Source organism: Elaeis guineensis, chromosome 9 (assembly GCF_000442705.2).
Source record: "Elaeis guineensis isolate ETL-2024a chromosome 9, EG11, whole genome shotgun sequence".
NCBI lineage: Eukaryota > Viridiplantae > Streptophyta > Magnoliopsida > Arecales > Arecaceae > Elaeis > Elaeis guineensis.
The window spans coordinates 95075488-95208935 of record NC_026001.2 but is presented as its reverse complement, the minus strand read 5'-3'; the positions used below and the strand labels follow the sequence as shown (position 1 = coordinate 95208935).

The 133448-nt window shown below is 37.2% G+C and overlaps 4 protein-coding genes across 13 annotated transcripts; 2 read left to right on the top strand and 2 right to left on the bottom strand.

Moving 5' to 3' along the window:
- Nucleotides 1-29572: 29572 nt before the first annotated feature.
- On the bottom strand, nucleotides 29573-36598 carry LOC105051072 (RNA polymerase II C-terminal domain phosphatase-like 3). The gene is made up of 12 exons (XM_010931351.4): nucleotides 35684-36598; nucleotides 35367-35505; nucleotides 35219-35274; nucleotides 35053-35113; nucleotides 33529-34968; nucleotides 32114-32701; nucleotides 31883-32029; nucleotides 31495-31763; nucleotides 31303-31414; nucleotides 30954-31211; nucleotides 30764-30810; nucleotides 29573-30534 (listed from the first exon to the last, which is right to left on the bottom strand). Exons 1-12 carry the CDS (start codon nucleotides 36310-36312, stop codon nucleotides 30474-30476), a joined length of 3807 nt encoding a protein of 1268 aa, XP_010929653.1. The 5' UTR covers nucleotides 36313-36598; the 3' UTR covers nucleotides 29573-30473.
- A 42582-nt stretch (nucleotides 36599-79180) lies between these two features.
- LOC105051071 (acyl carrier protein 1, chloroplastic) lies at nucleotides 79181-82734 on the bottom strand. Its single transcript, XM_010931350.4, has 4 exons — nucleotides 82496-82734; nucleotides 79837-79935; nucleotides 79578-79700; nucleotides 79181-79506 (listed from the first exon to the last, which is right to left on the bottom strand). The coding sequence occupies exons 1-4, from the start codon at nucleotides 82565-82567 to the stop codon at nucleotides 79375-79377; spliced, it is 426 nt and encodes a 141-aa protein (XP_010929652.1). The 5' UTR covers nucleotides 82568-82734; the 3' UTR covers nucleotides 79181-79374.
- A 2732-nt stretch (nucleotides 82735-85466) lies between these two features.
- LOC105051133 (GDSL esterase/lipase At5g03980) lies at nucleotides 85467-88059 on the top strand. Its single transcript, XM_010931431.2, has 5 exons — nucleotides 85467-85764; nucleotides 86483-86695; nucleotides 86788-86936; nucleotides 87233-87506; nucleotides 87671-88059. Exons 1-5 carry the CDS (start codon nucleotides 85506-85508, stop codon nucleotides 87904-87906), a joined length of 1131 nt encoding a protein of 376 aa, XP_010929733.1. The 5' UTR covers nucleotides 85467-85505; the 3' UTR covers nucleotides 87907-88059.
- A 1117-nt stretch (nucleotides 88060-89176) lies between these two features.
- On the top strand, nucleotides 89177-120542 carry LOC105051070 (putative pentatricopeptide repeat-containing protein At5g13230, mitochondrial). 10 transcript variants are annotated; one of them, XM_073243251.1, is made up of 10 exons: nucleotides 89177-92063; nucleotides 94371-94557; nucleotides 94733-94998; nucleotides 95192-95292; nucleotides 105522-105689; nucleotides 105773-106010; nucleotides 106075-106296; nucleotides 106391-106442; nucleotides 106562-106663; nucleotides 119639-120541. In XM_073243251.1, the coding sequence occupies exon 1, from the start codon at nucleotides 89312-89314 to the stop codon at nucleotides 91805-91807; it is 2496 nt and encodes an 831-aa protein (XP_073099352.1). In that variant the 5' UTR covers nucleotides 89177-89311; the 3' UTR covers nucleotides 91808-92063; nucleotides 94371-94557; nucleotides 94733-94998; nucleotides 95192-95292; nucleotides 105522-105689; nucleotides 105773-106010; nucleotides 106075-106296; nucleotides 106391-106442; nucleotides 106562-106663; nucleotides 119639-120541. The 10 variants fall into 10 exon arrangements, with proteins under 10 accessions (XP_073099352.1, XP_073099349.1, XP_010929651.2 ...); XM_073243248.1 differs by having other exon boundaries at nucleotides 94371-94561; nucleotides 94774-94998; XM_010931349.4 differs by having other exon boundaries at nucleotides 94371-94561.
- Nucleotides 120543-133448: the final 12906 nt, after the last annotated feature.

Here is a 133448-nt window from a genome sequence, read left to right as displayed (position 1 = left end):
TAAAAGGTAATATGAAAATATATTCAAGACCATAACAAAAGCATCAAAAAGATCCCGCTCTTCTTAAAGAATTCAAGTAAATCTAATCAGTCCAAAACTCAAAATATTTTATTTTTAAAATATTTAACTAAAAAAATAGGTATCATATCTACTTCACCAATAGAGTTCATGGAAGAGGAATGTTGTCCAGATGTAGACAACACAAGAGAGAGATAAATTAGATTTTTTAAAAAAAATTATAATTTTAGAACAAATATGTGCATAATTAAATTGAACTATGTAACTGTGCAGTAGAAGTAATAAATCAAAATAAGAAATATGCTGAAGAAAATAAGAGCAAAATAGAAATAAGAAAGAGTACATATAAATACAAAATTTTATAGTGATTCGATATCAAACCCAACATCTACATCTATTCTCTAAATCATCCTACTTAAAAATTTTACTATAATCCTCTTGATTATGGTGTGATTATTCTAACGGACTCACAATCAATCCAACTAATTATTTTAGCGGGCTCACAACAAATCTAATTGATTTTACATAGGAAATCAATCAAAACCTTTCCAACTAAGTCATCCTTAGATTTAGTTAATATAACATCCAATTACGGGCTTAAACAAGTCTATCCTACAATTTTTTATCTCAAAAATTTGCAAAGAAACAGAATATATGATGGAGAATATAAAGAATAATTAAGAGCATAGAAAAAATAAACTCATTAAAGTTCGATTAAAGTTGATAATGAATGCTCTTTAAAGCTTGGACTTCTTCAATTGAATAAATTAGAGGCTCTCTTTTAATTTACTATGGATAATCTTTTGAAAACTCACTCAACTAATTGCACTTGATTCATCTCTTTTTGACTTATTCAAAGATATTCAATACCCTCATCAAGAAATTAGATTTTTTTCCTCTTCTTCTCACTTAGATCTACACCTCTTGGCTCTTCATTAACTTTGAAAGCTTTTAAATTTTTTGTAGAAGCGAAACTAATCGTTTCTCACTTTTGGAGATCAAAACTAGCCATTATAAACTTTTTAATATAATTATGCATCTTTTACGGAACTAGATGTTATAGCAATCAAAGGCTCAGAAGTCGATTTGCAGAAGTCAAGAGTCGACTCGTGCTATCTGAGAGTCGACTCACAAGAACCAAGAGTCAGCTCTTATAAGATGTGTCAACAAACAGTTCTCTATCTCTTTGAGAGAGTCAATTTGACTCTTTCAAGAGTTGATTCGCAGAAGTGTGCCAAATCTATCTGCGTGCCAAAGTCGACTTTTCTTCGGTAGAAATCAATTCCAACTTCTCAAGTTGGCTTTTCTTAATAAATCCATCTCTAAACTTGATTTTTCATGATGCACTTTTATCTAATCATCCTCTTTTATTTTCAAAATACTTCAACTACTTCTCTAACTTTAGAATTTATTCTTTTAAGTTTCTTCATATTTTTTTAAATGTTCAAGCTCATTGTGCTCCCTATAAAACAAATTAATTTCTCTAAAAATATACATTCATTATCATCGTACTTAAGTTTTGTACTCATCAAAATCAATCTTTGGATCAACAATCTCTCTCTTTTTTCTGATTACAAAATTTTGAGTATATGTAGAATAAAACATGGCGTGATTCTAAGATTTATGCATAATTCATATGAAGTAAATAAGTAGATATATTAAGAACATGGTGTGATTCAGGTTAGCTCAAGCATATACTCAACTTATCCTCTACTAAACTTCTCCCCTGTTTTGACATCATCAAAAAACTTCAAAGATTGAAATAAAGGTTCTATCCTATCTAGTAGCTAAGTTTGATGAAGGATTGGTCATGTTCATGTTATTTGGTGGATTGTGCTTGTGATTGTGGCCTTAAACAGAGAATATGTTTCATGCATCTGGTTGTCTTAGGCACCTAGTCATAGGGCAAAACTGGTCCTAAGTTGGCCCATTTTAGGCCCGAGTTCAATGTGGCCCAAATATTTTAGGCCTATACATGCATAAGCATAATGGCCCGGCCCATCTAAGTCGGCCCAGCCCAGGCCCATTTCACTGCAAAGAGTTTTTGGAGCCTTGTGATTGAAGATAAAATTTGTATGATTTTAAATATAATACTAATGAATTTAATTTAAATAATTCAACCTCGAGATTTGATACTATGATAGCAAGTTATTAAAAAATAAAAAGATAAAAAACATAAAATCATCTCTTCTTATAGAGATATGTAAAGAGAATTTCCTTTTTTTTTTGGTGCGTCAATAGGACAAACTTTTCAAAATATCATAATAGGTTAAGGATGCATGTCTTTTTTGATTTCTCAAGTCCAGAACTTAACCTCATTAGTTTAATTAAGTCAATTGTCAAGTTTTTAAGGTTTAAGTATCGACCTAAAGGTTTTAGGCCATGCCCATAAGATTTTTTTTGATGATTCTCTCTCTCTCTCTCTCTCTCTCTGTCTCTCTCTGTGTGCGTGGGGGGGGGGGGGGGGGGGGGGGGGCAAGCTTTCCATGTTTACATTAGGTTAGTTTTTGGGGTTGGTGAATTTCTGTAACATTTGATCAAGGATTTCATTGAATTTCTCTTTTCCTATTCTTTTGTCAAAGTCTGATAAAGTTCTGCACTCACCCTGCACACAAAGTTTTTGGCCTGATAACTGTACATGTCAACATACCATCTAAGAATCAAGTGACCTAACTTTTTGATTACCATGGTGCTCATTCACCTAACATCTTATACATCATCTTTTTGAATGTATCTTGTACATCATCATTATGTTCAAACTTCCATAATGTCAACATAAAGCATATGGAACGGAACTTCCACTACAAAATCAACCTAACCATGGTCACCTGCATGGCACCAATATGCAATACTTAATCTTTGGCTGCCATCCTCTCTAAGGAAATTTCAGCAGTAGAAGCCTTGCTGAACTAGTGCAATAAATTTGTCGTTATGTAGTTTTAGTGATCAATATTGCTGAAAATTCTCAGATATAATGTTTGTCGGTCATTATTTGAACACTTATGCAGCAGGCATCATGATTATTTTGGATATCATACCAAAATTCTGGTCAATTGTTAGAAGTGTCATAGCCATCAGAACTTCATTTAAATTTATAAATGTTGGGTTGCTATTCTAGGCTCTTACCTTGACCGTGCACTCTTCAAGTTGCATTTTAAGAACTTGTTTTAATCTTTTTATTGCCATCTGTCAACAATCTTTGATGCTAAAAATGTAAGAGGGTCTTCTTTTTGTTGCACTGTATCTGATACTTATGGGGGTGCATAGAGATAAATGCTTTGAAACTATTCCTGTTTACTAGATTATAGTAGAACTGATTGATATGCAATTCAACTCCTCACGAACTTGGTTTTGCAGAGGAGCAGATATAATTCTCAGATGCGTTAGTTGAGATAAGTCAGGGTCAGTGGGAAGGCTGCTTGCAATCAGAAGTTTATACTCCAGAACTTGTCCCATCTTTTTGACAAATAACTTAAGATACGAATGTGTTTTCTTGTTAAATCTTTGTGTTGATAATATATATGGTGTTTATCCACTTTGATAAATATGGAATTTTGAAACTGCTATGCTGTTCTAAATATTTGATCACTTTTGTCGATTGACCATCACCTAAAATTTTAAGCGAAAGTAATATGGCAAGACATATTAAGTTCTGATTAAACGCTGTGGATAATTAAAAATGGGTAAGAGCTTAGCATCTTTATGTTATTTTTCTCATAAAACACAAAAGGATAAATGAGGATTTATAAAATTTTTCCCCATGGTTAACAAATACCCTGCATGGTCAGTGATGTCAATAGAATGAAATATCTGATTGAGAAAAAATGCCACCATCTTACAGTTTGGTTGAGCTCCAAGATGGAACTATTGTTTCTGGTTGGTGATAGGAAGCATACTGAGCAACTATATAAAAAGATTAGGTTGCCTTCCAAGCCTAAGAATCAGAACTTCTTGTTCAGAATACAGATATATTTCATCATATTAAGAATGTGTCTTCTCTTATGATGATTTTCTTCTTTTTGGTAAGCCCTGTTGTGGTGGTTACCAGTTACATCACATGATATGAGGTGTTGCGAATGATCCCAGATTTCCAGAGTCATGCAAATTTTAGGACATGTTGCTGCCTCAACTTTCACCAGATAGATTCCATCTATCAAGTAAGATCCCCTAAACAAAGAAAACTGTGATGATTCTGGACAATGCTTGGGGAAAGTATGTTTTATTTAATTCTGACTACAATTGTTGTATTAATCAGCACTTGCAGGTGTAAATGTTTTTAAGAAATCTCATATACAGAACATAATGTTAGATTGCTTTTTAATAGCAGTTACCTTGCTTGGAATTCTCATTGGATTGCCTTAGTAGAAGCCCGAAGCACTAGAACATGTGATTGATAAATAATGACAAAATGATTACCAAAAAACACCAGCATATTCATGTACACCAACTTCTTATCTCTTTCATTATAACCTTTTGCCTTTTTCTCTTACTTTTTTTTTTTTTTTGAAAAAAATAACTTGTTACAGAATCCAAGCCTTATTTTAAGGGCATAACTTGCTGATAGTTAAGACAGATAGCATAAAAAATAGGTGCCATGGGCTGTCATTTGTTTTGCTGCGAAATATATAATCAGTGTCATGTACCGATAAATTCTAATGTTACACATCTTCGTGTTTGTATCTCTCTATTCTTCTATATGATAACCAAAAAAAAATCTTCTCATTCATAAAATATAAATATCTATATTTAACTTTAGATCAATTTAATCATCATTCTCCAGCTTGTACTCATGCAGGCTTTTCTATTCCTTCTCATAACACTTAAACAAAATTCTATTTTGTTCCAATATATAATCACTTTACCTATTTAACTTTAGGGCTGAATTATCTATTACTAGGTTCAACAAACAAGAAATGATACTGACAATAAGGAATGATAAAACACCACCAATCCACATATCTTGAGACATGCCACTAACATTAGGGCAAACTACCTTCATGAATTGCACTCAGGAGTAGGGTTGTCAGCCGAGAAAATTGAAATGGGTTATGCTTGTTCTTGGCAGTGGACCTGCTTAAACTAATTGGCTTCTGGAGCTTCATATGGAGAGCTCCATTCTCATCCATCAACTTGCTATGCTGCTCTTGGAGGATTTGGTTCTCTTTGATAAGCTTTTCAATCTGACTCCCTAACTCTTTATTGGCTTCTTTTTTCTCCTCATTCCTCCTTGTTAGCCTGTTCAGATGTGTACAATTCTCCTCTATGAGCCCCAATATCTGTTCAGAGTACGAGATCTGCTGCTCTAAAGAATGGAATATATTGGAACCTTTGAAAGTATTTGCACTGCAGGTGAAAGTGAAACTATTTCTCTTTTGAACATCCTTTTCTGTTATAGCACTCAATTGGTTCTTCACTAGTACATCTCTCTCAAAAAGTTCTGAACTCATTTCTTCGAGTTCAGGATCTTCCACCCCAGACTTGAGATTGATAGAACTGGTCGAGAGATAACCGAGCATACCTCAACCCACACGGCACACAAGCACAGCGAAAACATGGATCGATTTGCAGAGGAAAGATAACTTAAACAAATATAGAACGTAAAATAAAAGGAAGATAATCAAACAATAAATAAAAGCAAAAAAAGCACATCAGATATATGTCGTTCGGCCTAATTGATGGCCTACGTCTATGGACAAGACTTCTTCAACGTTCTTCTATTAAAAATCCATAGCACAAGAAATATAAAATTAGAGAAAAATTTAGAAGCTTACACAAACTCTCTGATACAAAAGAAAAGCACACTCTTTTCTCTCATGGAGTCTCACACCTCTTACTGCTCTTTCTCTCAGCTCACAGTGCTGCTCTAGATGCTCTCAGTGTACTACAGATAGCCTCCATTTGTGCCCTTTAAATAAAGCTCGGAATCATGAAAAAACTGGCCCAATCCATGACAAAACAGGACTTCGATTGAAAGTCAAATTCAAACTCTTTCCCTGCCATCTGATCTACATCAAACGGGACAAAGAATCATCTAAAACAGCCCAAAAAGAGTCTGAAATCACCTTGCCACCATCGAATCTCAACCGCAAGAGCCATCCGATCGTGTAATGGTCCATGAAACCTTCTGTAAACTACGAGAAAGGGCTTGGAAAACGTCATCGGTCCACCATGGACTGCGCAAAATATTAGGGAAGCGGTGCTCGATCCACGCGCATTTTCGTGGACTGCGAGAGCGCAGTAAGCCATGGTATGCCGCACCTGCACGTTTGCTAGGCCGGCCTATGTGTGTGGGTTTGGGTCGGGCCTGGCTACCGTTGGGCTTTTTTCATATGGGCTTCAACCTAACAATTCTCCCACTTGAAGATATGTGTCGAACTCCAAAGAACGTCATCTCTGGAGGCCTTGCCAATCTCCCATTCCTCACATAGCTCCAAGATCGAGAGAAGCTTTGTTTCAATTAAACTTTTCTCGAGTCACCGGCTTCGTCAACATATCCGCTGGATTTGCATTAGTCTGAATTTTCAACAGCGAGACTAGACCATCATCTATCACATCTCTCACAAAGTGATAGTGAATATCAATGTGCTTCGTCCGAGAGTGGAACGTCGGATTTTTCATCAAGTGCAATGCGCTTTGACTATCACAATTCACCCTCATCACATCCTGCTTCACTTTGAAGTCTTCAAGAAATCTCTTGAGCTAGATAGCTTCTTTACATGCGTGTGCCACTGTAATATACTCTACCTCTATCGTTGATAATGCCACCACTGACTGAAGCTTAGATTTTCAGCTTATAGCACCACTGCCCATGGAGAACACATAACCTATGGTAGATCTTCTCTTATCTTGATCACCTGTAAAATCAGAATCAATATATCTAATGCACTCCAAATCTGCTGAAACATAACAGAGTGAATGATTAGTCATCCCCCTCAGATACCGAAGGATCCATTTTACTGTTGTCTAATGGTCGCTATTTGGATTCGCCATATACCAACTGATAACTCTCACTGCTTGTGTAATGTCTGGTCTTATGCATACCATGGCAAACATAAGGCTTCCTACTGCTAATAAATATGGTGCTCGGACTATGTCAGTCTTTTTCAATTTCGTGTTGGGTGATTGCTCGATCGATAGTTTTAATTGAATAGAAAATGGGGTAGATACCAGCTTCACATTCTATATATTGAAGCACTGTAGAACTTTCTCCACACATCCCTTTTGTGAAAGTCAGACCTTCCTATCCTTCCTCTCCCATAGCACTTTCTTCTCGAGTATTTGGTTCATGACTCTTAAGTTCTTTACCTCGAACTCTCCAGCCAACTGAGTTTTCAGATCTAATATCCGAATCCTGCTATTCTCCACGACCATCATATCATTGATATATAACAGCAAGATACGGAAGTTTCCGTCATCATAACCACAGAAATATGTATAATGATCTACTTCCAGTTGATCAAATCCTAAATTCATAATAAAGGAATCAAATTGCTTGTACCAATACTTCGGTGTCTGTTTGAGACTGTACAATGATTTATTCAGTTGACAAACTAACTCCTCCTTATCTTTTTCGACAAAATCTTCAGATTGCACCATATAGATCTTCTGCTTCAAGTCACCATGCAAGAAGGCCGTCTTTACATCCATCTGCTCGAGCTCTAAATTCATGACTATTGTGATTGTCAAAACAATCCGAATAGTAGTAAGATGAACCATCGATGAGAAGATCTCATCAAAGTCAATTCTTGGCTTCTGAGCATAATCCTTCACCACCAAATGCACTTTGAACCCCTCCACATTTTCATCTGTATCCTTCTTCACTTTGTAAACCCACCGACATCCGATCGGACTTTCCTCTGGTAAAACTATAAGCTTTAAATCTTATTATTTCGAAGTGACTCTATCTCCTCCTCCATAGCATAATACCACTTTCCAGCATTGGTAGACTCACAAGCCTCCCTATATGAAGTTGGCTCGTCCTCCTCCGCCAAAGCAACATAAGCACAAACATGGTTAGCAGAAGGAATGAAAGAAGTGACATAGTCATCGTACATGATAGGAGGTCTAATAACCCTCCTAGACTGCTCGGACCCTATTGGTAGTTCTTCCGGTGAGATAGCATCCTCAGATAATTGCGAAGACTCCACGCCCGATTTATCATCAACTATCTCATCATTTACTTGTGCTTGCTCTGTTACACCTCATCGCCTACATCAAAGAACTCAATAGAAGTAATGGCTTCATCATTTTGCTTTTCTTTGATGCCTTGAAAGAATTTTTTATTGAAAATAATATCTCAACTAACAATAATCTTGTAGGTAGTAGGATCCCACAACCGATACCCCTTTACTCCTTTAGCATAGATAAGAAAGATGCACCTTTGAGAGTTCCTATCCAATTTTATCCTCTTCTCTTCTGGGATCCACATATATGCATCACATCCAAAGATACGGAGATGGGAATAATTTACTGACTTGCCGCTCCAAAATTCTCCTGGAATTTCCAACCTAAGTGATTTTGACGGTGATTGATTGATTAACAAGTCATACTTATAGTCTCTGCCCAAAATCTCTTGTTAAGTTTTACAGTACTCAACATACTATGGACCCTATCCATGAGTGTTCTATTAAACCTCTCTATCATATTTTTTATTGCGATATCTTGGGAACCGTAAGTTGCCATCGAATTCCACGCTCGCCACAAAACTCTTCAAATTTCTTGGAGCAGTATTCCCCTCCATTATAAGAATGTAGACATTTAATTTTCAAACTTTTTTCATTTTTCATCAGTCTTGAATTTCTTGAAGGTTTCAAAGATATCAGATTTCTACTTTAGAATATATATCCAAGCCTTTCAAGAATAGTCATCAATGAAGGAGATGAAGTAGGAACATCTGTCCAATGATCTATCAAGCGACTCTCAAGTATTTAAGTAAATTAGCTCAAAAAATTTCTTACTCTGCTGCTGTGATAAAGAGAAAGAGATCTTTCTTTATTTACCATAAATGCAATCTTCACAAAATTTCAATGGTGGTGACTAGAACCCCGAAAGAAGCTCTTTATTTGATAATAATTATAGTCCACGCTCGCTCACATATCTCAAACATCGATGCCAAACCATCGGAGACACCATCTTTGCACTTGCTACTGTTGTCTCTCTCACCTGAGTCTCGCCCATCAATTTATAAAGACTACCAATTTGTACTCCCTTTATCACTACCAAACACCCTTTGACATCTTCAATTGATCTTTTTCTCCGACAAACTTTAACCCTTGCTTACAAAACTTTTCAAGTGACAGTAAACTCTTGAGAAGTGCAAGAACATGCCATATATTAGAAACCATCTGAACTATACCATCAAATATCTTGATTCGAATATCTCCCACTCCAATCACAGGATAAGTTGTATTGTTACCCAAATAGATAACTCCTCCATCCCATGGTTTGTATGTATGAAACCATTTCCTTAAAAAAGTCATGTGAAAAAATATCCTTGAATCTAAAATTCAATGATATGCAAGCTCGGATCTCTCCAATACCGTCAATGTATCCCTGTCATCTCACTACAAGAAAACGACCTTTTTGCGATGATATATTTTACGACAAAAATCTTTCCATCGCAAATAAAATTATTTATGATGTAATATAATTTTCATTGATAAAAAAAACTATTTACGATGCTTTAATTATTTTGTTGTAAATAAAGAATATTAGTGATGAAAAATAGATTTTCATCATAAACAAATGTTCATTTTTGATGATTTTTTTATTGTAAATAATAAAATATTATTTAAATTTTAAATATCTAAATATTAATGATAAAAATATTTTCATCATAAATAATTAAAATTTTTATGATGAAAAATACCTTTCCATTGCAAATAACCATTATTTACGATTAAAAATTTTTGTCACTAATATTTCAAAAAAAATAAAAAATTTAAAATATCAAATATTATAGATTATTTATAATGTAACTTTTTATCATAAATAATTTAATTATTTATGATAAAAATAATATTTTTGTCTCAAATAAGGCTTATCAATGATGAAATTTTTTATCATCAATATTTTAAAAAAGTTAAATAATTTAAAATTTTAAAAATTAAAGATTATTTATGATGAATCGAAATACATCATAGATAACATAAATATTTACAATAGAAAACAATTGTTTCATCGTCAAAAATAGATCATTTACAATGAAAATTTTTGTTGCTAATATATGAAAAATAAAAAAATTTAAAAATTCAAAAGGTAAGCTATTTGAGACTAATAAAAATGTTACATCATCAATAATTGATTATTTACGATAAACTCCCTTCATCACAAATAATTAGAAAAAATTAAAAATTTAAAAATTACAGAATATTTATGATGAAAATTTTACATCATAAATAATCAACTATTTACGATAAAAATTTTATTTTTTATCAAAAAATTACTATTTATTTATGATGAATATTTTTTATCACTCATATGTAAAAAATAAAAAAAATTTAATTTTCAAAAACGACAGTATTAGGGATGTAAAAAATTTTCATCATAAATCATTAAGCACATTTGAGATGGAAGAAGATTTTTTCATCACTAATAAATTTATTTTAAAAATTTAAAAATAAAAAATAATTTATAATAAAAAATTTTCATCGTAAATAATAAACTAACGATACTAAATCGAATAATCATTGCAAAATTGTTGCTTATTTATGACGTATACCTTTCATCATCAATATTTAAAAAATAAAAAAATTTAAAATTTTAAAAATTAGAGTATTAGCGATGAAATGAAAGATTTCCATCGCTAATAATTTTTTTAATGATAAAAAATTTCATCACTAATATTTTAAAAATTTTAAAAAATTTTTCTATTGAAGGATGTTTAGATATATTATAGTAAATTTTTTTTTATATTTAAAAAATAAAATTTAAATAATTTTTAAAAAATAATATGTGCATAAAAAAAGTATGTAGAATATTAAGATGAATATGTAGTAATATAAAAAAAATAAAATTAAAAAAATATTAAAAAAAATTTATTTTTTTAACAAAAACTTAATTGATTCTAATTTAGGATTTATTTGAATGGTTGGATCCAAAATATTATGGAACTCAAAAATCAATCCTAGATATTGGTAAAATAGGCTAAGCTCAGCTTATAATTCTGTATATTTGATGGTTGACTCATGCATCTCATAGAATTTTAGGCCCAACTATCTAAATAAATGCTTAATTGGATTTAAAGTTACAAGCTACAAACACATGCTGATCACTTCAAGGCCTAGATGGGATCATCCAACCCACATGCGCCTGATTATACCCAATTTAAAATACTAGGGATCTAATCAAAACTTTAACTTGAAAAATTCCAAACTAATGATCTGGTTCTTTATCTAATTCATGGTTCTGAAGCCTAAAAAAATACCAACATTAAGCATAAACAACAGAACAAGCAGCCAAGCTAAATAACACTATCCCTAATAAGGTTTTAGTTAATAGTAGGCATGGCCGATTAAGGTGGAGCTATGTTATGGAAGATGGCAGCATCATTACTCCAGAAGGACAACATCTGAAAATTACCTTCTGCTGCCGACGTTTTTGAACAGCAAGGCTGGATGCTGAAAAAAGAGTTTTACATTTATAATTGCTTTATCCTATCCATCTCCATCTTATTTATAACATAAAATTTGAGAATCTCAAGCTGTATACTTTAATATTATTCTTCGAAACTTTTAAATATCCTCGTATCTGTCGACCATTAGAACCTTTTGAAATTGCCACAATATTTAAAAAAAAATTAACATAATTTTTATAAAAAAATAAATTTTTTTTCAGTAATTATTAGTGATGAAAATTTTTTTTATTGTTAATAATATAATTAACGATGAAAATTTATCGTCGTAAATAACTTTTTAGTTAGAAAAAATTTTTTATCGAGAAATATTTTGGCGGAAACTATTAGCGACAGAAACTTTCCATCATTAAAAATTTATTAGCGATGATAACTATGGTTTCATCGTAAATAATATTTTTGAGGGAAGGAAAAATAATTTTTTCAGCGAGAATTTTTTTTTTGATGGAAACTATTAGCGACAAAAAATAGTTACGTTGTCAATAATATTATTAGCGATGAAAAATATTTTTTTATTATAAATTATTTTTTTATTTAAATTATTAGTGACGAAATTTTTTATTAGAGATAAAAAATTTTGTTGCTAATACATCGCATCCCGTCAAGTCCCATCTGAAATCCATTTTCTTCCCTGATGCCCCCCACCCCCTACTGTGCTTTCGCGTGCTCCCCCCCCACATCCCCCTCTCCGCTCTGCCCCCTCTCCCGACTGCCGAGTTCGCCACCGTCGCCATCCTCGATCGCCGTCGCCATTGCAATCGCATTCGCTGATAAGGTAAGCTTTCTTTGTTTTTTTTTTGAGGGGGGGTTCTCGGGCCACCGATGGGCCGTGGGGGAGACGTCGGCGGGGCCGGGCCGGCGGCGCCTGCATCTACCGCCGGTAATCTATCTTTGTTTTCTTTTTTTTGTTCTTTTGTCGGGCCACTAGGCCGGCATGGACGGTGCCGGGGCCCGATCGGGCTGGTGTGGATGGGTCGGGTCGGCGTAGAGGGGGCCAGGGCCAGCAGGCATGGGGACGGGTGGGCTGGGGCCAGCGGGCACAGGGATGGGGACTGGGATGGGTGGGCCGGGTCGGGCCGGGGTAGATGGGTGGGCCGAGTCAGGCCAACGCGGTCGGGGCCGGGGCCGGGCCGGTCAGATGGGCCAGGCCGGTCGGGTCAGGTCGGGCCGGATTGGGTCGGGTCGGGTTCGGGCCTGGGTCGATTTCGGGTCGGGCTGGGGCCTCCAGGGATGGGTCCGGGGATGGGGTCGGGCCAGACTGGGCCGCCGGCGCCTGCGTCCGCCGTCGGTAATTCGTCTTTGTCTTTTTTTTGTTCTTTTGTCGGGCCAGCGTGGACGGTGCCGGGGCCCGATCGGGCCGATGTGGACGGGTGGGCCGGGTCGGGCCGGCAGGCATGGGGACGAGGATGGGTGGGCCGGGGCCGGCGGGCACGAGGATGGGGATGGGCGGGCCGGGGTGGATGGGTGGGTCGGGTCAGGCCGATGCGGATGGGGCCGGGCCGGCGCAGATGGGGCCAGGCCGGTGAAGACGAGGCCGGGGTGGGCCGGCAGGGATGGGGTCGGGCCGGTCCGGTGGGTCGGGCCGGGCTGGGGTGGGTCGGGTCCGGGCCGGGTCAGTGCCGGGTCGGGCCGAGGCCTTCGAGGATGGGTCCGGGGATGAGGTCGGGCTGGGGTGGGTCGGGTCAGGGCCGGGTCAGTTTCGGGTCGGGTTGGGGCCTGCGGGGATGGGTCTGGGTCGGGCCGAGGCCGGCGGGGATGGGGTCGGGCCGACGTGGATGGGGTCGGGGCCGGCGGGGTGGGGATGGGGTGGGCTGGGCCGGGTCGGGCCGACGTGGAGGGAGATGCATATTATTTGATTAATTATATTTATTATATATTATTTTTTAATATTACTATTAAAATTATTTAATTATTTGACTAATTATTTTTTTACTAATACAATGCATATTACTATAACTTGTTACAATTTAATTATTTTATGTGCTGTTTTGTATGCTGCTGAAATTATAAATATAAAAAATATTTTTATTTTAGAAAAAAATTTATTAAAATTTTTGATGAAAAAATTTCAATACGAAGTTATTTTTTTTTGATAAATTAAAAATCCATCTTCGAATGTATGTTCAAAGATGGTAGTTAAATTACATTGAGCCATAGATTCTCGTTCAAGAGTCGATCTTCATCGAGATCGAATCTTAGATATCCCGTATTTGGGCTAATAATATTGTTGTTGTTAATAGTTGATATTTTATTTCATTATGTGGTATTCAGTAGTTATCTGTCCATTGTTCTCCGGATATATGGTGGATAAGGTGCGTAGGCACCATATCCACATCATCTATTTGGAGAACCATGGGAAGATGCTATCGAAATTTTTATAAAAATGAGATGAAATATCTACTAATAATAGTAATGAGATTATTACTTTTCTGAAAGAGATAGGACCACATCTGTTAGTAATGATTTGAAATAGATAGGATCATCCATTTTTACTTCATTAAATTGATGTAACACATTTTCTGTGTTACTGTTCAGTCTATGTTTTTTAATATATGTTGTTTTGTATAAAGTGATTTGGATCTGGATCTGGATCGAAATTTTGGTTGGAATTCGAAATGCGATTCAGTCCGAAATTTGGATCGAGATCCAGAATACCACAGAAATTTTATGTTTGTTGTTAGATGTATATCAACAAAAATTAGATGAATGTTAGAGATATTTTTTTGCATGAATATCAAAAAAGTATTCAAGATTTTATTGGTTTGCACAGAATAAGGCTGACAATGCTAGTCAGATAAAGTGTCCATGTAAGAGATGTGTCAATTTGGTATATCGTCACATGACACTTGTTGAGGAGCATCTGCTACAATATGATATGGATAAGAAGTATACTTATTAGATATGGCGTGGAGAGGGTGATCCGAATGAAGTGATGCACAACGATGACGATACTGAAGATGATAGTGATGCTGGTGGACCTATCGAACATAGTGGTACAGGAGAATTGTTAGATGATTTACATCAAGGTGCTTATTCAAATGTATGCATGAGTATTTCTGCATCTGAAAGCAATTCTGATCATGAACATAATATCCGACTTGAGGTAGAAGGGACTTCTGAACAGTTTGCAAAGTTTGTAAGGGATGCATGAGAGCCACTCTATCCAAATTGTATAAAATTTTTTTAAGTTCGAGTTTCTGATAAAATTGCTTCATATTAAAATCATGAATTGATGGAGTCAAAAGTCATTTGATTAAATTTTAACATTGATTAAAGTAGCTCTTTTTGATGAAGAGAGACTTTCGAAATCATATTCTGAAGCAAAAATATACATGCGAAAAATAGGACTTGGCTATATTTCTATACATACCTGTAAAAATAACTGTATATTATTTTATAAGGATAATAAACAAGCAACTGAATATCCGAAATATGGTGAGCCTAGATACAAAATCGATAATAGAAAAGCAAAGAAAATACCTAAAAAAATTTTGAGATATTTTACATTGATTCCAAGACTTCAAAAGTTATATATGTCCACAAAGACAGCTGAAAAAATGAGATGGCATTATGAGCAGTGGGTTCCGAAGGAGAATATACTTAGCAACTCGACCGACTCTTTAGTATGGAAAGACTTCGATGCAAAGCATCCACACTTTACGAGTGACCCGCGTAATATCTGACTTGATCTAGCGACATATAGATTAATCCCTTTAGCAATCTGAGTACCTCTTACAGTATGTGGCCTGTGATGCTAGTTGTATATAATGTGTCACCTTGAAAGTGTATGAAAGAACCATTTATTTTTATGTCACTGTTGATTCTGGGTCCGAAAGTACTAGGTAATGAAATTGATGTATATCTACGACCTTTAATCGATGATCTGAAGAAGCTATGAAAAAATAGGGTACAGACATATGATTCTGTGAGTCGAAGTAATTTTAAGTTGCATGCTTCGATTCTATGGACCATAAATAATTTTTCTGCGTATAGAAACTTATCTGGAAGGAACATCAAAGGATATCTTGCATGTCCAATATGCAATAGGAATGCATCTTCCTTACATTTAAAGCACAGATAGAAAATATATTTCATGGATCATCAGTGGTTTCTTCCTGCTAATCATTCTTAGAGGACCCATTATAACAAATATTTTGTTGGTAAGTCTGACCGATATCCATCACCTAAGGAGTTAAGTGAAGCAAAAATTTTAGAAGAACTTGAAGTCATTAAAAATGTCCAATTTGGAAAAACATCGGTACTCGCAAGCAGAAGCATACTGAAGCTGAGCTGAATTGGACGAAGTGAATCATCTTTTTCGAACTACCATATTGGAAGTAGCTACTACTTCATCATAATCTGGATGTAATACACATTGAAAAGAATATTGATGATAATATCATCGGTACTGTATTGAATATCTCAAAAAAAATAAAAGATGGTATAAAAGCTCACCTTGATTTGCAGAAAATAGGAATCCAGCCAGAGTTGCATTTAGTTTGTCGAGGTGAGAGATTTTTTATGCCACCTGCATGTTATTCACTGTTTGGTAAGAAAAAAAAAATTTTGTGGATGGTTCAAAATCATAAAATTTTCTGATGCATGCACTTCAAACGTATCACGGTGTGTTGAAAATAATGACGGTAATATCTCTGGTATAAAAAGTCATGACTCTCATGTGATGATGCAACGTTTGCTTCCTGTGGTCATACATGGCTATTTGGGTGGTGATGTTCAAACTGCATTGATTGAGCTGGGAGTGTTCTTCCAATAATCGTGTTGCCGAAAATTGAAGATTAACTTACTTGAGAGATCAGAGAAGGATATCGTACTCATTCTTTGTAAGTTAGAAAAAATATTTTTATCATCATTTTTTGATGTTATGGTGTATCTGGCTGTTCATCTTCCAAAAGAAGCTCTTTTGGTCGGATCGGTACATTATCGATGGATGTATCCTATTGAAAGGTAAAAAAATTATACGTACTTTGTCATATCAATTATAAGATGTAAATATATTTCTAAAATTTAAATTTATTTTTATTTACAGATTCTTGTGCATCTTAAAAAAGTTTGTGCGCAATAAAGCAAGGCCTGAAGGGTCTATAGCAGAAGCATATATAGCTACCGAGTATGTCACATTCTGCTCGATGTATCTTGACGATATCGAAACAAGATTCAATTGTACAGATCATAATGTAGACCGTGAATGGGATGACAATGAATCGACGTTGTCTATATTTAAACAAATGGTTCGACCTATTGGTACAAAGATATATGAATTTATGGATGTGAACGAGCTATTCAAAGTATACTTTTACATTCTAAATAATTATGAAGAAATTAAAGATTTTATTGAGTAAGTACCATCTTACTATACTGTTTAATGTTTAAAAAATTTTTTTATGTCGATGTAAAATTAAAAATCATAACTTCTTACAGTGAGCATAAAAGTATACTATGTAGAGAGAATAATACGGATGCCGATGATTGATATAAGAAAAAATTTATAAAATAATTTGGTGATCTTGTAAGTTACATTAGTGATATGATATTTATTTATTTATTTATAAATAATATTATTTGATCCAACATAATTTTTTATCTTATGACGTAAATGAAACATAAGTATTTCAATAAAGAAGTGGGTGCGACCGATGAGTTGCACGATTTAGCATGTGGCTCCGATCGAAGGGTTAATCACTATGCATCCTGTATCATTGGAGGAATAAGATTTCATACAAAGGAGCTTGAGATGCAATGACGGACCCAGAATAGCGAGATTGCTACAATAGAATATGAAGGAGAAGAAGAGATTGATTATTATGGTGTACTGGTAGATATCATAGAACTGAAGTATGGGTCCAGTAATTCTGTATTTTTATTTCAGTATGAATAGTGGGATATTAATAATAAAAAGATCGGTATTCATATCGATTCATAATTTATCAGTATAAATTTTGCACGAACATGATACCAAAATGAGCCGTATATATTAGCAACTCAAGAGAAATAAATAATATATTTGTAGGATCTAAAGTATCAAGATAATTGGCATATTGTATAAAAAATAATACCTAGAGATGTATATGACATACCAACCCGATTAGAGATAGATGAAAATTTGGATTTATATGAAGAGAAAGCTTTTCAGCAAGAAGAATAAATATTAGCCGAGCTTTTGGTTGATGATGTAACGACCCTTTGAATAGGGCTGATCTGCTGTCCAACAAAGTTGAAGCTGATTTTGTATTTAATCTTGATGAGTCGGAGAGCGACAATCAGTTCATAAATGACGATGAGATAGAAGACGACACATATATCGATTACTGTGATTCGGAGGAGGATTTATTCATCGAGGAAGATACGAATATTGATGAGTAGATTTATATTTCTTCGTTCAATCTTATCTTGCAATAATGGTATGCGATATAATTATATTCATTAGAATGTTATTTGATTTCTATTATTATTATTCAATATTATATTTATTTATATCTTAATTATTGCAGATATGGCACCAGAAGACAAATGACGACATTCGCGTTCACATTCTACCTCGGAGGTTGAGGCACCTTCACCAATCTCCGTTGCCGCACCGGCTCCACTGTCAGAGGATCCCAGTGAGGTGGGTCCCAGTAGTATTATTATATTTTTTATATAATAAAATTTGATTCTTTTATTTGGATCATACTAATAATTTATTTATTATTGTTTCAGACTAGTCTTCATCGATAGTGAGAAGAGGACGAGGTCCATCGAAGAACCTCACTTTAGAGCATTGGAGATGCGAGCATCTGGGACAGCATCTCCGGATCGAGATACCAGTCGGCTACACCAGACCTATTAGAAGATGGTGCGAGACATGACAGACTGAGCTAGGCATCATATGCTGTAATTATGCCCCCATGACGTTTTTCGATTGGCATCACGTTCTACCAACTCAGAGAGAGGTTTTCTACACCCACTTACACATAAAATAAATTATATTATGAATATTTAATTTACATAGTATTCTTCTAATATTTGTTATTGACATGGTGTATTCGATATTATTGATTTTGAGGAGGATCGTGTGAGGTGAGCCGTCGACACTCATCTATCCTTGCATTTCAAGGATTATCACCATTACATGCATCAGCATTGGTACCAGATGGTGCAGGATCATGGAAAGGAGACAACACGATAGCAGTCCTATGACAGCATCACCATGGACGATTGGATTGCCATATGCCGGCAGTACGAGGATCCGACATATTAGGTTACACATCTATACTTCTTTTTTTAGAGTTTAATGACTGAATCATTTATTCAGAAATTAAATTTATTATCTACTAATTTGACTGATAATTTTACAGAAACGATGTGCCCAGAATGCGATGAATCGGGCAAGACAGATCGTGCCGCATTGTAAGGGTTCGAGATCGTTCGCTCGTCACATAGGGCACATGGTAGGTAATTTTTAATTTTTAATTAGTATATAATTCTTTAGTTATTTAAATTTTTTTTAATTAATTCTCAAATTATAGAGAGATGCTGAGAGTGATGAGCTTCTTAGTAGGATCGATATCTACCAGCGGACCCACCAGCGACGGTCGGGGGAGTGGACGATGGGGAGCCAGGAGCTTTTTGTAAGTTTTTTCAATTATTTTTTTATTCACAATCTAATTTTAATTAAAAAATTAAAATAATTTTAATTTTAATTTTTAAGATCGTATAACAGACATGAGATCCCAGTCTACTCCTGAGGGCTTGACCGCACCTACAGATGATGAGATCTGTGATTAGGTGCTCGGTACGAGATCCTGTTATGTTAGGGGTCTAGAATATAGGATCACTGCTCTCACATTCTCACATTCATCTAGAGCTAACATCCATTCTGCATGAGAGGCTCGACTGATGGAGGTGCAGAGGTAGGCTACCGAAGATCGATAGCAGAATGCCATAGATCGACAATAGTCTGCCATAGATCGACAGTAGGTTGAGCACCAAGCTCAGGAGTTGGCTGCATGTATCGACAAGTATCAGCAGCTCCAGATCCAGATGATAGAGTGGATGGCACAGATGGAGCAGACGATACCGCTGATGAGGCAGCAGCAGATCGGTTCGAGCTCCGTCGAGCGCTCCTTGTCCCCAACTCATTCTCCAGATATCGATATTTGATAGCTTATTGATGTATTTTTTTATTTCAAATCTCTTATAATTTTAATTTAATATAATAAAATAATAAAATTTATTTATCAATTTATTGTGTAATTTTTTTATTTTTATTTTTTAAATTTATAAAAAATATTATACATATAAATTAAAAATATATATTCATAATTTTTTTAAAAAAAATATGACTAAATTATTAGCGATGAATTTTTCATGATGAAAGATTCATCATAAAAAATATTTCACTAACATAATTTAATTTTTTAATAAATATATAATTAACAGCAATGAAAAATTTTTCATCGTAAATAATTATTAGCGATGTAAATGTTCATCGCAAATTGAATTATTTATGATGTAATTTTTTATCTTTAATATTATTCAATTTTATTTTCTAATTTTTTTTATTAAATTAATAGTGACAAATTTTTTTTGTTGTAAAAAATATTTTTTGCGACGTAAATGTTTAGTCGCTAAAACTTTAAAATTAATAGCGATGAATATGTTTTCGTTGTTATTAATTTTTTATTTATTAGCGATGGTATAATTCATCATAAATATATTTTTTATAATTAAAATTTTTTATTTTTTATTATTAACGATGAAAAATATTCATCATAAATATCTTTTATTAGTGATAAAAAAAATTTTCTGTCATAAAATATTATTAACGACGGGATTATTGACGATGAAAAATTAGCGACAAAATTTAAGTCGCTAATATTTATTAGCAACGAAAATCTGTTATTAGCGATGAAAATTTTTTATCGCTAATAACCTGTTTTGTTGTAGTATCTGAAATAGTCAAACAAGTTTCACTTTCTGCTACATTACCTTGAAAGTTTTTCGATTTAGATTTTATGTCAACTCCTCTAGCCCGGCAATCTTTCTTTACATATCCTGATTTTTTACAATTCCAGCATTTTATCTTTTTCTTATCCTTGGATTTAGATCTCGTCTTTCCTCAATCATCACGTTTCCTCTCGAAAGGCCTTCCCCGTACTACCATGGCCTCCCCTGAAGAGCTTTTTTGGCTAGATTTTCACCTCATCTCCTCTGTAAGCAATGATGCAACAACTGACTCCATCTTGAGGGTTTCAACATGACTCAAGTTTATAATAAGATTATCCCAAAACTCTAGCATATAATAAAGTAAAATGCTAGCCTTCTCTTCATCTTCAATTCTGACATCTAGGGCCACAAATTTGCTCATAATGAAATTGAATACACCCAAGTACTCTTGAACCGATGTCCTATTCTTCATCTTTAGATTGTATAATTATCACCTCAAATAAATTTTATTCACCAAAGACTTTTCTTCATAGAGGTTCTTCAACTTTTTTCAAACCCCGTTTGTAGTAGTTTCGACCTCGATATTGAATAATATCGAATCATCCAACGCCAAATAGAGGTTCGCCATTGCCAGCTTGTCTTTCTCTTTATATTGCCCATTCATCATCTCTTATGGTTTGTGTTTCTTTCCTTGCAAAGCAATTTCACAACCATTCTTGATCAATACCACCTGCATCTTCATTTTTCAAAGTGCAAAGTTTGATCCATCAGATCTCGGTATCTCGTATTTTGTAGTCGTCACTTTGCCTGTCATTATTTCAAATCAAACCAGCTACAAAAGAATCTTCCTGCTCTGATACTAAACTAATAGAACCGATCGAGGGATAACTGAGCACATCTCAACCCACACGGCACAGAAGTACAGCAGAAACATAGATCATTTTGTCGAGGAAAGATAACTTGAACAAATGTAGAATGCAAAATAAAAAGGAGATAATCAAGCAATAAAACAAGAGCAAAAAAAGCATGCCAGATATACATGGTTCGGCCTAATTGATGGCTTACATCCATGGACAAGACCTCCTCAACGTTCTTCTATAAAAAATCTACGGCATAAGAAATATAAAATTGGAGAAGAATTTAGAAGCTCACATAAAGACTCTAATACAAAGGAAAAGCACACTCTTTTCTCTCATGGAGTCTCACACCTCTCACTGCTCTTTCTCTTTGCTCATAGTACTACTCTCGGTGCTCTCAGTGTACTACAGATAGTCTCTATCTGTGCCCTTTAAATAGAGCTCAGAATCATCAGAAAACTGGTCCAATCTGTGACAAAACAGGACTCTGATTGAAAGTCAAATTCAAACTCTTTCTCTGCCATTCGATCTGCATCAAATGGGCCAAAGAATCACCTGAAACTACCCTAAAAGAGTCCGAAATTACCTTGCCACTGTCAGATCTCGACCGTAAGAGAGAATAGCCATTCGATCGTGCAATGGTCTACAAAACTCTCTGTAAACCCTGAGAAATGGCTTGGGAAATATCGTCGGTCCATTATGGACTGCGCGAAACGCCAGAGAAGCGGGCGCTCAGTCCACACACCCTTTCATGGACCGCGAGAGCATGGTAACCCACGGTATGCCGCACCCGCACGTCTGCTGAGCTAGCTTGTGCGCATGGGTCTGGATCCGGCCTGGCTGTTACTAGGCTTTTTCCACATGAGCTTCAACCTAATAGGGACTAGAGTCAGATGATTCCAAGTCCAATTTGATAGCTCTTTCTACACCATGAGAATTCTCAAGCTGTTGTACAGAAGTTTATGAAAGCGATGATGGACTAGATAACTGGCTGCAATATTCTACTACCAAACAATATAATTTTTGGAAATCTTCAACCCTCTTCACAAGCGCTGGTTTTTTCTGATAAAACATTTCAGTTTTTTGAGCAAAGGGGTTGCCATTATCTTGGTGGATCAGTGTCAGAATGTTTTTCATGTTTTCTTCAAGTTCCAGAGAGCACAAAGTCAAGAGGCAGCTACATCAATCTTCCTAACAGGTTAATAAATTAAATTTAAAAGATTTTAATTTCTTTCCCAAAACAACACAAGAGATTTCTGATTCTTTGAAATTTGTGAATGGAGTTAATGGATGAATTCAAAATGGTTCTCCCAAAAAGTATAGAAACAATCAAGATAAAATAATAAATCCTCTCTCCATCTGCCTACAAAGATCCCATGGCTGACATTGCACAACCCAATGGTTGATGTTGTTGAAAAAAGAGAATCATTTTTCGTGCAAAAGATACAACCGAAACCTAGTACCTAATAGCATCTTAACATCATATTCGAGAACGTGAAAATCTTAGGATAGCATTTGGTGACTTAAATGGGATCATCACGATGATTTAAGATCACCGATGATCCGAATCATATGATGATCTGATAACTAGTGATCTAAAATTACCGCATTTGCTAGGTCATAGTCCAGTGATTAAAGATTTCTAGATATCCATGAGTAACTATTTAATATTTTATGAGAATCTAAGATCACTGATTATATAATACCAAAATTATTTATAATATATTACATAAATTTTTTTTTATTAGTCATATATAATATGTTATAAATAAAATATTATTGTATATATGAATATATTAATAATTAATTGATTCTATAAAAGTATATTTACCAGTCCTATAAATCATTAATTCCATAAAAATATATTAATTTTTATTATAGAATTAATATTTTTATTTACTTATAATATATTATTTAGTAATATGAATATTTATTTGATTAGAAAAATAAGACAAATAAAAGTAATATATTAAATATGTTTATTATATGAATATAAAGTACAATAAAATATTTTTAATTTAATTTAAAATTATCATTGAATCATAATATGATTAATAATAATATTATAATATAATATATCATAAATATAATATATAATATCAAATATGATATAATATCAGATATAAAATATTGATATAATATATTAATGATATATTGATATGTCGATTTTTTTAGCTAGATTGAGAGGTACCTTTATCTTTATATTTGTTGGGTGGATGTCTGGCCAGGACACCACCTCCCAAGATCCTTTCAGTACCACGCGATGCAGCAGGAAGAAAGAAGAAACAAAACAAAAGGAAAAACAATCAAAATACGTGGATCAGCCACAAAAGGGCTCGCCTCCACGGGGCATGCAAACTTCACTATGAAAAGAAAATTTTACAAGAGGAGACCTCACCCTCAACCCTTGTACACCCAATTCTCTCTCACATGAAGTTCCCCTCACAAAAGCTCTCTCTCTCTTGGAGACCCCCTGAACCCCTGAAGAGCCTGGCGACCGCTGTCCAGGAGCCTCCTGCTCCTTCTCTCACAGCGCCTCACGCCTCTCTCTCTCTCCTCGGTTCGTACGGCGGCGAGAAAACCGAACCCATCCACCCCTCTGTTACGTTCTCAGGCTTTTTAAAGCCTTAAACATAAGTTAGAGAGTGATTAGGAATCCTTAATCAAGCCAAATCACGTCCCAAACCGTCCGATCAAGACCGGAAGCCTCCTCAGCCCTTCGATCGCGCTCCGGTCCACGGAATAGGGCCGTGGACCGCGAGAAACGAGTGGGAAACGTCCACGCGGTCCACAGGCCGCGCCGTGGACCACCCGGTCCACGGTGGACCGGGGATGGGCCAGCAGGCTGCTGGGTCGCGCGTCCCGCACGGGCCTGGGCCTGGGTCGCGCGTCCCGCGCGGGCCTGGGCCTGGGACGCGCGTCCCGCGCGGGCCTGGGTCCCGCGTCCCGCCCGGGCCTGGGTCCCGCGTCCCACGCGGGCCAGCGGGCCTGGGACGCGCGTCCCGCGCGCCGCCGCCTGCGGCCGCGCCGCTGCAGCCCGCCGCCGGTCGCCGGCGGTCCTCCGCCGCCTCGGTTTTCGTGCTATCTTCGAAAGCTCGTATCTTCTCCATCCGAGCTCCGATTCAGGTGATCTTGGTCTCGTTGGACTCCGTTTTTCGCCGCGAACCTCGCTGTGGGCTCAATGTGGGCTGAATCTTGAGGCGTCAAATCCTAACAATCTCCACCTCGACTCGATATTCAGCCTCCTCCAAACTCTGAGAGCTTCTGGATCTCCTCGCCCCCATGCCCTGGGGCAATCGCCTGCTGATCATGGATGGGCAAACATGGGAGTCGAGCCAGGCTGCTCGATCCCATCTCCGTCGTATGCTGTGCTCCTCCTGACCTGAGACCTGCTCGGGGCATCATCCTGCGGCAATAGGAATCTTACCTTGCGACGTCGCCTCTCGTCCTCCCGAGTCTCTTGTCTCGTGCCCGATCCGCCTCCTGGAGCTCCACCTCGCTCTGGGCTCCACCTGGCTCCCGATGCTCCACCTCGCACTGGGCTCCCTGCCAGGTAATAATGTCCTCTGCTCCCCTTCTTCCCCTCCAGCACAATCCTATCGCCGCGTAGCACCCTCAGGATTCCTCCACCAGCTACCGTCCTGTAGCCTCTCGAATCCAGTCTGCTAAGTGAGATAAGATTCCGCCTAAAATTGGGTATGTATCGGACCTCCCCCAATCTCCTCACCGCACCGTCATGTGTCCTCCAGCTGACCGTCCCAATGCCTCTGATCGCACAGCTCGATCCATTCGGCAGATATACAGTGCTCTCACTGTTCTCCAGGGAGTCAAACTGCTCCTCTCTGCAACACACATGATAGGGGCATGCAGAATCTAATATCCACTGCTGGGAAGAAGTAGATACCTCGTCAGATATCTCCAGGACATCTCCATCTGAATCGCTGCCGGCCGTCGCTACAGCAGCCACCGTCCGATTTTTCAGTTGAGGGCAATCTCTGGCTAGATGCCCCAACTCCTCACACCGGTAACACCTGGTTTTGCTCAAGTCCCTCCTAGACTTAGACCGCCCTCGATGCGATCTCCTGTCGCTCCGTCTACCGCCTCCTGCATCTCCAGAAGCCACCAAAGCTGAGCTATCGACACCTGAGCTCGAAGCTGGGTTCTCCCTCCTGAGAACCTCGTTCTGGAGTATTGCCGCGGTGACCTCGTCCATCTTGATAGTACTCTTCCCCACTAGAAGAGCAGTCACCAAGGACTCGTACGAAGAAGGAAGCGACGCCAGCAAAACCAGCGCCCTGGTCTTCTCCTCAACGTTCTCGCCAACGCTGAGAAGGTCGGTGAGGATCTTCTGGAAGTGGCTCAGATGCTCCTGCACGCTCTGTCTCTCAGTCATCCGCAGTTGGTAAAACTGCCTCCAGAGGAAAAGAGTGTTGGTGAGAGACTTCGCCATGTACAACTCCTCGAGCTTCGACTACAGCACCGTCGGGGAAGTCTCGCTCAGCACATGGATCACCACCTCATCCGCCAGGTACATACGGATGGTACTCACCGCCTGCATCTGTAGCCGTTTCCAATCCCGCACCTCCATGGTGGTCGGTTTCTCATCGCACAAGAGAGCATCGATCAACCCCTGTTGGATGAGCACGTCCTTCACCCTTGCCTGCCACAAGGAGAAATTGCTCTTACCATCAAACTTGTTGATCTCCATCCTGATTGTTCCTGTTTTCTCCATCTTCAGTCTTGCTCACCACCACTGCAATCTGCGTCCTTGTACCGCCTTGCTCTGATACCACTTGTTGGGTGGATGTCTGGCCAGGACACCACCTCCCAAGATCCTTTCAGTACCACGCGATGCAGCAGGAAGAAAGAAGAAACAAAACAAAAGGAAAAACAATCAAAATACGTGGATCAGCCACAAAAGGGCTCGCCTCCACGGGGCATGCAAACTTCACTATGAAAAGAAAATTTTACAAGAGGAGACCTCACCCTCAACCCTTGTACACCCAATTCTCTCTCACATGAAGTTCCCCTCACAAAAGCTCTCTCTCTCTTGGAGACCCCCTGAACCCCTGAAGAGCCTGGCGACCGCTGTCCAGGAGCCTCCTGCTCCTTCTCTCACAGCGCCTCACGCCTCTCTCTCTCTCCTCGGTTCGTACGGCGGCGAGAAAACCGAACCCATCCACCCCTCTGTTACGTTCTCAGGCTTTTTAAAGCCTTAAACATAAGTTAGAGAGTGATTAGGAATCCTTAATCAAGCCAAATCACGTCCCAAACCGTCCGATCAAGACCGGAAGCCTCCTCAGCCCTTCGATCGCGCTCCGGTCCACGGAATAGGGCCGTGGACCGCGAGAAACGAGTGGGAAACGTCCACGCGGTCCACAGGCCGCGCCGTGGACCACCCGGTCCACGGTGGACCGGGGATGGGCCAGCAGGCTGCTGGGTCGCGCGTCCCGCACGGGCCTGGGCCTGGGTCGCGCGTCCCGCGCGGGCCTGGGCCTGGGACGCGCGTCCCGCGCGGGCCTGGGTCCCGCGTCCCGCCCGGGCCTGGGTCCCGCGTCCCACGCGGGCCAGCGGGCCTGGGACGCGCGTCCCGCGCGCCGCCGCCTGCGGCCGCGCCGCTGCAGCCCGCCGCCGGTCGCCGGCGGTCCTCCGCCGCCTCGGTTTTCGTGCTATCTTCGAAAGCTCGTATCTTCTCCATCCGAGCTCCGATTCAGGTGATCTTGGTCTCGTTGGACTCCGTTTTTCGCCGCGAACCTCGCTGTGGGCTCAATGTGGGCTGAATCTTGAGGCGTCAAATCCTAACAATATTTTAGTCCAAAACCACTGTCCAAAGATGATCTTGAATTTCTAACCTCAAGTACGGGTATCTCATCGTTGAATTGGAGAGTGATTTGAGAAATAGAGATAATTTGAAATAAATCATCATTAATTTTGGATTGGATCATCACATACCAAATGTCTCCTGGAGGCATGGAAAGGGCAACTCTCAACTAAGTACTATGATATAAACTTTTAGGTTGCCATTGCATGATAAGAATAAGCCTTTTTTTTTCTTAGGAAAAAAAAAAAAAAAAGATCGCAACCACCATTAATTGCTAGCGGAGGGGACCTGTCTTGTAGATAGGTGAGAAGCTCCCAAGTAGCATTTTTTTTTTTTTCTTTCGGATGAAAGACAAGCAAAAGGATTTAAAGAAAAGGAAAAATCGTAGGAAATACAAACCTAAGAGTGTTGGTTGAATCCAGGAAGATTTGCAAGTACTGCTTTGACCATTCCACCACCAGGTGTGCAAAATTTTTTCGACCCCACCCTCCATTTCTTTTTCGTTTCTCTTCCTTTTTTGGCTTTCTTTCAGAAGGAGATTAGACGAGCATATGCTGTGGTTAGTAGCCCGTGACAGAGATGAAGATGTTTGTTAGCCTCCCAAAAATAATTCACGTTCTTATCGACCGTTGCCTGTAATTTGTCTTGTATTAATTTTTTTTTATTTCATTTTTTTTTTAATTCATGACCGTTACCAGGAGTTAATGAAATAACATTGTCTTTGATTTCGTCGGGATCTTTTTATTTTATTTTATTTTGTACAGTCAGAAAGCGATAGGCTATACCGTCGGGATTAGTCTTTCCCCAGTACACCCACCCTCGTAGAATATCTTGATGAAGACCAGATGTAGTCCTATATCACTTGGTAAATCCATCAAAGACTTTATCAACTTTGTCGGTTAGCATTTTTATAACCCTTTTATCGTAGCTACATGTCTAATAAAGCTGTTGGATAAATATGATGCGAAGTCCTAGACATCTGGTAAATTTTTTTTGGATGGAAATCATGCAGTTTCTTTTATTGGCATAGACTAATGATTCTGCCTAAGATCCTAATAGCTTCGTATTAGCGCATTGATTATCTGCATGCCCCTGACATGAAAGTAAAAAGGGGAAGCTTGGCATCACTGGTCTAAAGTCCTACGCTATGGCTTTAAGGGATTTGTCTCAATGTGACCATCAGCTAGAGGTGCAAATTTCTTCAACTGATCAACAAATCGTGGAAGTCCAAGAAGGCGGTCTTCTTTCTCTAGCCAGTAAGAGGAGGCCAGAGGCGGGGTGGATTTAAAGGGAAAGGGAGCTGTAAAAAGCTAAGTTTGTGGCTGGAAGGCACATATTCCTTGTGAGCCAAGAAAGGCATATCACATGTTTCATTCATGTGACTGATCATTAAGCAAAAGTCAATTGCATGTCAGAGTCGATAATTTCTTCATTGATGCTTTTATCTCTAAATTCAAAAGATAATACACACACACACACACAAAAAAAAAAAAAGGCATGCGTAACGTAAAAATTCATATTGTAAACAATTATTAGATTCTTTTTTTTTTTTGAGTTATCGGTTGGGACGGGATCACATCTAAAACTCAACCCAATAGAATTTTCGATATCAGCTCCAGGATTTTAGGTTATTAAGATATTAGGTTAGTTTTAATTGCAAATTATCAAAGAATGGAAATATCTGATCTATTCAGTTATCAAACTATTGGGTTCTATGAGACCGATATTTTAATACTGCAAATCAGATACAATGCCACAGCAAACAAGAGGCCTGGTTGAAGGTAACATCCGCAAGGGAAATAGCATGAAATATGCCAATGCTAAAGATTATTATCCTCTTTGCATCATTTAGGGCAGTTTATAACTTTTCTGCAGGTGCTTTTGAGTGTTCAACTCAAAAAATGATTTTTACCCTGCTTAGTTAAATCCACCAAGTAGAGTGGCATTACTTGTGATGATATTCTAAATAGAATTCGTATGAAGCACACTGAGCATACATCGTGCATGTTTTTGAATTCCAAGAGTCATTCTGAGCCCTCTTCATTTTGTTCATAAGCATGCACTAGGTCAGTATGGGTGGAAGGGAAAGAGTTAACTATTTAACCTGGGTCTTCTTTTTAATATATCCCCAAAGGTAATTGACAATAAGTTCGAATTAACTTACATTTAGTTAAATAAGCAATGTGATCACCTTTTCTTCCGGGAGGCAAGGATCAACCTTTTTTTTATTTTCTTTTGCTAGAATGGTTTGTTCTCTCCTCCAATAAAAACAGCCCATTGCAACAAGTTGACTCAAGCGAAGAAAAAGTCAAGATCAACGTCTTTGGCAATTGCTACCGCTACGCACTTTCCTCCAGTTACACAAACTTCGGGAAAATAACAGTGGATTTAACACTTCCATGGTTAGGTGGGCATGGTTGCAGAGGACTTCCACTGCCAATGCCGCCGAGTACTTGGCATAATTAATGTTAACATTTAGAAAGGCAATGGTCCCATTAAGTCTCCAAGAGACATCCATTCTTTTGCCCAACCAAACCCCTGGTGCTTCATCGTGACACGTGCCGCGCCACAGTCCACCAAACCAGGACGGCAATCCGGGGTTGATAGCTTCCCTGATCATGTGGATCAATCAAACAGTGCCACCTAGCGAATTTTACTAGTACGTTTTGATACAGCCAAAAAAACGAACCTAGTTTCACCGAATAGAATTCACTCCGTTGAGCCTTCTCTTTCAAACTTCAATTCTTTTCATTTCTCTCTCCAGAATTTCAAAATCTTTACACCAAAACAGGAAAGGCATCTCAATGCAAGAGGTTCCCACTTCAGGATCACGTGAGGGTCGAAGGCCACACTTAAAAAATATTCTCACCTATTTTGGGAGTTGCTTAAGCTATCAAATATAACCAGTAGACATTTTTTAGGTCTTCAATTTCTTTCCTCCATTTGAATCTACTCTTAGCCATCCCACCAACCTCCATTTCGGCCTTCAGGTTCTGCACCATGTTGTTCCTTCCCAAATTACCTCTTTGACTTCCAAAGAGGATAAATGGTGATTCCAGGTTTTACTGGTGTTGACATTAGTTTAAATATGTTTGTTGTGGCACCAATCTTCATCATTTGTTATCCTCCATAATTCCCAGCATTTTAATTACGATGGGTCTAGTGGGTTTCAGTTTGGGAAGGGGGGCTGTGTTGGTTATTATTTAACAGCAAAGTCATGCTCGCTCACCCGCCGGTACAGAAGAGCTGAAGCTTCTACCCTGTTAAGAGAGACAATGGTTTAGTCACATAAAATAGTGAGGTAATTAGGGTAGAATATAGAGATAAGCTGCCCTCAAGCACCACAAGCTTGTCTGCAATAAACATTGATGCATGATCGGATCATTCAATGATCAACCATCCTAACACTGCAGTGCTGGGTGGGTGTGAGAAATATTAGGATCTAATTGAAGCAAATGCTTAATTAAAATACCAAAAGACGTCTCTCACCAGCCTGGATGGACGACAAATCTTCCTGTGGACAAAGCCCAATTCACCTGCAAGCGATAATGGATTTTACAAAAAAAAAAAAAAGGAAAATAGAGCATTTAAGAGATTGATTTCTAAATTTGGTTTAGGAGATTTAAGTTCTGACTTCAGTGATCAACTTCTCAGTTTCATTGGAGTTTAAAGACAATACCTTGTCGGTTCCAAGAGAATTGGCAACAACATGAGTGACCTGTTCATCAATCTGGTTGGTGCACACAGCACCAAACTGCTCAGCCATCTGCCACAGAGGATGCAAATGGGGATTGGCTTCCCCCACTGGGAAAACCCGGCTGAAAACTATCTTACATCCTGCGAGGATCTTACGCTGCTCAGCTGCAAGTATGTTTCTAACATCGATGTCATTTAGAGAATGATGAGAGAAGAAGTTCTGGTGAATTCGCTCAATGACCTGTTCCATAGCAAAAGCAAGCATCAGAAGAATGAACTTTCCAACAGAATTCGCGAACGTTACAAAATGTCATTGTGGGAGGTGTCAATACCGCTAACGAGGAAGCAAGCGTCCCATCTTCTGGCCTCTCATCATGATCAATCTCAAGAAGAGAAGGCCCAAATAGTCCGAATTGTCGTCTACTACATGGAAAGTAAGTATATCTGCAAAAAATTACAAAATTAAGTACCCAAAGCAAATGAATTTTGCCTGGAGAAAACAGGAACAAGGTAATTGAGGACACCTCTCTACAACAATCAAGTTCAGTTTGTTATGAGGCCAGACCCTCACAGAATCGTCAATGATCACGACAGCTGATTCCATACCCAAAACCCCATCTAGATCCTTGCTTTTAGGTACCCTTTCATCACCATCAAAAGGATCACCGTCATCTCCTCTTGAGATAACTCGGCCGGCAAACAAAGTTCCTGTCGGATCAAGCACCTTTGCCATTTCGGTAGCATATAACTTGTTCCCCATTGTGTAGAGATGCATTTCATAGAGCTTACTAGCCTACACCAAGGAAACACAACTTGAGATTGCCAATTGATTGACATTGTTCACGAGAAATTGATGCAAGAAAAAAGCATCATATGCATATCTAACTGAAAATCTCCGCAAAAGAAATTAACCTTCTCTAGAAAAGTCCAAATTCCTGGCCTCAACTTGGTCCACATTCCCATGTGCTGGAAGCGGAAAAGATGCCGTTGTGGCTTCTCTCGGTCTTGCTCTTCTTTCTTTCTTAAAATTTCTTCATGAACTGGATCTACTTCTACAAACTAGAGAGGCAAGGAAATAAATCAATAATTCCAGATAAACTGTAGCAACCTGCAAACTCCAGGATTTACAAACAAATATGATACCTTGGCTGAATTAAGGAGTGTGTGATCCAGATCAAGGACAAGACAAAGCTTCCGAGCAGCAAACATCTTATTTTGTTCTGCTATCCTTCTTGCCCTCTCTCTTTGGATGGCGGCTTTCTGTTGGTCATCATACCCATCCAGTAGATGGTCAACATCTCCCCATGGATTTGTTGATGGTGTAGCACCTGTCGTGCTGCCTTCGGAAGTCACAGCAGACAGAGTCTTTGGATCACTCACCACTGCTGCAGCAGGTCTTGGGTCCACCTTATTTATCTTGAGTTGAATTGGTTGGGAGATGATTTGAGAAGCTGCTGGGGGAGTAGTGGTCGACTGCAAAGTAGAAGAAATATCCCCTAGATTCTTGGTATTCTTAGCAAACTGCTGAGTAGGCAAAGTGGTGGCCTGTGCCTGTTCTCCCTGCTCTCCAATTGCTGACTGGTCCTTGCTACTCTGAGGATCTGATGAGAGCGTTCCATTTGGTTTCGCCCGTTCCGAAACTACAGTCTCATTCTTCTGGACCATATTATGTAGAACACGGCGAGGATCACGAGGTTTCATACGAATTCTTCCCACATCACTCTGAGAATTCTGCAAATTTGAGAAGAATATTGTAATTGATACCATGAATTATAATGCTTGGGGGTCAAATCAGTAAACAAACCGGATATGCAAAAAAACTGAAATGATAATCACCGCATGATTAAAGGTATCAAATATCTGTCCATATACTTAAAAAAAAAAAAAAGATACTTATGAAAAGAAAGCACCAAAAAATTTAATAATGATTAGAAAAGCTAGGATGTAGCTCATTAGGCCTGATATTTAACCAATTTATTCCCCAATAGTTGGGACAAGGCTTGACTCAAAGGTAGTTGCTATGGTTAATAGTAGCACTTGCAATGTTTATTCAAGAGGAAGAAGAATTTGATGGATAACCATGATACCACCAATCGAGGTTTTGTTTGAAGTGGATACGATAGATACACTCCCCTTCAATGTACCTGTTTTCTTCTTTCTTAATCATTTATTAAAAGAGTATTCTTTTACGAAAGAAAAGGGTACTAACAGAAGGGAAGTTAGATGCACAGCCTCTTATGCAAACATCCAGCCAACTATGCTGAGCATTTGTTTAGACTTCTGCAAGTTCAAATTGCCAACCGTTTATTGATTCAAATATTTTTAAAACGGTCCTAGATTAATGTCGTTAAGTTATATATGCTAAGCCATGAGATACTGAAGTTCAGATCACCTGTGAGCTGTATGCAGCAAGCATCAATATTTTCCTTGGTTCTAGATCGCAGTAGGATATAGGCAATAAGAAACAAGAAAATGAGACAGATCAAGGGTATTGAAACAACTCAGAGAAGACAGGAAACTTGTACAGCAGAAGGAACAATCAATGTGGTGGACCTCACCGTGGAAACCGTTTGGGGAGGCACTTGAGGTCTTCCTCCTGGATTCTGACCAACTTCTGTGGATTTCATAGAAGCAACAGTTGCTGAAGAAACAGCTCCAGATAATACATTAAGACTTGAAGCATGTGCCATATTTTGCATCAAACCAACAGTTTTCTGCTGAGCCTCAGCTGATAATCTTTGTTGTTCCATTTGAATTAGTTGCATAAGCATGGTAGGGTTTACAGCAATGTCCTTCAATAAAGAAGGAAAAGAAACGGAAGCAGCAGCACTACTTGATGGAGCAGTGCTACTAGCTGGGGCAGCGGTACTAGATGGTATCGGGCAAGTTCCAGTATTAGATACATGGATGTTAGGGTTAGAATCCGGCCTTCTGTCAGACCCGACTACACTTACTGGATTCTTAGTCTCAATTTCCATGTTTTCACTTAATCGAATCTTGTCACTTGGTTGCGAGCCCACAGCACTGCTGTCGTCTAACCACCCACCTCCTCTTCCTGGTATCATCTGCACATCACCTGAATTTGTAAGCCCATTTCTTTGCCTTTTCAAGGTATGATTCTCAGGCAAAGACTCATCAACAGCCTTATGCTTCCTAGGGTTGGTTATTCCTCCAACAGGGCCATTATTTGGAGCGCTAGAGTCCAAAGACATCACCTGTGTGTTAGGATCTGAAGCACTTCCACTTTCTGAGCTGACAAACCTAAGCCTTGGGTCCCTACTCTTCAAAGCAGGCCTTGTAGCAAGGTTTGGTGCTGAACCCAATTGTCCAACAGGTTTAACAGTACCTGGCTGATGACTACTTGAGCTATCTGTACAAGCAGCACTGCTGGTAGCAACCTGAATCTGACTAGTTGTATTCACACATCCAGCATTTCTATTGGCTGAAGAACTAGAGACTTCATCATGAGCATCATCTTTATCATTACCCTCCTCAGAAGGTGTAGGGCTTGGGAGCCGGTTACTTGCAAAAAAATATTTCTGTTGGTAGGATGAAACAGCCTTGAAGGCATCTGTTATGTAGGGATGAGGTGTATCATCTTCAGCTTCAACATTCTTTGGAGTTATTGGCTCAGTGAATACAACTGTCCCAGTTCCAAAACCAATAGGTTTATGTATAGGCAATGGTGGAGCATTCTCACGTGTGGGTGAGGGAAGGTTTTCTTCATCATACTCCGCATGAAGATCCAGCAATGGACTAACCATTCTACCTCTTGAGATCGTAGGTGTATCTAAATTAGGCAGACCAGCCTTTACATTTTTGCTGCCTATAGAACTGTCTGCAAGTGAGTTCTCAGATGAAACCAAACTATGAGGAGAGATATCAGATTTTTCAGCTAGATGAGTTTTATCATTTGTATTGGTGCCACTCCCAGCATGTAACTTGCTCTCTTTATAGCTATCATCCTCAAAAACCAATGATTGCACTCTGGTATCTATCTGTTACATGAAAAGACTGACACTAAGTTTCATATAAACTGCCATCAGTGATTCTTAAATAAACTATCTGAAATCATAACCAACCTCTTTCACTTGCTCAGGTGATAAAATATTAGAGTATTGGTTCTTTATGTGGATTAACAACCTATAAAACACCCAGCAAAGAGAGTTCATTATTCAGAATATTTCCTACTACAACAACAACAGGAGAATATTTCAGTGAATGTTTAAATTGAGAAACAGAATTAACCTCAAAAGTAAATCTTTATTCTGCTCCTTTTTCTTTAAGTTCTCAGAACCAAGCACCTGCATTAGGATGATTTTGAGATTTCTATGTCAAAACACAAGATAAAGAACAAGCCAGCCACAACCAATGTGAAGAGTTCAGGTCATCTTACAGAATGAACTGTTTTAATTCCAGCAAATGCCTGTTGAACAAGAGCATCTAGCACCGGAACAGGGCTCTCTGTCTCCGCAAACATTGGCTTCAGCATTTCGAAAGACTGACGCAAGCGCGAACAGACACCATCAAACGATCTACATAGAAGAACAAAACCAACAAAAGTCTTAAAAACCCTCTCCAAAAGCATACTTTTGTCGTCATAATAAAAGCAATATATCATCTTTTTGTTTTTAAGTTACTCAAAATTAAGCTGTTTTTCAAATTAGAGTTCTTCCATCTTCTTCTTAGGGTCCTTCAAAGGTTTAAACTTACTTCTCCACCTCTTCTTCAGTTACAGTCTCTAACTCCTCTAAAATCAAGCTCACACGCCTATCGAATTCACCAATCTCTTCTGTTTCCTTCCCATCCAATTCCTTCTCTTCTGATTCCGAACCATTCTCCGGTTTATCAATCGAAAGATCGATAATTTCTCCACCTACCGGCTCTGACCCGAACCCAATCTCCCCTTCCTCCAATTCACCTTCTTCCTTCTCTGTTCCACCGCCAGACTCCTCGCTGCTATCTACCACATTGTAAGCCTCCTCCTTCACCAGCTTGCCGCCGGCGCTCTTCGCCGGTGAATCGGCCGAGCCCATCGGCTTCAAATCCAAACCAAGAGGCTTGTTCTGCACGGCCTGCGCCCACGCGAAGCTATAGAGATTGGGGGCATAGTTCCTCGACATGGGGTAACCCACCCAGACCTTGGATCTCGGGGGAGCCCGGGCGTCCTGCTTGAAGTCCTCGGCAGAGATCTCCTCCAGCGACGCCGACGAGTCGCCGTCGGAGATCTCACCCTCCCCCGCCCGGTTCGCGCCGCCGCGGGGCCGGTCCCTCGCCATCCGAGCTAGGGTTTCCTTCTCGCTAGGGTTCAAGAAGAATCGATTAGATCCGGCGACGCGCATAAGGGGCGTCGGCCGCGGCTCCGGCGATCTCAGGGGAGCAATTCACGGCGGATCCGGCGATCTCAGTCCTTCTATGGTTAGGTTTTTAGGGATCGAGAGCTTCTAGGGTTCGAATCGGGGCGCAGAGAGCGCCGGTTGGAACAAAATAAAGCTCGTTATGGAGAGCTCGGCGTGGGGAATCAATCGAGAGGGGCTTCTATCCTTGGAAATCGGTGTTTCTGATGACAAATTCGTGAAAGGATCGCATCGAACAAGCTCGAGAGGAGAAGAAAGACGCAGATTTACGGAAGGTGGGGGTAGGGGGATTAGGGAAAGGAGGAGAGCTCGTGGGCTCGGGACTTCGGGGGCATTTGGTTTAATAGAGATGGCTTTAAATCTCCGCCGTACACGTCACTGGACACCGCAGCTCTCCATCGCGGACTCTTTGATTAGGAAAGGAGGACCATGTCCGAAGGGGTTTACGGTAATCTATCATTAGTTCCAGCATTATTATTACTATTATTATTATTATCATCATCATCAGATACTTGTAATAAATTTTTTTAAAAAAATATGTATATTTTAATTAAACTATTAATGAGTGGGCTGAGCCAATTGAATTGGGCCTGGGATTAAGAGAATCATGTAATTGGCCTCTTTTATAGTAAGTTATTTTTCTATATATAAACAAAGATTACTATATAGGATAGGGTACATGTATACGTAGAGTTTAAATCCTCTTGCCTTTTTATCTTTCTTAGAATATTTTTATATACTTTCTTTTATCTTCTTGAGCGCAAGGCTCGCTCCATGTACAACTACTTGCTTATACTACACCCATATACATCACTCCGTATGCCAAATTGCACTTCACCTTCCTTTTTACCTTCTAAAAGTACTCTCAATAGTACTTCTTTCTTATCACATAGCAAAGATCCTTGGTGTATCTTCTTAATTGTAGGACTCACTTAGTATACAACCTCACATGTGCATTACACATTTAAGGTTCTAGAAGGAATTAATTGAAGCTTTGATATATTATACTTTACAAGAATATTTTTTCAAGTTTGGATTATTAATACTTAAATCTTAAAAGTTTAAAAAGTATCGTATAACCACCGAAATTTTAAATTTATTCCACCAAACTATCTATTTGAATCTTAATATCATTAATAGAGTGAGAAAAATATAAAAATAATCTTGATTCAGAATGATTGTCCTTTATCATTCATTTACCTATATATCTCAGAGTATTTTATCTTTTGTAATCTATCTATTTGAATATATTTTAAAATACTTCATTCTCTATCATCTATTCACCTATATAGATCCTGAATATCTCTATAATTTTTTCTAATTTTTTGAACTAATATTGTAGTATTATCAATTTTAAATTAAATATTTTATAAGTATTTATTCTTGTATGAATCCAATGCCAGCTAGGAGTCCCAAGTCACAATGGTCTCAACAGGAGAGACAAAATCAAGGAGGATGGGTTTGATTACCTATATTAGATTGTATTAAATATTTTATCTTATTAGGTTTTAACTCCAGGATCTTTCTACCTAGCAACCAACCAAGCAGATTTAAACGGTGCATTTCCAATTAATGAAACCTAAGTCCTCCCTTTTCCTCTACCAAAAGAAAAACAAAACAGTCAAATGATTTTGTCTTTTTTCTATTGATGTTCCTTTTTTCCTCCCTTCGCATCGTTGGACCAATGAATTAGTCCAAGTATCCCTTAAAAAAAAAAAAAAAAAAAAAAAAAAAAAAAGGAATAGTCTACATAAATGAATGACCATCCTAAAGTCCAAGGAAAGTTGCGAATATTGAAGTGCTGATGCAATTAATGTGGGCGTTTGGATTTAATTGTTTGTCCTTTTGGAATTTTTAGAACCATGCATCAGCTATGCTCATTTCTCCCAATTAGAAGAATCCACGTATATGGTCAGATGATAGGAACTTCTTGAGGATGAGAACTGAGTACTTAGATAAGATCTCAATATTGTCTTGCTAGATGTCAATTGCAAAGGGGTAGTTCTACTCCAAATCAATCCAATATTTTTGGAACACCATCTAAGATTGGCATGACTTTGGTAATCAGCTTTTCAGAAATGATGCCTGCGTTATTTTCCAATAGACACTACCTTGGTTTGCTCTTTTAATTTCCCCTGCAATTGAACCAACAAATTGCTTAAGTTTTAAGGAGTAAAACGATTTCCAAAGTGTTATTCCTGATATATGGATGTGTGCTTCAATATGTCATAATTATATTGCAAAACTAGTGGTGAACTTGAAGCTCCTGTGTTCAGTGACATATTATTCAGAGGATAATGCACTAAAACAGGATGGGTTTTTTTTTTATCTTTTTAATTTCTAACAATTAGTTGAGTTGTAAGCAAACCTTAAGGAAAGGAAGTGAGCCACAACTATGTCATATTGGATAGCTAACTGAGTGGCTGCATTAATGGAGCTATTGAGGCACTTCATTTTAGGTTATATTTTTGAAATATAACCTAGCAAAATATTCTTGAAATATTTGGCTATGTTCTTGTGCAAGCCTTTTCCCTAGGTACATGTTTAGGTTCATCAGAGGGGTCCTTAAATCATTGAAATATAGATTGGCAATTTTTTTTTCCCAGGTGTTTGGGCATAGGGTTCATAGTACTTTAACTTGCGCAACCATGCACTTGCTAAGATAGGTTGTTTAGTTATACTGTTAAATAAAGAAATTCATGATTTCAGAAAATGTTCGAATCGCATAATCTCAAAAGAAGGCAACTAAGTAAACTGAACATGCTTATACCAATATACATTGACATAGAAAATAGGTAGTCCTCTTTTTGTTTTTGTTTTTTTTTTTTTTTTTTTGGTAGTAGAAATAGATGGTCATTGTTTGGATATCTCATGATAATGATAATTCTCATTAATTTAGCTTCTTTTTAAGTTTTATATATGTTTATATACCATCTCAACAATCTAACTGGCAGTCAAGAGCATGTGTTGAATGGATTAGACCAGAGCAAATAAGAATCACATCTTTAAATAATCATGCCTAAAAAGATTATATTGGTTCAAGTATTATATATATATATATATCAAAACGACAGAAAGGATTTCATGAGATTAATTTGGAGATTAACATCTTTAAGTGATTCGAATTCTTATATCCATGTAATTTTTGGTTGCAATTAGAAAAGAAAGTGAGACGAGTGGGAGTATACATTACCTAAATTCTGACAAGAAAGTCTCTTTGGCTTGACTCAACAACACTGCAATTTGGTGAAACCTTGGGAGAATAAACGAAGAGATGTAAGACTTCAAGTCGCCTATCAGCTCTGTATTAGCTTTTAGTGAAGAGTTTTGGACAGCTCTCCCGTTCCCATGAAGGGAAAGCCTGAAACTTTAGTTTTAAGATATATTTCCTGTTAGGACTCGGTCTTCTGGGCATGAACCCTAAGAGACCCCGGATTTTGAGGGAACGTAAGTTTGTTTCCGTTTCCTCTTCTACTACCTGATAGATGTAAAGGAACGTTTCCCATCTGATTAAAGCTCGGATAACTAATTTGGAACGAGATTGTTACTGGTTGTTATTCACTGTTTGGAGCCAAAAAAAAAAATTCTGACATTCCTGGTAGAAGTTTTGCTTCAATTTGGAGGGGAGGCATTGGATTACTTGCAAAGCATTGATGGTGATTGGTATAAACTAGACATTAACTTTGCTACATCAAATCCAATTCAGTATGAGAAATAATATGCTTCTCGATAACATATCCAGGGCAGAGAGAGTAGTCACTTTTATTTTCCTCCATGGATAACCAGGACTTATAACTTTTGTTTTGAAAAAAAACTAGGATACAATTGAGGCTGTTTTTCCCTTTTTTTTCTTTTTTGGTTAGACTACAATTTATTAAACCAACTTAAAGTAAATACTATTATGAAAATCAGAAAATAAAATATCTAGCAATCGAGAAAAAAAATTAGACACCGCAAACTATAGAAGTAGATCCTCATCTAGTTTGGCCCAAACTTATTGAGTTTGGCTGCATGTATGCCTCGCATGTATAGAGTAAAAAGAGAGTCTTCTTCTTTCTCTGATTCCATCGGAGAACTGGAGTCCTAGAGCATGCTGAACTCCTATGATTTTATCTATAAATTCTCCTTTTCTCTTTCCTCCATTGCTATTTCATAGTGAATCATTATCAATACCTCGCCAAAGTCAAGGTAACGATTTCTAACCTTTTTTCTTCTTCCTTTTCTGGTCTAAGATTGTCATTCTTAATAGGATTTGCATTGAGTTATTATTAGAATACATGGAAAACTAAATTTCTCTGTATCAGTTTTCCTTTCTTTTTTTGCTTTCCTTCACCACCGGCCACTATGGTAGGGATTGTTGATGTGATCTTTGCTGGAGATCAGTGCCATAGTTGCTGCTGCCAGGGGTCACTGTCATGGGAGGTGGTGGCCTAAAAATTTTTTTCCTCTCTTTCCCATGTTTTCTTCTTCTCTTCTTTTATCAAGCCGACTGTAGTTGTCGGATGTGATTGTACTCGAACTACTGAGGGCCGGAGCTGCTGCAGTAGTCGGGGGTTACTGCCATCGGGATTGCACTAGGGAGGTGGTCGGCCTTAAAGCTTTCTGCTTCCTCTATTTTTTCAAAAAAAAAAAAAAAATAATCTTAATTTTCTCTTTCCATTTCTTTCTTCTTTACTTTTTTTCACTCTCCATCTTCTTGATACCCTATAGAATATTAATAGAAGGTCCAAGTACATGGTGATTTGGATTGACGCTAGGGGGCATCTTATACTAGTGTTATGAGATCAGATGTCACAGACTAGCATTGTGAAATCATCTACCCTAATCTTTTGTAATTTTTCATTATAAATCTTAAATGTTTATAATTAATCTGATAGTGAGGCCTAGCTTTATAGGTGAGCAATTATCTGGATAAGATGGTATTAAGTGAAATACTTTGCTTTCGAGTTTGTAGATTTAGAAACGGATCAGTGTTTGTAGTATTTGAGTCAATCATTGATAGAGATAATGATTTTTTAACACAATCATCTACATGATTATGAAAATTATATATATAGATATACTTGCATGATTGTTGTATATTTTATATGCATCGATGTGTATTATGCTTTGATGAGTTAATGTTGCATGATTTGTGATTAATTAGTGCCTAATTATAGATATCATGTTGAGTAAAGAAGATCATAATTTAATATAATTGATAAGGTGGGCGGCATCTAGATTAGTTGGTCATATAAGAAACATCATGTGTATGCTAGATCAGTTTTGGATTGGGGTGTAGTTAGCATTGTGTTTGGCATGCCACGGGCTGGAGTATAACTGTGACTAATTTAATGCAAAAAATTAAATTATCACTTTAACAAAATGGATAGGATATGTATGGTATTTTGACACTACAAGAAAAGAGTGTTTTTGCGATGGAATTATTTACGATGAAAATATTTTCATCGCAAATAAGAGTATTTACAATAAAAAAATAAATTCATCATAAATAATAAAATATTTATGATGAAACTAATTTTTCATCACAAATACTTAGCTATTAGCGATGAAAATTTTTTTTATTGTAAATACTAATTATTTACGATGAATATTTTTATCGTAAATAATATAATATTTATTTTAATTTTAAATTTTTAAATATTCACAATGAAAATATTTTCATCGTAAATAATTCAAGTATTTATGATGAAAAATATTTTTTATCAAAAATAATGTTATTCCCAATGAAAATATTTCATCGCTAATATTTAAAAAAATAAAAAATTTAAAAATTATATATTATTTATGATAAAAATATTATGTCATAAATAATAGAGTATTTATGATAAAAAATAATTTTTCATCACAAATATTTTATTATTTATGATAAAAAAATTTCATCATCAATATTTAAAAAAATAAAAAATTTTAAAAATATAAAAAATTATAGATTATTCATGATGAAAATATTACATCATAAATAATTGACTATTAGTGATGAAAAATAATTTTTTATCATAAATATTCAATTATTTATGATGAAAATATTTTCAACATCAATATTTAAAAAAAATAAAAAATTTAAAAAGTATAAAAATTATAGAATCTTTATGATGAAAATAATGCATCATAAATAACATAATTTTAGTGATGAAAAATAATTTTTCATCATAAATAGTTAATTATTTATGATAAAAAAAATTTATCATCAATATTTTGATAAAAATAAAAAAATATAAAATATAAAAATTATAGATTATTTATGATAAAAATATTATATCATAAATAACTCACTATTTATGATGAAAAATTATTTTTCATCATAAATATTCAATTATTTACGATAAAAATATTTTCATCGTTAATATTTTAAAAAAATAAAAAATTTAAAAAATATAAAAATTATAGATTATTTATGATGAAAAATAATAAATCATAAATAATTTAATTTTAGCAATAAAAAAATAATTTTTTATCATAAATAGTCAATAATTTATGATGAAAAATTTTCACCATCAATATTTTAAAAAAATATAAAAATTTAAAAAATATAAAAAATTATAGATTATTTATGATAAAAATATTATATCATAAATAATTAACTATTTATAATAAAAAATAATTTTTTATTATAAATATTTAATTATTTACGATAAAAATATTTTCATTATTAATATTTTGAAAAAAATAAAAAATTTAAAAAATATAAAAATTATATATTATTTGTGATGAAAATAATTCATCATAAATAATTGACTATTTGTGATGAAAAATAATTTTTCATTATAAATGTTCAATTATTTATGATAAAAATATTTTTATCACTAATATTTTGAAAAAATAAGAAATTTAAAAAATATAAAAATTATATATTATTTATGATAAAAATAATGCATCATAAATAACTTAATTTTAGTGATGAAAAATAAATTTTCATTATAAGTAGTCAATTATTTATGATGAAAATATTTTTATCATCAATTTTTTTAAAAAATAAAAATTTAAAAAATATAAAAAATTATAAATTATTTATGATGAAAATATTATATCTTAAATAATTAACTATTAGTAATAAAAAATAATTTTTTTATCATAAATTATCAATTATTTACGATAAAAATATTTTCATCATCAATATTTTGAAAAAATAAAAAATTTAAAAAATATAAAAATTATGGATTATTTATGATGAAAATAATGCATTGTAAATAACTTAGTTTTAGCAAAAAAATAATTTTTTATCATAAATAGTCAATTATTTACGATAAAAATATTTTTATCGTTAATATTTTGAAAAAAATAAAAAAAATTTAAAAATATAAAAATTATGGATTATTTATGATGAAAATGTTGCATTATAAATCTTTTGGTGTTTACGATGAAAATGATTAGTTTGGCATGTTGAAGTGAAAGATTATAATAACATCCACATGCTATTGTCATATAGATTATGGAGTCTTCTCTTTTTGCGTTTAACCCCTTATATCATTTTTTGGGCACTTAAACCCTTTTGTGTTTCATCTACTGTGAATGACACCTTGCATAATAATAAGGCTTGCAGTTATCTTTATAGACTTTTGAGTGCACGAATGAAGCATGGGAATTATATGACCTAAGCCAGAGATATAAGAGAAATGAGAATAAAGAGGTCAACTGAGAAGTTACTAGCGGTTTCATTTCTCTGTTACTTATTTTTATTTTTTTGTTGCTCAATATTTTTTTCTTATTTTTGATTTTCTTTTCATTCTAATCTAAATCTTTCAATTTATTTATGTGGAGAAAGGAGGATCTGTTGACTCTTATATTGTTGTATATCAAATTTTTATGACTCCTATATTTTAGCATATCAAATTTTTATGACCCTTGTATTTTTATATATCAAATTTTTATTTCCTTATAAACTGATTTTAGTGTAATTCTTCAGATAATTATTCATAGGATAAAAATTGCATCTAGTATACAATAAATACTTTAATTTCAATAAACTTTGAGGTTCGTATATGATGCGTTGATGTACACTATTGCATTAAAAAATTATGAAGGGTTGATCATTGATTTCAAAACATCCTATATATTGCTTATTTTATAGTAAGAAAATCATAATGGGGCCTTGAAATATTTTCCTAGATGAAATAGATTACCTTCCATTGAAATCATACTATCCGGGATATTATACATGTCTCCTTAATAACTAGTGCTATGAAAATGGGTTGGGGTTATATTTTTGGAAAGAATGAAGGATTCATTTTCGATTACACTAATTCATTATTAGATATCCACCAATTATTTTGAGATGTATACAGCACATCAATAATAGAATTCTAAATGTGCTTTGAGATCCATGCTGATGGCTTAGAAAGTGAATCCCTCTTTCGGGCGGAAGATACAACGCCAAGTCTCTGTAATCTATTGGTGAAGCAAGGTCAAGTCCAACTTGGGCACAAATGAGACATCTTCCGATGTGAACAATGTTATTGAGACTAACTTGTCCAACATTTGACTGGCACAAGAGTTTGGACGTGTCTAACTACTACCTTTATATAAAAAAAATAAAAGAAACAAGGTCATACAGTACTAGGGGAAAATTAGGGTGTTATCTGATAAGATGCAATATCTTTGCTCTTTAGAAATTGAACACAGACGGACAACGAATCAAAGTAACGTGATAAAATGGAATAGTATATGTAACGGTGTTAGTCTTCCACATTTGAAAAATATTTTCATCATCAATATTTTAAAAAAAATAAAAAATATAAAAAATATAAAAATTATAGATTATTTATGATAAAAATAATATATCATAAATAACTTAATTTTAGTAACAAAAAATAATTTTTCATCGTAAATAGTCAATTATTTACAATAAAAATATTTTTATCATCAATATTTTAAAAAAAATAAAAATTTTAAAAATATAAAAATTATAGATTATTTATGATAAAAATATTATATCATAAATAATTTATTATTTATGATAAAAAATTATTTTTATCATAAATAGTCAATTATTCACGATAAAAATATGTTCATCACCAATATTTCAAAAGAAATAAGAATTTAAAAAATATAAAAATTATAGATTATTTACGATGAAAATATTACATCGTAAATAATTTTTTATTTACAATGAAAAGTTATTTTTCATCATAAATAGTCAATTATTTATGATAAAAATATTTTCATCGTCAATATTTAAAAAAATAAGAAATTTAAAAAATACAAAAATTATGGATTATTTAGGATGAAAATATTACAATGTAAATAACTTAGTTTTAGCAATGAAAAATAATTTTTCATCATAAATAGTCAATTATTTATGATGAAAATATTTTTATCATCAATATTTAAAAAAAATAAAAAATTTAAAAAATATAAAAATTATAGATTATTTGTGACAAAAATATTATGTCATAAATATCTAACTATTTGTAATGAAAATAATTTTTTATCATAAATAGTTAATTATTTATGATAAAAATATTTTCATCATCAATATTTTAAAAAAATAAAAAATATAAAAAATATAAAAATTATAGTTTATTTATGATAAAAATATTGCATCATAAATATCTGACTATTTATGATAAAAAATTATTTTTCATCATAAATAGTCAATTATTTATGATGAAAATATTTTCATCATCAATATTTTAAAAAAAATAAAAAATTTAAAAAATACTAAAATTATAAAAAATTAAAAATTAAAAAAAATAAATTTTGATACTAAAAAAATTATTCTTTCAGTATCCAGATTTTATTGAATAATATAATAAAATTTTTCACCCACAATCGAATCAACCATCTATAAGATCTAGGAGCAAACCGTCTCAGAAAATTAAACGTAAAGAACTTGATTCAGAAAAAATGTCAACTTCTAACTGTATAAAGAACAAAACTTTATCAACTATTCGATGGACTAAATTATATCATTTACTTCTAAACCATCCCAAAAAAGTTTGGCCAATAATCTCTTATGACAATAAAATCTTATAATATCTTAAACAGAAAAATATAACTTCTTGAATGCTATCTTTAATCTGTGGCAGATGATGCACCACAGCAGTCCGATCTCTGAAATCATCAATTGATGTCGATCCTCCATCAGAAAGATCAGACTCTATATAGAAACTAAGGCCAGCAGATCATCTAAAAATTGGTCCAAACAAGGTATCTGTCAAAACATAAGAACACGATCAAAATTTAGCTTACATGTAACAATGATTGTTAGTTAACATCTGCAATGTATCAGCAAAAAAATAATTATCATCCAAAAAATATTATCTAAAAAAATAAAAAAATATAAAAAAAATATAAAAAAAAAATTATTTTTATACCAGCATGGCTACAAAGATAAAAATCAAACTCTATTGGATAATAAATTCTTATGTCGACCATATTTTCTAATCATATAAAAATATCACTGAATTTTCAGACCACTTAATTGATCAACCCTAATAAAACCATATGAAGATCAACTAGGCTCTTTAACATGTGTGAGATCCACAAAAGCATGCATTACAAAGGATAGCCAAGCTGCTTTTTTATGTACGTAATTTTTTTAAAAAAAATTATAAATTAATTATTTATATATTTTTTTAATAAAAAATTAAATTTTTTGATGAAATTATTTTGAAAAATTTTTTAGATTAAAGAAAATTAATTTTTTTGGATAAAATTCTTTTAGAGGAAAAATTTTTTTAGTAAAATTTTTTTCACAAAAATTATTGGCGATGAAAATTAAATTTTTGTTGCTAATAATGTTATTAACAACGAAATATCTCTTTTTCATCATAAATAAATTTTTTTATTTTTTAGTAGAAATTTTTTTTTTTGACGAGAATTATTGATGACGAAAATCAAATTTTCATTGCTAATAAAGTTATTAGTGATGGAATTTTTTTCATCGCTAATAATTTTTTTGGACGCAATTCTTTTAGCGAAAAAATATTTTTAGTGAATTTTTTTTTTATTTTTTGGTAGAAATTATTGGCAATGAAAATAAAATTTTCGTTGCTAATAATGTTATTAACGATGAATTTTTTTTCATCGCAAATAATTTTTTTTAGAGAAAAAATTTTTTAGTGGGAATTTTTTTTTACGGGAATTATTGACGATGAAAATAATTTTCCATCGCTAATAACTTTATTAGCGATAAAATTTTTTGTCGCTAATAGTTCTGCATTGAATGCACGTCAACTTGACGTTCCTTCGCATGAAACTATTTTCTCCCTCTCTCCTCTCCCTCTCCCCTCTCCCTCTCCCTCTCCCTCTCCGTGCTCTCCTTGATCTCTCCTATCTCCCCTCTCCCTCTTCATGCTCTCCCCCCTCTCTTCTCACTGACGAGCCCCTCCCACCGTCACCGCCACTGTCTGTCGTCCGCATCGCCATCCGTCAGAGGTAAGGTTCCAACCTTTTTTTTTTGTGTTGATCGGGCCATCAGGGGCTGAAGGGGGTTGCACGAGGGGAGGGGGACGGGGGCGTGGGCGGCCGACGGTGCCATGGGGCCGGGGAGGGGGTCGGCCGATGGGGAGGGGGTGGGGGGGTGACCGAGGGTGAAACGAGGCCGGGATGGGGTCGGGGGGCGGCCGGGGGTGAGATGGGGGTGGGGAGGGGGGCGTGGGTGGCCGGCGGTGCCACGGGGCCGGGGAGGGGGTTGGCCGATGGAGATGAGATCAGAGAGAGGGCGATCGATGGTCGGGGACGAAACGGGGCGGGGAGGGGGTCGGCTACGACACGGCGGCACCACGGAGCCATGGAGTGGGTTAGTCCGGGAGGTGACGGTGGGGAGGGGGTCAGTCGGGGATGGGGTCGGCTAGGGAGGTGACGGCAGGGAGGGGTGGGTGACAGCGGGGAGGGAGGAAGGGAAGAGAGAAACGAGGAGAAAAAAGAGAAAAAAATAAATAAAAAATAAATAAAATAAAATATTAATCAAATATTTTATTATTTAATTAATAAAAATAAAATTTAGATCACGATTCAAATTAGATCGAGATCGGGATCCAGGTCGAGATCCCGATTCGGATTGGGATCCAGATCGGAATCTGATTAGGATCCGAATTTGGAGAGGGCAACGGTGCCACGAGGGGTGGCTCGCGAGGGGTGGATGACGGCGACGGCATCATGAGAGCGAGGGTCACGGGGGCTGAGTCTGGGCAGCACGGGGTGTGTGACGGCACGGGTATCGTGGGGTAGGAGGTCGTGGGAGGCCAAATCCGGAGCTCGTTTAGGAGAAAAAATATTTTTTAAAAAATATATTTTTAGATAAAAAATATTTTAAAAAAATAAAAAATTATTTATTATTTTTAGATAAATATTTTAGAAAAAAATAAAAAAATTATCAGATCTGCAGGATTAGGTTTCGTATTATTATTTTACGTTAATATTAGTTTATATACTCAATTGCTTATAGTTTATTTTATATTTGTTGCATAAATTTTTTAGTGTTACTGCTGAAATTTATAAATTTTTTTGTTCTACTAGCACAACGCACATTGCTGTTGTTTATTACAATTTAATTATTTTATGTACTATTTTATATATTTTTATTTATTATAATTAAACATAAAAAATATTTTTTTTAGAGAAAACTCTACTGAAATTTTTGATGAAAAATTTCAATGCAGAGTTACTCTTTTTTGATAAATTAGAATGTAATTTATTTTTCATTATTATTGTTCAATATTATATTCATTTATATGTCAAGAATTGCAAGTATGGCATCAGAAGATAGATGATGACGTTCGCGTTCGCTGTTTACCCCGGAGGCTAAGACACCTTCACCGATTTCTGCTACCGCACCAGCTCCATCGCCAGAGGGTCCTGCACTGGCAGATCCCAGTGAGATGGGTTCGAGTGAGGTGGGTCTGAGTGGTATTATTATACTTTTTATATAATAAAATTTGATTTTTTTTATTTGGATAGCTATCATACTAATGATTTATTTATTGTTGTTTCAAGTCAATCTCCATCAGTAGTGAGGCGAGGGTGGGGTCCATTGAAGAACTTCACTTTAGAGCGTTGGAGATGCGAGCATCCAGGACAGCATCTCTGTATCGAGATACCATCCATCTGCACCAGGTCCATTAGAAGATGGTGCGAATTGTGGCAGACCGAGTTGGGTATCATATGCTGCAGCTATGCCCCCGTGATGCTTTTCGATTGGCATCATATTGTACCGGCTCAAAGAGAGATTTTCTACATCAAATTACAGGTAAAATAAATTATACTATGAATATTTAATTAGCACGATATTCTTCTAATATTTGTTATTTATAGAGTATTTTTGATATTATTGATTTTGAGGAGGATCGTGTGCGGCAAGCTGTGGACTCTCATTTATCTTTGCATTTCAAGGACTATCGCCACCACATCCATCAGTATTGGTATCATGTGATGCAAGATCATGGGGTGGAGGCAGCGTAGTAGCAGCCCTATGATAGCATCACTATGGATGATTGGACTGTCATATGCCGGCATTACGAGGATCCGGTATATTAGATTACACATCCAAACTTTTTTTTTTAGAATTTAATAATTAAATTATTTATTCTTAAATTCAGTTTGTTACCTACTAATTTGACTGCTAACTGTACAGAGAAGATGTATCCAAAATATCGTGAATCGGGCTAGACAGACCGTACCGCATTGTGGGGGTTCAAGGTCGTTCGCTCGTCACATGGAGCAGACGGTAAGTAATTTTTAATTAGTATATAATTCTCTAGCTATTTAAATTTTTTATAATTAATTATTCTCAAATTACAGAGAGATACTGAGAGTAGCGAGCTTCCTGGTAGGATTGATATCTACCAGCGGACCCACCAGCGACGGTCAGGAGAGTGGATGACGGAGAGCCAGGAGCTCTTTGTAAGTTTATTCAATTTTTTTTTATTCATAATTTAATTTTCAGTATGAAATTAAAATAGCTATAACTTTAATATTTAGGACCATGTGATAGACATCAAATCCCAACCTATCCCTAAGGGCTCGACTGCACCTACAGATGACGAGATCTATGATTAGGTATTTGGTACGAGACTCTGTTATATTAGGAGTCTAGGGCATGGGATCACTGCTCCCTTATCTTCACACTTATCCAGGGCTGACATCCATGCTGCTTGCGATACTTGACTGACGGAGGTGCAGAGGCAGGTTAAGCAGCGAGCTGATGAGTTGACTGCACGCATCGACGAGTACCAGCGGCTCTAGATCTAAATGATGGAGCAGATGGCGTAGATGGAGTAGATAATATAGCTGATGAGGCAGTAGCAGACTGGTTCGAGTGCATCCGAACGCTCTTCTTCCTCAGTCTGTTCTTCTTTTGCAGATACCGACACTTGACAGTCTATTTGTGTAGCTTTTTATTTTTATTTTAGACTTCTTATAATTTTAATTTAATATAATAAAATGATAAAATTTATTTATAAATTTATTATGTAAATTTTTTATTTTAATTTTTAATTTTTAAAAAATATTATAAATATAAATTAAATATATATATTCATTAATTATTCATTAATTATTTTTAAAAAAATATTCATAAATTAGTGATGAAATTATTTTTGATGAAATATGGATCATCAAAAAATATATTAGTGATGAAAAATTTATCATAAATAAATTTTTTTAATAAATTTAAAAATATTAAAATTTTATATTAAATTAATAGCGATAAAAATATATGTCAGAATTTGAAATATTTGCAACTTAAAATTTATGTCACTAATATTTTTTTAAATTTAATTTTTATAAAAATTTTTAATTAAATTAATAATGATGAAAATATTTTTATCGTAAATAATTATATTTATGATGAAAAATTTATGTTGCTAATATTTTTTAAATTTAATTTTTATAAAATTTTTTAATTAAATTAATAGCGATGAAAATATTTTCATCACAAATAACTATATTTACGATAAAAAATTTACGTCGCTAAATTTTTTTAATTTGATTTTTATAAAAAATTTTATTTAAATCAATAGCGATGAAAATATTTTCATCGCTATTAATTTAATATTTATTAGTGATAAAAATTTTTATCAAAAATTATGATATTTGTTATGAAAAATTTATGTCGCTAATACTTTTTTAAATTTAATTTTCATAAAAATTTTAATTAAATTAATAGCGATGAATATAATTCATCGTAAATAATTAATTTCATCATAAATTATCTTTTTTTATGATTAAAATTTTTTATCATAAATAATTTTTGAAAAAATAAATTTTTTAATGATGAAAATTTTTTATTGATAATATTTATTATTTATGATGAAAATTTTTTTTCATCGTAAAAAATTATCAATGACGGTATTATTGGTGACTAAATATTAACGATAAAATTTTTATCGCTAATAACTATTAGTGATGAAAATAGGCTATTAGCGATGAATTTTTTTGTTGCTAATATCTTGTTTTGTTGTAGTGTGATTGATTGGCCATGCAAGAAATATGGTGTATATATTAGATCAATTTTGGATTAGGGTATAACCTTATGTTTGGCTTATCATGGGCTAGAGCATGATTGTAATTAGTCTAATATCAGAAAGATAAATATAATCTTAGTGTAATTTTAAGAGTAGAAAAAAGGGGAGTATGTGGATTAATCGGCCATATGTGAAACATAGCATATCAGCTGTAGGTTGAGATATGATATTCTAGTTGCTAGCCATCGGCGAAAGCATAGTGTGTGTCCTACCACGTGCTGGTGCATGTTAGTGGGTAGTCTAGCACTGAAATTAAGTCAAGATGATGAATTATATCTCATTGAAGGTTATCTGGACTAGGTGGCACATGTGAGATATGATATTTATGATGTCAGTTGTAGGCTGAATTGTGGCTGTTGATCATGGATGGAAACACCATGTGTATTTGGCTTGCTACGGACTAAAGCACGAATAGTTTAGTCCAGTGTCAGAATGATAATATTGTTAGGATCAGAATTATGTTAATTAATTAATGACAAGTACTCTCATTGAATTACTGTTAAATAGAATTGCTAATTGGTGATATGTAACATATTTAATAAAATTATAGTGATATTATTCAATTACTAGATTGTTGATGTATGAATCTTACTACTTTTCTATCAATTATCTACATATATTTGCGAAAAGATCTTTTATATACGTGCTGGTGTATGTGTAGCAAATTCAACTGGGTTATAAAGCTCACACAATCCATTCCTTTTCCTTGTAAAGTTGTATGACAGATAGTTGCAGGTAGATTCGATCGTGGAGTTCGAGCGATAGAGTCATTTTATAGACCTTGCATAATTTGTAGCATTTTATTTACTCTAGGGTTCATGTAGTTGTATCATATGGTTGCCCCGGGTGTTAGTTTTAGAGCATGACAGTAGCGATATATGATGCCATCTAATCTGTAGTATTATTATATAGCTTCTATAAAAATATATCTCCCTTCAAAACTTTGAATTAATGTACTCATATGTAAATAATCCTTCATCAAGGGATGATCGTAGAAGGAAAAGAAAAACCAGAAGTCGTTAAAAAAAAAGCACCATAAATCTCACATATATTATTAAAATTAAAAAAATATTCTACTATCCATGAAATTATTCTTTGATGAACAAAGAGGTCTGATTACAAAACTTCTCCTATCAAAAATTTAAAAAAATAACAAAATCTTTTCAACAAAAGAAAAAAAAAAGAGAAGATAATTGTAAACTCAAACTTATCATGATTGTGCCCCATAAAATGAAGCTGATTAAACCCAATGATAGAGAGGAGACCGGCTGCACCCATGAAAAGGCAACTTATAATGAACTCTCCATGGTTACACCATCATCCAAGCAAAAGAAATTTCAGCTACTAGAATTCACTCTTGCTACATAAACGTGATTGCTCCACCACCCCATCTTGCTTTGTTGTCGCACATATTGTTGCATGGTAGCTCCCCATATGGTCTATGAAGAGCGAGCAGTCCTAAGCTCATCACCTCCACCCACTCCCCCCTCTCTAAGTCCAACCGGTGGATCTTAACCTTACTATCTGATGAGCCCAATTGCTAGAGGATTCCAACAAGCATCACCCTCGGTATTCCACCAACTTTGGTCCTATGGATCCATCACTATCGATCATGGAAAGGAGAAACCTCTTGTCGTCAGCTCTTCCACCCTCAACTCGGGCTCGAAATGCCCCTCTAATTGTAGACTACATAGGTCTTGCCTTGAAAACTCATGACATGACTGATGAATAGAAAGTTTTGTTAGTGGTTTTGCTCGGCATCTTCAGGTTGCCAACATATCGAAGAGAAGCAGGTGACACCCATCTAAGGAGGCCGGTGATATCAGGACACCATAGGTTGGGATAAAGATTTTTTCAGCAAGCGAAGCATCAAAGTGATAATATTTTTTCTAGTGAAGACAACTCTAAGCAAAAATCTTAAAAGAAACATCATCGAAGATGATGAGATGGCCAAAGGAGTAGCTGACAGGCACTGCATGCATTTATCGACGATGCTGTGGGTGAGTGCTAGAGCTAAATAGATACTAATGATATACAAATAACATCACACAAACAATGGAAGATGAAGCCAAATAAATGGAAAACAAGATGAGCTCAAATCCACTTAAAAAAACTTTCATTTCAACTATGAGAAATCTAAAAATATCACTTACAAATGTGCAGAAAAATCATCAACTAGAAAATGACTTTCTCTCCTTGTAGTCTCCCTTCTTTTTCATAAAAAAATCTGTACTTGAGGCTTCTTCTACCAAGCTCTTACCATGTCTCTCTTCTTCTCAAAAGAAAACCAAAAAACATCCCTTTTCCATTGCCACACTTGGGTTGATTTTTCTCTCATTCTTTACATAAAGTGGGAAAGAAGTAAAAAACTAGTAAGTACATTATAAAATCAAAAAAATTATATAAATACCATCAAACAAAACAAATAAAGAAAGAACCCATTAAATTGGATTTACATTTCAACATCTTCCCTTAAACCCAATTTCCAAAAGTCTTCATACCTAACATGCTCTTCATTCTTCTAAACACATCATACTTCAATGGCTCAGTGAAGATATCTGCTACTTGATCTTGAGACATGTAATATACTAATTTTACTTTTTCCTCCTTCATATGCTTTCGGATAAAATGATAACGAGTCTCAAAATGCTTGCTTCTCTCATGGAACACCAAGTTTTTATCTAAATTAATTGCCAATTGATTATCAACAAAAATCTTCATGGCACTTTCTTGAGAAAATCCAAATACTTCAATAAATTTCTCAATCAAAGAGCATGACAAATGATAGAATTTGTTGCCATGTACTCTACCTCACAAGTTGATAAGATCACAATTGGTTGGTTTTTGGAGGACCAAGTGAATACAATATTTCCTACAAAGAAGATATAACTAGAGGTGCTCTTCCTTTCATCTAAATCGATCTACTCCAATCACTATTGGAATAACCCATGTCTAAAATCATATGAAGAATAGAATAAGTCATCATCGAGTGTACCTTTGATATAGCATAGGATCCTCTTGGTGGCAATGAGATGTGAATAATTCGATGCTTCCATATATTTTTTAATTAATCCAATACCATAAAGAATATCCGATTTTATGCAAGTAAGATATTGGAGGCTTCCTACCAAGCTTTTGAAATATATAGGATCAATATTGCTACTTTCAATACTCTTTCTCAACTCCAAGCCACTTTTAGGGAGGGTATTAAGCAGATTGCAAGACTCCATTCTAAATCTCTTAAGAATCTCCTTTGCATAGGTATTTTGAGAAATAAAAATCCCATCTTCCATTTGCACCACTTTAATATCAAGAAAGTGAGCCATCAAGCCAATATCCATCATTTCAAATTCTTGGATCATGCTTTTCTTAAATTTATTAAATAAAGTTGAATTGTTGTCGGTGAAGATCAAGTCATTAATATAAAGACATATAATCAATACATCTCTATTAGTTGTTATCTTCATATATAAAGCATGCTCGTTAGGATATTTCTCAAAGCTATTGTTATAAAAATACTTATCAATCCTTATATTCCATGCTCTCAGTGCTTGCTTCATCCATAAAGGCCGTTTTTTTTCACTTTGTACACTTTGTCTTTATGACTTACTTAATCATACCCCAGAGGTTGTTCTATATAAATCTTTTCTTCAAGAAAGTCATTTAAGAAAGTCAATTTTACATCAAGTTGATAGATCTTCCACTTGTATTGAGCCACTAAAGAAAGGACCAATCTAATTATCTCTAATAGGGCAACGGGAGCAAATACTTCATCAAAATCAACTATAGATTGTTGCTTATAACTTTTTGCTACCAAACTTGCTTTGTACTTTTGAATTTATCCTTTTGCATCTTTCTTTATCTTATACACCTACTTTACACCGATTGCCTTTTTGTTTTATGGTAAGGATGTCGAAGTCCAAATGTCATTCTTCTCTATTGCCTTGATGTCTTCATCCATTGCTTTCTTCTACTTCTCTTCTTGAATAGCCTCTTCAAAGCATATAAGATCACAATCTATGAAGAAACAATATAAATTTAAGTTGTTATCTTGATTCTTCATAGCTTCATAGACTTCTCTTAAGCTTTTCATTTTAAGTGACTTTTTACTAGAACTTTCTCCTAAGAATGATGAGGAAGGAGATCCTTAAGGAATGATTGTAGCTCGTTCTCAACTTATCTTGGTACTTCTTCTTATTTAAGTTGTAGCTCAACTAGAGTAGTCTCATTTTGATTCCAATCCCATATGCTTTCTTCAAATGCAACATCTTTACTCATGAACACATTCTTGGTAACTGGATTATACAACTTGTTGCCTATTGCTTACCCATCATAGCTAAGAAAAATATATTTTTCACTCCTATCATCAATCTTTATTCTTCTTGCTTCCAAAGTTTTAGCATAAGCAATACACCTAAAAATTTTAAAATGAGAAACATTTGGCTTGTAAGAGCTCCAAGCTTCTTCCAATACCTTTCAATGAATATTTTTTATAGGACATCTATTCAATAAGTAAATGACATTTACAACTGCTTCAGCCTAAAATTCTCTAGGCATTTTTCTCTTTTAACATACTCTTTGCTATGTCTAAGATTGTCCGATTCTTCCTTTTGATAATACTATTAAGTTGAAGAGTGTTAGATGTAGTCACTTGATATATAATCCCATACTCCTTATAATAATCTTTAAAGAGATTGGAAGTATACTCTCCATCTCTATTGGATCTTAGAACTTTTAATTGATTGCTACTTTCTTTTTCAATAAAAGCTTTAAACTCTTTGAAAATATTAAATGTATCAGATTTTCTCTTTAAGAAATATACCCAAGTCTTCCGGTTAAAATCGGTGAAAGTAAGGAAGTATTGATTCTTGTCATTTGATATAGGCTTCAAAGGGCCACAAATAGATTTTGGTACTCTTCCCCTCATTTCTTTAATGAATCTTGATCTTTGACACCTGTCAAGAATACATCTTTCACACTTGATGTGAATGATCCATGATTGGCAATCCTTTCACCATGCTCTTTGCAGCCAAAAGTTTTGAGCGTGTTAAGATGTCCAAATCTCAAATACCACAACCAATAATTATCATGAATGATGGAGCTAAAATATTTAAGTGCATCATATTGAATATGCAAAGATATTTTTACATGAGTAATCAAATTATGATGACTATCCCACAAAATAAGCAAGCGATTTTTCATATCCATACTATAATTTTTCTTCAAAAATTGACCCAAGCTCAAAAAATTTTTATGCAAATTTGAAACATAATAGACATTGAAAATAAAATCATGATTGCCATTCTTGAGCTTGATGACAACATTACATTTGTCTTGCAACAAAATTTTAGAATTATCATCAAAAGTAACATTTTCTCACACACTTTTATCCAAATCAATAAATAATTCCTTCTTTTCTATCATGTGGCTGTTTGCACCGATATCAAGAAATTATACGTTATTTTTATTCTTCTCATTCCCATTATGAGCCAACAACAAAGTGAAAGTCACCTTATCATTACTCTCTTTTTTAATAATATTAGTTTACTCTCTAACTTCATTATCTTGCTTTGCTCAACATTCATTGCTATAGTGCCTATACTTATGACAATTGAAGCATTGCACATTTCTCTTATTGAAGTCTTGTTGATTGGAACGATAATTGAATTTGTCTCTTGATCTTTCTCTTAGAGGGAATGAGAATTGGCCTCTTCCACCATACCTTCCACCTCTTTCTCAATAATTAAATCCTCTTCTTTGATTGTTAAAGCCTCTTCCTTGATTGCTATAAATTTTTCAACGGCCTCTATAACATCTTCCCCAGTTCTCATAGCTTCTACCTTGGCCTCTTTGAGTGCTAGCAACATGGCATTCTTCCTTGACATCTTTCAAAGAGAGCTTGGATTGGAGAGCTTCTTCTAAAGAACTAGAAGATTTTTTACTCAATCCATCTTATGAACTTGTAGCATTTCTATCAAACGATCAATTGTCATGGTGCTCAAGTCTTTGGCTTCTTCAATAACTACCACCACATGCTCAAATTTTGGAGTCAAAAGATATAAATTTTTCTCTATCATCCCAACATCATCAATCTCCTCATCATTTCTTTTCATTTCATTCACAATTGACAATACTTTTGAAAAATAATCGAAAATAAACTCTGACTCATTCATACTTAACTCTTCAAATTCTCTTCACAAAATTTGGAGCCTCACCTTCACAACTTTGTTAACACCCCTATATGCATCTTGAAAATTTTTCATGACTCCTTTGAAGTTTTGGCATTAGAAATTTTCTAAAAGTTGGCTTCATCAATGACTTGGTAGAGGGCAAATAAAGCTTTTTTATCTATCTTCTTTGACTCTTTGAGAATATTTATTTGACCTTCGATGAGCCTTTCTTCTTTTTCTGGTGAGCTAGGTTCTTTAAACCCCTTTTCAACTATCTTCCATAAATCTTGAGATTTCAATAAGATCTTGATTTAGATGTTTCAATGATCATAGTTCTCCTTTGTTAATTTAGAAAGTTGAATATGAAACATATTACCCTCTATTTTTATTAAAGATTACACTAATTTCAAGCTCAAACTCGATACTTTTCAAAAACCCCCAATTTTAAACCAAAGATACAAGCAAAATATAAAGCAACCATCAAATCACCACACCAAGCTCTGATACCAAATTTGTTGGAGTTACATAGATGATAATAATATGCAAATGATATCATACAAACAATGAAAGATGAAGCCAAATAATGAGAAATAAGATGGGCTCAAATCTACTTAAAAAAACTTTCATTTCAACCATAAGAAATTAAAAAATATTGTTAGAAATATATATACAATAAAATCTGTTTGCTCGAGAGTCAATTGCAATCCAAATGAACTAACAATCAAATACTATTAAAAAATTGATATTAAATTAAACTTAAAAACTGACAGATCGGAGGTGTACAATGCATTATCCTAAGGTGATTTTCGATCTTCATATAGGATTAAACTCGAAAAATCCATCCTAAGATACCATCGAAGATCTCTTCTGGGTGTATGACTGTGGAAAGGATTACAAGAGCTTCAACGAAGCAAAAAAAAAAAAAATCAAGAAAACTTGAACAAGAAGATTTAGGAGAGATCTTAGATTAGGTGGGGAGAAAGCAAGTATATTAATACTCTAACCCCTCCACCAAGAGCCCAATTTATAGGCCCAAGTACTAGCCATTTGGGCTTTAATGCAATGTTAAACCACATTAAATATGTATTAATGGGCATAAAAGCATTAATTGGTCTAATGGTTAGAAAACCATGAGCCAAAACATTAATCAATAGTTATTCCGAATTAAATAAAAAAATAGTAATAATCATTAAAAGGCAAAAATAAAATATGAGACTAAAGAAGATAAAGAGTTGGATTTTAGTTGAAATTGGTTGGAGGGACTTTTGAGTTTTCAACTCCCTCCAAATCATTAATAATCTTCCTTAAAACTAAAAATTTTCAAAATAATTAAAATAAAAAATTTAGTTTTCTATTGGATATATATATTATGCAATAAGTAAACTATCCTTTAATGACTTATCTTCACTTAGTATTAATAGTATCAACTTGAAGAAAGCAGAATGAACTAGATCTTCAACTACGATCTTTAACTCAGATTTCTACTATCACATCCATAATATAGAAGCTCATATTGCAGGTTGCACATTAATGGCCGTATGCAGGTATCTTGATTATTTCATAAAAATTTTTAGAGATTGCTTATATTCCTATTCAAAGCCAAATATGAATACTCTCACATAGGTGAGCCCTTCTAGGGATTATGTAGTGTCACATCTCGAAGAATACCTCTTGGGTCTCATTCAAAAATAAACTCTTTCTAACCATTACATAGGAGTACTAATCACCATAGAGATGGGCTGGCATCTATGACTCCTATATTTGATAAACCATATGTGTTTTTTGATCAACTAATCAACTTATTATTATCATATTGAACCTCCTTCAAAGGATCTCCAATTATAGAGGTTGAGTTTCCACTGTTAAAAAATCCTTTATAGGCTAAGTCCCATCTCCTTCGATGACTTTAAGATCTTAATCCTATTTAAATATTTTATAAAGTATATTAATAAAAAAAGATCTCCCCCATAATTTCTAAGATATATCAGAACTCATAGGATTGGCTATATCCGGAATAAAATAATAAGAGTACATCAATAAACTGCCAAAACCTGTCAATTCAGGTCAATCATAGATAATAATACCACTATTGTGGTAGACAAATTTCATGGAAAGGATATCACACATAAGCAGATTAAATGACACCCAAAAACTAACAAAGAAAAGTAAAGCACACTTTCAACATAAAAGCATTAAGAAAGGAGAACCATGACTCAAACACATGTACAAAGAGTAGTATTAGGGAGTGTTAAAATTGTAGTTCATCAAGAGAACACAGTAGCAAAGATGTCAACGCACAGAACCATCTGGATTATCTAATTAGGTTAAAGTAGTTTATCCTGTTCACACCTGTAGCACTCGGGCAAAGGGTCAGAGGTTCAATTCTGGTGGGCATCGGCCCTCGACAGGCAGGTGGGTAAAGGATGGAAGAATTAGCGGCTTTAGCCCCTTCTAACCTTCAAAAATAAATAAATAAATTTATAACATAGAAGAAGCTTCATGTTTTGATGGGTGAAAGAGATCAGGTTTATCATATTTGATCCATCTTCTAAGGTCCCCAAATTCAACAATCCTAAAACTATCTCACGATGCATGAGCACACAACTTAGGTCGGTGGTGCTGCGAGAAATCCAGCACTAACTGGCAAAAGCTCTTAGCTTTGTCTCTAAGTATTTCCATCTAAATAATGCAATCCCAAAAAACTACAACAGCCACACACACACACATAAGGAGGAAATGCAAATTTGAACAACCAGCTCAAAACAAGCAATTTAACACAAGCCATCTAGGCACATGTAATATTGCATGAATTATATGAAACTTGTCTAAGAGCGCACATAAATTTGTGAAATCATGACAGAAACATAGAAAAGTATGGTCCTCTATGGTTAAAGGATGCTAACAACAGAAAAGAAAATATAGTTCTGATCATTGGATGTCAGACAATTATTGTCAAAGTTAATGGAATATGCAGAGACAAAAGAGTCCTGACAGAGGACTTAAAAATAACTGTAGGATCATAAAGGATGAACAACAACATAAAATATATCTGCCATTTTTTAAAAATGGAATGCGTTGCAGCCTATGTTATTATCACTGAAATCAAGTAGCAATTTTTATCCTTGAATTCAACCATGATTCTGAAGCACTAAGGAATGTAGATCTACAAACACGATAAAAAAATAGAAGACCTAAGTTGGCATGAAGCATGTATGGTCTGATTTTCTCGCTTTTCGAGTGGAGTCAGTTGATGTAATTGTCCAGAAGATTTCCATCCAGACATCCACAAAAAGAGATACACCACAATCAAACATTACTGAGTCCCATATACGCAGTATGGATGCTTTTGTTTTCCAGAATGATGTTCCCATGTTCATGCATGTACAAGTGCACCAGTGCTCATGCATGTATAAATTTTTTGTGCTCTCTGAGATGCTGGGATGTATTCACCACCTATGATCACTGTTGAGGGTGGGCAACTGTGCATACAGGGAAGGATGGGGAAAGGGATTGCATATTTTAATCCTCAAGATGTAAGGTAGTGCCTTTAAGGAAAAAAAAAAATATTGGCACAAATAACGTCCAATAAAAATAGTTATAATATTTGGCAGGTCGGACCAACTATCTAATGTGCATCGTGAGGCTAACCAAGTGGCAGATCATCTGGTCCGTAAGGCATTGGTGGGTGATTTTACTTATCATTCATGGTCTGATTTTGACTCGTATTGTCAGCTATTACTCCAGGTCGATGCTTATAGGGTGTCCTTTCTATGGGATATTTAGTTTGGGATTCTAGCTAACAATGATTCGCAAGCATGTCTGCATTTTCACATCACTCTTGGTTTTTTTGGATGGCCTATTGGCTCCTCCACCATTTCTCTGCTCTCTTTTGGTATCAGGATTTCAGCTTTTCAACCTTGGACATTGCAAATTTCAGATGAGAATAATGCTATGGATTGTACTCACTGTTGCCTATGGCTGATGCACCGCTACTGTCATCTACAACTGATGACTATGACGTTGGATCTTGCTTACCCTATTTTTAATGGGTTTTTGGTTCAATTGCTTCACTTAATTGCCAAATTCTATTCAATTGCTTGCTCATTGCATACACTTCCTACCATTCTGTTGCAGGAAGCTTGATGAGCACTTATACACGAACATCTCTTCCCCATTCCTCTATCTGGCTGTTTCATGGCACATTGCAGTATTGCTTCTCTACCCTTCTTTGCTTGTTTTTTTGCTATTTTCCACAGGTTTAATTTGCTGCTCATACCAACATCGGGTACAAGAACAATGCTGATCAGGCAAAGCAGGTGGTTGATATCTCAGTTTCGTAACATTATTTGGCCACTGACTACTATTACTTTTCCCAAATTAAGCTGCAGATATATTTATCAGATCACCTTTCAACTCGAGTTCTTCATGCCTCATGCTTGCTGCTCTGTTATCTGTTTCATACATCTTTTGGGCGCATGTTCAATATTGGCCGGTGCACTCTCTACTCATCTGTTCAATATCATGACAGTATCAGCTGCTTTTATGTTTCCAGTTTATCATCTTTGAGGAGTACATTCATTATTGCAATCTTATGCTTTTTGTTATCGGTTCCGTACATACTTTTCATATTTTTCGATCAGAATTCGATACCACAGGATGTAGCAGAAAGAAAAAAGAAACAAAATAAAAAATATAATACAAATATATGGATCGGTCTCAAGTCTACCTTCACGGAGCGTGCAAGCTTTACTATGAGAGAATAAAATAAAATCAATACAAGAGGAACTCATCACTCAATCCTTGTACAAGAGTCTCTCAAGAATAAGCCCCAAAATCTTCACAAAAGCTCTCTGAAATCTCTGTTGAAGTCTTTCTGCACCCCCAGAACGTCACCAGCTCTCCAACGTAATAAATGGTTCATCAATCGGAGTTATATTGGCTTCAAAATCACAAAAATATTGTTTCAGTAGGAAATAAAGTCTCAATCAAACTTAGAATTATCCGTGGCCATCCGATCGTCACCGGCTCGCATCAGAGCCATCCGATTGTGCAAAACAAGGCCACTGATCATCTAATCAAACCCGAAATCATCCTCAGCCGTTCGATTATGACCGGCTGTGATCTGGCCTGTCGGATCGCGTAAAAAACCATCTAAACCACGCGTGCACGGCGACTTCGATCCACGTGGCTCTCATGGACCGCCAGCGCCCTGCGATCCATGATGGACTATGTAAGCACTGGGCCGGCTTGTGCACATTGCGCTGGGCCTGCCCGCATGCTGGGCTACATGCACCTGCGTGCGCGTCTCCGCCGGGCCCGACCGCACTCCGCCGGTCCCCGCCAGTGGCCGCCGCCGCCGCCTCGTGCACAGTGTCGCTCTCTTTCGTGCATATCTCCTTCGTCTGGACTCCATTTGGACTGTTCTTGAACTCGTTGGACTCCGTTTTTCATCTTGAATCTCACTGTGGGCTCAATGTAGACCGAATCTTGAGGCATATTTTCTAACAATCTCCACCTCGACTTGATATTTGGCCTCCACTTGTCTCTGAGAGTTTGTGATCCATCTCACCCCCATGCCCTAAGGCATGTCTGCTGTCTCATGGATGGGCAAATGTGAGAGTCGAGCCAGGTCGTTCGATCCCACCTCCATCATAGGCTATGTCCACTTTGATCAAAGACCTACTGGGGGTATCATCATGCGGCAATAGGAATCTCACCCTACGACGTCGCCTTCCTCTTGAGTCTCTCATCTAGTGCTCGATCCACCTCCACCTGGAGCTCCACCTCGCTCTAGGCTCCTCCTGACTCCTGAAGCTCCACCTCGTACTAGATTTTTCGCTAGGTAGTAATGTCCTCTCTTTCCTCTTCTTCTCCTCCAAAACAATCCTATCGCCATACAACACCTTCTGGATTCCTCCACCGGCTACCATCTTGTAGCCTCTCGAATCCAGTCTGCTCAATGAGATAAGATTCTATCTGAAATCGGATATGTATCGGATCTCCCCCAATCTCCTCACTTCACCATCATGTGTCCTCCAGCTGACCGTCCCGATGCCTCTAATTGCACAGCTTGATTCATCCGATAAATAAACAGTGCCCTCACTGCTCTCCAGAGAGTCAAACTGCTCCTCTCTGCAACATATATGATAGGTGCATGTAGAATCTAAAATTCACTACTGGAAAAAAGTAGATACCTCATCAGATATTTTTAAGGCATCATTCTCTGAGTCACTACCGGCCGTCACTGCAGTAGCCCTCATTCGATCCCTAAGTTGAGGCAATCTTTGGCTAGATGTCCCAACTCATCTCACCGGTAACATTTGATCTTGCTCAAATCTCTCGTCCTAGACTTGGATTGCCCTCATCCCGATCTCCTGTCACTCTGTCTGTCACCTCCTGCTCCTCCAAAAATCACCAAAGCTGAGCTGCTGCCTGAGTTCGAAGCTAGATTCTCCCTCCTGAGAATCTCATTCTGGAGAATCACCGTGGTGACCTCGTCCATCTTGATGGTGCTCTTCTCCACTAGAAGAGCAATCACCAAGGACTCATACGAAGGGAGAAGCAACACTAGCAAGACTAGCACCCTGGTCTTCTCCTCAATTTTTTTGTCAATGCTAAGGAGGTCGGTAAGGATCTTCTGGAAATGGCTAAGATGCTTCTGCACACTCTGTCCCTTAGTCATCCGCAGCTGGTAGAGCTATCTCTAGAGGAAGAGAGTATTGGTGAGAGACTTCGTCATGATAACTCCTCGAGCTTCGACTACAGCATCGTTGGGGAAGTCTCGTCAAGCACATGGATCACCACCTCATCTGCTAAGTACAAGCGGATCGTACTCACCGTCTGCATCTGGAGCCGCCTCCAATCCTGTACCTCTATGGTAGTTGGCTTCTCCTCGCATAAGAGAGCATCGATCAATCCTTGCTGGATGAGCACGTCTTTTACCCCTGCCTGCTACAAAAAGAAATTGCTCTTTCCATCAAACTTGTTGATTTTCATCTTGATTGTGCTTATCTTCTCCATCTTCTATTTCGTTCACCATCGCTGCAACCTATGCTCTGGCACCACCTTGCTTTGATACCAATTGTTGCGCCATCAGGATCCGGTACCACAAGGTGTAGTAAGAAGAAGAAACAAAACAAGAAACACCATATAAATATGTAGATCAGCCTCAAGCCTACCTCTACGGAACATGCAAGCTTCACTATGAGAGAATAAAATAAGATCAATACAAGAAGAACTCACCACTCAACCTTTGTACAAGAGTCTCTCAAGAAAAAACTTCATCCTCATAAAAGCTTTTTGAAACCTCTGTTGAAGCCTTTCTGCATCTTCAAGATATCACTAACTCTCCAACGCAATAAACGGTTCGTCAATCGAAGCTATATAGGCTCCAGAATCACAAAATTATTATTTCAGTAAGAAATAGAGTCTCAATCAAGCCTAAAATCATCCGTGGCCGTCCGATCATCACTGGCTCGTACCAGAGCTGTCCGATCACACAAAATAGGGCCACTAATTACCTGATCAAATCTGAAATCATCCTCAGTCGTTCGATCGTGATCGGCTGCGATCTGGACTGTCGGATCATGCAAAAAACCACCTGAACCACGCGTGGACCGTGATTTCAGTCCACGCGGCTCCCATGGACCGCCAGCGCTCCGCGGTCCATGGTGGACCGCGCGAGCGCTGGGCCTGGGCACCCCACGCACGAGCTAGGCCGGTCGGTGCATGCCCGTGCTGGGCCCGCCCGTGCCTGGGCCGCACGCGCCCATGCTGGGCTCACTCATGCGCTGGGCTGCGCGTGCTTGTGCGCGCGTGCATCTCCACCGGGCCCGGTGGCACTCCGCTGATCTCTGCCCGTCCGCTGCCGGCCGCCACCACCTCGTGCATCGTGCTGCTCTCTTTCACATGTATCTTCTCCATCTAAATTTTGTTTGGACTGTTATTGGGTTCATTAGACTCCATTTTTCATCTTGAACCTCACTGTGAGCTCAATGTGAACCGAATCTTGAGGTATATTTTCTAACACTCACTTTCTGAAGTTTTGATCTATGTTTATAGGATGTGCTTCGGGTAAATATTCAGCTTTTGTACCTGCAATGGATTGCATTTGTATGGCAGTCTATTTTTGATTTTAATTTTAATTTTAATTTTAATTTTGATTTTGGTTTGTACGTCTCACCTTCCTACATTATCCCTTTCTATGGAAAAAAAAAAAATGGGAAAGGAAGTTAGCTGTCATTTGTGAAGAGTGAGTTGGGAGGAGTTACGATTATTTATTGCGTTTGAGTCTAGACGGGAGCTTGTGGTCACATCGGACAACGTACACCTGTTTGTCCTATTACGTCACAAAAAATTTTTGCAATGAAGTTCTCATCTTCTTTTTTCCCCCTATCAGCGGACGTGAAATTCTTTCTATCATTTAAATAAAAAATTCTTTATATTAATTTTCCTAATTTGAACTTTAATTAATTGCTTAATAACTAGACTTTTGCGTCCGTGGGCTCTTTCTCACATGACCTTAATTCAAGGATCATGTTAAGATCCTGCCTAAAAACCCAAGTGTTTAGGAAGATGGGCTCAAGGGTATGCAAGCGCCAGAAGAGTTTTTAAGCTTTCCAATATGTGACTATTTTGGAGGGAAAAGAAATGGCTGGTTAGAAACAGATAATGAACAGTTATAATCTGCCAAGAATTATTTCTCAAACTTGCCAATGCATGAGTTTAGTTTAGGGCATTATAAAAAAAAATATATATTAGCAATGACTTTTAGCAACGGCAAATAAACCGTCGTTCATAACGCTCTTTATCAACGACATGTTACAACAAAAATCTGTTCCGTTGCTAAAAGGATGTCTACTTATTAGTGATGGCTTATTTACTTCTGCCGTTACTATAAATTTAATTTTAAATATTATCTATCAGCGATAGTTTTAGCAACGAAAATTAGCTGTCACTAATAGTCTGCCCTAAAATTCCTCCCTCGAGTCCCCGATCGTCCTGTTCTTCATCCATCGCTGCCCCTTAAACTGCTACCTCCATCCCCGATTTTCGCCCCCCGCACCACCAAGGCCACATCGCCATGCTCGAGACCCCGCACCGTCGTCCCTTCATCGGATCCAGCATCCCCATGCCGGATCGGTCATCATCGATCTCGTGCCGACCCTCCCTATTCTTTCCCACCTCCCACCTCCTCCTCGGCGCAATCGGACACTTGTCAGAGCCCTGTCTCGATGCCCCGACCTCCCCCTCTTTCCGACCTCCCATATTCTTCCCCTGCCGTCGTCCCCACGTCGAATCGGGCATCCTCGCGCCAAATCGAGCTTCTCCTCATTGGATCTGCCGTCCCAAGACTCCCCCCTTCTTCCCTTACTGCACCGTTGAAATATCGTCATTGGAAGCCGCCATCCGCAGTCCCCCGCCGCGTCCTCTTCTTCCCTGCACTGCTAGGTGACTTTTAGTGACGGCGATGGAGCTGTCACCACATGCCATTTCTTTCTCTTAATTTTTTTAATATTTAAATTTATATTTATCAGATTTATTTGTAATATTTGATGTAATTTGTGCACAGAAAGTGCATTCTCAATCATTGGCAAGATCCGAACGAGCACCGTTGTCGTATGAAACTTCGCATTCGATGGTGCTCTCGAGAGGTGGAATCACTCTGGAGAGTTCTCCGACGAGAGTAGCCTCACTACCTTCGACGGTCGTGGTTCGAGGTTGGACTGCTGCTGGATCGGCTTTGACCTGCTCATTTACTCCGATGGAAATAATATGGACTGGTCCGATTGGATTCAGTCGAGCTCGAACCTCATATTTTAAAAGTTTCTAGGGTCTAGATTCGGCCCGAAGTTCAAAAAAATTTTCAGACCATACTCAGGTAGGGGTGTGGTCCAGCCCAATCCGACCTATTTGCAGCTCTATTTGCAATGTTGCTTGGTACTTTGAAACCTCCAGGATGAGATTTGTCTTTGTCTACATGCTGGTGTGCTAGCATGGCCTAGTCATCTGACACGTCACAAGTCCGTATGCGCGAAACGTGCATCTTGGCCCTCTCCATTTGCAATGCTGCTCGATACTTTGAAACCTTCTAATTAAAAATTTTAAAAATATTAGATTACATAGAACTATAGATCTATCTTTTGATTAACGTACATATTATAAGGCATCCGTATATTAATATATTTTTGTATGGATGGAATAATTATGTATATTGGTCAATTGATTGTCCAGTATGGACAGTTTGAAAAAGATAATTAATTCTATAGGTCATTACAGTAATCAAACGGTATGGTAAAGATTTGAAAGAAATTTTGAACATGATTTTTCTTTAGTTTTCCTCACACATCTTATGCCATATGAGAGAGAACTTAGGAGATATACTGTCAAAATTTCTTTTAGCCCCTATTGCATATCATTTGATTACTGTACTTGACCTATAAAATTAATACAATTTCTAAATGGGATAAGCCTTTTATACCTATTAGTTGATGGTAAGATGCAATTATTATATAAGTCATTCGAAATATTAAAATAATCATTTAGCAATTGTATTTTATTTGTATATGCAGAATCCTTAGGTAGTGCACCATGAACCATAGTTGGATGGACTATCGAGTAGTCGATAGGATAATTTTTAATAAATATAAAGAGGATATAGGGTACTTCTGTGAGTATGCTTTTGAAAATTCGGTACTCTTATATTAAGAGGGGGCTGTTGCCCTTGTAAGAGATGTGACAATAGAGAAATGCTTGATAAGGATACAATGACTGTCCATTATATAGGAGTGAATTTATGCCAACTATAAGTATTGATACTTATATGGGGAGACATAGGAGACAGTTGCAAGGGTTAGAAATGAGCAGAACATAGACATAGATAGAATGATAGACATGGTTATGGATGCTGCTGGTCCTGAATTTAACTAGGATATGGAGGACGATCCAGAAGCTGGCAGTGATGATTTTTATTGCATGCTGAGAGATGCTGATGAACCACTATAGTCAGAATGTGAAACACATACTATATTATCGGCTGTCAGAGTTATTGAACTTGAAAACTGAGTTTAATATGGCGGTCAACTGTTATGATAGAATGATAGTAATCATAAAGAAAATACTATCGAAGGATGAGCAGCTTGTTAGGAGTTTCTATGTTTCAAAAAAAATGATGAAAGAATTAGGCATGGGATACGAGAAGATAGATACATGTCGTAATGATTGCATACTTTTCTATAAGGAGGTCCAACCGAAGAGCTCATATGACATATGCGGTGAAAGTCGATTTAAGCCGAAGCAAGAGCGTAGGAATCAAAAAGACATACCATAAAAGGTTCTTCAATATCTGCCTCTCACTCCTAGGCTTCGAAGGCTCTACTTGTTCAAGAGTACTATCGGTTAGATAAGATGACACAAAGAAGGGATTTGCAAGTACCCGAGTTGATGTCTCATCCATTAGACAGTGAGGTATGGAAGAAATTTGATACTTGTCATCATTTATTTGCTCAGAAAAAATACAATGTCAGACTGGATCTATCTACCGATGGGTTTACACCGTTCAATCATGTAACAGCTCCTTATTCATGTTGGCCAGTCTTTATTACTTCATACAACTACCACCTGAGATGTACATGACAGAATATAATATCTTTCTTACATTAGTCATTACTGGACCATGACATCCTGGTCGGAGCATTGACGTATATCTAAGGTCTCTTGTTGATGAGTTGAATTTCTTATGGTTCGATGGCATACGTACTTTTGATGTATCAAAGAAGCAAAATTTTGTGATGAAGGCTATATTAATATAGACCATTAACGATTTTTCTACTTATAAGATGCTGTCAGGATGGAGCACTTATGGAAGGCTAGCATGTCCCTATTGTATGGAGAATACAAAACTATTTCAACTTGATCATGGTCGTAGGTCTTGTTGGTTTGATTGTCATCATCAATTTCTCTCCGAGCATCATTCTTTTCGAAAGCAGTGGGATAGTTTCAGAAAGAATAAAATAGGGAGAGATAAGGCACCCCTACGACTCAGTAGTATGGAAGTATTTGAGAGGGTATCCCAACTGAATGAAATCCAGTTTGGCATACTATTTGATAATCAGAAACTTCGGAGGTTCGATAGAATTTATAACTGGATTATGCAAAGAGGGGAATCTCTATCTAAGAAGCTAAGACCATTAGATTATAGGCCAACAAAGTACGTGACATGTTATAATGGTTGTAACGTAAATGGTTTCAAATTTCACATGCAGCAATATAGATATCATAAGAGTACAATGAATAGTGGTGTATGTATAAAGGGCAACTGGTAGGTAGAGGCGGAGAGTGACTATTATAGAATCCTCAAAGAAGTGATCAAGTTGACCTATCTTGGAGGTAATAATATTATTCTATTTAAGTACCGATGGTTTGATAATGATAATTGTATGAAGGTTGATCCACAGTATGGACTTATTGAAATCAAATATAGATAAAAAATATATATCAACGACCCCTTTGTGCTAGCTCAACAAGCTGTTCAAGTATATTATACTCCTTTCCATCAAGATAAAAAGAAAGAAAAGATTGGTGGGTTGTATGTAAAGTTAAGTCTCGAGCCATTCATTTTGAGCTCGAAGAAGAAGAAGAGTCCCATTTATTAGAATACTTTTAAGAGAATGAAACATTAGGAGTTCATCAGTATTTAATAGATGTAGAGTTAGATGCTCCAGAAATTCTCCTACATGATGGCCAACATGAGGAGGTAGATCATACTGAGTTTGTTTTTAAGGATAATCCTATCCAAAAAAGTGAAGAAGAGAAAGAAATGGAAGAAGAGGGAGAATCAGAAGAAGAATTCAAAAGGTACCAAATATCTGAAAAGGAAGATGAGTAGTCAGCCCCGAGAAGAAAGGAGTCGACCCCAAGGATAAAGGAGTCAACTCTGACACACTGGAGAAGACTGGCATGCAGCAGGAGTCGGCCCCCGGGTAGATGGAGCCATTTTTGAATAATTTTAATTATTTTATTTATTTTTCATACTTATCTTGCATTATTTTAATTATTACATTGCTTATCATATTTGTATAATTAATTCATGAATTTATTTATTTTTATTTTTAGAGGTTACAGGTTGAGTATTCCTAGAGAACGAAGTCGTGCTAGCCGAGAAGAAAGCTCCAAAGGAGAGAGCTTTCATGTGAGCAGCTCATATGGTTCTGTAGCACCTGCACCATAGGGTAAAATCTAACACTAGAAATTTTCCATTAGGTTATTTTATTTTTTACTATCTAATATGATATTCTTTATGATCTTTTACCACTCTTAGGTTCGGATAATATGGAGTCACCATTGACCTCATAGTCACATAGAGTAGCGGCCAGCTCTGAGCCTCAGCACCATGGTACAGGATTCATCTGGCTCGCGGCACCTTCGACTCGATCAGAGGATAGAGAGCTAGTGCACATTCAGAGCCACACATAAGTACTAGATCTTCGAATAATATTTTTAAATTTTTTTTACTATTTTAGAATTAATATTTATTATTCAAAATCAATTTTGTAGGATATTTAGGGAGCTTAGGGTGCCTCATGCCTTTATTAGGATCGTCCGACGATTGATGTCGGAGCTAGTGAACGAGTTCTCCAATTGGCCGTCGGGGGCTTGTGACCTTGTGTGAGAGATGTTCCTGATAAGTCAAAGGTGTTTAATTTTTAAATTCGCAGTACATTTGTATTCTATTTATTGATACATGTCATTTTTTATTTACAATCATACTACCGATTCGAGACTCCTTAGGATGAGGAGGCCAACCATCGGACCTTCGAGGAGGTTGCCACATGTCGACTCCGTGATGGGCTATACCATCTCAAGCCGTCCACCATTGAGTTCTCCAGTTCTGAGTCACTATCAGACTGAAAGTCTTTCACGGATCACTGGATGCGAAGGGATATTTAAGAGGTCCTTTGTGATCAGTGAAGTAGTAAGGAGCACTCCGATAGATGGCAAAGGGTCCGACAGAATCGGACCATCCAGTAGGATCCGATCAAGCACACCGACGACTTTGTTGGCACACATGTCATTGCAGATAGACTGATAAAAATTCTGTACTTATATTAATCTCATATTTGATCATATATTTATTTTTATTAATTTAATTTTATTATTTTATTGTAGACACGACAGCTGGATCATGTACTATGCCAGCTATAGTTGTGAGAGGTTACACACCAGTCAGGAGAACTAGTGATTACTTAGATTCTATGTCTAGACGGATCGCGATAATTTAAAAGATTATTTATTAATTTTTTATATGTAGTAATATGTATATTAGCATTAATGAATTTCTAAACTGTATAAATGAATTATGCAGAGTACGTTGTAGTGCGGCATAATAAGGACCGTCCTCTCAGCCCTTCCTTGACTTCATGGGATGGCTTAGAGCAATTAAAGGGGTTAGTAGGAGCCGAATCATAGGATTCAGGCATAGCTTCAATCCTCCAGCAGCTCGCTGATCTTCGATGTCCTCATCTCAGGCCTCGACGATCCAAATGTGGAATGATGCACATGTTAAGAAGGTCATACAGAGGCTTTTTCACTAGTGACCTTAAAGCTTCCGGAACGCCATCTATGATACGGTTGTTGAGATTCTCCGAGATCCACATCCACATCCATGCGATCAGCTGAGCTCATTATCACAGCCATTACAATAGGCAAATCAAGCAACATTAATAAATTTATTTACTTATTTTAAATTTATATATTTAGAAGCTTCACATAGTTAGGCTTGAGCCAGAAGAAGGGGATCTAGGGGTCAAAAGTTAATATACCCATTTGATAGATAGGATGAAGGTGTAGATATATCCGTATCATCGAATAAGATATGTAGGAATAATCCGTTCAAGAATCAGAGGAGTATATCGAAATATATCCCTCTGTACTGGTTTAGACTTAAGGAGGGAGGGAGGGGTACCCAAAGGGTCAAAATTCAATCTAACGATCTGATGGATGAACCGGAAGTGTTTATAGCTCCATATCATCAAATGGAGCGTGTATGAACAATCCATTCAAGAATTGAAGAATTATATTGAAATATATCCCTCTATATCGGTTTAGGCTTCAAGCGGGAGGGAGAGAATATCCAGGAGGTCAAAATTTAACTTAACCATCTAATGGAGTACTGGCTGGAGGTATCTATAGCTCTATATCATCGAATAAAATATATAGAAATAATTCGTTCGAGAATCATATCATATATATAAATATATCCCTCCGTAAAGGTTTAAGCTTGACGTGCATCAATTACTTTAATTTTATAATTTTAATTAATTAAGTTTTAAAGTTATTAATAATACTTTATTTTTTTTCATTATAGGATGCTGCGACATTCGATTTTCATCCACCTATTACTGTAGAGGACGTACAGGAGTAGGAGGAGGATCTCCGTTGATTTTTTTTTCAGTTTTGATGTAATGTATTTGATATTTGAGCAGTGTTATTTATACAATTTAATTTTGACATAATATATGATATTAGTTTTTTATTTATGATAGTGATAATTAATTGTTAGTTATTATAATATCTGTAAATATATGTTGCTTGTTAATTAAATTATAATCAATTTTAATATATATAATTACTGAAATTTTTTTAAAAAAATTATTAGTGATGGCTGTTGTAACGACAGTTTCATCACTAAAAGTCTATTAGCGATGGTTTATTAGAGACGAAGAAACCGTTGCTAATAATTTTTTTAAATTTTTTAATTTAAATTTAAAAAAAATATTATAAGTGATGAAATGCTGTTACTTAAAGTCGCCTCTAATAGGCTTTATTAGTGACCACGAGATCGTTGTCACTAATACATATTTACCAATGAAATTTTAGCGATGGCATTTTTATTATTAGCGATGATTTTTAGCCATTGTTAATAGTCTAATTTTTTATAGTGGAGGTGCAATCGATTCAGATGGATCGTAAATAAGTTAGGTCAGATGGGGATTGAATTAAAATATATTAAATTTAAATCTGACATATTTATTAATCAGATCAGAAGTTACAATCTAAAATTATGAGATTTAATAAATAGATAATTCCATCTAATCTTTTAAAACCCTTTGAATTGTTGTATCCAGAAAAAACAAAACATTTTTTTTTAACCGATTCTACGAGCGGGGCGGGGGAGATAAAAGAAGAAGAACAAAAAGAGATCCTGTGGTCTCTACTTCCACCAATTCCCCAATCTAAATCCATCAATGATGTGCGATGGCTCTCCCCCTTCTCCGCCGTCGACGGCTTCATCGTGGCTACCATTCACGATCCGGACACTGCCTCCTCCGCCCTCGAGATCCACTCCCTCACCGTCGATGCTGCAAATCCTAACAGTCCCCTCCTCCCCCTGCTGTATCTCCTCCCTTCGCTCCTCCCAGGCCCCTCACAAGCACCTCGTCACCACCGTCGCCACCACCCTCCTGGGCTCCTTCCACCTCCTCTTTGTTGACCTCCTCAATGGGTCCATCGATCGACTTTAGCCCCTTTCCAGAACAAATTAAAGGCAAAAAAATGACAGAGGAAGAAGACGAATCAAAAAAAAAAAAAAAAAAAGGAGGATAGAGGAAGTAAAAAAGGCTGGCATGGTAGGAAGTAAAAAAAAGCAGAGAGAAAACACTAATTGTTTCTCTCCTAAAAAAAATCCTAATCGCGATGGGGTGGGACCGTGGGATCGGGGGAATTAGGAAATAGGGCGAGCGGATGGTTTTAATTATAAATTCTCAATGAGATCGGCACTAGAGCACAAAGCGATCCCAATTTCCAAATAAAAATAGCCCAAGTCCAAGCGGCATCCAGCTCATTCATCATTTAAATGATATACATGCCAATCCATTTATTTAAAAGGATTAAACAAATCAGACTTCTAAAATTTGAATCTGATCAAAATATTAAATAAATTAAATAAATCAATTTATTTATAATTTAAATATATTTAATTTAAATTTAAATTTATTTATAATAGACCGAACATGAATCCAACTGATGGATCAAACCATATTTTGTCTGGCCTGGAGATAATCCGTTCTTGGGCTTTCAAACTTGGTGAGGGGGCAAAGTCCGGCCCTAAATATCTCAAGCCCAAATTTTATTAGACCGGCCCATAACTATCTGAGATCCTAGGTGGATGGTGGTTCCTAGGCCCGGACCCACCATCCCACCGACGCTCTCTAACATTTTCCATGTCTTCCACTCTTCTTCTCCACTTGTTGGTGATAAGACCCGAATTACCCTAAGGATTAAGGGAGAAGGAAAAGTCCAATAAAATGGACAGAATGCAACTACCCCACCACTTCCATCAGAAACTGACGTGTCCTCCAAAATAGATAAAAAGAAAGAAAGAGACTGATGTGATATTGTGATACTCGCAGCCTAATCAAGCTCTCATGTTGGTCCTTACCATGAAACACAAACACTCAAGGTAATTCAGTTCTTGGTTCATATGTGAAATGAATCTTTTATTCTTAGTCTTTTTCTTAATATCAATTTCGATCGACATCATAACCATCAACTTTTTTTGACTTATTAAGATAGCTCTCCATGCAAAAAAGGTCACAATTAGAAGGTGTAGAAATATCAATATGGATATTAAGCAAAGGTCACAATAATTAAAATACTTCAATATTAATATATACATCATATAATTACTTAGGATGGCTTTAACTGCTTTTGCTCACCATTGCAAAAGGTCACAAGTAAAAAGTGCACGCGTGAGATAATTCAGCGAGAATCATGGAATTTGATACTTTTCTCACCTGTAGTAAATCACCATAACCAGGAATAGGTTTAAGTGCCGGCATAAAGAACGAAATCAGGAAATCATGACACAACAAATTGAGCTTAATAACATCCTAAGTAATTATCGTTTCACCATGTCATTTTCCAGCAAAAACTATTTATTTTGGATGACAAACAGTAGAGCTTGGGAAGCTAGCTAAATGGGAATCATACTTGTTGCTTTGTTGCTTGCCACCCCAAGATTATTGCTAATAAAACAATAGCAAGTTCCACTTTCCAAGTGGCCAATAAGACCCACAAAGAAAAAAAATAACACCAGAGTATTCTTTCAACTATTCCCGTAGCCCCTCTAGAGCTGGAGTTTCTAGGCTTCTTTTCTTTATAAAAGAGGCAACAGAGTAACGTCATAGGATAGATAAAAAAAAGGGGGGAAGGGAGAAGTGGTTCACAGGTCATTCCTTGGCTTATAAAACTTGAGATATCTGATTAGTTGAGAGCTGAGACCAAGGCAATGAAGTTCTTGGTTCAATGCCCATGTTGCTCATGCTTCTGCTTCATGAAGGCCAAGAAGAACAAGCCCAAGGAGAAGGAAACCAAAGGTGATTGAAAGCATCAATATATTGCATTCGTTTTAGCTTTGATTATGTAAAGAGCCTTCCAAAATGTTGGAAGCTCCTTTGGAAAGAATGCTTCAAATGTACTTCATCAAGTGAATATGAAATAATCTGAGATCTTCTCTCAGATGTAATGTATGACTTGTTAGTCATTTGTTTCTTAGCCCTTTGATGATTTGTCCTTCTTCACCATTATTGTTTGATCAATAACCAGACTGAGCTGCAGAAGAAAATTTCAGAAGAAATTAAGGTCAAAAAATCTTAGAAGAGGTCATCTTTTTGCAACTCTTTACAATGGTTGGATGCTGTTTACAGTTCTGGTGTTTGTTTAGTTAGCTTGCAGGTTGAAATGGTTTCCAAAAGCCAAAAGCATGAGCTATGGGATATACCAACAAGGAAGAGAGAATATAGCTATTTTCAACTAAATTCCTTTTTCCAAATATATGGAGCTGCATCTCTAACATTAGATGAGACAGTTCATATGCCAAGGATTTTCGGATAAAAATTCTGTGAATTTTAGCTGTTTCTTCTTGACCAAAAGCTTAGGAGACTTTGCATTTTGTTTTGTGCACATGTTATGAATGCCACTGTCCTATGCTTTCAGTTTGTTATGACTACTACTATGAGATGAAATAAGAATAAGACAACAAAGAGATCTAATACTTCACAACAACAACTCCAGTTTCAACCCAAGGACAGCAAATTATGCAAAAACCTATTGCAGCCAAATTTTCCTTTTCCTAGAGCCAGCGAAGATGAGATGAAAAGGCAAGCAAGGAATACAGCAGATGCAAAATCATTGAAAAAAGTCATTGGAATAAATTCCTTTCACTGTTCTGACCCAAAAAAAAAACAAAAAACAAAAACTTGGTACCGAGCAAGATAAAGAAAGGAGAATATTTGATTAATCTGAAACATTTTGATCAAAAGCAGTTCTCTAGCATTTAATTATTTTAGCATTTTAACAGAACCTTTTTTTCTTTTTTGAGGGAAAAAGGATTGGACTGTGTCCAATCTGCTAAGAATCTTTTCTCTGTCTTTTCTTTTTTTTTAATTACTTTGAGGAGAAAGAAACTTTCAGAACCTTGAGTCTCCTCTATGAGTGGTTATACTGGATGAAAACACATATAGATTGACTGGACACTACAACTACCATGTTTAATATGTTCTTATTTGATTGGGAGCTTATCCACCCACACAAACCAATAAAATGACAACTGTCTTTCCTCAAGCAGAAAGGCAAGAAGGAAGATAAGGGAGACACCAAAAGGATGGTGGACCTTAAAATCAACAACTTCAGGGATAAGGAATATAAGCACAAGCACCCTATCCCACATATTGTGAGCTGTCACCACTGAAAAATATTTAAAAGGAAAATAGACACAAAATTATGTATGCATGTGGATGCATATGGAACCCCAATTGTTCATGGATTAGCATATTTGGTTGCATGTCACAGGACCACCTGCAAGTCCGATAACTAAAATTCTCCCATATGGTGTTTGCTTTTTGCTGTAACTAGAGAATCACATGTAACTCTAGCTTCCAAGAGCAAATTAGGTGTTCCAAAATCCCATTTGTCTTGAACAAGCCCGAAGAAGTACAGTTCAGCAATATAAGTTTCATTTTATTTGTTAGTTGTGTTCTCATATGATATACTAAAACATCTTCAAAGATCTTCCTGAAGAAAGGATTGTCTCATAGATACTTGGTTTCCACAAGGGCCTCATACATAATTCCATTGGCACAGATGAATAATCTAAATTGGAAGGCATTATACGGATCAAATAAGCAAGCAAATTAATTAGTTGATGCCTAAAAGATGACCCAACAGGAGCAAATGGAAAGAATAATATATAATTTAATTAAGAAGCAAAATTTTTTAGCATAGAGTAAATGGTAAAAAAGACAATTCTAAGAACAAAGAAAGATGCACAATTGTCAATAGCTCTATTTCTGAATCCACACTTAAACCTACAAATAAGCTCCTGGCTTTGGGAAAAGTAATGATTCAAAATTCTTCACCAGTTTCACATACAATGCAAATCAAGATTTTGTCAGATACTTGATGCAGTGTTTCCTGCTTCCAAATTCTTGCTTCATTTTTGAAACTCATCTCTCCATTCTGACAATGAATCCCCCTTGTGGTATCTCCCGCAAAGGGATGTCTTACATGCATTATTCAAGTCTTTAGCCCCCCTCGTCGCAGATGTTGCAAATCAACCAACAAATCACCAAGATAAGATTTTTGGCCTTTTATTCAGGACCACAGGTTGATGTACTTTGAGCTATCTGTTAATTTCAACTGCAGATTGTCAAATCGGGCACCACATGTCGGTGAATTGTTCATTCATCTTCAGTGGTCCTTCATGGTTTATTGAAGACATATGGATCCACCAAAATGATCCATAAACAAGCCACTTAACAAATTAACAAAAATCTTCGCAACTTGGCTACATAGAATTTACTCTGAACAGAGGATTTTGTTTACCTTAGCTGACACCAAGAATAAGATCCAAAGTGGACAGCAAGAAGAACAAGCCAACTCATATTACAACCCCACACCAAAATATCAGCCAGACGGTTGTCAATAATGCCTTCCACTCATGCAATAGAAGAAAAGCTGTCTCCCATGTCTTGTAGCAATACATGATGCTTGTTCACATGAACAGGCAGTGCCTACCATCACTACCATGATCCTCTATTCTTCACAAGCCCTTTGAGCTTCTGCATAACTATTTGCAATACTTGGTGATGAAAGACTCGCTACTTCACACAAACGGAAGTTAAGCAAATGACATTTGCATGAAATAGGTTTACTGCCTCCTAAACTAGGAACACTAATCAATCAATCATCATTTTCCAACAAAGACTGAGGGCCGACAGCTCTCAGATACAAAATAATTGTTTAAATTCTGGAAAAATGAGAGAATGGTTAATTATGTAACATGTCCATAAATCACAATGAAACTAATCCAAAATTCCCACTATAAGCCTCTCCAACAAATTTTACATAATTCTCTATGCCTCAGCTTTCTGTTGAACCAATTTCTCTATTAGGTCAGCTGCTTCCTGGATTGTAGTGATGTTCTGGGAATTATCTTCCTCCACAGTGATGCCAAATTGCTCTTCCAGACCCATCACTATCTCTACCTGCAATCCATTATGTGGTGTGTCAAGAAGGGTGGATATATGGGAAAGAAATTGTGATGGAAATGAGATACCGTGTCCAGAGAATCTGCACCAAGGGCAGAAAATTTGGAGTCAGGAGTGAGAACAATCTCATCTTTCAATGCCAACTGCTTTTTCACAACCTCACAAACTTTTTCCACTGTTTCGGGCTTAGCCTGTAAACACCCCAATCCAGCAACTACATATCACATTCCTTGTCCCACTTTCTCATCAATATTTGTTCACCAGTAGTCTGAAGGAAAAGTAATATGCTGAATGTGGAAACAACCAAGCTAGGGGAAAAGAGGATACCGCACAGCAAATGTGGAAGTGTGGGGACCTCAAGGAGGGTAAGATTCTCTTTGATATGCCCATAGAAACCAACTTCACATTCGAAATCCTTCCACCTGTCTGAATTAGTTAGATTGGTGAGTGACAAAAGATTTAGGAGATTAAAAATGCTAATTATGAATTTTAATTCTCATCTGCTAGAACATGCAGCATGTGCCAGCTGCTAATTTGCCACTGGCTACAGGTTCCTTCCTTCCCCTTTGTATGAGATTCAAACCAAGGGTGCAAAAAGATGGCCAAGGTTTAGCAAGCCTGTTTTAGACTTTTAGTATCAGGTGTATTTGAAGCTTTTGCATCGAGATGATTTCAATTGCATGTTAGGGTGTCTGATTTAATGAGATGAAGAAATTGGAACTTCTGGAGGAAACAAAATAAAAATCCTGAGCTATATCCTTCAGAATATAAAAATGTTCAATAATAACAAAAATAAACAAGTCTACTCTCAATTATTCGAAGTCAGCTTTACAAACTATTCTCTATCACCTTTTCTTTTAAAAAAAAAATTGTCAAGAAAAAAAAAAATGGGGGTTATACCATCAATTCACTTCATGAGAAGATGAAAAGAAGAACATCTTTGTCACCACCAGTTCTTGACTTCTTGTGAAGGACTACATCCTTTGTTTCTGCAAAGCTATCTTCCATTCCACTGCTCCTGTCCATGATAACCTCCAGCATTGTCCTAATCTTTCCTATCTTTTACATGAACTCGAACAACAGTAATTATCAGGATTTCCAGCTCCCCTACTTTATCCTCGATTATAGCAATTTGTATGCTTCTTAAAGTACACATTTATGAAATTATGCTTGTTGTTCTACCATACATGTATGTCCTCAATGCTATCTTGGTCTTGTTCTCTTGAGTGGCTCAACCTTCCTCATTTCCCAGCAATATGATCCATGGTATAAGTCCCACAATTTTTTATAGAATTCTTTTAAGTCTCAAATGTATACAATGATCACTTAATTCTCCAAAAGCACCACTTCACTTTGACATCATCATATTCTAATTTCTCTTGAGTCTTGATACACCTTTGCCTATTTACCCATTATTCAGTCACAGATCCAAGATGACATGTATCGTCATATTATAGTGTCTCTACGCCATCTTCCCATCAATGAAACAATCGAAATCAATTCAATTTTCTTAAGAAATACAATGGGGACCTCTCCAAAGTTGAGGGGATGCCCACCAACTGAAGTAAGGGTTGGTTATTGAACACAGTTCAAATTTAAACTCCTCAGTCCTCCATCCTTAAGCACACAATAAAGCTCTCCCCATCTGTTTAGGCATTTCTGGTTTGGATTTATTAGTGCCAAAAATGATCCACTTAAATATATGACAACCAAACAGAAGTAGGATCCTGGTGCATCAACCCCTTACAAAAGTATTCATTAAGTTTTGAAAATGAAAAGCTTCAAACAGAAAGAAGGGGAAAAAAAATTCTGGCAAGGAAAATGAATTATGAGACAAAGCCTGGGTTATCAAGAAACGATATACTACCAAGAAGAAGTATAAACTAAGGGTTCAAATAAAGTAGGAGAAGATGAGATCAGATACAGCAATTTTGAAAGGCTGCTTGAGACTTGAATACACATGAATATCAATATTAAATCTTTTTATCACCAAGTGTTCAATTACAAAAATCATAAATTTTAAAGGTAAAAGACACAGAAATGACTTAAACACGTAGTAAAAGAAATGCCATATGCGCTAAAAGATTATGGCCTTTAAAGCCTTTTAACCTATTCATGTTTTCATCTCCAAATGAAGATAACAGTCTTTATAACACTACCAAATACATGACGGACGCTATAAATCTATTCACCTACCAATTTTATCTTTACCACACGATAATTTTGCAGCACAGATAAATGTAAAAAACTGGAAAGCCGGATGCCAGCGAGCATTTACATGACAATTTCAGTTTGAATCCTGCAGACCCACCTTGTTGTCCGTATCTGGCTCTGCTAAATATAGGTCACAATTTGTATCTCTACCATTTCTCATTCCATTTGATCAATTTCCACCACAATTATGAAAATGTTTGCACATCAGAATAGAATTCATTCTGCACAGTTCTTTTTTACTTTTATTTATTTTACTATAACAGTCAACCAGGTTTCAGCATTCATCCTAGGCTATGCACAGAAATCACTTGCCAAAATGCCAGATGAAATAAGAAAAAGACTGAGAATTGAGTTATCATATGGAAGCAAGAAACGCTTAATTCGAGGAGAGAAAAATGAAGCCAACTTCAGCACACTGAGTGGGTAAAGAAAAAGCAAGTTTTTTCCATTGGGAAAATGTTTCCCTGGTGAGAGTTAACTGTCATTGCATCCAGTAACACAGACACAGTAGATTCTACTCAACAATCAGAAAAAAGAGCCATAAACAAGCCTGAAAAATCGGAAAAGTTCCCTTCAACTTCTAATCTTTAGCTCACCACGACACCTAAAAATCTCACAACGGACCATATCACAATCAGATTAAACGATTAAAAAGGCACAAACTCCCTGAAACCTACTGAAAAACGAATCACAGAAGAAATATATTATATCTCCGAACTTAAAAATCCCATCTTTCTCGTAATAAAAGCAAAATTTGAAGAAGAGGGTTCACCTGGTTACTGCTCCAGCTCGCGGTCCTGAAGGTGGAACCAAACCTGATCGAGGTGGCAGAGACGGCAGCCATTGGATTCAATGCAGAGAGTGGAAAAGCCTACAGAATGGGGGAACGGAGGAAACCCTAACTCTAGATTTTGGAGGGAGATAGGGGATGGGAGTGGATTAGATTCTGCCGGAATACCATTTGAAGTCCAAGTGGCGGGTGTCCGCTCGCCATGGCGGAAAGCTTATCCACCCACATCAACATCTAGCCACAACTGGTTCCCATCATATACGGACCGTCCGGTGTTTGTAATCTGCTCCAAATATTATTTCGCCTAAAATTAGTTTGCAAGCTAGACCCTTATATTTTAGAAAATTTTGAGAAAAAAAAAATCTAGTTTGCCGTTGTTTATGTAAATATCTCTTGAATTTATGTTGTTATATAAGGACCGGTTTTAGATTTTTCCTTCTAATTTTAAATTTTAGCTTTCATTTCTCTTTATTTTTTTAATAAGTTTTATAAAATTTTACTTGATTTTTAAATTATTTATTTTTTTATAAAATTAATATTTTATTTTTTGTTTTTACTTTATCACTTCGAATCTTATGCTAGCCTCGTAGCATCAATCTCATTGTAAACGATAATGAAATTCATGTAGCTTCCTTCCTTGTATATTGAAATTGTGGGCTCGTTTTCTTAGAAAATAGAACAATAAAAAAATGGTTATAATAATTATCTTTCCTTACACAAGTTAATCTTTCCCAAATTTTACGGTTAATCACTTGTTGTCTTTCTTAAAACTATTATGATGGGTGGTCGAATTGAAGTATAATACATGCCTGTTTCTAAGAATAGTATTTGTTAGCTGCCTTTTTCCTTTTAAGGTCCTCATGTGCATGTGTTTTGGATACTTTTATATCTTGATTATTAATTATTTATACACCTTGAGAGGCAAACAGCGAGGTGGAATTGCTATTTTTAATTTTGTATAACCCGAGCAACTTTGAGAAATTAGCATTTAGCTACGTGGAGTAGCTTTTCTGCTACTCTATTTTTCAAATTTGCAAAACCAAGGGGACTTGGAGCAATTAGCATTCGGATGATCAAGTGATCAACTAAATATTTTATTTATTTATTGATATTTTTGTGATTTCCTACATTATTTTTGGGGTATATATTTAATTCCTTTATTTTATCTTTTGAAGATTGATATGTTCATAAGTCTTCTATGGTTTTGATCTTATTCTTCAGATATTGCAAGATATGATAGTGGTAAGTTTTTTTGCTTACCAAACCAAGTTAGATGATATAGGGGCCATTACTTGGTGCAATGGTAAAGACAAGCTCACAAGCGGAGTAGTATAGGTTAAGTTCTGAGATATTTTTCATTTTATGCGAGCAAAAAAAATGTCAAAGATTATATCTTTTTCTTTTCTTATGCCATATGGCAGGAGGGTCTTTCATGTGACTAAACATATAATCCTTAGGATCTATTTGATTGGATTTAATATAGTATGAAAAAATAAATTTTATATTAGATTATCATATTTGATATGAAAAGTGGAAGAGAAAGATGATAAAAAAATTAGTGGGCTCCATATTTATTTTTCGAAGAATGAAGGTAAAACAAATACCATGGAGGATCGGTATTTAATAAATTTTCAAATGGTGGTAATCCATATTTGAAAAAAATACCTCCAATAAAACTACATATGTAATCATTGAATTTATTCTCATATCTTTTCAAATTTATTTAATAAAGAGCTTTTATAAAAAAAAATTAAGATGGAGATAACATTATGCAAAAAGCTATATGATTATAGTCATTATATAAAAAATTAATTGGAGATGATAATACTATTCTAGTATTAAAAAATTATTTTATGTTGAAGGATATATTTATAAATTTGATCATATTTTTATATAGATTTATCTCCAATTAAACGTCATTTTTTCTTTTCAGTGTCATTTTTCTACATAATTTTTCTAACAACCAAACATAGTAAAAATTATTTTCCTCCATAATCATTTTTTTAGATAAATAATTTTTAAAAATTATCAAATTATCTCATAGTCTGACATATATATTCCAACCAAACAGGCCCTCAGCACTTTTCTTGAAATATTTTCCACCAAAATCATGTGTAGAGATGAAACAGATATGGTGCCAAACTATCATAAGACAAATAAGCCAGTAATCTGAATGATGGAATGTGACCATCAGTATCGTGTGTGCCATGATTCATGAGAGATATACAGCACCAAACAGGTTGATTTGTTGAATATACAGGTGTTCTCATGTTCAAAGCTGTGCACTTCAAGCATTCCTTCGACGAAGTTGTTTGCGGCACTTGAAGCTACGCCATCGAGTATTGGCAAAAATAGCCAGCTTTCTGGAAGATGCATTATATCCTAATCTGATTCATAGTTTTGAAAGTTCCCAAACTTATTAATTTATGATATGTTGGTGAACCATGCAATACCTTTGCAGTGACTATGAAAGTTTCCAAACTTATTAATTTATGAGATGCTGGTGAGCTATGCAATACCTTTGCTATCAGGTTACTACAAAGTTAGCTTACCCTTTCAATAATTGCAGCCATAGTCCACATATAATATGGTCTTGCTTATCTCAAAGTCCAAAGTCTTGGCCAGTATGCCAACTTCAGAGTGATTGAGTGAAGCCTTGGAGAAAGCCATCTGGTTTCTATGTGGGCCTCATCAAGAAGAGGTGATTTGAATGCTTGAGATGGGCCCCCAGAGCAGATAATGTTGTAGGCACCAAAAATAAGCCCCACAAAATGAAATCCTCAACCAAATCTATCAACTCTTTCTGGCATCCACAAACCTGTTTCAGATCACTTCCCAAGGATATGGGTCCTTATTATAGGGCTGTTTTTTGGTTGTTTCCTGTGACTGCTTGCAAGTCATAAGATTAGGAGAGTCAAGTTTCCCACCAAATTTGAAACACCCCAGTTATAAGAGTTCCTCAGTCTTGCGTACTCATCAGTACTACAAGCAAATGGCCTCTCTTTGCATCTTCTTTTCTTTCCTACTATCTCTGTTGGTAGTCTTCCAAGGCTTCTCAAACCTTGCAGAATCAAAAGAGTGTTTCATCAAAGCCATATACAGCTTTGGTGACTCCATAGCTGACACAGGCAACCTTCTACGTGAGGGACCTGCTGGATTCTTCGTTCCCATTGCAAGCTTTCCCTATGGAAAGACCTTCAATAAGCCCACCGGTCGCTGTTCCGATGGTCTTCTCATGATCGATTACTTCGGTCTGTTATCACTTTTCTCCTTCATGTCTTCTCTGAGTGTTTGATGTCATTTTTAATGTTAAGACTTGCATGATGTCCTTGTTCTTTTGATATATTGATGTAAGAACTGATAGCAAGGTACTTACAATATGAATTTGGGCAAAAGTGAACTGAATAGGATATGCTAGATCGAAGATGCTATTGGAAGTTTTCATATAATGCTCTGTTTTTTTCATCTTCTAGCCACCTTTTTTTTTTTTATTGATTGACCGACACTAAGACACAAAGTTGTCACTTATTTAGACTAGAGGAAGAGAGAAAACTTTGGTTCTCTTTGTTTAGAATGTTGAGATTAACAAATGCAAAAGAACTGAGAGAAAGAGTCAAGTGAGGATGCTGCCTAACCTATGAAGGAAGCAATTGCAGTTCTGAACTAGCCTCAGAAGTTCCAGTACATCAAAGATTGCATGGTATTGTAGAAGCTAATAATTCAATGTCCACCAGAGTTAAACCGTTAATGGTAAAGGACTTATCCCTTCAATAATTTATGATCAAGAGCTTTCATTTTGATACGTTACTTCTGTTTTTAATTTTGATAACACAATATTTCTAAGGTGTTCCACTATTTAATCAAATGAGCAAAGAAGTTGATTCCAGCCATATTCTTTTAGAATTACGTCTAATTAGTCTTAATTTCATATGACTTACTCTATTCTCTTTGTTGCTATTGGCATCTCAGCTTTGGCCCTTAATCTTTCATTCATAAACCCTTATCTGGATAAGACTGCCAACTTTGATAATGGAGTTAATTTTGCTGTTGCCGGAGCTACGGCACTGGACAATTCCTTCTTCCTGCAGAGGGGTATTTTTACAACCTTTACTAATAATCCTCTCAGTGTTCAACTTGAATGGTTCAAGACACATCTCAACTCAACATGCTCCTCGAAAACAAGTAATTTGATACATATTAAAACTATATTTATGCATCCTTGTTATTAGCATGCAATCATTTTATGGTTGTCTTAATATTAATTTTTTCTGTAGAGTGTGCTCAAAGTCTTAAACGGGCACTTTTCCTTGTGGGGGAAATTGGAGGCAATGATTATAATTATGCGTTTTCCCAAGGAACATCTATGAAGAAGGTGATGACCTATGTGCCAGAAGTTGTGCAAAGCATAATAAAAGCTGCTAAGGTATGTTTCTCTTTATTATTATTGTTATTATTATTATAATAACATCTATGAAAACCTCCTCCTCTTCTTTTTTCTTGAACAATAGTAGTTGCACCACCTTTCAATGTTGAATTTGCAGCCTTTATTGAGAGCAAGCATGAGGAGATATATGTGCCACTACGATATAATCAATTCATTTTCCTCTTAGTTGCGAATAGAAACAGTTTAATTAGTGCTGAACTCTCCATTTGAAATCTAATCATGACAACCATAGTTCTATCAGACACTGCTAACTCATGAGTGTGTGTTTTATTTAGGAAGTAATTAGTATGGGAGCTGGCCAACTAGTTGTTCCTGGAAATTTTCCAATTGGATGTATGCCAAGCTACCTCGCAATGTTCTACTCCCTGGATCCCGCAGCTTACGACGAAAAACAGTGCCTGAAAGAATATAATGCATTCGCCATGCATCATAACAAACAACTTCAGGCAGCACTTCAAGACCTCAGGCATGCATACCCTCATGTTACAATCATGTATGCAGATTACTACCAAGCTTTCCTTCATCTCCTTGACAAGGCCCCGGACTTGGGTAAGTTCTATCACTAAACACTAGCTGTAAACTCTTTAACATAGAAGATGCTTTATGTATTTTGTTAATTAGTATAACCTATTCTTGTGTCTTTAGAGGTCACCACCAACCATTTTAAAGCTTGTGACTCCTCCTAATGCTCATATGAAATATTCTTTGAGCAGGGTTTGACAAGGATTCTTTGCTACAAGCATGTTGTGGAGTAGGTGGCCAGTACAACTTCAACATAAATATCATGTGTGGCATGCCTGGGGCTTCAACATGCTCTAACCCAAGTAAACACATCAGCTGGGATGGCATTCATCTTACACAAGAGGCATACAAGGTCATGGCACAATCACTGATAATGGAGGGATTTGCTTACCCAAATTATAGAGTTCAGGAGGAATGGGAGTGCTAGTAACCCATCAAAAAGTAATGAGTTAATCCAGCAACTCGCATCATATCATGCGTAAACATGAGCATATGTATGCTGGCACCAAGTAAACAATATTCACAAATAGCTTCACATTTTGGCTAAATTGAATGGTGACTGTTGCTGTAAATTGGTCAACTTTATTTTCAACTTTCAATTATTAAACTCCTTTGAGAATATCATTCTAGGGAAAACAAAAACATGCAACAAAAACAATATCATAAGCAATTAGTCTTATAAAATCCTACCATTACAACCAATCATCACATGCCTAAGGCCAGTTTGGATAATACAGCAGAATTAGACTAGATTTCCTATTGGATTCATGGATTGGGCAGTTTGTTTGGGCATGCCCCAAATCAATCCACCACTCCTGACCTGAATCATGCAAGGGAGAAATAAAAATCTTTATGGATTTTTTTTTCTCTTTCCACGATCAATATCTTTCTCACCGTCATCGATCCTCTACCCTTCGACTTTCCTCCCTAGTTCTATTTCCCCTACACCTCCTCTCTCATGAATCCTGCAAAATATTCCTGTGGGAATACCCATACAAGCTCTTAATAATCCCATTTACCTAGTCCTTGCACATGTAAAGACTAGCCACTCTAATGAGTTAGGATGTTTATTGCCATAACAAAGTCCAAATTAAATGTTAACTCCCAGTTAAACCCATAAGCATGTATATGCATGTTGTTCTTCAAAATGCTTTTTTACCAAAAATTAGTAAATAATAAATTTGATTATGTATAAGCATGTCATTCTTTAAAAAGCTTTTTTTACCAAAAATTAGTAATTAATAAATCCCAAAGTGGTGGCGTTATACTTAATGTCGATCATATGTATCAGCAACATTTGTGTTGCATAAAATTCAGATGCATGACATGTATATATTGACTTACATCAAAAAAAGGCATGTACATATTAACAAGTAACTGCTACAATTCTAGTTCTCTATCACAAGTCTCAAGAGTAAGTAGAGCTAAAAGACAATGGTTCCCACTTTCTAACAAGAATAAAAACAATATTTTGGCATAAATTTATATCCATTAATTTATTCATCTCTAATCAGGCTTAGCTGAAAGCCTGAAAGAAACATAGGGAACCAGTTTAATCTGCGTTTCTCCTACTGCTCCTATCTCGTTTCCCTGGCCGGTATAAAAATGGAGCCCAAACGTTTCCCTTCAAAAACTTTTTGAGGTGGGCCCGCCTAACGTTGCGAGAAACAAAAAAAAATAAAAAAATAAAAAATAAAAAAGGGGGCCGGGTTACACTAATTTCGGCCATTTGGATTCTTCCGTTGGCTTCTGTTTCTTTCAGATGGCTAAAAATTGATTGGATTTGTGTAAAGATGAGACCTTGAATGCATTAGCGCCGTCTTTCGGAAGTTATGATTAGATTTTCGCTGTTTAGAAGATCCAAATTGCCAATTTTCACACTCACCCACCAATTTGATCCTTTGGCCTGTTTCCCTCGATGCGGTTTTCTCGCAAACGCTGCTGAATCGGTGATAGAAGAGGATTATTACGTTAGCCGATCGCCCAGGTTCGATTCTTTTGCTTACGCCCGAACCTTGCAGGCTTGCATTGCCAACGGGGATCAATTTAGAGGCACAGCAGTTCACTGCCATGCTCTTAAGAATGGTGGATGTTTGGATTTGTTCTGTTGGAACATTCTACTCAACATGTACGTGAAATTCGATCTTGTTGGTGATGCCTGTAACTTGTTTGGAGAAATGCGTGAGAGAAATATGGTTTCTTTTGTCACCTTAATCCAGGGTCGCGCTCAGTGTGGCCAATTCTTAGAAGCAGCTCAGCTTTTTCTCAGGCTTCATAGAGAAGGCCATGAGCTTAATCAATTTGTGTTCACAACGATTTTGAAACTCTCTGTGATTATGCAACTGCCAGAGCTTAGTTGGTATGTTCATGCTTGCATTTGTAAGCTTGGCCATGATTCAAATGCATTTGTGGGGACGGCTGTAATTGATGCTTATTCACTTTGTGGTCTTGTTGCTGATGCAAGGAAGGTGTTTGATGGAATCAAAGGGAAGGACATTGTTGCTTGGACTGGGATGGTTTCCTGTTATGCTGAGAATGATTGCCCCAAGAGTGCCTTGCAAATCTTCTCTAGAATGAGGAAAGATGGCTTGAAGCCAAACAACTTTACACTGACTAGTTTGCTCAAGGCTGCTGTTTCCTTGCTATCACTAGACTTAGGCAAAAGTATACATGGTTGCTCGATAAAAACTTCTTATGGATCGGACCCTTATGTGGGTGGTGCTTTGCTTGATATGTATGCGAAGTGTGGAGATGTTGAGGATGCCCGCTCGGTTTTTGAGGTGGTTCCCCATCATGATGTTATTCTTTGGAGTTTCATGATTGCTCGGTATGCTCAAAGCAATCAGAATGAGGAGGCATTGGAGCTTTTCCATCAAATGAGGCAAGCTTCAGTAGTTCCAAATGAATTTAGTTTTTCTAGTGTTTTACAAGCTTGTGCAAATATGGGAGGCTTGAACTTGGGCAAGCAGGTCCACGGTCATGTTGTGAAGATAGGTTTTGACTTGGAGATTTTTGTGGCAAATGCACTCATTGATGTTTATGCTAAGTGTGGAGATACGGAGGCCTCAATGGACCTTTTTTCTCGATTGCCCCATGGTAATGATGTGAGTTGGAATACAATGATTGTTGGTTATGTTCAATTAGGTTTTGGAGAGGATGCTCTGAGGCTCTTTCAGCAGATGCGAGTTGCTCAGGTACCGGGGACGCAGGTCACCTATTCTAGTGCACTTCGGGCTTGTGCAAGCATAGCAGCCATTAAATTGGCAAGTCAGGTTCACTCCATGATTGCCAAAACCCCATTTAACACTGATATTGTGGTAAGTAACTCTCTTGTTGATACATATGCTAAGTGTGGGAGCATCAAAGATGCTCGCAGGGTCTTTGACATGATGAGAGAGCATGATGTGATTTCTTGGAATGCTATGATCTCAGGATATGCTATACATGGTTTAGGTCTGGATGCTTTAAGTTTGTTTAGGAAGATGAGGGAAATGAAGGTTAAGGCCAATGATGTGACTTTTGTTGGTGTTCTATCAGCATGTAGCAATATAGGTTTAGTGAACCAGGGCTTGTTGTATTTTGAATCTATGGATAGGGAATATGGCATTGAACCTTGTATGGAGCACTACACTTGCATGGTTGGGCTTTTGGGACGTTCGGGCCGTCTCAATGATGCCATGAAATTTATTGAAAAAATCCCAATGAAACCTAGTCCTATGGTTTGGCGTGCATTGCTTGGTGCTTGTTTGGTCCACAAAAATATCGAGATAGGGAGAATTTGTGCACAAAAGGTGCTTGAGATGGAACCGCAAGATAAGACAACATATGTCTTGTTATCAAATTTGTATGCTGCAGGAGGAAGTTGGGACAATGTGGCCCTCACCAGGAAATCCATGAGGAATAAAGGAGTGAAAAAGGAGCCTGGCCTCAGCTGGATTGAGATTCAGGGTGAAATCCATTCTTTTTCTGTTGGAGATGCATCCCACCAAGATATGAGGGTGATCAATGCAATGCTGGAATGGCTACAAAAGAAGACCAAGAAAGCAGGCTATGTTCCAGATGGTAGTGTAGTCTTACATGATATAGCAGTGGACCAAAAAGAACGTTTGGTATGGGTTCATAGTGAGAGGCTGGCCTTAGCATATGCACTTATAAGGGTACCATCTGGAAGTCCCATCCGTATTATCAAGAATCTTCGTTTTTGCTCAGACTGTCATGCTGCATTCAAGATAATATCTAAGGTTGTTCAACGTGAAATCATTGTGAGAGATATGAACCGTTTTCATCATTTGGTGAATGGAATTTGCTCCTGTGATGATTATTGGTGATACGTTATTTTTCACGAGCGATATTATAAATGCACATCATCTGCAGCCCACCTAAACTGATGCCGCTGAGCCTTGTACCAGGAACTGCCACACCTTGTCTATGGGCAGTTGAGGGATGTATAGCCTCTATCGGTTGTTGACTGGCTGAAATTTAAACACATTCCAAAAAGGAAAGTCTAAGCCTGTAGTGATTGTTGTCAGAAAAGCAGGCTTTTTTTACACCCACATGCAAGTGAGAAGTCTTCCAATATCCAAGGTAACATGAATACTATGTACTATGATCTTACATGACATATTGTTTGTTTATTTCAAAACCGAGCATATGTTTGTTGTAACTGTTATAAGTGGTTGCTTTTGTTTTCTCCATGCGATATGGTTTTGACATAGGTTTGGCTGTCTAATAAGACATGCCAAGCATGATGTCACTTATGATTAGTACTTGATAACTGTCTTGCTAATCTAAATATTTAATCTAACCTGCAACATTATATTTGCTGACCATGCTTGAGCCTTCACTTTGGTTTTTGTGGTCCATGTTCACTTTTCTCCATTTTCCAACTTCATGTTCTACTTTTACTTACCTTTGGAATAATGTTTTTACTTTTAACTGTTAATCGATAAAATCAGCCATGGCATCGGAGATAGTTGATGTCCAATTGGGAAGATATCATGTATGTTGCTGGTGGTTAAGTGTGCTTAGATCCTTTAATTTAGACTAAGAAAAAAGCTGACTGTACTTGTTTCTACCCATCCTTGCCAATTTTTCTATCATGAAATCCAATGAGAGGTTTTATTATCTATATGGCATATGCATGCACAACGAGTTTAATGAGGTTGCATTCATTTGCATGCATGTGCTACTCTTCTACCCTCCAATGGGCTGCATAACTTTTTAAAGGGCTCTTTCATACTCACACTGTGTTTTTTTATATTACAAGAATTCTAAACATGCAATCTGCGAAACCTGCTCCAGGTATCTGTTAGTGCAACCTGTAACTTGCATGTGTCCATGGGGTTTAAGTGGTATGACTGATAATGATTTGTAGAAATAATATATGTTTAGCTGGTAGAGGATCATAGTAGTCTAGGGAATTAGAGAAGAAGAGAAAAGTTGTTTTTTTTAATGAAGGGTATGCACTAAATAGGTGGCTGGCTCCCTTATCTATTATTTATAACTAAAATGGAGGCTTAGCTTGTGCTGAGCTCTCCATTCACCATGTGGGTGCCTATATTAATGATATCATTAACACGATGTTTTATCTTAGATAATAAGTAGCTCTCTTACATATATTTTATTTATATATATCCAATAAGTAGCGCATCTTATATATCATTAACATAATCTTTCATTTTGGATAATAAGTAGGGCTCTTGTAGTTGATACAAGAGGAAGATAGGCTTATAATGATCACTTATTAACAAATATTTGTTATAAGCAAGGATTCAAATCCCAGGGGGATGTCTTATGGGACATCAGGATGGGGTACCATCTCATGTGTTGGGATAGGACTGTCCCGCTAGCATCCCAGCATCCCGATCGAGATTTCTTAGGACATCCTTTGTCCTAAGTGTCGGGATGGGGCGGGACGGCAGTGCGTTCTATTCCATGAAAAAATCGGGACAGCTCCATCTCATGAAATTTAAAATCTTGGTTATAAATGTGTTATATTTTAATTTTTTTAATGATAAGTAGGTATAAGTGATAAATAATGGAGTATCTTACTATTATCAATATTAAGTATTAATTATACTTCTACAATTAATATAAGTATAATTGATACTTGAGAATATTGTCTATCAAAAGTAGATAAGTACTGTATTATTTAAACCAATCTTACTAAATCAATTTCAATATTAGGTGGAGTTTTTGCTGGGCCATCATTAAAATTCATTGCTTAATATGCAACAGAAATTTGGCTATTAAAGCCTTATATTTATTATAATTTGCTACATTGTTATATTACATTTCAACAATAGTTGGAAAAATGAGAAAAAATGTACAACGTGCATTGTGTGAGGCCATTATAAATTAGTGATGCCAATACTAATGACAAAAACTTTTTCACAAAGGCTCAACTTGTGTAGAGTTCTCTGTTTGCTATGTAGGTGCTAGTATTAATGATGCTAATATTAATGAAGGAAATTTCTAATCGGCCATAATTAAAGTTAATTGCTTAATGTATAATAGAAATTTAGCTATTGAAGCCTTCTTCTTATTCTAATTTATTATATTTCTGTATTACATTTCAAGAATAGATAGGAAAAGAAGAAAAACTGTACCAGGCATATTGCACTGATTACGTGCTAGTTTTAATAAATTTGATGCTGCCTCGCTATTCCCCCTGTTCTTCTCACCTCATCTCCTTTCTCCCTTCGCTTTCTTTTTTCCCATTATTCTGTCTCCAATCTTTTATTCTTTCATTCTTTTCTGGTTTTTCCCTTAACCTGAATCTGTTACATGGTATCAGAGCTGGGTTAGAGCCTATTCTGCATTTGTTTTGCTGCCTGAAATCAGAAGTGAGGAGGAAAATCTAGTTGCAAATAAAGTACTTTTTATCTGCAGGAATGTTTCTTATCTTAGTTTGCAGGATGCACATTTATCCCACAATTTGTAGCAGTGCCCTCTTTCTTCAAACAAAACATGTGATGCCGTGGGTGGAGGGCTTTGAGGACTGATGGTATTCTATTTTATGTCAGTCTCTGTCAAGGAGTGATTCTACATGTACCATGTGATCCCAGGATTGCTGGATGTCAGTAAGAGCCTTCACTTTGTTTCTCAATTAGCAATTGGCATATCTGCTGTCTAGAAGTTCAGAAAGGATGATGCTTTTGATTCAGTTACTGCCCTGTTAAAGTTTTCTCATTCTTTGCTGGTCCTGAGTGGAGCTAAATTGTTTGCAGTGATTCCTAATTGCTTCTTTGCAGAAAGTTGCTGTCCATTGTTATTACAACTTCCATTATGGCAGGTCGAGAAGTTGATACAAAGTGCATGTTTCCATGGGACATTTACTTGCTATACAAATGACGGCTGTCAAGCTTTGTGAAGCATGGAACTATCTTCAATGGGCCAAAGCAGTGGAAATTTTTGTCAAGGCAAATGGAAAGCATGATTATATCATTGACAATCCTCCTGCTGATGGTAACAAGATGAAGGAATGGTGGCAAGAAAACTTTGAAGTCATGACTTCATAGTAATGTAGTCAATTGTTAGTTATAGTGCTTTACTTGAATTCTGTAACTATTAAGTGAAAATTACTGAATCAAATTTTAACTTATCTTTTCATAAAATATGTAGATCTCACCTAGAAATCACCATAATCTTCAATTCAATAATGCATATGATACATTTTTTCGTGAATTAATTATGTTGACCTTGCCATATAGGATGCTAGAACTTAGACCTACCAGTTAGACATTATAGCAGGAGCTGGATTTTGGAACTAGATGGAATGGAACATTCAAGATCAATTGGTGGCCACCTTCAGGTTTCAGTTCCCCACTTTCTTGTTGGACTTTGTTGATGATAATATTTATAGTTTTGTCTATTGATGTTTTCTACAATCATTCCTTTTTTTGGCCTTCCCTTTTCCTGTTAAAAAGTTTTGCTAGGTGGGCACCAATTATCGTTCTTGCTTCCACCAAGGTAAGAGGATGCAATGATGTTTTATATTGACATTGTTTTACCGATTTGCAGAGTCCAGTGCTAGAGACTAATTAGTGGAAATTTTCAAAGGTCAAGCACCCGAGATAGCATAGATCTTAATTTTATTTTGTCTTCATTCAGGGGAAAAATAGTTAATTTCTGAAGTTTTTAACTTTTTTATGTTATATGAGCGTACACTGCTCTACTTATAGATCTAAATGGGGATTTTCACCAAGATCTTATCCATTTTGTAGTTAAATCCACCTTGAGTTAGTTCAATCTTTATTAAACTTGGGCTTTCAGCTACAAAATACCATAGTCACAAGTTTGGCATTTGGGAATGCGATAATTAGGAATTTAGAAAAAAAATCCAGAAAATGCATCAAAAGCTTGGAAAGAGGTCATATAACGAACAATTAGAAAATAATAAAATTTCAAATATAAAATTTATGAAATATTTTAAGATTTATTTGCTTAAAAATAATGGTGAGTCAACAATAACTAATGATAGCAAACAACATAACCATTAGCAATGATATGTGATATCATTCATGTTAGAAAACATAGTATGTAATATGGTTAACATAGTATGTAATATGATTATAACCATATTAGATTATAACCATATATATGAGGATCTTATAGCCATATATTGTTAGATAAAATTCAGTATGTAATTTGATTATTACCATATTTGGTTATAATCATATATATGAGGATCTTATTATATTTAATAGTTATCCAAATATATTATATCTAAATGCCTATAAAAATCTTTTAGAGGCTAGATGAAATAGATAATCAATTTTTTCTTTATTCTATTTTTGAACAGATTTTTCTTCTACTTTATTTCTCTTCTTTTCTATTTTTGAACATGGTATCAGAGCCTTGTTCCTAATCAAACCGCAGCCATCTTTGATGCCGCACGGTCCTCTTCTCTTCTCTTGGTTTCTCCTTGTGCTGTTCGGTCTCTCTCTCTTGGTGTTGCTTAGCTGCCCGCCTCTCCTATTGCTGTTTGATCTCTTTCTCCTACTGTTACTATTGTTCAGCCTACCTTGCTATAGATCTATTCTTCCTTACAGCCGCTTGGTCTTCTGTGCTGTTCAACCTATTCTTTTGATAGATCTTCTAGATTTGCTCAATGACCTCTTCCTCGAATGATTTGAAAACCATCTCTCTTGATATCAGTGTCAAATTTAATGGTGCCAATTATCTTCTTTGGTCTCAGATATTTCGCTACATGATAGGATCCCATGGGAAACTTCATCACCTAGATAAGGAACCTATTGATAGTGCAGATTTAGTGAAATTCTGCAAATGGCAAGAGACTGATTATGCTGTTCTTATCTGGATGTTGAACGGTCTAGAGCCTCATATTGCTAACACTATGATGTTTCTATCCACTGCAAAAGAGATGTGGGATTTTTTGAGGATGATCTACTTTCAAGAGCAGAATGTTTCAAGGATCTACTCTCTCTACTCAGATATTTTTTCTTTGCAGCAGGGGGATCTCTCAATTCAGGAGTACTGCGGCATTTTTTAGGAAAAGAGGACTGGGCTTGCCCAGTATCATCCTCTCACTGCTGATGTTTTTGTTCTTCAATAGCAGCATGAAGAGTTCTATGTAGCAAAGTTTCTTTCTGGATTTAATCCCTCACTCTCTCATGTTCGAGCTCAACTCATGGCTAATGATAACATTCCCACCGCTACAAGAAAAGAGAGTTTTAGCGACGAATTTATTTGTGACGGAAAACTTTAACATCGCAAATAATCGTATCAACGATGCAAAAAAATTTGCATCGGTAATAAAAAAATATTTACGATAATTATAAATTTTCGTCCTAAACAAAAAATATTAGCGACGAAAAAAGAGTTTCATCGTAATAAAGAGCTTATTTCCGACGAATATTTTCGTCATAAATAAAAAAAATTAAATTATAAATATCCAAATATTAGCGACGATAAATCTTTCGTCGGTAATAGTTAAATTTTTTGTGACAAAAAGTTCATTTTCATCGTCAATTATTCTTATTTACAACTAAAAATTTTCGTCACTAATATTTGAAGAAAAATAAAAAATTAAATATTTTTGATTATTTACGATGTAAGTCTCAGTTGCAAATAATTTAATTATTTACGATAAAAATATATGTTGTGTCACAAATAACGATTATTAACGACAAAAATTTTTGTCGTTAATACTTTAAAAAGTTAGATAATTTAAAAATTTAAAACATATGGATTATTTACGACGAAAAAAGTAACGTTGTAGATAATTAAAATATTTACGACGGAAAGTTTCTTTTTCGTCGTAAATTATCAACCATTTACGATGAAATTTTTCATCGCTAATACCTGAGAAATAAAAAAAAATTAAAAAATTAAAAAGTAAGGTATTTGTGACTTAGAAAAAATTTTCATCATCAATAAGTGATTTTTTGTAAATAATTAGAAAAACTAAAAATTTAAAAATTATAGAATATTTATGATGAAATATGCTTCGTCGCTAATATTATTTATTTGCGATGGAAACGTATATTCCGTCGCAAATAAATATATTTTTAAAATTTAAAAATAAATGAAACTTATTCATCGTAAATAATCGACTATTTACGATGATAAATCGAATTACTGTCGCAAAATAGTTACTTATTTATGACGTATATCTTTCGTCGTGAATATTTGAAAAATAAAAAAAATTTAAATTTCAAAAACTAAACTATTAGCGATGGTAAAAAAATTTTTCATCGTTAAAATAGTTTTTAATATCGAAAAATTTTGTCGCTAATGCTTTAAATATTTTAAAAATTTAAAAAAATATTTCTATTGAAGGATATATATTTAGTAAATTTTTTTATATTTATAAAAGATATAAGATAGTTTTAAAAAATAATATGTGTAAAATAAAAGTATGTAAAATATTAAGATGAATATGTAATAATATAAGAAAATTATTGAAATCATACTTAAAATGCCAGATATATTTTGAAAAAAAATAACAAAAATTTTTATCGTAAAAGAAATTATAAATAACTTATAAAAAAATAGTAAATATTAAAATTAAAAGTTTATAAGAATGATGGATAGAGTGGGCCAAGATATTTTAGAATATGTGACTGCATTTTATCTAGTTTTATCATTAGTTAGTTCATAATTATTATATATACTAAATTTTATGTTTATTATATTTATAATGACATATTTAAAGAAAAATCTTGATTTTATTGTTTGTGATCTTTGAAAACCTCATTTTGTTTTATTTCTTAGTTATACACATAAGTAATAAATAAAAATTTAGAAAGGTTGATGAGCTAATATAGATGAAGAAAAAGTGTATGTGGGGTATGGGTCGAACCTACTTCAACTTGCATGTAAACCAAACACAATTTGACCCATCGACACCCCTAGTTTGAATCATGCTTCTATCCGATTTTGGTTGGTCTTCCATCCATTTTAGTTAATAAACAAAAAATAAAAATAAAAAAAATGACATGACAGTAGATTAAGGAAAAATTTTGCACCCCATATCTGGGCTCTAGTGCTAAAGAGGCCTGGTTCTATTTGCCGATGGCTTCATTGAGTCTCTTAGATAGGATCAGGCCCAAGTTTAGCTCATTTTTATGTAGTTCTCGTTAAACCTAAATATAATACAAGTTCTACAAAATCTAAATAAGCAGGACAAAATATGTGATGCCCGGAAAACAAGCTACGGAAGTATTAACATTCTATGAAAATTTAAAGATAGATATGGTCCCAACCGTGTGGGCCATAAAAGAGGGCCGAATGAACTTGATCACATACTTCCTAAACAACAACAGAGAAGAAAGAAGCAAGGTACTTTTTTGACCTCTCAAATATCATCATTTTTCGCATGAAGCTCTGAGTTAAAAAGTTTGCAGTCAAATCTTTGAACTCACTTTTAGTGAATCAATGTGGTCCTGCCGTCTATCTTGTCAGTTCGATTTAAAAATTTTTTATTATGCGAGCATCATATAATTACTTATAAAAAAACTTATAAATGAGAATTTTTTGTAGTAATTATTAGCGACGAAAGATAATTTTTGTCGCTAATAACGTAATTAGCGTCGAAAATAATCATCGTAAATCAAACTTTTTTATCGAAAAATTTTTGGCGGGGACTATTAGTGACGAAATCCTATATTTTCGTCGTAAATAATATTTTTTGAGAGAATTTTTTTCAGCAGAGAATTTTTTTTTTAGCGGGAACTATTAGCGACAATTTTTTTTTTATCATGACGAAAAATTTGGTTTTTGTCGCAAATTTATTTTTTTATTTAAATTACTGACGATGAAAATTAATTATTAGCGATGAAAATTTTCTTCACTAATACTCCGCATCCCATTATGTCCCATCTGAAATCCATTTTCTTCCTCGTTGCCCCCTGGCCCTCACTCGGCATTCTCTCGCGCTCCCCCTAGGCGTCCCGCATCTCTCCCCCTGTCCGATCACCATCGCCGTCGCCGTTCGCTCCGCCGTCATCATCCGCAAAGCCGTCGCCACCGCCGCCATCGAGGTGAGTTTTATTACTTATTTTTGGGGGGGTTCGGGCCAGGGACGGGGGCGGGGACGGGGCCGACGAGCCGGGGCCGGGGACGGTGCGCCTAGGTCGGGGACGACGAGCTGGGCCCGTGGGGCTTACTGGCCGAGCCCTACGGCCCGGGTCCAGCGGCCCGGGGCTTGGGATGGGTCCGGTGGGCCGGGGCTGGGGACGATGGTCAGGGGCCGCAGGGCTTGCGGGCGGGGGCCGCGGGGCCTGCTGGTCGGGGCCGTGGGGCTTGCGGGCCGAGGTCAGGGATGGGTCCGACGAGCTAGGGCCAGGGACGGGGACGGCGGTCCGGCACCGGCGGGCCGAAGACGGGGGCCTGCTGGGCCGGGCCGGGTCGGGTCCATGACGGGGCCGGGCCGGGTCCGTAACAGGGTCGGGTCGGGCCTAGTTTTCGAGTCGGGTTGGGTCGGACCGGGTCCGTGACGGGGCCGGATCGGGCATTGTCATTTTCGGGTCGGGCTGGGTCGGGTTGGGTTGGTGCGGGTCGGGTCGGGTCGGGGCGGGTCGGGTCGGTTCCGGTCCGGGCCGGGCTGGGACGGGTCGGGCCGGGTTGGGTCTGGTAGGGTTCGGGCCGGGGCCTTCGGGGAAGGGTTCGGGGATGGGGTCGGGATGGGGCTGGTCGGGTTGGGGTCGGGTCGGGGCGGGTTTGGGCCGGGTCGGGGCCGAATCGGGTCGGTTCTGGGCCAGGTCGGGGTCGGGTCCGAGTCGGGTAGGTTCCGGGTCAGGTCGGAGCCTTCGGGGATGGGTCCGGGGATGGGGCCAGGGCGGTCCAACAGGTCGGGTGGGGTCGGGACGGGTTGGGGTCGGGTCGGGTCGGTTTCGGGTTGGGCCTGGTCGGGCCGGGCTGAAATATTATAATTGTTGCATATTATTTTTGTGTTACTGCTGAAATTATTTAATTATTTGACTAATTATTTTTCATTAATATAATGCACATTGCTGTTACTTGTTATAATTAAATTATTTTATGTGCTATTTCGTATGCTGTTGAAATTATAAATAAAAAAAGTATTTCTATTTTAGTCAGAAATTTCAATACGAAGTTATTCTTTTTTGATAAATTAGAAATCCATCTTCGAATGCACGTTCCAAGATGGTACTTAAATTACATTGAGCCGTAGATTTCCGTTCAAGTTTCGATCTTCATCGAGATCGAAACTTGGATGTCCCATATTCGGACTTTTTGGAAAAGTAATAATATTATTGTTGTTAATAATTGATATTTCGTTTTATTATGTGGTATTCCATAGTTATCTGTCCATTGTTCTCCAAGTATATGGTGGATAGGGTGCGTAGGCACCATATCCACATCGTATACTTGGAGAACCATGGGGGATGCTGTCGAAATTTCTACGAAAATGAGATGAAATATCCACTAATAACAATAAGGAGACTATTACTTTTCTGAAAGGGATAGGGCCACACCTGTTAGTAATGATTTGAAAAGGAGAGGATCATGCATTTTTACTTCATTAAATTGATGTAACACATTTTCTGTGTTAATGTTCAGTCTGCATGTGTTTTTTAATGTGTTATTTTATATCAAGTGATCCGGATCTGGATCTGGATAGGAATTTTGGTTGGAATTCGGAATGCGATTCAGTCTGAAATTCAGATCGGGATCCAGAATATCACTGAACTTTTTTTTGGTTGTTAATGATTTTATGTTTGTTGTTAGATGAATATCAACAAAAGTTGGATGAATGCTAGAGATATTTTTTTGTCTGAATATCGAAAAGAAGTTCGAGATTTCATTGACTTTGCACGGCATAAAGCTAACAGTGCTAGTCGGATAAAGTGTCCATGTAAGAGATGTGTCAATATGGTATATCATCATATAACACTTGTTGAGGAGCATCTGCTATAATATGGTATGGATAAGAAGTATACTTATTGGATATGACATGGGGAAGATGATCCGAATGAAGTGGTACGCGACGATGACGATACTGAAGATGATAGTGATGCTGCTGGACCTGTCGAACATAGTGGTATTGGAGAATTGTTAGATGATTTACATCAAGGTGCTTGTTCAAATGTATACATGAATACTGTTGCATCTGAAAGCAATTCTGATCATGAACATAATATTCGACTTGAGGTAGAAGGGACTTCTGGATAGTTTGCAAAGCTTGTAAGGGTTCACGAGAGCCACTCTATCCAAATTGTATAAAGTTTTTCAAGTTTGAGTTTTTGATAAAATTGCTTCATATTAAAATCGTGAACCGATGGAGTCAGAAGTCATTTGATCAAATTTTAACATTGATTAAAGCAGCTCTGTCCGATGGAGAGAAACTTCCGAAATCATATTCTGAAGCAAAAATATACATACGAAAAATAGGACTTGGCTATACTCCTATACATGCCTGCAAAAATGACTGCATATTATTTTATAAGGATAACGAACAAGCAACTGAATGTCCGAAATACGGTGAGCCTAGATACAAAACCGATATTAGGAAAGCAAAGAAATACCTCAAAAGATTTTGAGATATTTTTCATTGATTCCAAGACTTCAAGGGTTGTATATGTCCACAAAGATAGCTGAAGAAATGAGATGACATTTTGAGCAGCGGGTTCCAGAGGAGAACATACTTAGCCACTCTGCCGACTCTTTAGTATGGAAAGACTTAGATGCAAAGCATCCGCACTTTGCGAGCGACCCGTGCAATATCCGGCTTGATCTAACGACAGATGGATTTAATCCCTTTGGCAATCTGAGTACCTCTTACAGCATGTGGCCTGTGATGGTAGTTGTATATAATGTGTCACCTTGAAAGTGCATGAAAGAATCATTTATTTTTATATTACTGTTGATTTCGGGTCTGCAAGTACCAGGTAAAGAAATTGATGTATATCTACGATCTTTAATTGATGATCTGGAGTTATAGAAAAATATGGTACAGACATATGATTCTGTGAGTCGAAATAATTTTAAGTTGCATGCTTTGATTCTATGGACCATAAATGATTTTCTGGCATATAAAAATTTATCTGGATGGAGCACCAAAGGATATCTTGCATGTCCAATATGCAATAGGGATGCATCTTCCTACATTTAAAGCACGGACGGAAAATATGTTTCATGGGTCATCGGCAGTTTCTTCCTGCTAATCATTCTTGGAGGATCCGTTATATCAATATTTTGATGGTAAGTCTAATCGGCATCCGCCACCTAAAGAGTTAAGTGGAGCAGAAATTTTAGAACAACTTGAAATTATTGGAAACGTCCAATTTGAAAAAACATTGGGTACTCGCAAGTGGAAGCGTACTGAAGCTGAGCTGAATTGGACGAAGCGAAGCATCTTTTTCGAACTACCATATTGGAAGCAGCTACTACTTTATCATAATCTGGATGTAATACACATTGAAAATAATATTTGTGATAATATCATCGGTACTGTATTGAATATTTCAGAAAAAATAAAAAATGTTATGAAAGCTCGCCTTGATTTGCAAAAAATGAGAATCTAGCCGGATTTGTATTTAGTTCATCGAGGTAAGAGATTTTTTATGCCACCTACATGTTATTCGCTATTTGGAGAGGAAAAAAAAAATTTATGTGGATGGTTCAAAATCGTAAAGTTTCGTGATGCATACGCTTCAAACGTATCGCGGTGTGTTGGGAACAACAACAGCAATATCTCCGGCATGAAAAATCATGACTCTCATGTGATGATGCAATATTTGCTTCCTGTGGTCATGTGTAGCTATTTGGGTGGTGATAGTCAAACTGCATTGATTGAGCTGGGAGTGTTCTTCTGAGAACTGTGTTGCTGAAAATTGAAGATTAATTTACTTGAGAGATCAGAGAAGGATATCGTACGTATTCTTTGTAAGTTAGAAAAAATTTTTCCACCATCATTTTTTGATGTTATGGTGTATCTGGCTGTTCATCTTCCAAAGAAAGCTATTTTGATCGGATCGATACATTATCGATGGATGTATGCTATTGAAAGGTAAAAAAATTATATGTACTTTGTCATATCAATTATAAGATGTAAATACATTTCTAAAATTTAAATTTATTTTTGTTTGCAGATTCTTATGTACCTTAAAAAAGTATGTGCGCAATAGAACAAGGCCTGAAGGGTCTATAGCGGAAGCATATGTAGCTATCGAGTGTATCACATTCTGCTCGATGTATCTTGACGATATCAAAACAAGATTCAATCGTGCAGATCGTAATGCAGATCGTGAATGGGATGACAATAAACCGACGTTGTCTATATTTAAACAAACGGTTCGATCTACTAGTGTAAGGAGATATGAATTTATGGACATGAATGAGCTATCCAAAGCATACTTTTACGTTCTAAATAATTGTGAAGAAATTGAAGATTTTATTGAGTAAGTATCATCTTACCATACTGTTTAATGATTAAAAAAAAATTAATATCGATATAAAATTAAAATTCATAATTTCTTACAGTGAGCATAAGAGTATACTATGTAGAGAGAATAATACGGATGTCGATGATTAACATAGGAGGAAATTTGCAAAATGGTTTGGTGATCTTGTAAGTTGCATTGGTGATACATTATTTATTTATTTATAAATAATATTATTTGAACCAATATAAGTTTTTATCTTATGATGTAGATGAAACATAAGTATTTCAATAAAGAAGTAGGTGCGATCGATGAGTTGCACGATTTAGCATGTAGTCCCGATCGAAGGGTTAATCACTACATATCCTGTATCATTGGAGGAATTAGATTTCACACAAGAGAGCTTGAGATGCAACGACGGATCCAGAACAGTGAAATTGCTACAACAGAACATGAAGGAGAAGAAGAGATTAATTATTATGGTGTACTGGTAGATATCATAGAACTGAAGTATGGGTCTAGTAATTCTGTATTTTTGTTTCAGTGTGAATGGTGGGATATTAGTAATAAAAAGATCGGTATTCATATCGATTCATAATTTATCAGTGCAAATCTTGCACGAACATAGTACCAAAATGAGCCGTATATATTAGCAACTCAAGCGAAACAAGTAATATATTTGAAGGATCTAAAGTATCGAGGTAATTGACATTTGTACAAAAAATAACACTTAGAGGCGTATATGACATACCAACTCGATTAGAGATGGATGAAAATTTGGATTTACATGAAGAGAAAGTTTTTCAACAAGAAAAACAAACATTAGCCGAGCTTTTGCTTGATGAAGAACTTGTAACGGCATCTTTTAATAGGGCTGATCTCCCATCCAACGAAGTTAAAGCTGATTTTGTATTTAATCTTGATGAGTCGGAGGGCGACGATCAGTTAATAAATGACGATGAGATAGAAAACAACACATATATCGATTACTGTGATTCGGACGAGGATCTACACATCGAGGAAGATACGAATATTGATGAGCAGATCTATATTCTTCGTTCAATTTTGTCTTCCAATAATGGTATGCGATATAATTGTATTCATTAGAATATTATTTGATTTTTATTATTATTATTCAATATTATATTTATTTATATCTCAATTTCTGTAGATATGGCATCAGGAGACAGACGACGACCTTTGCGTTCACAGCTCGCTGCAGATACCTCGGAGGTTGAGGCACCTCCACCGATCTCCGTTGCCACACCGGCTCTACTATCAAAGGGTCCTGCACCGGCAGGTCCCAGTGAGGCGGATCTCAGTGAGGCGGGTTCCAGTGGTATTAATTATTACACTTTATATATAATGAAATTTGATTCTTTTATTTGAATCATACTAATGATTTATTTATTGTTGTTTCAGGTGAGTCTTCATTGGTGGTGAGGCGAGAAGAACCTCGTTCTAGAGCGTTGGAGATGCGAGCACCCAGAACAGTATCTCCGGATCGAGATACCGGTCGATTACACCAGACCCATTAGTGGATGGTGTGAGCCATGGCAGACTGAGCTAGGCATCATATGCCGCAGTTATGCCCTCGTGATATTCTTCGATTGGCGTCACATTTTACCAACTCAGAGAGGTTTTCTACACCCACTTACAGGTAAAATAAATTATATTATGAATATTTAATTGCATAGTATTTTTCTAATATTTGTTATTGGCAGGGTGTATTTGACATCGCTGATTTTGAAGAAGATCGTGTGAGACGAGCCATCGACACTCAGTTATCGTTACGTTTCAAGGACTATCGCCATCACATGCATCAACATTGGTATCGGGTGGTACAGGATCATGGAGAGGAGGTAGCACGGCAGCAGCCCTATGACAGCATCACCATGGACGATTGGACTACCATATGCCGGCATTACGAGGATCCGGCATATCAGGTTACACATCTAAATTTTTTTTAGAGTTTAATGACTTAATCATTTATTCTTAAATTAAATTTTTTATCTACTAATTTTACTGATAATTTTATAGAGACGATGTGCTCAAATAGCGACGAATCGGACGAGATGGATCGTGTCACATTGTGAGGGTTCGAGATCGTTTACTCGTCACATGGAGCACATGATAGATAATTTTTAATTTCTAATTAGCATATAATTCTCTAGTTATTTAAATTTTTTTAAATTAATTCTCAAATTACAGAGAGATGCTGAAAGTGGCGAGCTTCTTGGTAGGATCAATATCTACCAGCGGATCCACCAGCGACAGTCAAGGGAGTGGACGACGGGGAGTCAAGAGCTCTTTGTAAGTTTTTTCAATTATTTTTCATTCGCAATCTGATTTTTATTACAAAATTAAAATAACTATAATTTTAATTTTCAAGATCGTATGACAGACATGAGATCCCAACTTATCTCTGAGGGCTCGACCGCACGCATAGATGATGAGATCTGTGATCGGGTGCTTGGTACGAGATCCTGTTATGTTAGGGGTCTAGGGTATGGAATCACTGCTCCCTCATCCTCACGCTCATTTAGGACGAACATCCATTCTGCGTGCGAGGCTCGGCTGATGGAGATGCAGAGGCAGGCTGCCGAGGATCGACAGCAAGCTGTCGAGGATCGACAGCGAGCTCAAGAGTTGGCTGCACGCATCGATGACTATTAGCGTTTTCAGATCCAGATGAAGTAGATGGCGCAGATGGAGCAGACGATACAGCTGATGAGGTAGCAGTAGGCCGATCCGAGCTCCATCGAGCGCTCTTCGTCCCCAGCTCGTTCTCCAACTGTCGATATTTGACGGCTTATTGATGTACTTTTTTTTTTATTTCAAACATCTTGTAATTTTAATTTAATATAATAAAATAATAAAATATATTTGTCAGTTTATTGTGTAAATTTTTTATTTTAATTTTTTTAATTTATAAAAAATATTATACATATAAATTTAAAATATATATTCATAATTTTTTTTTTAAAAATATGACTAAATTATTAACGACGGAATTATTTTCGATAAAATATTCGTCGCCAAAAATATTTTACTAACACAATTTAATTTATCAATAAATTTATAATTAACAGCGACGAAAAATTATTCGTCACAAATAATTATTAGTGACATAAATTTTCGTCGAAAATTATCTTATTTGCAATAAAATTTTTCATCGTAATATTATTCAATTTTGTTAATGTTTTATTAAATTAATAACGATGAATTATTTTCGTTGTAAAAATATTTTTTGCAACGTAAATTTTTCGTCGCTAAAACTTTTGAAAATAATAGCGATGAAAATATTTTCATCGCTATTAATTTTTTATTTATCACCGACGGTTTCTTTCGTCGCAAATACCTTTTTTTAGATTAAATTTTTGTCATCTTTTTTTTAACGATGAAAAATATTCGTCACAAATATCTTTTATTAGCGATGAAATTTTTTTTTCATCGTAAAATATTATCAACGACGGAATTATTTACGATGAAATATTAGTGATCAAAATTTTGTTGCTAATATGTATTAGCGATGAAAATCGGTTATTAGTGACAAAAGTTTTCGTCGCTAATAACCAGTTTGTTGTAGTGCACCTTGAGCAACGCCATTAGTCATGCTCTATGTGTTACTAAGTTACAGTCCACATCTTTTCTATCTATGGAGAACACTACTCTTGCTGTTGGTACTCGTAGCAGTCGAGGAGGTCGCGGAGATCGTGGATGTGGACGTAATTCTTTTCCATCATGTCCACATTGTGGATGTTTAAATTATCCTACTGAGCATTGTTGGTAGAAATTTGAAAATTTTTCTGCCTCTCGTCCTGCTAGTGTTGCTTCTTCTATAGCTTCATCTAACGTTGGTGCCACTCCTGGCACTGATGACTCAGTTTTGATTTTTCGGACTGACTACGAGCGATTTCTCCAGTCCACCAGTGCCTCTATGTTTTCAGCTCCATCAGTTATGTCTTCAACTCTTGGGATGGCTACTGCAGTCACTCCTAGTATATCTGATTATTAGATTCAGGTGCTTCTTTTCATGTCACAAATAACAGAAGTTTTTTTCTTACATACACTCCATTGTCTCATATGCTATCTGTCACTATTGCGGATGGCACTTTAGTTCCTATTCTTGGATGCGGTACTATGAGAATTTCTCCTACACTCATTCTTACAGATGTCCTAAATGCTCCTAAATATCATTTAAATTTGTTATCTATTGGATGTCTTGTTAAATTCTTAAAATGCTCAGTTACGTTCTACCCTCCTCATTGCCACTTTCAGGATCTCAACACAAGGAAGACGATTGGTGGTGGTGTTAAGATGGATGGAGTTTACTTCCTTGCTGATACAACATCTCCTGCTTGTGCCGTGTTGTCATCCTCTAACTCACCTTATTAGTGGCATTGTCGTCTTGGTCATCCATCTACAGAAGTTCTGAAGAATCTTGATCTTCCTCCCAAGTCTTCTGTTAGGATTTGACGCCTCGAGATTCAGCCCACATTGAGCCCACAGTGAGGTTCGCGGCGAAAAACGGAGTCCAACGAGACCAAGATCACCTGAATCGGAGCTCGGATGGAGAAGATACGAGCTTTCGAAGATAGCACGAAAATCGAGGCGGCGGAGGACCGCCGGCGGGCGGCAGCGGCGCGGCCGCAGGCGGCGGCGCGCGGGACGCGCGTCCCAGGCCCGCTGGCCCGCGTGGGACGCGGGACCCAGGCCCGGGCGGGACGCGGGACCCAGGCCCGCGCGGGACGCGCGTCCCAGGCCCAGGCCCGCGCGGGACGCGCGACCCAGGCCCAGGCCCGTGCGGGACGCGCGACCCAGCAGCCTGCTGGCCCATCCCCGGTCCACCGTGGACCGGGTGGTCCACGGCGCGGCCTGTGGACCGCGTGGACGTTTCCCACTCGATTCTCGCGGTCCACGGCCCTATTCCGTGGACCGGAGCGCGATCTAAGGGTCCAGAGAGCTCCCGGTGTTGATCGGACGGCTTGGGACGTGATTTGGCTTGATTAAGGATTCCTAATCCTTCTCTAATCAAATTTAAACCAGGTTTAAGCCTTTAAAAAGGCCTGAGACGAACAGAGAAGCATGGTTTTCGGTTTCTCACCGCCGTACGAACCAGGGGAGAGAGAGAGGGGCGAGGGCGCTGTGAGAGAAGGAGCAGGAGGCTCCTGGACAGCGGTCGCCAGGCTCTTCAGGGGTTCAGGGGGGTCTCCAAGAGAGAGAGAGCTTTTGTGAGGGGAACTTCATGTGAGAGAGAATTGGGTGTACAAGGGTTGAGGGTGAGGTCTCCTCTTGTAAAATTTTCTTTTCATAGTGAAGTTTGCATGCCCCGTGGAGGCGAGCCCTTTTGTGGCTGATCCACGTATTTTGATTGTTTTTTCTTCTGTTTTGTTTCTTCTTTCTTCCTGCTGCATCGCGTGGTACTGAAAGGATCTTGGGAGGTGGTGTCTTGGCCAGACATCCACCCAACAAGTGGTATCAGAGCAAGGCGGTACAAGGACGCAGATTGCAGTGGTGGTGAGCAAGACTGAAGATGGAGAAAACAGGAACAATCAGGATGGAGATCAACAAGTTTGATGGTAAGAGCAATTTCTCCTTGTGGCAGGCAAGGGTGAAGGACGTGCTCATCCAACAGGGGTTGATCGATGCTCTCTTGTGCGATGAGAAACCGACCACCATGGAGGTGCGGGATTGGAAACGGCTACAGATGCAGGCGGTGAGTACCATCCGTATGTACCTGGCGGATGAGGTGGTGATCCATGTGCTGAGCGAGACTTCCCCGACAGTGCTGTGGTCGAAGCTCGAGGAGTTGTACATGGCGAAGTCTCTCACCAACACTCTTTTCCTCTGGAGGCAGTTTTACCAACTGCGGATGACTGAGGGACAGAGCGTGCAGGAGCATTTGAGCCACTTCCAGAAGATCCTCACCGACCTTCTCAGCGTTGGCGAGAACGTTGAGGAGAAGACCAGGGCGCTGGTTTTGCTGGCGTCGCTTCCTTCTTCGTACGAGTCCTTGGTGACTGCTCTTCTAGTGGGGAAGAGCACTATCAAGATGGACGAGGTCACCGCGGCGATACTCCAGAACGATGTTCTCAGGAGGGAGAACCCAGCTTCGAGCTCAGGTGTCGATAGCTCAGCTTTGGTGGCTTCTGGAGGTGCAGGAGGCGGTAGACGGAGCGACAGGAGATCGCATCGAGGGCGGTCTAAGTCCAGGAGGGACTTGAGCAAAACCAGGTGTTACCGGTGTGAGGAGTTGGGGCATCTAGCTAGAGATTGCCCTCAACTGAAAAATCGGACGGTGGCTGCTGTAGCGACGGCCGGCAGCGATTCAGATGGAGATGTCCTGGAGATATCTGACGAGGTATCTACTTCTTCCCAGCAGTGGATATTAGATTCTGCATGCCCCTATCATGTGTGTTGCAGAGAGGAGCAGTTTGACTCCCTGGAGAACAGTGAGAGCACTGTATATCTGCCGAATGGATCGAGCTGTGCGATCAGAGGCATTGGGACGGTCAGCTGGAGGACACATGACGGTGCAGTGAGGAGATTGGGGGAGGTCCGATACATACCCGATTTCAGGCGGAATCTTATCTCACTTAGCAGACTGGATTCGAGAGGCTACAGGACGGTAGCTGGTGGAGGAATCCTGAGGGTGCTACGCGGCGATAGGATTGTGCTGGAGGGGAAGAAGGGGAGCAGAGGACATTATTACCTGGCAGGGAGCCCAATGCGAGGTGGAGCATCGGGAGCCAGGTGGAGCCCAGAGCGAGGTGGAGCTCCAGGAGGCGGATCGGGCACGAGACAGGAGACTCGGGAGGACGAGAGGCGACGTCGCAAGGTAAGATTCCTATTGCCGCAGGATGATGCCCCGAGCAGGTCTCAGGTCAGGAGGAGCACAGCATACGACGGAGATGGGATCGAGCAGCCTGGCTCGACTCCCATGTTTGCCCATCCATGATCAGCAGGCGATTGCCCCAGGGCATGGGGGCGAGGAGATCCAGAAGCTCTCGGAGTTTGGAGGAGGCCGAATATCGAGTCGAGGTGGAGATTGTTAGGATTTGACGCCTCGAGATTCAGCCCACATTGAGCCCACAGTGAGGTTCGCGGCGAAAAACGGAGTCCAACGAGACCAAGATCACCTGAATCGGAGCTCGGATGGAGAAGATACGAGCTTTCGAAGATAGCACGAAAATCGAGGCGGCGGAGGACCGCCGGCGGGCGGCAGCGGCGCGGCCGCAGGCGGCGGCGCGCGGGACGCGCGTCCCAGGCCCGCTGGCCCGCGTGGGACGCGGGACCCAGGCCCGGGCGGGACGCGGGACCCAGGCCCGCGCGGGACGCGCGTCCCAGGCCCAGGCCCGCGCGGGACGCGCGACCCAGGCCCAGGCCCGTGCGGGACGCGCGACCCAGCAGCCTGCTGGCCCATCCCCGGTCCACCGTGGACCGGGTGGTCCACGGCGCGGCCTGTGGACCGCGTGGACGTTTCCCACTCGATTCTCGCGGTCCACGGCCCTATTCCGTGGACCGGAGCGCGATCTAAGGGTCCAGAGAGCTCCCGGTGTTGATCGGACGGCTTGGGACGTGATTTGGCTTGATTAAGGATTCCTAATCCTTCTCTAATCAAATTTAAACCAGGTTTAAGCCTTTAAAAAGGCCTGAGACGAACAGAGAAGCATGGTTTTCGGTTTCTCACCGCCGTACGAACCAGGGGAGAGAGAGAGGGGCGAGGGCGCTGTGAGAGAAGGAGCAGGAGGCTCCTGGACAGCGGTCGCCAGGCTCTTCAGGGGTTCAGGGGGGTCTCCAAGAGAGAGAGAGCTTTTGTGAGGGGAACTTCATGTGAGAGAGAATTGGGTGTACAAGGGTTGAGGGTGAGGTCTCCTCTTGTAAAATTTTCTTTTCATAGTGAAGTTTGCATGCCCCGTGGAGGCGAGCCCTTTTGTGGCTGATCCACGTATTTTGATTGTTTTTTCTTCTGTTTTGTTTCTTCTTTCTTCCTGCTGCATCGCGTGGTACTGAAAGGATCTTGGGAGGTGGTGTCTTGGCCAGACATCCACCCAACATCTTCGAATAGTTTTAAATGTGAAGCTTGCCAGTTAAGAAAACATCACAGAGTGTCTTTTTCTTCTTCTGTTAGTAAGCGTTCTTCTCCGTTTACGTTAATCCATTCGGATATCTAGGGTCCGAATCCTGTCCTGACTCGATTAGATTTTAGATATTATGTAATTTTTGTCGATGACTATACTAGAATGACCTGATTGTATCTCCTCAAAAATCGATCTGAAGTCTTTTTTATATTTCAAAATTTTTATAATGAAATAAAAATTCAGTTTTTCACCTCTATCAAAGTTTTTCACATTGATAATGCCTCTGAATACTTACAGTCCAGTTTTGTAGATTTTTGTGCTTCTCATGATATAATACATCAGGCCTCTTGTCCTTACACCTCTCAGTGAAATAGAGTAGCTGAAAGAAAATATAGACATATTTTAGATGTGGCGCAGACTCTTATGTTTCATATGCAAGTACTTAAACTTTATTGGGGTGATGTCATTCTTATAGCATGTTATCTTATAAATAGGGCTCCATCAAGTATATTAGATGGAAAATCTCCATTTCCTATTCTTTATTCCTCTGAGAAACCCTTCTTTCTTAACCCACGAGTGTTTGGATGTCTGTGTTTTGTTCATCTCTTAGGATCTGACAGAGATAAGTTATCTCTTTGATATGTTCAGTGTATCTTTTTGGGATATTCTCGTACTAAAAAAGGATACCGATGTTATGATCTTCTTTCTAAACGACACTTTGTCTCTGTTGATGTCTCCTTCTTTGAAATCACTCCATTTTTTTCCATCTCTTTCGAGTCATCTAGTGTTCCTCTACCGCCTATTGCTTCTCCCAAGACTTTCATAGCTCCATCTTTTAATACTTCTACTCCACCACCTTTGCAGGTTTACAGTTGTTGTAGAAAAAGAGCTCCTCCATCTTTACCATAACCAACTATGTCATCTCCGTCTGAGTTTCCTGCAGCCCATCTTTCATGTTCAGAATTACATATTGCATTACGAAAGCGTAAAAGATCTTATACTTTGCACCCAATATCTGTCTCTATGACCTTTGATTATCTTCTATCTTTTTTTCGATCTTTTGTGGGATCTCTGTCTTCCATATCTATTCTCAAAACCTCTCAAGAGGCTCAATCTGATCCCAGATGGAGACAGACCATGGATGAAGAGATGGCTGCTCTAGTCAGTCGTGGCATTTGGGAGTTTGTTTCACCACCATCCAATGTTCATCTTGTTGCATGTCAATGGATCTTTACAGTCAAGTACAAACCTGATGGCACAGTGGAGCATTCTAAAGCTCGTCTTGTCGCTAAAGGATGCACTCAAATCTATGGTATTGACTACTTTGAGACTTTTTTCAGTTGCTCGTCTCAACTCAGTTCGCATTTTGTTATCTATTGCAATTAATCAAGACTGAAAGCTACCCCAGATGGATATAAGTAATGTCTTTTTATACGGAGATTTGTCTGAGGTTATTTATATGGAGCAACCTCCCGGTTATGTTGCTCAGAGGGAGAAAGTTTGCAAGCTAAAGAAGGCTATCTATGGCCTCAAGCAGAGTCCAAGGGTCTGTTTGGACAAATTTTGCCAGGTTATTAATAAAATTGGACTTCGTTGCGGCAAGTCTGATCATTCAATTTTTGTGAAGCAAATATCTTTTGGATTGGTTGTTCTTGCTGTGTATGTAGATGATATTCTTCTGACTGATAGTGATCATGATAAGGTTGTTCGGATCAAAGAACACTTAGAGAATCATTTTGTCACCAAAAATTTAGACAAACCACGATATTTTCTAAAAATTGAAGTGGCATATGGGTCGCAAGGAGTATTTCTTTCTCAAAAGAAATATGCCATTGATTTATTGATGGAGACAGGCTTACTTGGTTGTAAATCAAGTTCTACTCCTATTGATTCTCAGTTACTATCTGTTGCACCTAGATTGATTTTGATGATTACAAAGCAGATTGAAGGGATATAAATATTTTTATTTGAAAAAGTCTTTATGCTCTTCAGGGGCAAAATCGTAATTTTACTAAAATCCTGATTTGATAGTATCATTTGGTAGAACAAATGATTTGTAATCTATTGGTGAAAATTTCATTATTTTTGGACTTATATTTTTGAAGTTATGAATGTTTGAAGTGCATGAGTCGACTCATGAGTCAACTCATGGCACAATGAGCTGCTTGGCACGCTAAAATTTCCCTTGGCACGCTGGTTTTTTGGCTTGGCACGACCTGTGAGTCGACTCATGAGTCGACCCACAAGGCATGAGTCGACTTATGAGTCGACTTCTGCTGTTTTGGGCCAAAATATCCAGAAATCCAAATCTCTGGTTTTTGCAACAGAGGTCGACTCATGAGTCGACCCCTGAAGCATGAGTCGACTCATGAGTCGACCCCTGCGACGAGAATTGTCCGCAACGGCTAGTTTTTTGCCCGTTGTAGTTGCCTTTAATGCTCACGTTAAATGCTCTAACGGCTCTTTTTCTGCCTAAAATGTTTTCCCTTGTTTCTTAAAGTTATAAAAGGTTTCAAAAGGTGAAAAACATACAGGAGATCTACAATATACACGAGAGATACAGGAGATCTACAATATACACGAGAGATACAGGAGATCTACAATATACACAAGAAACATACGAGAGATTTTGAAAGAGAAAAGCAAGAGCGTTCAAAAGGGCATTCAAGAGTATTCAAAGAGAGGGTTTCTCAAGCCAACTTTTCAACCTTGATCAAGAGCTCTTTCAAAGCCTTCAAGAAGCCTTCAATCAAAGCTCACCTATTCTTCAAGCGTTCATTCAACTCTTCATCCACCTTGAGGAAATCCAAAAGGGGCTTCTTCATTTGAGTAAAGTGTTTTTATTGTTATATTCGCTCATTTAAGGAGCTATTCTTGTACTTATTTGTGCTGTAAACTGTCTTACTCTTTGTGAGTAATTGTTCTTGTTTTTGGAGGGTTTCCAAAATAAGGGAAGGTTGATCCGAACCTGAAATCGGAGTGTTTTGGGTTGGCTTGTACCCGGGAAACAAGTGGACTAGCTTGGGATAGCTAGTGTCGGAGTTTCCGACGTTTGTATTCGGATTGAATACAAGTATAGTGGATTGGAATTCCCAAGTAGGAGCTTGGGGAGTGGATGTAGGTGCAAGGTTGGCACCGAACCACTATAAATCCTTGTGTTTGTGGTGTGCTTTATTGTTTCTCTTTATTTCTTTATTTCTTTATTATATCCTTGCATTCTTGCTTTAGGTAATTAATCTTGAACTAAAGTCTTTCTCCTCATTCATCAAGCTTTTAACAAATACTTTTCATAAGTAATTAGTTAAGCTTAAATTTTTTAAAACCCAATTCACCCCCCCTCTTGGGTTGCATAGCTGGGCAACAAGTGGTATCAGAGCCCGGTGCTCTAGCCCTTCTTTGATCTAACAATCAAAGAGCCAAAGATCTATGGCAACCCATGTCGGTACTTCTCTAGCCGAGGGGCAATCTACCAACCGACCTCCACTTTTCAATGGGTCTAATTACACCTATTGGAAAGCTCGGATGAAGATATTCATACAAGCACTCGACTATGATATGTGGAGTATCATAGTGAACGGTCCTCACACACTCACCAAGATTATAGATGGTGAGGAGTCAACCAAACCCGAGAAAGAATAGGATGAGGTTGATAAGAAATTGGCACAATTAAATGCTAAAGCTATGAATGTTCTTTATTGTGCACTTGATGCAAATGAATTTAATCGCATTTCTACTTGTGCATCTGCTAAAGAAATATGGGATAGGTTAGAAGTAACCCATGAGGGAACAAATCAAGTAAAAGAGTCTAAAATAAACATGCTTGTGCATAAATATGAATTGTTTAAAATGGAGCATGATGAGTCCATAACTGCTATGTTTACTCGTTTTACTGATATAATTAATGGTTTGAAGAGTCTTGGCAAATCTTATACTAACAGTGAGCTTGTAAGGAAGATTCTCAGGTCATTGCCAAGAACTTGGGAAGCCAAGGTGACTGCCATCCAAGAAGCTAATGACTTGAACACTCTACCTCTAGAAGAGCTTCTTGGATCCTTGATGACTCATGAACTTAGCATGAAGCAACATCAAGAGGATGAAGTCAAAAAGAAAAGAACCATTGCCCTCAAATCCACAGCTTCGCCTGATGATGAAACGGATGACACTGAAGATGAAGAACAGGATGAAGAGATGGCACTCATCACCCGGAGATTTAAGAAGTTTCTAAGAAAAAGGAAACAGGGGATGAGAAAGAAGTCATTCACAAAAGGGAAAGATCAACCCCTTATATGCTACGAGTGCAAGAAGCCGGGACATTTCAAATCCGAATGTCCACAACTGAAGAAAGGTCCCAAAAAGTTCAAAAAGAAAGCAATGATGGCGACTATGTAAGAATTGGTTTTTTCTCTTAATGTCAATAATAATATGTCTCGATATCTGGTCCTATACTAGTATATTGCCAATGTGGTATGGCACCGGGATGCCTCTGTACTGAGACACGGTGAATATGCTAAATCGGTGCAGCACCGATACCATGTGTTGGTATGGTGCTGTATCAAGCCTCTATATTATATAGGTTCTTCACTAATATGGTTTGATACACACAATATGGACACGGTATGTAAAAATCCTGAATCATATATTATAAAGCTTTTTGGATTTTCCATCATTAACTGTGGTGCTTTGACCTAGCTTGTTTTAGACATGGTTTTAGAAAGCTAGAAATGAGGCTTCAAAAGATTTTGCCTAGAGGCAAAGCAATAACAAAACACCTCGAGGCTTGTGCCTTGGGGTTACAGCTTACTCTTTTCAAAGTTAGATATACATCTTAAAATGGGCTTTTCAGTAAAGAAAAGGCACATACCTTGTTATGTTCTTATATGATATCCCTTTATGACTTAAAGCAAACCAAAATATTTCTTGAACTAAAAACATACGTCAATATGCTGATCATGTCCTGAAATTTATAACTGTTTGATTTATTCACTTTTCTCTATATTTTTAATTTTAAACTTTCCATAGCATTAACCACATTCCCAGTCTTCCACTCCTTAATTCTCTGGACTTACCTCAAGTCATCTGTTTAGGATGAACCACCTCACTTTCACATTTGGCCTTTTAAAAAACATTGGTCTTAGATGAAGTTTGTTAATGTTGGTGCCTGAATAAACAACTTTGTTGGCTTGTGAAAAATCCTGAGCATTATATGAAAGAATATGTTTAACATGCTGACTCTCTTTTACCACTTTTCTCCTTTGATAGGGATTCAGGCACTGTAAAATCGATTCTGCAGAATGACTATTTCTTAGAAATAAGAACTCCTTAACTATAAATACAAAACATCAGTTGGTTTTTTTTTTTTGCTGACTAATTACTTAAAACTCCCTTTTTATTATAAAGTGGATGTGATTTTTATTTTCATGCTTTATGTTTAAGTAGCTTTGAAAGTTGAAACTAATCAGGTCAATTCATGTAGAACCTTTTACTAATGGCACTTGCTTGCGAGCCATCTGATAACACACCGTATATGTAGACAACTTCTGCTTGCTTCTTCCTTCTTCAAATTTTTTTCTCAGATGAGTCTCATGCAACCTACATGTCAATCATCAAAATTGCTAGGATTCTTACAATGCCATCAGACATGTTTAATCTATTGTTATTTTGGTCTTAGAATTCTGTGGTTCATCAAAACTTTCTTTTTCTGTCTACTACAACTTTTGCATGAACCAAACAAATATCTAGAAGGATACATGAAGGTGGAAGTCAAGCAGGCCTTCGGTGTACACTGTTGTTCAGGTTTCATTTGGTACTTATTTGATTACTCATGAATATGCTTGAAAACACTTTTGAAGTGGTTTGTTCATTCTTTGAGTTAGGAGCAAGACAATTTCTTGCAAGGTTTGCCATTTCAGTATTGAACCCCATACTAGTACTATACTGTTACAGTGTCATTACACGGTTCGGTATGGTACAGCTTGGCGTATCGAATATTGGTATGGTACAATATAGCATACTGGTTCGTTACGAATATGGTATAGGATGCCTAGCATGGTACGGTACTGATCAGTGTAGCAAATCTTGGTTTTTTGCTTTTTGGTTGGTCATTCTCTCTATGTCTTTATCATGTTTTCTTGTTTTTCTATTCCTTTGGTTAATTTCTAACTCAAAACTTTATTATTTTCTTGTTTTATTTTGAAATGGATCATTCGTTTTATCTAATTAGATAGATAGTTATTTTACTGTTTCATTATTAAGAACTTGTAAAGAATAACGGTTTTCAAGTGCTTATGGCATGGTGGAAAAAAAAAGTGAAGAATTAGTGCCTGATCCTCTACATGCAACATCATGTCAACAGTTAATATTTGATATTCTTACTATAAGCGTTCTGATCCAAATGTAATTGCACCCTTGTTAATGCATATGAGGGATAATCACTTTCTAGGATGTGACCGATTTCAGACCTGAAAGACTCTGTATATAAACAATTCTCCAGCTTTAAGCATAAACCTATTATCAAATCCTTGTCCAACAGCACTGCACATCAATTACCAGCAAAAGGCATTCTAATCATGTTTATTACGTAGTTAGATTATCACATTTCCCATTCTTTAGCCTGTCTTTGCATGTAATGGCTCTTGAAGACCGAGTTAAACAAGTAGGGCTTTTCAATATGATCCGTCACAACCTGAGAGGTCTGTTTATCATCAAACTCAAGCTCTAATTAGGAAACCAAGATCTTTGCTATCTTGATTTGAACCTTCTTTTGCTATTATTTTGAATGTGACACTACAGTCATAGAAAAAGTTTTCTTTTGATAGCCATTTTGGTTCCTTTTCTGTACATTGTAGTGTTCATGATGCCACAGTGAATCATGTATATTAGAAAAATTCAGAAGTGAAGATACCATGCTCACCTACGTGTCTTTCACAAGGACAAAGGTTTTCAAAATATTTATTGCACCACTAATCAACATATCATTGCTTGAAAGTCATAACAGTCAGTCTTCTATGCCTCTTCTAATAGCTACATGCTGAAGATGTTTTAACCACATGTCTGAGTCTGAAGTCATTATTGAGACTAAAGGTGCAAGAACAATGGCAAGCAATATTGACCTGAGAACTCCACAGGCATTGTTCAATAAGTTATGAATGTTCTGCTTTCTGTTGCTTTTTCTTCTTTTCCATTTTCCATTTTTCTTTATTTGCAGGTTTGCTGATTTGGAAAACCTAGATGCTTCATAACGATAGTTGCACAGATAAAGACTTCTGTAATAGTCGTGCATCCTTGTCAAGCACTCTCTTACCTACCCTTATTCATTGGAAATGAATCTCAAGTTGTATATTTGAAGCATTTGCAGTCCAAGAGCTTAGCCTAAATTTTCAGTTTCACATGAGTGATATCTTTATATCTACTTTAAAAACCATCTAATTGATGACTGTATATATGTCAGTATCATTTGTTTGGCAGAAGTTCTTTGTCACGAATAATCAAAAGCGGCAAGTTGAAGTTAAACTTCTACATGATTATACGGAGAGACTAGACTTGATTTCTGCATTTAGGCCTGGTCTTTTCATGTAACTAAATGACTTAGCTGTTCATTATGGGGACATTCTTGCAATCTTTTTGTTGTTCATGATTTTTTGGAATTGGCTATCATTTCACATGAACATGCCATATTTTCGTGCCCAATTAGTAGGTGCTGATATTCCAATCTTGATATAGTGGGGTAGGTGATATAGCTGATGGCACTTTAGTTTCAAGGGCCTAACTTTTCTACCTTGTTCGTTTGTCTAGGTTGTTAGCTGCAGCAATCGAGACCCGGCATCTTTAAACCATGGCAACAGGAAGAGTGCCACTTACTCGTGGATAGATGTGATGTGTCCGAAGAGCAAAAAGGATGACTTATCCTGTGATCCATCATCCGGATACCAAATTGTGCCATCTGAAATATTACCGTTGTCCACAAATCTTTTCGAGCCGAAGAGGAAATTAATCCATTTTCTGAAAAAGAATTCATCTTTTTGGCAATGGATGCTGCCATCTTGGATATTGCTACTTGGATTAAAATAGAATAAAGATAATTATTTTGTGCAATGAACGCCGCTATTGCATTAAGGCTCCGGAGGTGTTGATGTAGCTGAGAGAGGAGGGTGATTTGGACATTGGGATATCAAATAGATTTGCAAAAGATGCCCATTCACACCGGAGGTGGGGCTTTCGGTAGGAGACTCTTTGATGATTAAGTTAGCAAGGGTTTGAGCACAGATAGAGACAAGGCATGGGAGCTAGTGGTGACTTGAATTGGCTTATTAGAGCTTACTTTCTTCTTTCTCAAAATCCCTTTATTATCTTATTATATAGAGAGATGCCGGAATTTGTTATATTTAGGCCGTAGGCCATCAGATCTAAGCCTGTAGGTGGTTAGTTGTTGGTTTTTGTTATGCCTATGTGATACGTTTCAAGAGTTTGTTAGGAGATTTCAATAGATTTTCTATGTATCTTGATGAGTTGGTGGATTGACATCAGTCCGTGGCTAAGGCGCTGTTCTGATTAGATCCATATCAGCACGGATTGTGGGATTTTATCTTTAGTGATCGGCGAAATCTCAATCTAGAGGTCGGTGTCGATCATGGGCTTCATTTTCGCTGATGATGAGATGTCGATTCGGAGGTCGAAAGAATCCTGATCCGGGGGTCGGCCAGAGTTTGACCTACAGGTCAGCGAGCATTTGAGCAGGTGTAGTCATTTCGTCTTAACTTATTTTAGTGGATCCGATGGTGCCTGTTCTCGTTGGCCCGAGATTTTCGATGGTGAGCCGTAAGATTTCCGATAGCGGATCATTGAGGTGGCACGACCACACAACAGTCACCGACTGAAAATTCTCCCCAATCAATGTGCTGAGAGAGCCCCAAGTCCTGTATGCATCTATTCTGTTCATTGTAATTGTTTTCCCCTACATTTGGGGAGTGCAGATACAGCCCAAATCACTAGCTTTGATCAGGCTTAAAAGTTTATCAGGCTTAAAAGTTTATAGCGACACTTGGAACTCCAATACAGTAAAGAATTTCAATTCGAAGATGCATGGTTTGCGTTCCAGTCATAGCTTGGTTCTATCAGTAACGTGAGCGAGAAAGGAAACATGGAATGTTAATATTCTACAGCAATATTTCAGAATGACCTGAGGACTGCAAACATTTGCTATTCTCCAGATTGGGTTTTGTGGCAAATTTTAAGTCGTCGATCCTTGTTTCTTAGGTCCAAAATTTCTTGACTATAGAGCAATCAGAACATTTGTTTCCGTTGGTTTTTCTATCAGATAAATCCATAGATGATATAAAAGATATAAATTGAAGCCCTTTTAGTTTAGGTTTAGCGTTGGGCCATTTTATTTTATGAGTGGACATGTTCACAGGCCAGACGGACCGCCCACGCTGTTCAATGCCGAAGACCACGGACCTGGGCTTGGATTTTGAGCCCATCGGGCCGGGCTGGGCTTGAAATATGATCCCTCCTGTCTATCAGACCGGCCTTGGTTATATGTCTTGAAGCTGGGCCGAGACTGGCTCGGACCAGCCCGGATAAATAGGTAAGCCTAGGTAACCGCTGCCTCCTCTCTTCGTCTTCCTCTGTCGTCCGCCTCATCCTCCTCCCTCTCCCCTTCATGACATTTTCTTCAAATTAAAAAACGAAAAAAAAAAAATTAAAGAATACTGAGACCTAGCCCAAAGCCTAAGTAAGTACTGGGCTTGAGCTTGGAAAAATAGGCCTGAAGGTTGGCCCAGGCTGGGTTTGGACCAAACTAATTTTAGTTATACATTTGGCTGAGCCCGGGTCGGCTCGTTTGATGAGCAGGTCTAGTTACCGAGCACATACGCCTTGAATACCTTAGTGGACTTCAGAAATTATTTCCCATTATCCATAATTCATGACTTTAATTTTAAGGTCAGGCATATCTATAAAGGGTAGAATAGTTGGCCAAGTAATGGGAGTAGGCCTGGCCAAGGTATGAGGTCTAAATGTTGGCCTAGTTAGTCTTAAGTTGATACACCCCAACCTTGTTCTCATTATGTACATTCTGGATGACCTGCAACTTCAACTATAACCTTGTTAATGTGCTTTGCAACATTCACTCAACAAAAGCAAATTGCACCAATAAATATGTGCATGTATGTGTGTGTGAGGGAGAGAGAGAGAGTTTTATTCAACACTAGAGGTGGGCAAGGGAACACGTAATGCAGAGGTATGGTGCAGAAATGGTTAGAGTTCTATGCTTCGACATCACAAGAAATTTCTTTAAAAATTGCATCCTTGATGATTTAATATACTACATTAGATATAAACAACTGAACTTACTGCTTCAAGATAAAGAATATATGTTTTGCTTTAATTTGAAATGAACCAAGACAACTATGTACTCTTCTTCAGTTCCAAATGGATTAACACTAGTAGTTGCTAAACCTCTCTCCCCCACCCTTGCTCCTTTTGCAATCTTGAGAAAGTGACTGATCTTTTAGGGAATGTATATATTGTCTCTCAAACTATGATGTAATGGATAGTGGATGGTAAGATACCTTTTGCGGGCATGTTGGGCAGTCTTAGCATGGCTACTGACTAGTGGGCGGTGAGAAAGGTGGTGGAAAGAAAGAAAGATGTGATCATTCCAAAGCTCATATTAAAAAGAAAAGGAAGCCAACTTTCCCTCGGGATAGCTTCCTCCTTTTCTGCATTCCTGCATTGCATGTGTCGTTCCAATAGGTTCAAAATTTATTATTACTTACACCAACAAAAAAAAGCCTCACGTCCACACTTCATAGTTTTCACCATGACAGGCCATGGGCTCATAACACCCACATTCCCATCAAAAGAATATATATATACCCATTTTCAAATATTTTTGTACCTAAATGTCAGCTACTATACTATATACAAACTTGTGTCCGTAATGTATATAAAATAGTCACACATATGTAGATGAATAAACAAACAGAGACATATGCATGAGGTATCTCTTTGCATGCCACTGCCCCCCAAATATTCCCTGCCTTTCCTTCCTCCCTTTCCATGCTTCTAACTCAAACATCACCACTCCCCCATCATGACGAAGCCAAATAATACTTTTAGGGAATCCATACATACTATATCTCTTTTCTCCCTTAGGTGCACACCCTAGCTAGGACACACTTGAGAGAGTGAGTGAGGAAAAGCATCTATCAGAAAGAGTGTTCATGAAACCTATTTTTATTGTTTTTTGTTATGTGCATAAATGTGCATGCTATAATTAATTAACCTAAGAAAGACAAGTAAATGAGAAAAAAAAAAAAAAAGTACTCCTAATTTCCTCGGCTAGACTTCTTTTTACTGCTTATGATTGGATCTTTTGTTTCTACTTGCCTTAGAGCTAAATTAAGTCATAATTATCAAAAAAAGGTTGCAATTGTAAAGTGATCCACCAAAAGTGTGCACTTTAGCCGCAATTAAAACCGCCAAAACTACCAATTCCATGAGCTTTGAGTTGGCATCAGAGACAACAGCATCAACAAGAAAAAGAAATTAAAAGCCCATCATGTGCACTACTAACAAGCCAATTAATCTCCTCTTTCCAAAAGTGAGGAAAGCCATCAAATTACTGATCATCTAATCAAATGCACAAACAAGGAGCACAATGAAACATGAATTAAACTAGCTTTGATCAGAAGGATAAGTTTACTAATACCAAGGTAAGCATGAGGTACACTACTCAAGGAGAGCTCTAGCTGCTACTCTTTTTTTTTTTAACTCGGTCTGAAAAGGTCTGAGTTGAAGGGATGACACAGAAGGGAATCATGAGAGAGCCCATACAAGTTGAAACCTCTGAGTCTTGGGCGACATGAGAAAGAAACCATCAAATGTGACCCAACTCTAAAGAGCACCATACGGATACTTTTATTTTGGTGGGGGTGGTAACTAAAATGGTGGTGGCGGCCCACGATAAGGGTTGCGTACGTTCGCGGGCATAATTCCCGACAGGGTGGGGGCCCACGGAATTCCACGCTTTGCATGGATGCGGGCGAGGGGGAGTTTGCGGGACCCGCGGCCAACTCCTGACCGCGCGTGCAAAGCCGGGCTTCATGGGAGGTAGGCCTTCTGCTTCTGGTGGGACCCACCAACACCTTGACAATAAGTTATTGTGAACAAAAGGAACCTGCTAACGTATTCCCAAACTCTACAGCCTTTCTGTTACGCCCATCATTACCTTTTCCTCGTTCAATATTATATTCTTATTCTTCTTAAACCCAAATACATTATACCATATTATTATTATTATTATTATTATTATCATTGTTATTATCAAAAATTTAAGATTATATATATATATATGGTGAAAAATTTAGAGTTGTCTACTTTGTGCAGCATGTGTGAAAAAATTTTGGCGCCAACTCGCAATCGAATTTAAGCAATCCTTCTAGTGTGATCTAGAATTTGGATGGATATTTTTAAGCTAAATTTTATTATTGATTGTACCAATAAAAATTATTATATAGATTGTGCTTAATGCTGTTTGCATGATGGTAGCTTTTGATTTGATTTGAAGATGAGTTTGATTTTTTTTTTTTTTGAGGGGGGGGGGTGCGGGTTGTGGGGGAACTATAAGGGTTTTCTATTTTATTTGGAGGAGGTTCCTTAATCACAAATTTAAGAGATGCCTTTTCAAAGTATTACCTGCATTACATCAATTTTCTTAACTAGTTGATAGGAAATAAGAAAGAATGAAGGTAAAAACACTTAAATCATTAGAAGTTGTTGAAAGCTTTTATTTGTTTTTAGGCTTATGTACATTTTCTTTTTTTAACAAAATGGTGCTTAATGGCATCTTCAAATTTGAAATTTTTTTATTATTGTCCAATGGAAATACGTGTGGAGGCTAGTATTGATTATGGATTAAATAACTCCTACTTTCTTTAGTTCCACCGACAATGTCAAATGTAAATTTGTATGTTTAATTATAGAGAGAGACTCTTTACGTATATGGTTAATCTCAAAAGAAACAATACTTATTTTGGTGATCCTATAGTTAACAACTTCCCTTCTAAATCAGCACCAACTACAAACTATATATGACATGCAAGGTGCAATTGAGATAATTGTAAACAAGCAATTTAAAGCATCATCATCAAATTTACCGTAGACCACTAGCCAAAATGTGAGTTCGTGAGAAATTGGAGATGGAAAAATTCTAGGGCAATAAAATATAGGGCCCACACCTAACTTAAAAGCCTCATGGTTATGCTTTGTTAATATTTTTTTAAATAAACAATTAAAACTTGTTCTCCATCTTAAACTATTTCCCTGATCCATATAGAGATCAATAAAGTGAATGATCCAATTATCACTAGGCAAACATTGTACCAGACCATGTTGATGTAAAATTGACGTGAATGATCCCTTGTACAAGACCATGACAAAAGACCAAATTGAGAAGCCCATGAAAGTGAATGGAAAGTGCAATTATATAATAAAAACACCTGTAGCAATTGATATGCACAATGCCCGAATTCTCAAGGCATAGGAATTTGAAAACTAATGGCTGTATGGGCTAACGGATAGTGTGTGTGGCTCGGCAGTCTTTTCTCAAATAGCAACCTACCATCTTGATGTGTCCATGTCAAACAAGGATAGCTCGTAATAAGCCAGAACACAAGGATGTGTCTTATGATACGCACAAATTGTCCTTGAATACTATTGTGTAACATATATATATATATACATATATTGGCTTTACTTATAAAGTAGACTTTAAGAAATCAATTTTTCATCAGCATTGCAAATTTTGGCGTGCATGATAGCATAACTTACATGGTCATAGCCTAGTCTTTATAGAGCATACATAAGTTTGTTTACCACCGTGCATGCAGATGCATGATTGATCCACTTGAAAAAGAAGAATTTAATTAATGCTGCAGAATTACTAGCATAAAATTATTTGGATGCACAATAATGTAACACTATGCGATATCTTCCTAGATTTTGGAATGACATAATCCAATGATAAGGTGATTTCCAATATCCTATAAATTTGGGGCAATGGAATTTATTGATCTCCTTGCTTTCTTTCAAGTCTTCGTTTCAAGAGCTGATAATAGGCAATGAACATTTAGTGTCCAAATAAGTTCCAAAATGCTTAAGAGCCCATGTTTTCTTTATTTCAAAAAAAAAGGAAGAAAAGAAAAAAAAGGAGATGCACTTCTTATTACATGAAAAATTGATGCTTTATACCACAAACTCATCATGCAGTGCGCCAAACCCTGAGAACTGTATCAATCTCCTCATCTCATGTAGCAGAGAGTCATATTTTTGGTACCAATATGGTTGGGCCTCGTCACATTAGAATTTTAAATTTTATAGGTACACATAGGGAAATGAATCACTTTTGGTTATAAGCTGATAGACTGCATGGGATCAAAGCATGCTTGACCAATTGTTCCTCCGGTGTCCGCTGCCAAAAAAGCTTTTTTTTTTTTTTTTCAAAAAATTATTTCCAAAGACCTCATGACGTGGCTCTTTCCTATTAAGAATTAGACCTTCAGAGTCTTCATGCACTAAATTCGGTGCAGTACTGCCATTAGTTCATACATACATCATCACATGAGTGCATCAAGGTAAAACTTATCCTCTACAACCATGACCAACAACAAGAAAATAAATACTATTTTACTTGTACTTTTGGGATGAAGAGTACTTCTATGGCATTTACTTTGTAAGCACATGGCGGAGATGACCTTACCAATATAAGATCGGCACAAAGAATGTACTCTTGAACCTCGCATACAAACAAACACAAACCACTCTTTAGCATTCATGATAACCTACTATAGACACCAATGCGAGGCGCTGAGGATTGAGTGTGCTGTATATGAACATAAAAACCTCTGGGGCAATCAAACGTTTGGTATATCTTATTGCTTAAGCATTCCTTTGCAGATTGATCATAGCTAAGCTATGTCTTGTCACTGCTCTCTCTCTCTCTATCACAGTTTTGGTTGGGGTCAGGGGGACTTGTATTCTATATAGAATTGATTCAAAGCAATCATCATTACAACTGGAGAAGAAGATGGAAGAAGAAACCTCTTTAGACTATATAAGCATTATAAATGACCTTGAGCATAGCCAATAGCAAGGACATCATTCTCATGTGAGGATGGTCAGTAGTACTACTGCTTCCAGTCTGCTAAGGCCACTTGCGCACATGTATATAATAATCAGAGAGGAAGAGGAGGATTCAAGGAGAAGAGACCACAGAAAAGGTCAGTGACAGGAAGTACTCCTACAACATATTTTGTTATAGTCCTCATATGATATCAATAAAGGAGATTTATACCTACAAGAAAGAAAAGAGGAGACCCACTAGATAGTTAGTGATGTGTCATTTAGAGAGGATGCTTGATCAGAACGGTGGGAGATGTGGTCCACAAGATCTTCTACGATATGTTATGGTCTGCAGAGAAATATGATCAGTAGCTCTGACCTCAAACATCTTATCATGTCTTTGTTTCTTCTTTTCATTTTTTTTCCTTTGTGATGGTGGGAATTGAGGTGTGTTGTCATGTGGGAGGCCACATGCTGACAAGAAGAAGTATGGAGAAAGAAAGGAGTGAGGCTTTTCTTGTTGGCATTTGGTGGCATGGAATGGTGTGATCAAAGGGTCAGAGACAAGGCTCTAACATGGTTGAAAAGTACCAGCAGAAGGGTGTGAAGGGAAACAAGGTATGCCATACTTGACAAAGTGCAGACCATGTAGTCATAACACGCCCAAAGCTGGTGTAGAACCTAAATGTGTGGGTCCACTCATCATTACCACCGAAGAAAGTTGTACTACAACACTAGCAGGTGACAGCTCTCTGATCTTGGATTAAGATACTCTCTGTGTCTCGCGGGTGATGATGATGCTGAACTTTTAGATTTGTGACAGAAGTTTTGATAATTGCTATTGACATAAATTTTGGTCTTACCTAGGGCTATAATCCAATGCCTAGCTGAAACAACCTGTTCCACAATATGTGCGTATAGGCACATAAAGGCTCATGTATAAAAGCAGATGGGTGTTAGGTTTTTTGTACGTACGCATGCATGCAGGCGTGCATGTAGAGGGGTACGTAGGCAGGCTGCAGGGATGCTACTATTTTAGGGTAGCAATTATGGACATTTTTCTTGCTTGGAATATTTAGCTTGAAATAGAATGGCTGAATGGGTTTCTGGATGCATATCTCCTGGTGTTCATGAGCAATGATGGTGCCCTATCTCCGTAGGTTCAATCAGAAAAATAGAGAGAGAGAGATAGAGGAGGGTTAGGGTGTCACCTCTTTCTTGAGTCCCTTTTCCCAAGTCTAGATGGGAATTCTCAAGTGGTAGGGTCTTGATAGGGGAGTCTATTAGATGAGATGGAAGTTCTCGTCAAAAACAATCAGGTCAAGTCCCATCACCGGCCATTCAGAAGAGGTGCAACCCCCCAGTATGGTCTTGTGCTCACTGCTTAACCCTTTGCTGGCTTTCACCATTCACTCGCTCGAAGGACCCTCGGATCCAAAAGCCCAAGCGATCGGTGAGCGAGGGTTTTGAATGCGTTTGGCGCCTCATGCTTTCTACTCACGAGGTGTTTGGTCTTGCCAAAAATACGAGAAAGAAGGAAAAGGGCCTTTGCTCCTTGTTTCCATTCGTCCCTCTTTATATTCCCTTGAAAGATGGGATAAAGTGCATTAGAATATCCAGTTGTGATATCACATGGGAAGGGGCATGCATTCATTTTTCTATGGAGGTACAAACAGCTGAAATGGATGAGGTCCCATCACCTTTAGCATAAGTCCATTCTGCAGTCCACATATTTAGAAGCTGTGGTTAATAGCATTTACTTGGTCCACCCATGTTTTGTACTGGTGGAGTTGTTACCACCCTATTGATTTTACCATCCCTGTTGCACTTTCTAGCCATTTTCTCAAGTAACGTACTCTTTAGCTATTATAACAAGGGTAATATTCATTGGCCGCATGCATTCACTGTTCTTTCAGACTAAATAAGAACACTAGTTACTGGGTAAGAAGTCTCTCTCTCCCTCTAAGAGGAATCCATTAAATGTGTGCCATAAATATATGAAAGTAAGATCGGGTATAGGAGGAACAGGTTAAAATTGCTTCCTGTTACAAGGGGCACACTTTAAGGAGAATATGGAGAGAGTTATAATGAGACCTTGTCCTGCCTCTGCTGAGTACCTTCTTTGTTTATTTATTCTACTTGAAGTGTGTTCTCTTTTTCCGGTCTGAAAAGGCCTCACACAGCAGTCCCGTGCTCTTTTAACTGCCCAATTAATGAGGAGGGAATGGAATGTAACTAAAAGAAATGGCCTTCCACCCAACTGGACTGTATCAACCTAGTTCTACCTCCAGAAATGCATGCCTTCAAAGAGAAGCAGAAGGTCAAGTGGCTAGCACACTTTGATTGGATCAGATGGGACTGAGGCATGCTTGACTCATACCCCACCTAATTTCATATTTTGACCATAATTTTAGATTAAATCTAATCTATTAGCTGATCAAATTCAAATCCATGAAATGCATTTTAAACTCAATATGTCATTTGAATCGGTTCAGGGTTAAGTACAGCTTAAACCTAATCCAAAATATTCAAGCTCGGAACGGGATTGTAGTAATTCGAATCAAGCATCTCACTATTTTTTATAAATAAAATATAATAATTAATAGTTATATATAAAATTATTAAATATTTTAAATAAAATTAAAAAGGGCCAACTTAAACTTAAATTTTCATCCAAATATTTTTAATTTCATTCCAATTGTTGGTCATTCTTATATACCTTTGCAAACTATGATTTATTTATAAATTTATATATTATTATAAGTACAATCCATCAAAATAAATAATGAACTATGAATGTTGAAACATAATTAAGTGAAAAGAAAGATGAGAGAAGATACGGTCATGGAGATGAGAGCAAAATAATTAATTTAAACTAAAGTTCATTCAATGAAGTAGAAAGGATATTTAGAGCGAATAAGAAGAAGATTTATATGATATGGGTCTTTGGGTGGGTTGGATTACATTTAGATTGGGTCTCGAGTCAATTTGAAATGTATAAATCAAATCCAACTTGGATTTCATATCGAGTCCAATTTCTTGGACCGGACCCATCTCATAAGTCTTCATATGCACATTGGATTGGGTCTAATCGAGCCAGAACCAAGTCAGATTATGAATTAGCCTGATCCATTATGCAATCATAATCTTGACGTGTTAGTTCCCCATTGCACTATGCTCTACTTGCTTCACCTATTTCGGTCTAGGGTTTGGACCTAAGAGGTGTTATCCTACTCATCTTGATTATCAAATTTGGAGACAATACTCAATCTTAAGCTACAATTTTTTTAATGTTTTGTTTCGATATAAGGCTATGGTCAATAGGCTACGTAACTGAAAATAGCTCACCCCAAATTCTTCTAATCCCCCAAACCCTGGTGGAGGCAATATTAGAAAATCATTTGATCCAACTACCGACAACTTTACCATTTCTCTGATTATTTTAGGTTAATTGCTTGTATAAGGTCAAATTTAATATAGCTTCATTACACATTTTTCTACTTATGCTAAAATTCATGTTCTATTGGCTCCAAATTTTATTTCTCTTCTTATTTTCTTTGCCCATTATGCATTTAATTCTTGCCCATTCATAGGTTTGTCCAATAACAAGTATAATTTTGATGCAAAATACATGCCCCAACCATAAACAGGAACCACATATAAAAATGCCAATGTGAACAAGCTAAGCATGAGAGAGCAGTGAAATAAAGAACATGGTGTTAAATTCCCCTGCAGCTGCTACCATCAGGCATTACCTCATTGCCCAATTCTCGCTGGAACCTGGACCACCCCGTTTCAATCATCATTTTCTTGGTGAAATGGTCATAGCCAACTGTAGAATTCCCCAGTAGCAAACTTGAGCTTGTCGTCTTAGTGAAAAAGAAAGAAAGAAGACACCTTCCATGTACTTACTGGTTTTTTTTTCCTTTCTTTTTTAAAAAAGGTTCTCAGTTGTTTAATGATCTCTTACCATGGTTTTGTCAGGCCTTCATCCATCCCAAAGGCCCAAGGCCCATTCACCTATTTCAAGATCTTCACCATGCTATAACAAATACGCCATGGAGATAATGAAAAATTTTTGGATAAATTTGGTCTATCACGTATGCTGCAGACAAGATTAATGAAAAGATACTACATTGATATTTTGAACTAAAAAATCCTACAATTATTTCAACAGCAATATGTTGAGATAGTTAAGCAGCAGTGTATCGAAATGATTACGTTGTCATAGATCTATCAAGCCTTTATTCATGGCAAAAGTCCAAGGTCTATTAATTCACCTATCTCAAGATCTCCATCATGCCAGTTATGGAGCACGAAAAATTTGTGGATAGATTTTATCTACCAATCATGCGGTAACAAAGTCAATAAAAATTTGCGATATCAATATTTTGAACTGAAATTTTTTTTCACGATCGCAATGATGGTATATTAAGGTGGTTAGGATAAAATTATTTATTTATTTTGACATATGGAAGGCTGAGTTCATCCAAAAATTTCTTCATACATACTAATTATCTGATTTATTTTTCCAATATTCATCACTCATTGGCATCCCCTCGGTCTACCAATCTGACGGCCGTGGAAGGGGATTGTGGGGCCCAAAAGTGGCCACCGAACTCTGGTCAGTGGTCACTCACTTGGGTTTGAATGGAAGTAAAAAGACAATCTCGTAATGAATGCACTCAGCCTGACAGACTCTCTCCACACACAAACTCATGCATGCATTCACAACCATCAACCCTGTAGAAATATATATAAAAAAATCTCCTCTCTGCGTATGTTTTTCAACTTCTACACACACTCACATGCAAGCACTGACATCTCACTCATGAGTCCACATGTAACTCCTCCATCCTTGTCTTTTCTCTCCCTCTCCCTCTCTCTCAAACATACATTGGTTTTGGCTATGTGTTGATGACGATGATGATGATGGCATGATGACGACTGGATAGACTGTGCACAAATAAATCTCATATGGCCGGACATAGTTGGATGCATGAGAAAAAGGTTGGGTACATGGGAATGAATGTGTGATTTTTTCTTTACATGGTGGGGAATGGTCTCCACTTGCCATGCCCATTCCCATTAAAAGCCCTGGCCTATGGTTTGGTGCCCTCGTGGCATAGCATTAAATGTCTTCTCCTCTCACTCTCCATTGGAACAGGTTAAACTGCATCATTACTCATGAAAATCCAAGTTAAAGAATGTGCGTATGACTATATATGTTGCTTTTACTCTTAATTATTATTTTAAAATTTTAGAGCTGTTGCAGCCAAACCCTTCGTCGCCTCGTCGCCGAAAATGAGTATCTGTAAAAAAAATTTACACTGACTGGAGATACATCCGACGGAGACTCTCCGACGATCAAATCAGAGAGGAGACTAGGCAACAGTAGAAAAGAATCAGGAGAGCTCAGCGAGAAAGAGAGAGCTAAAGAGAGGGAGAGTTCAAAGGTTTCGAAAGAACCTCCTCCGTAGCACTGTTGCCTTTCCCGTTTTATAATAGAGCACGGCATGGCACCGTCATTAATGGCGCAGACAATTGGAGGAGTTGTCAAGTCGCCGGAGGCTGTCAGAGTCGCCGTGAATTGTCAAATCACCATGGACCGTCACATCGCTGGGATTAATCTATGTCCTTGGCAGGACAATGTCGCAGGGCGGCTATGCCGCATGTCTTTGTCAGGACGGTGGCCCTCAGCAGTCGTACGGCGTTTGGAGAAGCCAACCGATCTTACGTCGGTATTCGGCTGCCGGGACGTCGGATGATGACTCAGAGGCACCGTCGGCTGGTTTGGTGTCTTGCTTAAGTCGAACGTCGGCTGCCACCTCCGACAGTGAGTCGGTAATATGGGTTCAGCCGCTTAGTCGGTCAGGAACAGCATGGGTTGGTTC

Excerpts from the sequence above, each read along its gene's own strand:
- LOC105051070 (XM_073243252.1), top strand. The coding sequence starts at position 89,312 with ATGATTAGATTTTCGCTGTTTAGAAGATCCAAATTGCCAATTTTCACA.
- LOC105051071 (XM_010931350.4), bottom strand. The coding sequence starts at position 82,567 with ATGGCTGCCGTCTCTGCCACCTCGATCAGGTTTGGTTCCACCTTCAGG. Across the intron at positions 79,701-79,836 it reads ACTTCCACATTTGCTGTGCG|GCTAAGCCCGAAACAGTGGA; the intron begins GTATCCTCTTTT and ends GGGTGTTTACAG. Across the intron at positions 79,507-79,577 it reads GTGCAGATTCTCTGGACACG|GTAGAGATAGTGATGGGTCT; the intron begins GTATCTCATTTC and ends AATGGATTGCAG.
- LOC105051133 (XM_010931431.2), top strand. The coding sequence starts at position 85,506 with ATGGCCTCTCTTTGCATCTTCTTTTCTTTCCTACTATCTCTGTTGGTA. Across the intron at positions 86,696-86,787 it reads AACATGCTCCTCGAAAACAA|AGTGTGCTCAAAGTCTTAAA; the intron begins GTAATTTGATAC and ends TTTTTTCTGTAG. Across the intron at positions 86,937-87,232 it reads GCATAATAAAAGCTGCTAAG|GAAGTAATTAGTATGGGAGC; the intron begins GTATGTTTCTCT and ends TGTTTTATTTAG.
- LOC105051072 (XM_010931351.4), bottom strand. The coding sequence starts at position 36,312 with ATGCGCGTCGCCGGATCTAATCGATTCTTCTTGAACCCTAGCGAGAAG. Across the intron at positions 31,764-31,882 it reads TTTGGACTTTTCTAGAGAAG|GCTAGTAAGCTCTATGAAAT; the intron begins GTTAATTTCTTT and ends TCCTTGGTGTAG. Across the intron at positions 30,535-30,763 it reads TTTGTCGTCCATCCAGGCTG|GGTAGAAGCTTCAGCTCTTC; the intron begins GTGAGAGACGTC and ends CTCTCTTAACAG.